General features: G+C 42.4%; 1 protein-coding gene across 1 annotated transcript; it reads left to right on the forward strand.

Moving 5' to 3' along the window:
- Positions 1 to 1,144: 1,144 nt before the first annotated feature.
- COL6A5 (collagen type VI alpha 5 chain) lies at positions 1,145 to 94,816 on the forward strand. Its single transcript, XM_032594669.1, has 40 exons — positions 1,145 to 1,219; positions 2,657 to 3,259; positions 7,319 to 7,939; positions 13,894 to 14,454; positions 17,541 to 18,095; positions 20,498 to 21,073; positions 23,718 to 24,293; positions 26,368 to 26,708; positions 26,822 to 26,903; positions 29,005 to 29,147; positions 29,960 to 30,052; positions 31,400 to 31,453; positions 33,218 to 33,289; positions 33,670 to 33,696; positions 33,807 to 33,851; positions 33,941 to 33,994; positions 35,884 to 35,946; positions 36,823 to 36,888; positions 37,342 to 37,395; positions 41,242 to 41,277; positions 41,789 to 41,851; positions 43,278 to 43,340; positions 44,391 to 44,453; positions 45,963 to 46,025; positions 47,450 to 47,500; positions 47,630 to 47,665; positions 49,074 to 49,136; positions 50,403 to 50,465; positions 52,826 to 52,861; positions 52,978 to 53,014; positions 56,380 to 56,391; positions 58,418 to 58,905; positions 62,009 to 62,096; positions 62,646 to 63,305; positions 66,172 to 66,262; positions 68,459 to 68,667; positions 81,810 to 82,496; positions 83,845 to 83,941; positions 84,694 to 84,938; positions 93,981 to 94,816. The coding sequence occupies exons 1-40, from the start codon at positions 1,159 to 1,161 to the stop codon at positions 93,998 to 94,000; spliced, it is 7,818 nt and encodes a 2,605-aa protein (XP_032450560.1). The 5' UTR covers positions 1,145 to 1,158; the 3' UTR covers positions 94,001 to 94,816.
- The last annotated feature ends 49,363 nt before the right edge of the window (positions 94,817 to 144,179 follow it).

The raw sequence follows: 144,179 nt of genomic DNA on the forward strand, positions 1-144,179 counted from the left end.
CTTTTGGGGGATCATGAAAATGTTATGAAATTAGTGATGATGGATACAAATTCTGTGATACACCAAAACATAATGAATTGAACCCTTTAAAAGGGTAAATCTTACGGAAATTATATCTCCATACTAAAATTAATGAATAAGAAAAGTATATGGTATCTTAGAATATGATGAACATAGATTTAGAAGTCATTGTTGACATGATTCAGCCACTGACTACTAGGGAGCTTTGTTAGTGGCCATCCTTAGCAAAATAAAGGTTTAGTCTAAATGATTTATCAGTTCTCTTTCAAATCTAGCTTCCAATGATTCTCAGTCTTCCTTCATTGTCAGCAATTTCAAAAGAACTGCTGGGAAAGTCAACTCTAGAAAAAAATAACAGAGCCTTTATACCTTTGGTATCTCATTTAAGGCAGCTCTGTTTTTGCCTATTGGTCATTTGATCTCTTCTCATCAGTGTAAAGAACAACTCTGAATTGGCAGAATTTCTAAAAGATTGTGAAATCATGATTTCTGATTGATTGTGAGCTTCCTGGAGAGAAACGCTGAGGTTAAAATCATTTGTAAAGCTGAGTTTCTCTGTAAATGAAAGAACTCTTTTCACAAGGGTTTTGTGAAGAAACAGACATGGGTGGCCGTTGGCTTTTTTCAGCCGAGTTGTGAACATATATAATAGTCATTGTTGACATAAAGATAGAGGGTAAAGAATATGTGATTTGTGAGGACACAGCCTTTGTATAAGGCATATGGTGGTTGAGAGCTTGAACTCTGCCGTCACCTTGTCTGGGTTAGGATCCTGGATCTACCATTTGCCAAGCCCCTCTGTGCCTGTCTCCTCATCTGTCACCTAGTCATAGTATTTGTCCCTCCCCTTAGGACTGTTGTGGAGATTAAATTAGATGATACTCATACAGCACTGAGAAAAGTAGCTAAGCCATGATGAGGACTCAGCAAACGTTAGCATTCTTTATTTTCAATAACGACTCCACATGCTTAATGAGTGTTTTAATCACACCTGACATTACTTGACAAGTACTTGCTCCCAGCGATTTGTGTTCTAATCAAGATTTGCCGGTAGTTATTTCTTGTTCTACGATGAGATTTTTCATATTGTAAATAACATGTCTTACAGAATAAAAGCAAGAAATCTTCACCAGCAAAATGAAGATCCTGCTACTTATGTTAATCCTTTGGACTGAAACACTGGCAGATCAGAGTCCAGGTACCAGTATATTTTACGTTTATTGTCATTTAGGAAAAATAAGCATTTTTATGTCTTCACGAACGTTTATTTTAATACATAGAAACAGACGGTTTATTTGCTTATTCACTAAAAAGTCAAAGTAGACGGCATTGAGTTGTAGTTGGAGGTATGTAATATCAAATGTACTTAATCTCTCAAAGATGACCAAGAGCCATGGGTAAAAGGCATGAATTATGCTACACCTGGCTAGAAGAATTCTAATTATTCAGTGATTTACTTAGGTCCCAGTGTTCCATGTCTCTATGACTCTCATAGAATCAGTGCATTGGGGGGGCGCCTGGGTGGCTCGGTCGGTTGAGCGTCCGACTTCGGCTCGGGCCATGATCTCACGGTCCGTGAGTTCGAGCCCCGCATCGGGCTCTGTGCTGACAGCTCAGAGCCTGGAGCCTGTTTCGGATTCTGTGTCTCCCTCTCTCTCTCTGACCCTCCCCCATTCATGCTCTGTCTCTCTCTGTCTCAAAAATAAATAAACGTTAAAAAAAATTTTTTTTAAAAAGAATCAGTGCATTGGTTTTGTAGGTCAGTCTGCATCCTAGGATTTCCTGACAATTTTCTGAGTTACTTTGAAAGAGCAGTTGTTAGGCGTTTACTAGCACAGCACAAATTTCCAGCGTGGAGGTGGTTGGCCATGACTGCCTAAGCAGACGCTGGGGGCGCCTCCCCTGACCCAAACTCTCTTTATCAGGCTGGCACCCCGTCCCCCACCTTTCCTGGCCCAGCTGCTGTGAATACTGCCTGCAACAGCTCACAGACATGGCCCGCTTTCTGAGGAGAATTGCTCTTAGCTTTCCTAGAGTCAGCTCACGAAGGAGATTGGGTCCGTAGCCCTCTGCTCCTTCCCTGCAATTCCTGGGGATGGTCTGCAGCCAATAACTGACCGAGACAAGAATATAGCAGACTGGCCCTCTCGCCTCAGAGAGCGACATGCTCCGGAGTCCTCTCAGATCAGGCAAACATCTGGCGTTGCTCTTCTCCTGCTTCCCCTCAATCAAGCCCCTCCCCCAATCCCTGTCTCCCACCCCCTCCTAAACTCTCCAACTCAAGACACCTGCTTACTTGATACGGTTTATAAAAGTTACTCTTCGTCCACAGACCACTTTGGGGGTTTTCTTTAGTATAATATCAGAGTTTGGGGTTCCACAACCAAAAAGAAAAAGATGTCTCTGGTACGGAGTTGAGAAACAAAAGACTTACTGCTTAACTACTAAAAGTCTTCTTGTTTGATGTTTTCACAAAAACCAGTATAGTTTCTGCTGCTTGACCTCCAGAAGACACTTCCCTTGGGATGCTGAGTCACTCATAACTTAGGACATAGTCTCAAATGAGTCCTGGGGTCTAAAATGTAAAGGCTGAACAATCACCTTGTTTAGCTTTGTTGCGATTTTATTTTGACAGAGCCAGGCCCTGAGTTTGCAGATGTCGTGTTTCTGGTGGACAGCTCTGACCACCTGGGAACCAAGTCCTTCCCCTTTGTGAGAATGTTCATCACCAAGATGATCACCAGTCTCCCCATCGAGGCCCACAAGTACCGCGTGGCCCTGGCTCAGTACAGCGACCGGCTCCACAGTGAGTTCCAGCTGAGCACCTTCAAGAGCAGGAACCCCATGCTGAACCACCTCAAGAAGAACTTCGCCTTCATCGGCGGCTCCCTGCGGATAGGAAACGCTCTCCGGGAGGCCCACAGGACCTTCTTCTCCGGAGCGGCCGGCGGGAGGGACAAGAAGCAGTTTCCCCCGATTCTGGTGGTCCTGGCTTCGGCGGCGTCCGAGGACGACGACGTGGAAGAGGCCTCGAAGGCCCTGCGGGAAGACGGGGTGAGAATCATCTCCGTGGGGCTGCAGGAAGCTTCTGAGGAGGAGCTGAAGGCCATGGCCACGGCTCAGTTTCACTTCAACCTTCGGTCGGTCAGGGACCTGGGCGCGTTTTCCCAAAACATGACGCAGATTATCAAGGAAGCGACCCAGTACAGGGACGGAGCGGCAGATGCTGATATGAAAGGTGAGGAAGCCCTGGGTTGAGGATGATGACAGAAACACTTCCCATAGTGAATAATTACTCGTTTCTGGGTTGGTCCCCTCCACCCATGAACTGGTGGCACCTTGAGGGCAGAACTGGGAACGTATATTTGTCTCCGTATTCTTTGGGCCTACACTGTGCCCGACAGTGATTTCTATTCTTAGTATTCTACGATTCTATTTCTTAATGATTGAATAGGTGAAATTCTTCCAGAAAAAGAAGTAAGTTCTATGTCTGTTCTCTTGGCCCTCGCAGTCCTGGCACAGTGTGAGGCACATAGTAAGTATCCCGAAAACGCCCGTTAGCTAATAACGCAGCGACACTAAACGGGAGCAGTAACTTTAGAATGAGACGAGGCAGAGAACAGGATACCCTCGGTTGTAGAGTAGTGTCTTGAGCCCTACATTTGCTGTGTTGGCTTATCCCCTCCAGCACGATTTTTTCTCCTTACAAGTAAAATCTCTCCAACGAGTATCAGGGCCTGCTAAAGCCAGGAGCTTGACTCGTTCCTTCTCTCAGTCGTGCAATCATTTTGTGCCTATATTTTCCACATGTAAAACACACATTTTTTTTTTTCACATTTTCACATTTTTGACATTAGGATGTGTCTTGCAGTAATGCTTTTTTTTTTTTTTTTTTTTTTTTTTTTAATTTTGGAGTGCTGCCATAAATAATAGTATACCTTACGGTAGACTGAATCTTTGAATTGAAGGAATATTGGAAATATCTCGGACAAGGTTATGGCTATGAATAAGGCCAACTAATAGCTCAAGTTGAACTGACTCAGTACATTTGCTTATATAATGTAACATCTTCGCTGTCACGTCCCCCAACATAAAATTCTCCGCAACTAATTTTCTGAGAGCCACCAAGAGTTTCTCATGTGGCAGCACAGAGCCTTCCTCTAAGGCTCCATCATCCATGTTGATTGTTGTGTGCACAGCTGCTTGACGGCCACACCTTACTTCAATCATTACAGCTGGTTTCCCTTGGGGGGTGCTGTTTCTAGGGGATTCTCTCTAAGAACCATCCACCAGAACCACCAGGGGTCACATCTGCACTCCTGTCAGCTCCTGGAAATCCCTGCATTTCGCACAGAAATGCAGAAGGCCTCCTTCTCATCTGCTTTCGTTCTTGACCCCCTAGGCCAAAAGGAGGAATACTTATGACCCCGTGACTTATAATGTCTCACGTGAAAAATGCCTTATTTGTGTCTTCAGTGAAGGCCTCAAAGCAGAAGGCTCTTGAATACACATCGTTTACTTGGCAGGTGATCCCAGACAGCATTAGGAAGGAACGAGTAAAACGAGATAGGAAGCTTCCCTTGCAGTGTTGATGAGCAGGCAGAGCCGGCCAGTGCACAGCTCCAGGGAGGCACTCAGTAAGTATGCCGTGCTAATGACAGACTCCTGCCAGAGTCAGGTAGGAAGGAATTCCAGCAAAATGGATTTTCCTGGCTGCCTCTGTGCTCAGTTGGCAATGACGGGCCGTTCTGAGCAGGAATTATCTAGTTCTAAGACTGAAGGAAGCTTCCTGGTGCGGTACAAAGTGCCCTGAACACAAGGTCAGATGTCCCAGATGCTGCCACTAGCTGGCTGTGCGAACTTGGGGAAGTGATGTCATCTCTCTGAGCCTTGCACCAGCATCCTCATTGGTGAGACACGGGGGCTGGGATGACCTCAAAACTTCCTTTCCGCCCCACCGTTATGGATTCCATGGCTCTGCAGATGGCCTGGTTTTGTAGTCAGACCAGTTCAGGCCTTAATAACAGACTCACTGAATAGTAGGAAGTTTATTTCCATTGTAACATTATAGGGCCAGTGCCCAAGGTGACTAGTTGTTTTTCGTCTATTCGGGTGCTTGGGTTAGTGGTGGCTCTTCGGTCTTCGCATATGACCTTCCAAGGCACCCTGGGCCTTGTTATACAGCTGGTGGGCAGGAGAAAACCACTCATGGGAGGGTCTTGTGGGATCAGCTTATTTTTGCTCATGTTTCATTATCCAGATCTTAGTCCCATGGCCACATCTAACTGCAAGTGAGCCTGAGAAGTCAGGTCTAGCTCGCTGCCCAAGAGGAGGAAATGGGTTTTAGTGAGTCCTGCCAAGATTTTAGTGAGTTTTGCAAGGTTCTGCCACAGTTAGTGTTGCTCCTGGGACACCAGGGAATCCCTTTCCTTCCACTCCCCTGATCTCTCACTCCTGTTGTCTTTGGGAAATAGCAAGATCTTATGACTTAGGTTCTTTTTTTCAGAGAAGAAACCCTCCTATGATCCTCCATTCTGGAGGCCTTGGAGATCCTTCAGCCCTGTAGGAGGCTGTATAGTCTGTGCTCTGCAGAACAGGGGGTTTTACCACCTTCTCAGAGGGTTCTGTGTGCTGATTATCCTCCAAATTTACTTCACGGAGTTTTGCAACCGCAAGGTTTTGCTTGACGGGATGCTATCATTGCCATTAGAGGTTAAGGGTAAGAACTTCAGAGTCAGTTAGGTATGACTTCAAACTCTGGCTTGCCTGCTAAGGGCCTTGGGTAAGCTATTTAACCTCTGAGCTTCAGTTTCCTTACCTATAAGATGAGAAAAATAGTACTTGCCTGGATATGGGTGAGATGGCTTGTATGGCTTTTGGAACACAGTTTACTATTATTAGTATCGATAGCTATTTGGAAGTGAATACTAACCTGAGTAGGTCATGCTGGGAGTTTGTTTTAGCCAACTCTGCGGGGTACAGAGTACCTTGGCAGATTTATGAGAATTACTTTTAATTTGAGTTTCACTAGGTACTAGGTACTGGAGGGATAGAGATAAGCAAGACATATCTTCTGGTTTCTAGAGCTCACAATCCTAACGGGTAGCTTTTGGCAAGATTGAGCTTATCCCTTGGCTATACTTTCCACAGATGTAGTTCCTTCCCCTGTACCTGGAGTAGGTGTTTTCTGTGCTTAGGATGTACTCTTCCCTGGATTCCAGATTCATACAACCAACTGCTTACCTGGTGTCTTCAAAACTGTCCCAAACTTAGCATGTCTCAAATGGTACTCTTGAATCCCCCCTTGCAGCTTCTTCCTATGGTCTTCCCTATCTTGGAAAAAGAGACCACCGATATCCACTCAGTTGTTTGTGCCAAAAACCTAGTTTTTACCACTTCTTCTTTATCTCTTAACACTAGCATCCCACTATCATCAAGGCCTCTCTGTTCTACCTCTAATTCATGTATCAAAACTACCCTGTTGTTCCATCTTACCTGCTATTATCCTTGTCCAACAAACATTGTCTCTTTCCCGAACTAGGGTGATTGTTTCTTAATGGCTATCCCTGAATACCCTCAGCAACTGGGGTGATATTTTAAAGATTTAAATAAGATCCTGTGACTCCCCTATGATTCAGGCCCTTAGTCTCTCTGACCTCATCCATCATTGTTCCCCTCACCGTCACCAGCCACTCTGGGCTTCTTGTTCCCACCTCCTACTGTTCCTTCTGCCAGAATCCCCCTTCCTTCAGAACACGTGGCTGAATCCCCTTCATTCATATCTCAGCCCAAATGTGCTCCTCTTAGAGAGGCCTTCCCTGACTTCTTTGTATCTCAGGTAAGTTAGTCCTCATCCCATGTCCCCAGAACAGTAACTCGATTGACTCACTTGTTTTATTTCCTCGTGATGCTTATTACTGTCTGAAATAAGATAACCTAGTTATTTATCCTCCCCATAGAATAGGAGCTTCCTGAAGTCAGAGATATTTCTGTTAACACGTCGCTGCATCCTAGCACTTGAGACGGGTGGTGGTGGAGGGGTTGATAGGACAATTGGTAAGAAGCACTCTTCAGACAGAAGGAACATAATTGCAGAGACTCCGAAGTCCGTCACCTTGTGACTCTTTTCAGCATTTTAACTGGTGTTCGTTCAAAGAAAACGGTGCTAACCACATCTGTCATGACTGCCTCCATTTTCACCAATGCCTTTTGACAATCTGTAAAGTGCCCTTCTCGCTCTGGGCCGGTGGTTTGTACTCATCCTCCTACTTTTTCTCTCTCCCTATTCCCTTCGCAGTGACCTGTCAGAGAGATTCATTAGCTGACCTCATGTTCCTGGTGGATGAGTCAGTGGGCACCAGACAAAACTTAAGGAACCTGCAGAATTTCCTGAGGAATATTACTGCCTCCATGGATGTGAGGTTCAGCTGCACGCGCCTCGGGCTTATGAGTTACAGTGATAGAGCAGAGACTATTTCTTTTCTAAAATCAAACACAACCCAGGATGAATTTCAGCAGCAAATCCAGAAGCTTTCTCTCCGGACGGGGAGAGCCAATGCTGGTGCTGCCATTGAGAAGATGAGACTAGAAGCCTTTTCAGAGTCTGCTGGCAGCAGAAGGGCAGAGGGGGTGCCTCAGATCGCAGTCTTGGTCACTCACAGACCCTCAGAGGACGCGGTACGTGATGCCGCACTGCGGCTTCGGATGCAGGACGTGACTGTGTTTGCCGTGAACATCCAAGGGGCGAACGACACCCAGTTAGAAGAAATAGTGTCTTACCCTCCGAGACAGATGGTTTCCGTGCTCAAGTCCTATGCCGACTTGGAAACTTACAGTAAGAAATTCCAGAAAAAGCTGCAGAATGAAATTTGGTCCCAAATTTCTACTCGTGCTGAGCGAGTGGACCTTGACAAAACTGGTAAGTTTTTAAAAAATACTTTTCTTGTTATTAAAGTACTATGAGTAGTGGCCTAGGGCAAGGGCAGGAGCGAGAACTGACTGTACTTGGCTAAGGGAACATGAGTAGTTAGGAAAATGTTCCAAGACTAGATTTTGGTTGTGGTGGCAAAACTTGATGAATTTACCAAAAATCATTGAAAGGTTACAACGCGTGAATTCTTCAGTGTGTAAGTCGTACCGCAATTAAATGTAAAAAAGTAATAGGTGTTAGTTAAAAAATAGTTTGATAGTATTGATGAACATGAAGAAAATAAAATCATCTGTAATCCTATCATCCAGACAAAACCATTTTAACGTTTATTTCTCATGTCATTTAGTTTCTTCTCTTTCTCTATGCTACGTACACACAAGCACACACACGTATGTTTTTCAAAGGTAGTGTAGCCTTGTATATGTTAGTGCTGTTCGACAGAACTTTCCGTGGCGATGGAAATGTTCTCCATCTGTGATGTCCAGTAAGGCAGTCACTAGCCACGTGTGACTGTTGAGCGCTTGAAATGTGGCTAGTGTAACAGAAGATCTGAAATTCAAATTTAATTTAATTTGAACTCATTTTATTTTTTTATTTTTATTTTTTTCTAATTTTTTTTTTTTAACATTTATTTATTTTTTGAGACAGAGAGAGACAGAGCATGAACAGGGGAGGGGCAGAGAGAGAGGGAGACACAGAATCTGAAGCAGGCTCCGGGCTCCGAGCTGTCAGCACAGAGCCCGACGCGGGGCTCGAACTCATGGATCATTGAGATCATGACCTGAGCCCAAGTTGGACGCTTAACCGACTGAGCCACCCAGGCGCCCCGATTTGAACTCATTTTAGTTTTGATAGCCACATGTGGCTGATGGCTGCTGTATCACTGCAGGAATATACAGTTGGGTAACTTGTATCAATCACAGTTACATTTGGGTGTGACTAACAGAAATAAAAACAGCAGTGGTTTAATCGGGATAAAACTGTTTTTTCTGTTGCACAATAAGTCCTAAGGTAGGTAGACACAGCTGGTACATCACAGAGTCAGAGACCCTGTCTCTTTCAACATTATTGTTTTTATTTATTTATTTATTTATTTATTTATTTATTTATTGCTGTTTGTGGTTTTTAACTCCCAGGAACATAGTCCAAGATCATTGCTCTAGGCATCCCACTCACATCCAGCAAGCAAGAACGAGAAAAGAGAAGGAAGAGGTCAGGCTTCCGTTTCCTTTTCTTCAAAGATATTTCCAAAAATTACACACATCATTTCTGCTTACATCCCAAAGGCCAGAACTTGGTCACGTGTCGCACCTAAATTGTAATTTGGCAGCATTCGCATGGAAAAGAATTGTAATCTTCCAATGACATTGAAGGCTAATTTTAAACTCCTACAAGTCAATTGAAGGTTTATTAAGAATGCATCCTGGGCTGGCCCTGGATTTTCTGTGGCCCGTATACGTAGCAGCAAGAAACAAGTCCTCTGTTACCTCCTAAGTGACATGTGGGGAAGCGGCTCAGAGTGGCAGTCACCTTGGTCTAGTATGAACTATTAGGGCATAGGGGGGATGTGTAGTGTGGCCTCTCTTAGAGAGTTTGAAATGATGTGACCAAAAAAATGGTCACATTTATTTTTGTTACAGAAATTCTAAATGGGGGTGCCTGGGTGACAGTCAGTTAAGTGTCCAACTTTGGCTCAGGTTATGATCTCATGGTTCGTGGGTTCGAGCGCCTGTGTTGGGCTCTGTGCTGACAGCTAAGAGCCTAGAACCTGTTTCGGATTCTCTGTCTCCCTCTCTCTCTGCCCTTCCCCTGCTTGTGCGCGTGCTCTCTCTCTCTCTCTCTCTCTCTCTCTCTCTCTCTCTCTCTCTCCTCTCTCTCTCTCTGTCTCTCAAAAATACAAAATAAACATTAAAAAAATTAAAAAAAGAAATTCTAAATGGGAAGGTATGGGACCAAGGCTAATGGCAAGGGCCATCCAAGGGGGATAGCTATCCTCCATAAGGCCTCCAGTAGATGGCTTCTTGTTAATTCAATGGCTCTCAAATATTGGTACTTGACTTAGGTTGGGTTCCTCAGAAGTAGATGCCAGACAAGGATTCATGTGAAATGGATAGATTTTGATTAGAAAATATATCCAGGGAAAACTGGAGATTGTTAGGAAAGGGAGAGTTGGGACCAGGAGGGGAAGGACGATAAGCCAAGTTCCCTGGAGAATTCAGGGAATTCAGGGAATTCAATTCCACAGGGCCATCCTAGGGACAATGTGGGTTAAACCTTAGAATTGCTCCTGTCAGGGGGCAGAGTAGCTAGAGAATTTATATTCCAGCACATGAGAGAATGTAAATTTCCAGGCACTTCTTCAAGCCCCTGGCAAGAGGGTTCCAGGAACCTGAGAGCAACCCACCCATAAACAGCCCTAGGTACTAGCCGTTAGAGAGAAAGCCCTGGGAGCCAGTGGGCACAAATGTGGTGAAGGGCTTGAGGGGATACAGGCTAAGCACCAACAGCATCTGCTGTAAACTTACCAGAGTGTCCTGGGGGAGTTTATCACTAGTTCATTGGCCCAAGCCCTACCCGAAATCTAATGAATTAGTGTCAGAGTAGGGCCTGGGCACTTGCATTTTAGTAAGCCGCCCTTTGAACTTCTGTTAGCAGTGTTTAAGAACCTCAACCTTAGAGACTTTGCCATGGTCTGGAGTGTGGTGCCGGCTTTGTAGTTTCAGAACGGTAAAACACAGAGAACCAATCTACGTTGACTTCGTTACTGTATCCACCACATCTGTCACGTAGTACGTATCCAGTTTTTTAAAATCAAACTTCATTGAATCAAGGAGACGCTCACATTAATCAAACCAAGAGACTGATGTATAGAAAAAAGAGTGATGGCGGGGCGCCTGGGTGGCTCAGTCAGTTAAGCGTCCTACTTTGGCTTAGGTCATGATCTCACGGTCCGTGAGTTCGAGCCCCGCGTTGGGCTCTGCGCTGACAGCTCAGAGCCTGGAGCCTGTTTCAGATTCTGTGTTTCCCTCTCTCTCTGACCCTCCCCTGCTCATGCTCTGTCTTTCTCTGTCTCAAAAATAAATAAAACGTTAAAAAAAAAATTAAAAAAAAATAAAGTCAAATATTCAGGGGCACCTGGGTGGCTCAGTTGGTTAAGCGTCCAACTTCGGCCCGGGTCATGATCTCAGAGTTCGTAGGTTCCAGCCCCGTGGCAGACTTTGTGCTGACAGCTCAGAGCCTGGAGCCTGCTTCAGATTGTGTATCTCCCTCTCTCTCTGCCCATCCCTGCTCGCTTGCTCGCTCTCTAAAAAATAAGTAAACATTAAAAAAAAGAAGAATAAAATAAAATATTTAAAAAAATAAAGTCAAATATGTAGATTTCTCTCTCTGTCTCTCTGTATAACTGTACAGGTGAGACCTTGGGCCAGGGGACACATTCTTCTTTGACATTGTCTAGCCAACGTTTTGTGATAATGACAGTATTCTGTATTTACACTGTTGGATATGATAGGTATTAGCCACTTGGGGCTGTTAATCACTAAAAATATAGCTAGTGCAACTAAAGAGCTGATTTTTGAATTTTATTTAATTTTAAGTAGCTTCAGTTTACCTTTTAATAGTAATATCTGACTAGTAGCTAGTATATTGGACAATACAGTTCTGGGGGGGGGGGTTGCATGGGCATTGCCTTGGTTGCCCACTGTGACTCATATTGTTTTCCTCCTTCATTGCTGATCACCACTATCTTTCTTCTGGAGAACACCTCATTCTTCTTCATTAGGTTTATATAAATCAATCTATCTTTATTGATATCAGGTTTTGCTGGCCTGGGATCAACCCTGTCTTTTGCAGATAACTGCTTATCTTCCTCCTAATATTTTATATGTCAATTTCATAGTTTAATTCTCGGGTCCAAACTTATTTCCAGTATTTCTGATTTCTTAGGGACCAACTCCCTATGGCCTAAAGTAGTGTCAATAGCTATAAATTACCAAAAAGTTGTGAATAAAGAAACTATTTCTGAAATACCTAAATAGTCTTGTATTTTAAGGATCTGTCAACACACTCAACCAGATAACTGTGTAAATAATCTAAATTTTTAAATTATGCTTTTTCTCCTACCCAATTGCAATGAGTAATTGATAGAGTTATAAATAGACTATTAGTAAAGTTAAAGCATGTTTTACTTTGTTCCAGGGCTTTAAGAAAGGAAGAAACATTGAGGAAGGAACAAGAAAGGAAGGAACATTGAGAGTGTATTTATTTATTTATTTGATGTTTATTTTTGAGAGAGAGAGAAAGAGAGAGAGTACACATCTAAGCAGGGAAGGGAAAGGCAGGGCAGAGAGAGAGACAGAGGGAGACAGAGGATTTGAAGCAGGCTCCATGGTCATAGCAGAGAGCCTGATGCAGGGCTTGAACCCATGAGCCGCGAGATCATGACCTGAGCCGAAGTTGGATGCTCAACTGACTAAGCCACCCAGAGTTCTTTCATTTAAAATTTTTGGTTGAAATCTTGCGATGGACCAGGCATACTGGGTAGAAGCAGAGAAGTTGACAATCTCTGCCCTCATGGGGACACTCTGGCAGGAAGCAGTCTGTGCTCATGAAAAAATGAGTAAGATAACTTCAAAAAGTATGGCTATCATAAAGAAAATAGAGAGGGTAATAGGGTAGACGATGACCAATGTGCTTTAGCTAGAGGGGAAGAGAATGCCTTTTTGAAGAACTGACATTTGAGTTGGTATATCCATGATGAGATAAGAAGGAATCAGCTATGTGAATGTTTAGGGAGAAGAATATTCCAGCAAGAGAGAGGAGGGCAAGTACAAAAGCCCTGGGGCACATTCAGAGTACAGAAAGCAGCCTGGCGTGGTTGGAGCACAGCGAGTAAGATGAAGAATTGCTCGAAATAGGATCTGAGAGAAAAACAGGGAGAAAGTTCAGGCCATTTTTAAATTCTAAATGCAATGATAAACCATATAAGTAGGAGAGTAATATGATCTGGCTCTAGTTTAAAAAAATTTTTTTAATGTTTGTTTATTTTTTTTTTTTAATTTTTTTTTTCAACGTTTATTTATTTTTGGGACAGAGAGAGACAGAGCATGAACAGGGGAGGGGCAGAGAGAGGGAGACACAGAATCGGAAACAGGCTCCAGGCTCTGAGCCATCAGCCCAGAGCCCGACGCGGGGCTTGAACTCACGGACCGTGAGATCGTGACCTGGCTGAAGTCGGACGCTTAACCGACTGCGCCACCCAGGCGCCCCTGTTTGTTTATTTTTGAGACAGAGAGAGATAGATCATGAATGGGGGAGGGTCAGAGAGAGAGGGAGACACAGAATCCGAAGCAGGCTCCAGGCTCTGAGCTGTCAGTACAGAGCCCGACGCGGGGCTCACACTCGCAGGGCTCACACTCACAGACGTGAGATCATGACCTGAGCCGAAGTCAGATGCTCAACTGACTGAGCCACCCAGGTGCCCCTGGCTCTAGTTTTAAATATAGTGTTCTAGTTGCTCTGGGGAAAAGAGGATATTGAGGAAGTAAGAGCAGCAGGTCCTCTCCTCCATTGCATTTCTCGGGAAATGATAAGGCATAAAACTGTCTGAAAAGGCAGGTGTCAATACTATACAAACAATTTAACTTACAGCCTGGAGACTTGGGAATCTGGTCCTGCCTTTTAATTAACTTGCAGTGTGACCTCAGGCAAAGTACTAGGTGTCACTCTGTTGCAATTTCCCACCAGGTTGTTGTGAATTTCAAAGGAGAAAATGGGCATGAACAGGCTCGATGAAGCAGACAGTCTCTGCGTAAATGATGAAGAGTTCTCATTCTCTAGAACCTTCACAGCCTCGTGTTCCTCTACAAACCCTCTTGCAAACTTCTCTCCAGATATTTCTGTAATTAACAAAGAATGCATTTTCCACTTTTTTTTTTTTTCAGGCTGTGTGGATACAAAAGAGGCTGATATCTATTTCCTCATCGATGGCTCAACTAGCATAAACAGAACGGGGTTTGAGCAGATGAAGGAATTTATTTTGGCAGTGACAGAAATGTTCAGCATTGGCCCAGACAAAGTCCAAGTTGGAGCTGTACAGTATTCAGATAAGATAAAAGTGGAGTTTCACATCAATGACAATTCTAATAATGTGGATTTAAGAAAGGCTGTTCTGAACATCAAGCAACTCAACGGAAACACAGATACTGGGAAAGCCCTGGATTTCATGCTGCAAATAATAAAAGAGGGAAAGAAGCGTAGGACAAGCAGTGTTCCCAATTATCTCATTGTGCTGACTGATGGGAAGTCCAGGGATGAAGTCCTGAAGCCTGCCGAGAGATTAAGGGCTGAACAAATCACCATTCATGCGGTTGGCATTGGGGAGGCTAACAAAGAAGAACTCCAACAAATTGCTGGGGAGGAAGAAAGGGTTAACTTTGGGCAGAACTTTGATTCTTTAAAGAGAATAAAAAATGAAGTTGTTCGCAGAATCTGCACTGAAAAAGGTGAGCAAAACAAAGAAGGCTTTATTCTCTGCACCCTCATGGGTTGCTTCCTGCAGGCTGATAGCCAGGCTGAGACCAGGAGTGTTGTGACCAGTTTTCTGGTTAACATTGTTGCTAACTTCCTTTCTCACCACGGAGGATTCAGCCCCTTACTTTAAACCAGTTGCCAAGATTGGAGAAGCCCTCCACAGACAGATGCCCTGAGGCCATCTTGGGGGTCGTAAGCAGGAAGGTTGCTAAGAGTATTGTGGCCTTGACAAAGCCCACCAGTATGGCATGTAAGAGTGTGTGTGTGTGTGTGTGTGTGTGTGTGTGTGCGCACTAATTGAAGCAGATGAGTACATGGAAAGAAAATGGGCTCTGGCTTTGAGTAGGTTAGGATTCAACCACTTTCCTGCTTGACCTTCAGACTTCCTCATCTATAAAGCAAGGGTAACACCTACATCCTAGAATCCTTATAGGTTTAGCATAAGAAACATCAACCATCATTCCTCTATTATGAATGCTTATCTAGTACACATATAACAATTGTTTATTTTTATCTGTACCAGAAACACGTATTTGCATTTTCGTTCAGACTAAAATTACGTAAGTAAAGTTAGGAAGAACAATTTGCAAATACCTGTACCCGATCGTGATTCCTCTTATTAGGAGCAGCGACTTACTAACTGAAGATGGTATGTGTTGGTTTGCTAATATTAGCACATGAAAATTTTGTCTGCTGAGAGGCATGTTACCTTATTGGTTAAGATAAAGGATGCTGGAGTCAATGAGGTAAAGTTCAAACCCCAGCTATATTAGCTGTGGACCTTGAATAGTTCACTTACTGTCCACCTGCCTTAATCACTGAGGGTAGGCCTAGCTTCCAGGTGAAGCTTGAAGGTGATAAGGCATGTGGAACACTTAGAAAAATGCACGTGGGCACTTAGTGCTACATAAAAATTAGCTACTGCACAAGTTGGCTAAAGTCACTGCTGAGAAAAAGAGAAGGATTTCCATTTATTTGAACTTACAAAAGTGAACATTCTGGAATGTTGTGAGTCACTAAAATCCAAAGATAAATCAGCAGAGCTCACAGCAAAATCCTAAATCACATTATTGTTCATTGTTCTCCCTGTTACAGACAGTAGTAGAGTTGGGTCTTCAGGATGCTCTAGAAAGAGTACAAGAGTAAAAAGTTCCCCAGAATTTCCTGGGGATGACGCAAAGAAAAGTAAAAGGGTTCCAGGAAACATAAAGTAGATTGTATCTCGGTCACTCCGAGGGAGACAGCGCTGGGCCAATCTGAGGAGGTACGGCACATCTCCTGTAGGTCAGGGGGTTGCACTTGAGGTGCCTGAACATTGGCACACCTGGAAGAGGAGACAAGCTGTGGACAAGGAGATGATCCATAAGATGGTGAATAGAGAGAGGCAGGAAAGCTAAGGAACCAAAGCCTTCGGGCCTAGAAAAACACTGACTAGTTTCAGGGCAGATGCAGACGGAATGAGACACATTGTACCTATTGCTTAGGGGACAAGATAAGAGGCCATAACAAAAAGATCCCAAACTACACAACACAGAATATTATTTCTGTCTTGCATAACAGTCCAGGGGGAGCAGGGTGCAAATTTAGCAGAGAGGCTCTTGCAGGCTCAGCATACAGCTCCCATCTTTAGGTCAACGGTGAAGCTCCGGTTCTCTTCACCTTGCACTTGTGGAAAGGGAGAAAGAGCCAGGGGAGCCCATCACACTGCCCTGTTTTAATGTTAAGACCCAGAAGTGGCCAAATCACTTCTGCTCCTGTCTATTGGAAAAACGTAGTCACAGGGCCACATCTGCTTCGAGGAAGGCTAGAAAAGTGATACTTACCTGGACAGTCAGTCATCTGTCTAGCTGAAATTATATCGGCATGGAAGAATGGGAGACCAGATATTAGAGGACAGGAAATAATCTTGTCACAAGCAGATCTAAGGGGGTATACCAAACCACATGTAAAAGTCTACTCCTTTTACACGTTTCATGGAGGAGAGGCTTCCACACTTCACAGCAGTGGGGCCTTGCCAAGGCCACAAACATCTTTAATGACCTCTCTATCTATGACTTTCAAGATGGCCTCAGGCAGCTTGGATCTTACATGGTGGCTTTAATGCTCCCTGGTTGTCCTTACACAGGTTATTAAAAAATAATAAGCATTGTCTTATTCTTCTTTGACTAATGCTAATTGTTCATTTTCAAATAGTATGGGATAGACTCTGTGAGAGTGAAGGGAAGGACTGCTAAGAGAATGGCAGTGATAGCAGGTAGAGCAAAGGGTTAAGACTAAGGAGATACATGCTAATGACAGTATATTTGCATTGTATACACACACACACACACACCTGTATCATGAATTAATAACACCATTTTTTTCTATGGCTTATAGAAATTGGTCTTCTTTGTGTACACACACACACACATATGTCCATTTCTAACCAGTAGAAAATCTACAAACTTTAGGTATACAGGAATGATCCTTTATTTATACATCCATGTTGAATGGATATGTGCTTACTAATGTACTTACTATTTCTAGTAAAAGTTTTTCACCCCGGTTTCTAATACTGATTCATAGTGTTTATCAAATCAGTGTAAATTATCCCAGAAAATAAGGCTGTGTAAAGATTGCTTAGAATTTTTTGTTTCGAGATTATACATAAAACCCAGAAATATTAGTCCTATGGACATAGGGAATTGATTACCTTTTCTCTTATTCCTTTTTTTGATCACCATCACATCCTTTAACACATAACCTGATACTTGGCATTTCATACACCTCAAGAATTATGAATGAATGAACTATGCATAAATGAATGATGCATGGGTGAATGAATATACACTTTGGAAGTTGCATTTTCTCTTAAAACTTGTTGGATAATATTCAGTAGATTTCTGATTCTGGGTCCTGGTCAACAGGCCTCTACTATAGAAGCAGATAAAATTTTCAAATACAATAGCAGGTGTTTGAGTTAATTTTTGATGTTTTCTGACTAATGCATTTCTTTCTTGCTTGCTGCTTCTCTGTGTTTTGAAAATTACATCAACCTGGTCTTTTTGACAACGCGCAGGATGTGAAGACATGAAGGCTGACATCATGTTTCTGGTGGACAGTTCTGGCAGTATTGGATATGAAAATTTTGGAAAAATGAAAACCTTCATGAAAAATCTATTAGCGAAGATTAAAATTGGTCCAGACAAAACTCAGATTGGTGTCGTTCAGTTCAGTAATTATAATCAGGAAGAATTCCAGCTTAATAAATACTTTGCACAAAAAGAAATTGCTGATGCAGTAGACAGAATGTCTTACATCAACAGTAACACTTTGACTGGAAGTGCACTAACCTTTGTAGCTCAATACTTCACCCCCACCAAGGGGGCCCGTGTTGGGGTCAAAAAGTTTCTTATCCTCATCACGGATGGAGAGGCACAAGATTCTGTGAGAGAACCTGCTAAAGCACTACGGGACAGCGGTGTCATCATCTTCTCTGTGGGAGTATATGGCGCCAACAGGATGGAGCTGGAGGAGATCAGTGGGGATGGCAAGCTGGTCTTCCAAGTCGAGAAGTTTGATGATCTAAATGCAATAGAAAACGAACTCATTTTTCGTGTATGTGCTCTCCACGGTAAGTGACACTGTTACTCTTCAGGACTCAAGGGCATGAGCTGTTGACTTCATGGGATGAGCAGTGGGCTGTACCACGGGCTTGGACTGTATCTGGACTTTAGTGTTAAGTTTCAGTCTTGTCTTGTCTGTGTTGTGGAAACACCTGTAACCTCCAGGGATATTCCAGTTTAACAATTTTGCCCTCTAGTTTGGTGACAAAATAGTCTGGCTGTGGTGACTTCAAGTATATTCCCACAGGTTCTCAGAATTTCTTATCGAACTTCCACATTTTTAACTACGTCCATACCTAGATTTTTCAGAGCCAATTTTTAATCTCAAATGATTCCCCAGAATTGTTCCTGGCCTACCAATAACCAGTGTCAAATAGTAAATAATTAGAGACACAAATTCATCTTCCTCTTAGTTAAATTAAATCCAGTGTCCTAAGCATAACCCCCTAAATATCCCCTGTATTTTAAAGATATAGTGTGTATTTTCATGCTTTTGCATTTTTCTTCTTCACCACTATCAGAGAGATAGTTTACATTTGCTTTTCATGTATCTATCGTTTTGGAAAATTTCAAGTTGTTACTTTTTAAAAATGATTGCTTGGGATCATTTTATCTCACGAACTGTCGTACTTTAAAACTTGTGTTGAGCAAATCTTCAGTTTGAGTCCATCAACTTTAATGGCTCTTAATAGAGAAGTTGCTATAAATACACATGTAAGACTAAAAACACCTGTGCTTTTAAATCTACCACGTGCTGTTACCTGTTTTTTGGGCACCACTAAGAGAACATGCTGAAATATTAGTAAATTTGTTGTATGTTGTTCCCCTAGCAACATAGAGACCTTTGGACTATATTATTCAGAATTATGTGTGAGAAATCTTTACAAAGGTAACAAACAAAATGTCTTGGTCTGAGTCTGAGTTTTAGACAGTGGCGCTGTGAGTTCTCTCTTAACAGCTTAGTTAAAATGGCAATGATTTGTTAAGTGCCTGGGTGGCTCAGTTGGTTAAGCATCCAACTCTTTTTTTTTTTTTTTAACGTTCATTCATTTTTGAGAGACAGAGGAGAGACAGAGCATGAACGGGGAAGGGGTAGAGAGAGGGAGACACAGAATCTGAAACAGGCTCCAGGCTCTGAGCTGTCAGCACAGAGCCTGACGTGGGGCCCGAACTCACAAACCTGTGAGATCATGACCTGAGCCGAAGTCGGACGCTCAACCGACTGAGCCACCCAGGCGCCCCATGCATCCAACTCTTGACCTCAACTCAGGCCTTGATCTCAGGGTTGTGAGTTCAAGCCCCGCATTGGGCTCCACGCTGAATGTGAGCCTGCTTAAAAAAAAAAAAAAAAAATGGCAATGATTGCCAAATTCTTAGTAATGTTGAGACATTCTAAGAAAGGTTTATCTTAAGGTCACATCCCCACCTTTGAAATCCATGGGGCTTTTCTTGGCATTTCTTCATTTTGATAAATATAATGTTGGTGGAGGCCCTTTCTATAGCATAAGGTGAAATTTCCCTGGCTTACACATTAGATCGACTCATAAACCTCAAGTCATGACTAATCACTAAATTTTGGTGGGTCATTGCCTCAGGTTCCATTGCATCTTAGGCTTGAGAATTTGAGACCTCATTGCCAGAAATAAGGATTGGAGTTACCATATATAGGTAGAAAGTGGAGAAAGTGAAAGTCCAAAAGGCATATGCTTAAGTTACTGAGGGAAGAAAAAAAGGGGAGAGAAATCCCATACTTTGGAGACCTATCCAGAGTGGTCACTTGGCTTCTGATGTGGAGGAGAGCTTAGGGCTGAGATGAGGGGATAGGGGCCTTAGCTCTCCCTACTTGGGACCTTTCTGGGTTCTAACTCAGGAGATCAGGAGAAGGAGCACAAATGAATGCCGAGAGGCATGGTGCGTTTGGGAAAGTTAGCCGACCAGAAGCTGAAAAGACAGCTGGAACTAGAGGGAGTAAGATAAAAAAAAAATCCCAGCTTATACAGGGAGTCTCTGAGCTCTTTAAAACAGCACGCCAGTTTGGCAAACACTAGTCATGTCTCACCATTACATTGACATTGAACTACCTTCTGACATTTCCTTTCAGTTGAAAGCCTGCCGAGCAAAAGACATCCTGTGTCCTAATGAGATGTAGCAGAACAAAGTGGCATGGCTTAAGAAACACTGACCACAGAGCCATTGTCAAGTACAATGTCCTTGGAATCAGGGGTAGCTTGTACATCACTGAGCCTCAGTTTCTTACTCTGTAAAACAGAGTAAGCCCTCTCTAACAAGTAAGGTGCAGTGTCTGGCACATAGTAGGTTCATGGCAAATGTTAGTTTGCTCCCCCTTTTCAACTGTCTGTGTAGGATACACTGCAGAAAGATTGTGATGCCTGGTTCCTTATTCTTCCAGATTGTAAAAATATTAAGGTGTTAGACATCGTGTTTGTGCTGGATCATTCAAGCAGCATAGATACAGAAGAGCAAGAAAGCATGATGAACCTAACTATCCATTTGGTGAAGAAAGCAGATGTTGGCATCGACCGCGTTCGGATTGGAGCTCTCAGATACTCAAATGATCCTGAGGTTCTTTTCCACCTTAGTAGATACTCAAGTAGATCTGCAATCGTTGAGAATCTGAGGACACGCAGGCACACCGGAGGGGATACCTGGACTGCCAAGGCTCTCGAACACACAAACATAATGTTCACAAAAGAACATGGCAGCCGCATCGAGGAAAATGTGAAGCAGATGTTGATTATCATCACCGATGGGGAGTCCCATGACCGAAATCGGCTCAATGACACAGCATTGAAGTTAAGAAACAAAGGCATCAACATCTATGCAGTGGGCGTAGGAGAGGCCAACCCACTTGAACTCGAGGCTATCGCAGGGAATAAAAGCAATACTTTCTATGTAGGAAATTTCACCAAACTGGAAGATCTTTACCTGCCTCTGCAAGAAAGAATGTGTATCAACGCACATGAGCGTAAGTTGTGATTTTTAAAGTTTCTGTGGGGGTAGCAATAAAAGGTTAAGCAAAAAATAAATTAAATCTTGGCTTCCCATTACCTGGGTGTCATGGCTGAACATCTCTCTGCTCAGGCTATATTTTCTCATCTCTCAAATGCATTGATTGAACAAGATCTGAAAGTTCCCCTCCCACCACGGTGTGCATTGAAGAGCTTATGGAAGGAAGTTTCAGAAATACTCTTTGAGGTCTTGCCACCTTGTTGCCTTTTTCTTGGCAGAAAGGAACTCTACTTAGGATTGTATTCACCTTACCCCATTTCAGGGCCACTTGTACTATTCTATTTGCATAATAGTCTCAGCACAACCACTGAGCACCAGTTTCAGGCCAGACTCGGGTGGAGAGTTACATGGTTTGACAGATAGACTTTTGTCTTCAAAGATCCAGGGCCTTCTAACTGGGATTAGAGACATTCCCTAGGGCCACAGGAGGTTCAAGTGGTCTGATGTGCTTTTCTGGATAAGGGCCACTAATGCAGAGGAAAGAATATGGGAGTTCAATAGGGAGTCATGGAGGCTGGTGGGTAGGAGCAGGGAGGGAAGGGACGTAAGCTGATTCCATGAGATACCACTAGGGTGGAGTAGTCTGGAGGCATCATATCTGAGGAAAGTGTAAGATTTGCCACCTGAGCTCAAAGTGAGCAATGAATTAATCTTCTGGGTTTCAGATACAGAATGATGATGGTATTATCTGTAAGAAAAAAAGTTGTGACTTCTCCCAAGGCAGCGGGGCCTTCTCAGTTCTGCCCGTTCTAGCCTGTCCCTGGACTCCCACCGTGAAATTTAGTCTCCTTGCCCTTCATCTTGCCACCTTTGATTCCGTTCTCAACACTGAGTGATCTTCCTAACACACACTGGACCATGTCACTGCTCTGCTCACAGTTTACAACTACTGACCTGCTGAGTTCCATCTAGCCTTGCCCACAGCTCCAGCCTCACCTGCTGCCCCTCCCCCCTTCACAATCTCTCCTGTCAATCTGAAATGGCATCTCTGTGCACAGTATTCTACCCACCACAAACATGCCAGCCCAGCATCTTCCCTGGCTACATCTAGCTTAGCTGCCATGTTGCAGCCTTTGTGCGCCAGTTTCCCGCCCCAATACCTGGCGGTGACCCCACTGTGTCTCCCGGCTCCTGCGCCTTCTGTTGCTCCTGGTGGTAGCACTGAATGCAGATTCGCTGTTTCCTTATCTGTATCTGTCGCAAGACTGTGGCCTCCTTGGGCAGGCTTGGCCCCTTGTTAATCATTGGGTCCCCACCAAATCTAGTACATCACCAGGATACACGGTCTTTTCCTACAAAGATGGAAGCGGTTTTATTCTCCTCTCCCATGCATACCTTTCAGAGGCAGATGCTGAGGCGGAGTTTAAGATGCAAGATGTTTTTTAGGGATCCACACCTAGGAAAAAAAAGTGGAAAAAAGTTAAACAGTGATGCATGCTTGACAGAGCTCCAAACCCGGCAAAGAGCTCTGGAGCGTGCATTGCCCATCAGCGTTGTCCAGCATCAGACTAAGCTGGCTGGGCGGTCATACCCCCTTCTCACTTAGTCCTCAGATGTGAGCTGCCCTGGGCAGGGCACGGTCTTTGGCAAGACATCTCCCTGTAGTAAGGCTGACCCTGAAGGAGTCGACAGCCGGAAGCCCTCTGTTGACCGTGCGCCCACAACCAGGCAGTAAATCCTTCCTTGAAAGTCTATCTGGGCAGCCCAGCTGTGTGTCTGCCAGACTACCCTTACAAATGATTTTGTGGCAGTGGGCATCCCTTTGTTTCAATTGCCTTTAGTAATCACTTCAGTGCTGGCCCTGTCCCAGCCATTGCATTTGATTGGAACAGAGCATAGAAGATTATCCCTTCGTTATGGGACGTTTCTCATTGGATTTCAGGGAGATGACCCCATGCTGTGTTTACTAGCCATTAGCAGTTGTCCCATTCAGTTTTTATATGTGGGGTATGATATTATAAAAAAACTGCAGTAGAAAAAATACTTTTATTTAGAGATAAAACGATGAGGCGGTCCATGTACCAGCTGCACAGTGTAATAATTGTGTATTCTTAGGCAAGTTACTTAACCTCTGAATTCCACTTCTATATCTATAAAATTAGATTAACTTATTAAAACATGGTCATGAATATTAACTTACTGTATGCCAAGAGCAGTGTTTAAAAAATGGTATTTCTCAACACACATGCAAAGTGGTAGCATTACTAGTAACAGGAATACTGAATATAGTATAGGGGTACCATTACCTTGACTTGGGCGAACCATCCAATCTGGGTGTGTTGAGGGGATTTCTAGCCTTTGCAATTACTTTTTAGTGAGTGGCTTCAAGCTATTCAAACTTCTCTTTTTCTCTGAGCAACTTTCAGTGCCCTTTCAAATGAATCATGCAAATATTAAAATTTGAAACAAAGTCTATTACCTTTTTTCCTTCGCACTGTGTTTCCTTCTCTTTGAGCGCCAATAGCTGATCCTCCCTTCTGTTAACTTATTTCAATTTGCTACTAATGTGGGGATTTAGTAAAGCAATTTAAGTATTGAAGGAAAGAGAAATTTTTGAATCATTCATGAGGAAAATAATTGTTTTGTTTTTCCAATTGCAGTCTGCGACATTCAAGAAGCCGATGTGGTTTTCTTTTTTGATGGCTCTGACAGGGTATCCAACTCAGACTTTGTTGCCCTGACAACTTTTCTGTCAGACTTCATTGATAATTTTAACATTGAATCTCAGAGAATAAAAATTGGGTTGGCTCAATTTGGCCGTGACTTCCAAAAAATTATTGAGTTGAAAAACTCTCTGACTACAGCCAAGTTGAAGACTCAAATTCAAAAAATCACCAAGAGCAAGGGGTCTCCCCGAATTGACCTGGCTCTTAGAAAAGTGAAAGTCATGTTTGATCCACCTTCTGGTGGGAGAAGAAACGCTGGTGTCCCTCAAATTTTGGTAGTTATCACATCCGGAGATCCCTACTATGATGTGTCAGAGGAAGTAAAAATCCTGAAAAACCTTGGAATTTGTGTCCTGGTTTATGGCATAGGAAATGTTCATAAGGAACAACTTCTGCCAATAACAGGCAATTCTGAAAAAGTATTCACTTTCCAAGACTTTAGTAACTTAAGGGATATAGAGACGAAAAAAAGAATGGTCCGTGAAATCTGCCAGAGCTGCGGGAAAACCAGTAAGTGTTCCCCTTGTTCTTTATTTCTTTTTAATTTAATTGTACCTTCCCAGTGCTTCATTTCCCAAGGTATCCTAGGGGCCAGCTCTAGATGAACATATTTTTAGAATAGTGCACCGTGAAAATAGACCTTTTCTCTGTTTCTGGGAAGCTTGAGATCAGCCAGCCACCCTCAGAGACAAGGGAAAGGATGCAGAGGCTGGAGGAGGCCCTGGGTTGTGTCCTCTGGTCAGCCCTGTCCCTTCACTCCAACCCGGGGTTTATGCCCCTCTTTGCACCTGGACCTCAGTCTCCTGTTTCTACCCTTTCCACTTCTGGAAGTCCTAGAATAATGCCTTGCTACTGGTAGGAAGTAAGTAAAGCTAACATTTGCAGGTTGACAGCTTTACTATTTTAACTCTATTAAACTGTCTTGTAAGGGACTCAGTGTTCGTGTGTGTGTGTGTGTGTGTGTGTGTGTGTGTGTGTCTACATGAGCCTATCTATGTGCATGTTTATTTATTTATTTATTTATTTATTTATTTATTTATATTTTTACTTTATTTAAATCCAAGTTACTTAACATGTGGTGTAATAATGGTTTCAGGAGTAGAATTTAGTGATTCATCACTTACATATAACACCCAGTGCTCATCCCAACAAGTACCCTCCTTAATGTCCCTTGCCCATTTAGCCCATCTCCCTACCCAACAACCAACCAGTTTGTTCTCTGTATTTAAGAGTTTCCTATGTTTTGCCTCCCTCTCTGTTTTTATCTTAATTTTCCTTCCCTTCCCCATGTTCATCTGTTTTGTTTCTTAAATTGCACATGATGGCATTCGTGTAATCATAACATGGTGAAGATTTGAATTGTCCTGGGGATTATTTAATACCCAGAGGTCACAAACACAAATGGCTGCAAAGGCCAGGAAGGTAATATAAATGAGTCAGGGAGGCCGGGAGGGTAGGAAAAGAATGGAGAGCAATGGCGCGTCTCATGGGGAGGGTGTTGCTCGCTCCAGCTGAGAGTCACCGTGTGGGACTCAGGTTCTGTACGTTTGGGCTGGGAGTTGGGAAGACAGCACACCAGGAAGCAGCAGTGAATGATAACATTTTGTAGAACTGGTACAACGTGCAGAAACTCCTCAGTGTGCTTCTGTTTCTAGAATTATGACTGAAGCTACTTCTTTCACAAAATGGGTTGGTGTTTTCAAGGTCTCCAGATCTTCTACACCCCATTTGGGGTGCTCAGCTGGAAGCAGGTTACGGTGGGGGAAAGGGGCCCTGGGACTGGAATCAGAAATCCGGGGTTCTTATTCTGGTTCAACAGCAGCAACCTCCATGAATCATTCTTTCCTCATGTGTACAATGAGCAACTGGGAAGGGTCAGAGGTGTCCAAATGGCAACTTGTAGCTGAATTGTGTTTGTCCTATACAGTGTTGACAACTTGTTAAGATTAATTGCCAGCTTTTACAAACTGAAGATTTCACATAAAAAAATCTAGATTTCAGGCTTCTCTCTGAAAACTCTATCTGACAACACTGGGTCCCTTTTCCCACATGGCTGACTCTCAGCTGGAGCTGAGCAGTGACCAGATGGGTGGTTAGTCTCCATCCATCCTCTGTTCTCCCTGCCCATTTAGCTCATTTACATTATCCACCTGGCCTTTACAGCCATTTGAATGTGTGATCTCCGGATTAAACCATCTCTAAGGATAATTCAAATATTTAATATGATCATATGAATCATAGTATGTCATCATTAAAAGAAGAAAATATGCATGTGCAAACACACACACACAGACACACACACACACAGCCAGCCAGCCAGGAAGCCAGCCTCTGAGAATGAGGCTGAACCATGATTGGAACTTCAAATAGCTATTGGAACTTGTAATATTTGAAAAAGGAGAGAGGAAACACCTGTGTTATATGTTGATCAAGCAGCCAATATCTTCCTTCTTGACCATTTGTGGGTGCTAGAGTCCCTCCAGCCCTGGGCCATGCCATGACTGCTCTCCTTATTTTCTGCCTCGTCTTCCCTTCCTTGTTCCTGTCTACTCATTAATCTGGCCTCATTTTCCTCGGTCTCCAGATTGCTTTATGGACGTCGTGGTTGGGTTTGACATTTCCACTCATCTGCCGGGGGCGCAGTTGTTCAACGACCACCCCCAGCTGGAATCATCCCTCCCAGGCATCTTACAGGACATGACCTCCATCAGGGGGGTAAGCTGTGGGGCAGGCGCGGAGGTGCAGATGAACGTGGCCTTCAAGGTGAACGATGATGGAGAATTCCCTACTGAGTTCCAAATCTACCAGAAAGCAATATTTGACAGGCTGCTGCAGGTCACCGTTAATGGGCCAACTCATCTGAATGCACAGTTCTTGAGGTCTCTGTGGAATATGTTTAAGAAGGAATCTACATCCCAAGGACAGGTACTCACGTCACAGTCTCTCTCCCATCTCCGTGTTCTTTTGTTTGTTTCTTCCTCCCCAGTTATATGTTTCATTTTCACATCGTCCCATTTTCTGCTTTCCTCTTTCTCTAGGTGCTGCTCATCTTTTCAGATGGTCTTGGGGGTGAAAGCAAGATAATGCTTGAAAATCAATCAGACAGGCTCAGAGAAGCAGGTACTGAGTTGTGAATTTAAGTGGTGAAGCACAGAAGGTACTAGACAAGTCCCTACTTACTCAGGTGCCAAAGATCTTGGGATCTGTCTGGCCACTAGTAACAGATGCTGTTGGTGCCTCCCCAGAACCCATAGACGTGCACACTGATCCCCTAGAGGCTGCAAATGCCATGGCCAAGTGCTTACACCTGTGACCTTCTACAGTCATGAGTCCTTGACTGATCTGAACCCTTACCTGACCCTTGGACCAGGGGTGGGTTTATACCGTGTCCCACCTAGAAACAGAAGGGGGGGGGCATCAATATAGGGATACAAAAACCCAGCACCTTTGCCTCCAGTGGGTCAACTGTGATACAGTTTATACCCCAGAGTCCTTCAGGAATCAGACTAAGGTGAAGCCCTTACTGACACACATCTTTGCTTACAACTTCCCCTTCTTTCTCCTCCTTAATAAACTAGATACGCACAAATTCTTCCGTTAGATCCTGCTTCCAGGGCACCTGACCTAGGACACTCCTTACTGTTTCTGATTATCCACGTGAAGGACAGACACACGGATCTTGAAAAGCACTTCTTACTATCCATGTCATAGTTTCAGACTGAGCTGGAAGCTAAATGCAGAAATTGAGAGTCATATGCAGTGACAGGAGGGTCTACTGATCGTTAGACGGGATGCATTGTTTGAGACTTCTGGGTGTAGACCCACGCTGGCTTCTGGGGTTTAGGTTCTGTGGGCAACCTCCCTGGAGGCCACAAAGTCTCCTGCATGATTGCTGGGTTATGTCACCTCCTTTCCCACTGTTCTGGGCACATCAGTTTCCTTAGTACAGCTTCTGGCACTTTGCAGGGTCCCACCCCCGCTCCCCACTCCCGCCTTCCTTCACTCCCCACATTTAGTACCCCAGGCACTCAGAGCCACCTGCTTCTTCCTCCAGTACACCTCATGGCTCAGTCCTCCCTATCCTGGCATACGCTTTTCTTCTACATAAAACTCTCCCCCATCTCAGCTCCTCCCCAGTCCTTCTCTCCACCTTCAGTCTCTGGTTCTCTTCCTTGACCAGCTTCCATTCGTCCTTCAGGCTCAGCTTAGACATCAGTTCTTGGCCGAAACCTTCCATGACTTTCCAGGGCTGAGTTAGGAGCTTCTCCTTTAGGCTTTCAAAGCATGCTGCCATTCTGTCTCAGGACACTTATCACTTCTCAGGGCAACTATCTGATCCCTGTCTTCCTTTTCTATTGGACTGTATGTACTTCTCTGCAGGGACAGAGTGTGCCTGTTCTATTCATCGTGTATCCCTGATACAATGATTGATACATAATAGGCTCCTAATAAACAAAGATTTGTTTAATGAAAGGATAGACAGAGTAAATAGACTAGTGAATGAATTAACAAGTGAGTGGATGAATGAATGAATGAATGAATGAAGTCTGGTTATGGCCAACACTTCACCCTGAGCTTTCCTCAGGCTCTCAGGGCCTGAGCCCCCAGGGGTGTTTGGCTGTGGAGATGACTTTGAGAACTATTTTTTTTTAATGTTTATTTATTTTTGAGAGAGAGAAAGAGAGAGAGAGGGAGAGAGAGGGACAGAGAATCCCAAGCAGGATCTGTTCTGTCACCACAGAACCCAATGTGGGTCTCGATCTCACACACTGTGAAATCATGACCTGAGCTGAAATCAAGAGTCGGACATTCAACCTAAGGAGCCACCCAGGTGCTCTGAGAACTACTGTTAATTTAAACATTCAGAAAAACTCTGAAGCTGAACAATTCCCTTTCTTATAAATTGCTTTCAAATGCCCAAGAATTGCATCAAAACTTGGTGGTGAGGCATTAAACACAGTTTTCTGCTAGTGTTTTTCTGTCGGGTTTGTACATAGTTGCTCTTGGAATACTTTTTCTCTGGGGATTTCTTACTGAGGCCTGAGCAAGCAAGCAAAGTTGTTGGGTTCCTCATACATCAAGAGTCCTGCTTCTTCTTAATGTTTCCGTTTCCCCTTTTTGATTCTCTGAACACCGTTCACCAAGTAGAAATAGGATGGGCTTTTCCTCTTTTTTCACGTGCAACCCCTTTTGTTTTGAATCTGTCATGTTTACTGACCAGGACTCGATGCACTTCTGGTGGTCTCCCTAAACACGACTGCCCACGATGAGTTTTCCAGCTTTGAATTTGGGAAGGGATTTGATTACAGGACTCATCTGACCATTGGAATAAGAGAACTGGGCAAGATGCTATCACAGTACCTGGTGAGTTGTCGAGCAGACATGCAGTTACTCAAAAGGCCATCGGAATGAAACTGGAAGTTTGACGAGCATTTCCAGAGAGTGCCTTGCTTACCCCATTATGCTCAGCGCATGGTCTTTAGTATGTGAAAAAGTGTGAAAGACCTGAGCCGCATTTTTTTTTTTTTAATTTTTAATGTTTATTTACCCTTGAGAGAGAGGCAGAGCATGAGCAGGGGAGGGGCAGAGAAAGACAGAGACACAGAATCCGAAGCAGGCTCCAGGCCCCAAGCTGTCAGCACAGTAGGGCCCGATGTGGGGCTGGAACTCACCAACCATGAGATCATGACCCGAGCCAAAGTTGGACGCTCAACCGACTGAGCCACCCAGGTGCCCTGTAAGCCACGTATGTTTGGTTTTGTGTGTCCTTCCGCCCTTATCATCTCACCAAATGAATGCACAGGGAACTAAAAAACCAACTAGCCCCTCATTAAATAAAAAATCACCCAGCAGTTTATGCTGCAGAAATCCTCAGAAAAGAGGAGTCTGTCAACTAGGAGCCAGCCAGTCGTGTGCAAACTCAGCCTGTGGTCCTCTGTGGGGCAGTCGCCCTTTCTATAGAGAGGTCATTTCCTGGGAGAGGGTATCACGCATCACAGTTGCTAGCCCGGTGCCCTGTCTTCAGTATTAAGTCAAAAAGCACCTCGGATCCTCCGCAGCCCCTCCCCCAAAGAGAGAAGATGGCCGTGTAGGTGGTGCGTGATGATCTGCGTGAATATAGTTCTTAACGTTGTGACGCTCCTGACAATTGTTGCTCTCTTGTTTGCTTTTTCCAGGGAAACATTGCAGAGAGGACTTGCTGCTGCAAATTTTGCAAGTGTTCAGGGAGTGCAGGTCTTCCTGGGATCCCAGGACTGCAGGCCATGAAGGTGCCATTCAGTTGTGCCTTGAGAGGGTGGGTGGGGCTGAGGCCAAGCGGTTGAATGTGCAGACTTCACTCGGTCCTCATGGAATTGCTTCAGGCATTTAGTTCACTGTGTCTTCTTTGGGTATTTCCTGTGACTCCTGTGGTGTAGGAGCCAGTTCAGAGGGACTCACTTTTGAATACTGCTGTGAAGGGTAACTCCCGTTTTCCTAATACGTCCCTCATGATGTTGCTCCTCGGTTTTGCAATTTTTTTTAATAAAAATTTTTTTAACATTTATTTACTGTTGAGAGACAGAGACAGAGCATGAGCAGGGGAGGAGCAGAGAGAGAAGGAGGCACAGACTCTGAAGCAGGCTCCAGGCTCCGAGCTGTCAGCACAGAGCCTGACGCGGGGCTGAAACTCAGGGCCCACGAATCGCGAGATCATGACCTGAGCTGAAGTCAGGCGCTTAACCGACTGAGCCACCCAGGCGGCCCCTCGGTTTTGCGATTTGTACTTTTGCACCTGCTTTCAACCGTTTGGAGGGTGCAAGAGGTGTTAGAAACAGTGGGGAAAGTTGTCCTTCGTCGGCGGTGAATGAAACTGAGCTGCAAAGAGAGCAAAGCATTGCAGATTAATAGGCTTTTTTAAAATGCAGTATACAAGATCAATTAGACAGCGATAGCTTAAATAAATATGGTGTCTTCATTCATGGAGTGCTCTAAGGTGATGAGAATGAATGAGCTACAGGTATACACGACAACATGAATAGGTGTTACAAACACTGTAATAGCCAAAAAAAGAAAAAAAGTAAAACATAGAAGAATACATATAGTCTGGTTCCATTTATAAAAAGTCTGAAAGCAGGCCACACTAACCTATGGAGTATGTCTGGGGGTAAATCAGGACCTGTGTTACTGGGTGAGGAAAGCAAACCTCAGTTTAAATCTTTGCCACAAATAGGCCACAAGGCAGTGAAAGCACACGTGGCAGAGGGAGAGATGATCGCAAGGGATATGTAGCCTTGTTGTCGGGAGGAGTGCTTCTTCCCTGAGCTCTCAGAAAAGCAGAAGAAAATGCTGTTTTTGGAAAGTGACCAGTTTGCCTACTGGGAGAGTTACGGTGGCCACAGCTGCCGGCCGTGCAGCCTCGGGTGCAGACTGACCCGGACGCCCTGACCTGCAACGTGGAATCCACAGGTCACCTTCCTGTAGAGGTCAGAGGTTGTCAGACTCTCCCCAGTCTCACAGCCACCCCTGCCTGCGCTGTGACCAAGTTGAAGGGAGGGACTTGTCTATAACGCCTAACGACTTCACAAGTTCGAATTGGAGGAAGCCAGCTGAAGTGCATTTTCTCTCTTCCCTCCCAGGGCTCTCCGGGTATTAAAGGCAGCAGAGGACATCGGGGAGAGGACGGGGACCCTGTAAGTTCTTCTGACCCTCTCCCACGACATGAGCAGTGATTTTCTTTTGCATGGAAAGCCTTATGTTCCTACAGAAGGGGTTTTCTGGTGGTTTTGGAGGAAAATAGGTTGTTTCACCCTCCTTTTATTTGTCTGGGTCATGAGTACTTGCCAAACGCACTTTTGGGGGGAAGGAGGAAGCACACTTACCTACACGTTGCCTGGCATGTTTTTATCAGTGGCAGGGAGCCGGGCACGCTCCGGTCCCCCCACGCCCCCCTGCAGGGTGAAGCAAGGCTATCTTGAGGGGCTGCCTTTGGACCCAGAGTTCAGCATTTAGTACATGGAAAGGCTCAGCTTTGTGGTTACATGGTACACAGAAGTTTTCTAATCTCAATCTTTGACCCTCAAACCGGAACTCTCACTAGATTCATCAGTCAAATTGGGAGAATAGATTTGAAGGAACTGAAACACTTGGGTGACTCCGTTTGGGGCAGGGAAAGTTCAGGAAGCATCCAGCCTGCACCTCCATCTCCTTAGCCGGAAGCTAGCTCTTCGTCTGGGCGGCAAGTTATGATGAAAAGCACAGGCCGTGTAGTCAGACAGCCAAGGGATGACCTGGACCAGAGACCTTGGCAGGACACTTAACTTCCTGACCCCCAGTCTGCCGATCTGTAAAACATTTATACATTCCTCTGACTCTAGTGCTATCCTAGTTTACACAATGACCACCGAGGGGAGAGTTCTAACTCACCTACCACGTAGCTGCAGAGGGGTCTCGGAGCCCACCCAGGCAGCACTGAGGGCTTTGACCGGGTGTCTGGCCTTGAGCCCTCGTCTGGCTGACCGTCTAGTCAATGGGAAGCTGCAGTGTTTTGGTAGCTCTCGCGACCTTTGGCCACGAGTGAGGCCTCCTGCTTTCCTGGGAGTAATCTTCAGAATAAAGAAAGCAAAGCAGGAAGAAGGAAAATCCCTTCTCCCATCACCTCTCAGGAAGGGAAGAATCAAGCTCATTGCTAAACAATTAGTTATCCAAACAGCAAACCGTCAGCACCCACCCTGCACCCAGATTTGAGCCAGGCACCAGGGACACAGTTGGGGAAAGAGATAGCTGGGGGCTCCTGCCCTCAAGGAGCACAACATTGCTTTTCCCTCGAGATTCATTTTACGCCGGCATTTACCTGTGTTTAAATATTTCCCGGGAGAAACAGGATTGCTGGGAGATGCCTACATCATTGACCTTGAACACTCTTCCCCCGAGCGGATGATCTGACTCGGGCTCTTTCACCTGGGGGTCATTTCCGTGAACATGAGCATTTCCCATCTCCCAGCACTTGTGGTAGCGGCCCCTCCCTCCCTTCAGCTCCTTGGACTCAGCCCCAATCCCCTGGGACTGGCTTGCTTCAGTACTGACTTTTCCAACAGCACTGGGACCTTGGGCACAATTTCAGGGCCAACGCATATTACTGGAGTATTTGAAAGGTGGCTGGAGAGTAGATCGACTTCCAAACCTTTGGCTGTGCTGTCTGATGAGATGGTAAAACATCCGGGCTCATCCCGCACTTCTGTGTGATCTTGGGTCTGCAAGGAAGCCCTGCAGGTTGGCACGGAAGACGCTGGAATAGAGGGGAAAACCAGAGTTAAATGAACACATTTGTGGAAAGATTTGCTCTGTCTGAAGCTCAGAATGCTGCTGTTGCTCTAGCTTCTCTCTTAAAAAGTAAACTGCTGGCAGCATCTGGCAGACGAGTCACTTTGGATACCTGTTTGGGTACCTTTTCTTAGGGAAGACGAGGAGAAATTGGACCCACAGGAGATAAAGGGATTGCAGGATGTCCAGGGGAGCAGGGCCAAAAGGTAAGCCCTGCTGGAAATGTGATTTTGAATTCCCTACAACAGCCTCTTGCCTCTTTCCTCCCTCCCTCCCTCCCTCCCCCCTTTTCTCTCTTCCATCCCCCCATGCCCCGCCCCTTTCCCTTTCTCCAATTACATGTTAGTGTCCTCCCCTTCAGACTAATTCTACTTCTTAGAAACCTCAATGAGTTTTGAGCCCACCTCAAAACATAGGTGGTGTTCAATCCCACCTATATAACCTCTGTGATTTTAGAGCCAGAAGCCACTAAAGAACAACACAATCACCCTCTTTAGGGAGGCAGCCACATCCCGCCCCAACAGGGTGTGAATCCACCTTCTGACTATCTTTGATGTGTCAGTGAGAGATATTTCATCTTTTACAGGGAGCCAAAGGATATTCTGGATACAAGGTACTGTAGTGTCTTCTCAGTCGAATTTGATTTCCTGGCGGGATTCGTTTCCCAGGAAGCATGTGGCCGAGCTCCCCTCTGACCCGATTGTGCTCCTTGTTGTCCCTCAGGGAGAAAAAGGAGAAGATGGGTTTAACGGACTGGATGGGGAGGAGGTAAGCCATCTTTCAAGTACTGTAACATCATCATGAGGTTGACGTATTGCTCTTTAAATGGGGATTTTGTTTTCCTTGTTTTCTTTTAGGGCTTTCATGGGTTACCTGGGACAAAAGGAGAAAAAGGCGATCCAGGATCCCAGGTAAATCTTCAGTAAATCAAAGAAGGAGAATTTGGTGATGGAGATAGTCTTAACTGCTGTGCGCCAGTGCTTAGAAGGGAGAAAATTGAGAGCTGACTTGACCACAATGAAGGCCTGTTACTACCGAATAAATGCTGCCTTCCCATTTGGGAATTTTCAAGAATTCCATTGAGGGATTCAAAGCGTGCAAGGTTCTTCGTTTGGTGTCTTCCTCAGAAGTCTGAAAATGATTGTTTTTGCCTCCCAGTAGCTTCCTTGTTCTCTTTATTGCATCAGGAAAAAAAAAACCATAAAAATCAAAAGAAAGATACAGAATTATTTTGGCGACCTTGGTGTAGTAAATCACGGTGAAACTTTTTTTATCTTAAATTCATTTCAATACTGATTAATATATGCCTGTTGGTTCCAAACAGCTCTGCTTATATGTTCTGATCCATTTATTTATGCAATATTTTTTAATATCTGGCATGCGCCGAGCACCGAGTTATATGCTGATGATTCGGAGATGAACCACACTGACCTTGTCCTCAAGGATCCCCAGACGTAGAAAGACAGCATATTAATTGCTAATGACAGTGCAGAATGTGATTGAGGCCATGTTGTAGGCAACTACGTGAGAGCCCAGAGAAGGGCACCTAACTCAGCCCTAACTCAGGTGGGGGGGGGGGGAGGAGTTCAGAAAGTCTTTCTGGAGGAAATGATCCCTGAGCTGAAGATGATAGGAATTAGCAAGACATGGAGAAAGGCCATTCTAGACAGAAGGAACAGCATAAGCAAAGACACGGAGGCTCGAGAGCACTGCAGATTGAGCATTAGAGTACAGGTAAAGGGAGGTGAGGTTCCAGCGGTGGCCGGAAGATTGGGAAGACACCAGGGAGCCATGTTGAGGAGTTAGGCTTTTAACATTAGGAGATTGGGAACCTTTAGAAGATTTTAAGTACGGGCGCCACAACTGAATTTGCATGTTGAACGTACTACTTGTCGGTGGTGTGGAGACTGTGTCAGAGATGACATAGGTGCAAGGCAAAGATGAGAGGATCTGGAACAATCGAGGGGAGAAGTGACAAAGCCTTCAAGTAAAGCAACGTCAGTGAGAACAGACACATGACGTACTAATACTAAGGACGCGGCAGGGCCCGGGCCGGAACGAGCAGTGGTGTGCAGGATTTACGGACGTACTCCCTCTCAGAGCTCTGCCAAATGTGTCTCCCTAAATACTGCACCCCAGGTGACTTGTTTCTCTCACCCTAGTTCTGGCTCCGGCACAGATCTCTAGATCTAGGTGACCAGAGAAGCAGGAAGTGAGGAGTCATTCAGAATGCCTGGAACGGTACTGGCTTGGGCAAGCTCAGTTGGGAACACTTGAGTCTGAGTTGTCAACTGGAGCATTTGCTGTAGAGGTTTCCAGTGAGCAACTGCATTTTAAATGTCAGAGGTTCCTAGACGGGCTGGGATGTCCAGTACAATCCCCACTAGCAATATATGACATTTAAATTCAAATTGGTGAAAGTGAAAACTCCCGCCCTTCAGTTGTACTAGCCACATTTCATGTGCTCAAGAGCCACATATGGCTAGTGGTTACCATCTTAGACAACTCAGAGAATATTTCTATTAGGGCAGAAAGTTCTTTGGCGTAGCGCTATGCTAGATCATGAGAGTTTCCCATTGCTCAGCGTCACTCTAGATAATCCTGACTAGCGATCATCTTGACCTTTTAAAACTGAACTGAGTATCGCTTGAGAAGGCTGAGGAAACTGGCTGGGATAAAGGAACATGGATCATTTTGTCTGATTGACTTTCTTGCCGCCAAAACCACACGCTTAACTCTTTAACACCATTCTGAAACCCTCCTACAAGCTAACTCAGAAGCTCATTTTATTTTTTTTTAGGGCAGCCCAGGTTCCAGAGGCCCCCCTGGGAGATATGGGGAGAAGGGCTTCCCAGGAGATCCTGTAAGTTACTAGGGTCTAGTTGGCTCTGAATTATGTAGTTGCTCTAAGCTCCTATCTCCTCTCCCTTGTGTCTCCCACTAACCTCTAGGTGAAGGCTTGTCTCCTTGTCTTGGGAGCAGGGGTAGTAGGTATTGTCCGAGACTTATCTGCTTGGGAAAAATCTGTCCACATCTGATTGTAGCTGATTATATTGAAAATTTCGGGGCACCTGGGTGGCTCAGTCAGTTAAGCGTCCGACTTCGTCTCAGGTCACGATCTCACAGTTTGTGAGTTTGAGCCCCACGTTGGCCTCGCTGCTGTCAGCCTGTCAGCACAAAGCCCCGCATCGGATCCTCTGTCCTCCTCTCTCTCTGCTCCTCCGCCACTTGCGCTCTCTCTTTTCAAAAAGTAATTAAAATTAAAAAAAAAAAAAATTGGAGCTGGGAGCTCAGGTTCCATCTTAATCATCCTTATTGTTATGTAGAGACTTCCAAAGTCCTTTTTGGGAGACGTTTCCACAGTTCTGCTTCTTGGGCTTCTAATCTCACAGATTCCCTATTTGCAGACTCAGTTACAAGGGAATCTTATTACACCCCAAGGGGGTAGCATAAGCATGTTCGGCCATCAGTGAAGCTGCCGATACAGAGAAGAGATCATTGCCATGGCTTCGGCAAACACTCATCACTTCGTTGATCACCAGACCCTCTTCAAACTTGGGGAAATATTATTGTATTTTTTCTCAAAAGTCGATGAATTTCAAATATGGAGAATTTTCTCTCACCCCTCCTCACTTAACCCAAATTAGCTTAATACGTGAACATTGTACCATTGTATTTGGAAAAAAAAAAAAAAGCTGATATTCCTTGGTTCTAAAATACTTTTTAAATCTTCCTCTAGGGTAATCCAGGACGCAACAGTAACATCAAAGGACAGAAGGGCTCCAAAGGAGAACAAGGAAGACAAGTAATTGGTTCTGTTTTACGTACAGAGAACCTATAGACCTATTTACATATATATGAATGATTAATTCTGTTACTGAACGGAGGCTTTCATGAAGTCTTAATTATTTAATAAAATATGTAACCCTTCTATAATTGAATAACAGCCCCGAGTTCACATTTAAAACAGCATTATTTTCTGAAAACAGGACACATATGTAGTAGGTTATACTTTTATGGGTTAAATTATTAAGTTTCTGGCAGGTGACATTATTGTAATGGGAAACTGATAGTTAGCAGTGCACGTTACTATACCATTTTCCTCATTAACAGATATATACCCAATAGTGTTAACATGCAGAAGATTCTAGCATGACACATTTGCTCTGCTGTTTTAATAGTGCGTGAGGTTTTTATGCTGATGTAATTAGTCAGAATATATTGCCTTATGATCTTGGGGGAACAATTGTATTTCTAGGGTAGAACTGGACAGAAAGGGACTCCAGGTGATCCTAATTCCAGAGGAAGAGGGGTAAGTTTTTCCTTGAACATTTATTTCCCCTCCTTATCATCTGACGATGCCATAAAGGTTTTCACAATATTTGCCCCTGCAGAGTTGGCCGGCCCAGGGCTGATCCATTGTCACTATTGTCATTTGGGGCTAGATGGTGTGAGGGGCTGTCATGTACATTTGAGGAGGTCTAAGAGCATCCCTGTTCTCTACCCACTAGATGTCAGTAGCACTCACTCCCCCCAAGTTGTGGCAGACAAAAAACGTCTGCAGATTTTGCCAAATGTCTGGGATGAGGGGGAGTGGGGAGTGAGAGTAGGGGGCAAAATTGCTCCGAGATGAGAACCTATGTGACAGTCTGCCTTCCTCTTTCCGCCTTCCAGAAGCTTTTGAATGTCTTTGGAGAGAGTCAGTGCTTTAACATGAAAGTTCTCCGGTAGCTTAGCATCTCTGAGCTTCTATAAGAATATGAATTGGGTAAACCCACTCTCTTTATCTTCAGATGTCGCCAATGGGAAAGAAGAATCACAGATAAATTCTTGAATGAACCAAAACACCGGTGACTAGGGACAAGCCTCTGGCAACTTCGAGAGCCTAGGGCAACTTTATAGCATCCCATGTGATGCCAGGCCTAAAACAGGAATACTGGATTTCCCCTTCTTTTTATGGAACAACTAAGAAATCGCTTTTCTTTTTGTGCATTACTAAAGTGGGAGATGATATTTATAACGTGTTAGAAATCCTTTTGTCATGCACTCAGAATGGAGATCATAAAAAAGACAATAACGCACAGTCTCCTAGATTGGACCCTGCCCCTAGTTTGATCGAGAAGTGAAAATACTTGGCCTTCTTTTCTGTTGCAGACCTGGAGTCTTCTCATCACTTTGAAGGCCATGGCCGATTGCCTTTTTCTCTGATCTAGATAGTGGAGAAATGTGTTGTAATTCCTCTTGCCTTTGTTTATCTTGAATCGTAGTTATTAAGGGATAGGATCTACAGTCAGTTGGCTTAGGCTTCCTGGTGCTTCTGGTAAAAATTCTCTGGGACTTTGCCCTCTTCTCCACACAAGAGAATCAAAATTAACCAGAGGAATCCAGGGAACAGCAACATATACTACATGCAATAAATTAAAAAAAATTTTTTTAAATGTTTATTTATTTTTGAGAGACAGAGCACAAGTGGGAGAGGGGCAGAGAGAGAGGGAGACCCAGAATCCGAAGCAGACCCCAGGCTCTGAGCTGTCAACACAGAGCCCAACGTGGGGCTCGAACCCACAAGCTGTGAGATCATGACCTGCGCTGAAGTCGGATGCTCAACCGACTGAGCCACCCAGGCGACCCTACGTGCAATAAATTTTAAAGATAAATATATATTTTTCTTGGTTTAAGAGAAAATACACTTAGTTTGAAATAGCTTTATAACTGTCCCCCTCCATCAAATACTTTTGAAAAGAGATGCTAGGGATGGGGCTGGGGATTACTACTTGGACAAACCAGCCAGTGACTCTAAATCACTTCAGAGACAGGAGGCTCTCAGCCGCCCTCTCCTATCTTCACCCGTTTTCCTGCCCAGCTCCTCCTTTGTAACCTCTCTTCTCCTGAACTGAACAAGGCAATGTGAATATAGAACAACATTAAGCTTTTCTACCTCTTCCCCTACTTTTCCAGTGAAGGCGAGAATTCTCTCTGATGGTCAGAGGATCTTAAGTAGATAACAGATTCTTTTTTTTTTTTTTTTTAATTTTTTTTTCAACGTTTTTTTTTTTTTTATTTTTATTTTTGGGACAGAGAGAGACACAGCATGAATGGGGGAGGGGCAGAGAGAGAGGGAGACACAGAATCGGAAACAGGCTCCAGGCTCCGAGCCATCAGCCCAGAGCCTGATGCGATAAGTAGATAACAGATTCTAAGAACACAAGCAAACACAAGCCGCCTGCGGGACAGAATTCCAACTTATGCAAGTTGATTGTACCGGCTGTTGCCAAGACGGGGGCTTGATATTCTGAGAACCAGAGCACTAGAATCGACAGTCCAGGTCCCTTGTTTTCGGCCTGTCACACACAGATGCTTATACGGGCACCTGGGTGGCTCAGCCAGTTGAGAGTTGGACTCTGGCTTGGGTCATGATCTCACAGTTTGTGAGTTGGAGCCCCACGTGGGGCTTGCGGCTGTCAGTGCAGAGCCCATTTTGGATCCTCTGTCTCCCTCTCTCTCTGCCCCTGCCCCACTCGCACTGTCTCTCAAAGATAAGCTAACATTAAAAAAAAAAAACAACTGCTTTTAAATAATAGTATTTCTACTTCTGTAGCATTTATTTTATGTCGCGTCCTGATCAAATCACTTTCAAATATTAATTCATTAAATCCTCATAACAAGCCTACTAGGTAGATATTATTATTTATATCCATTTTGCAGATGAGAATAACAAGGACCCTTGGAACACTTGCCCAGGATCAGGATAGGTAGCAAGTAGCAGAACTGGGGTTTGAACCCAGACTGTCTCACACCAGAGTCTGGAGTCCCGACCTCCTGGCTAAGGCTTACTGAGCAATTGCTCTGTGCCACACAAGCTTCAAAGGGCAGCCTTGAGCTCAGGAGTACCTGACTTCTAAAGGCACACCCTAACCATTGTGCAATACTGTCTGCGTGTAGTTCAGAAGTTCTTTTATCCTTTTAATGGAGACATCCCAGGATAGTAGTGGCCTCAACCTTTGTTTGCTGTTTCTTCCCTACTTTCATTTGTCAGGAGCTCTATTAGTCCCATCAAGGAACAAAGAGCTCACAGGTTACAATGGGTAACTTCTCCCAAAGGGCATTTGCATTTTGAAAGCAGAGTACCTGAATCAAGGGGGCAGAACCCCAGGAGAGGAATTCGAATCATTATCCAAAGTGGTAGAGGTGATACTTGGTCAGGTAGTTCATTCTAAGGAAATTCAGAAGGTAGGCAGTTGAAAGAAAACCGATTCTGAAATAATTTCCATGGCTACCTTTCTGAGTGCATGAATAGAATTTTTTTTTTAAGTATTTGTGTTGTACCTAAAGGAATCATAGTCATTTATCACAATACAAAGTAGACTGGTGATTGGGATGTTCCATAGCTCTCTCAGAAGGGCAGGGGTGAGGGGGGTGTGAGGGTATAGATTTTATTGCTGCTGTTTAGGGAAAAAGAAGTTAAAATCTGGGGTCTGAGTCCTCTCCTGACTAGAACACTCTCTGGAGAGGGTGTGACAAAGGCGACACTTAGGTGGAGAGCCTGAGCTGGTGACATGGAAATCACCGCTGGTTAAGTGCAAACAGATTTCTGGCTTCAGAGATCAGGTGAATGTGGCCGGTGGCCGGGCCGCTGGACCGCCACGTCATTGGGCAGACCCCGTCGGCCATTTCCTTCTTGTAGAATTCCTTGGAAACAAACCTCAGTGGGCCCACGTGTGAAGCACTGAACCTAACAATTTTTACTCTCCCCTAAGATACATTCAGGGCCTGGGACAGAGAGACAGACAGGACACAGCTTGTTCTCATGTAGGAAGCCTCTGATTAGCAGACAGTACTCTATGGAATTTGCTGAAGAGGGAAGGATAGAAGACCGGTTCTTCAGAATGATTTGATCCTCCAAACAACCTCCTGAATAATTGTCAGACTGGAGCTGGATCTGTAATGACTTTCAGATTGGCTTTCAATCAATCCCCCAAATGTTAGTCTATAATGAAGTGCCCAGCGAGAAAACTTGTCTTTCGAAAGCGCCTCAGGGAAGCCATTTCTGTGAGCTGCTCATTACTTATGTCTGTCAGGGAATGAAACAGGCTGGTTTGCCTCTAAGAACCCTCCACTTGGCTACGTACACACTAACACTCTGCCTTTTCTGTTCCAGGGAAGGGAAGGCCAAAGGGGGCCCCCAGGTGTCCCGGTAAGTACCCTTTACTTCCTGCCCTGCGAGGTAGTTGGTTCCAAGGAGAGTCCTCACGGGCAGATGGCACTGGGAATGAACAAGAATGTGACAAAGATGTTCTAGGAAGTGTAGAGCAATAGACATGGCCGCACCCATGGAGGGGAAACAGATGGGCCCATCAGCTCAGCCGCCAGGAACTGGACGGGCCTGACCTAAGGCAGAGCCTCCTTCCCAGGCACCTCATAGACAAGAGGATCTGTGCGATCCCAAATGTTATATATTTGACTGCCTTTCACAAGCACTGGGAATCAACTGCACGGGAGGGAAATTGTTTACTAGAGTAAGAAACAATCTTGTGTTCATTTTTTAGTATGGAAATGAATAGAATCCTAGGCAAAGTAAAGGGTAAGCCAAGGTTCAGTCAAAGTATTGCCCATGTACTATGTATTACGGTACTAGGTAGTATAAAGAGAAAATCTCTATGGAAACTATGTGGAGACAGTATTAACACTGAAAACTCGTTCATCAGGGGGAGCCGGGAAATCCTGGACTTCCAGGTGCCCAGGGAGCTGACGGATTACAAGGCCCACAGGTATGTTGAAGTAGTTCATAAATGCTGATAAATAATGCTGAGTTATTCCAATAGGAAGCCAGTGGGTAGTTCTGTATAAAAATAAATAACTGAGAAATGCTTAATCTGCTCCTGCCCTCCTCCATGGTCCATGTTTCTGGAATTCTACATTTCCCATCATGAGAGAGTGATTGTGCTCCGTCAGACCCGCTCCTGTTTTGCAGCTCATGAATAGAGAAAATGGCTGCTCTTGTGCTCACCTAGTATTGTATCAGCTTGTTAGTAATAATGAGTTATTAGGACCTTACTATTATATTAGTAATCAATGAATTACTATTAATTAGTAACAATTACTAATTAGTAATTAGTAGGTACCTGAGCCCTATCTTTTGCTGTCCAGAGAGTGATCAATGGCTCATGATTCAGACATGAGCCATTTTTTTCTTGATCGTATCATTGCTGATATGGGCATCGGAGTCAGGACATCTCTGTCTCTCCTTCATGTTGGGAAGGTGCTGGGGTCATCCCTAGAGAATGGTTTTGTAACACATGGGTATTTAGTTACCTTATGGAGCCCGCTTGAAGCCAGGATTTGTCTGGAAGGTATGCCTAGACCTAAGACCTTCTCGAGAGTTCATTTTTCTTTTAGGAAGTTTCAGATACTCACGCCAAAGTAGAATTTGGTATTCTCTTGCGGGTTCTGGGGTCCCTGAATCAAACCACCAGCTAGCAAATCCTTTAGGCTGAGTAACCAGCCCAGATCCATCTCCCCTTTGTAGGGAGAAGGGGGACATTAGCTCAGCTGCTCCAGGGTCCCTTTGATACTCAGGCAGCGAACGACGGCTCGTCCAGTGGGTGCAACCATTGTACAGCTGGCGCCTTGGTAGTGGGGAAACATCACCAGCACCTCTAGTTTTTTCTTCCATGCAAGAGATCTATACGAGAACCTTGCATCAGATGCTAATATGGTGGAAAATAGGCTTGAATTCCTCTGGTAGGGCTTCTGCTGCTAAAATGTCCTCTTGGGCCAACTTGAAACAACTTAGCTTTCCATTTTTCACGTTGACGATGAGCACTCTGGCCCAGGTAACCTGCCCCAACAAAGGAATCCATCTGACCGTTGTTTGCATCTTCGCCCCTTCTTCTAAGGGTTTTATTTCTCCCTTTGGTCTCCTTTTCATTTCCCCCTGTCAGAGGGGGATGAAGGTCTTAGACCCAGGCAGAGATGCCTCGATAAGATCTGTACCACGGAGTCTGGGCCTCCACTCAGTCCCTCGCTAGGGGAGATATGCTTAACCTCACAGTTACAAGATATGCTTAACCTCACAGTTACAAGGTGACTTGTGGTGTTGGACCAGCGCTTTTCTGTGGACATGTTTCAAAAGCATTGAAGAAGAAAGTACGTTTTCATTACTTCGTGTAATTATGCTTCTCGTTACCACATTAGGGGGGAAATGGAATTCCTGGCAGCAAAGGAGAGAAGGGAAGCCCAGGGCACAAAGGACCTCAGGTGAGTGACTCAGGAACGTTGGGAGTCAGTGGTCTCCAATCAGACCATTTTCTCTTACTTCAAAAACATCGTCATACATAGTTTATTTTGTATTATCTGCGTTTGGGGTATTTTATTTTTCAATTAACTTGGGACACATTTGGGACAAAAAGAATTGGCAGCAAATTTTAGCACAGCCCCGATTCCTTGCACGTCACACAAGCCCTCCTCTCTCTCCTTCACTGGGGTTTTACTGGGAGAGCACGGACCCATCGCATCAGCCCCAAGAAAGCATTTGGAAGAGTACAGATCTCGCAGACTTCTGAACATTTCAAAACCCGATTCCCTCTGCTGACTTTTCTAACTTTTAAGAGTGTATCTGTGCCACATGTATCTCCACTGACCGTAGATGTTTGAAAATGGACTCTACAAAGATCCCTCGCCACCCAAATTGACTTGATTCCTCAGCTCACCCTCTGAATCTATTTGGTCCCTAGGTTTCTGACAGTGAGTAATAACAGGGGGGATGGCTGGTGAGGGGATTCCTATGAAAAATGTTCTGAATCTGTTCAGTTCTTCAGCTCCAACAGCGAGAATTCAGAAGGAACACCTGTGTTTGCCTCCTTATCATGCCGGCATGTTTGTGGAAGACACTTGTGCCCATTTTCAGATTGGGACTGAAACACACTGTGCATACGGTTCCAGATGCACGCATGGTGTAATGCTCACGAGTGGCAAAGTCTCGTTCGCACAACATCAGTACATTCCAACCAATGTGCCGCATGTAGAAATAGCATATGTCCTGCCAAGAGCACCCTTTCTGTTTCTCACGAAGGCCCCGGGCGGACTAGTGGTGTCCCCGCAGATGAAGATTTGTGGTCCTCTAAGCCAGACTGTAAGCCGAGTCACCTGCTTTCAGCACAGATGTCTCTCTCCCCTGGGTGGCTGGGTCTCTTGTTAAGCAGGCATCAAGGAGCTGTTGGAAATGACACGAAGAAAAGCGAAACTGATCTAATGGGCTTTCTAAGAATTGCTGCAACACCCACATACGTGTCTCCCATTTTCGTTCAGGGCTTTCCTGGGCCGATGGGCGCTAAAGGGAGCCTTGGAAATCCCGGACCCGCAGGGAAAAAAGTAAGTGTCATCTCCTATAGATTTAAATACTGAGAAAAAAAGTACTGCCCTTCTTTTCTTGATTTGCATATTAATTCCTCGCAGGAGCCAGGCACCCTCAATCCCCCCACCTGCTTTCTGAGATACATTCTTTTGCTTCCACTGAGCAAAGAATTTCTAAATGCTTATCTCTTCCTGACACTGCCCTGTTTCACCAGGAGAGACCCTGTGATCTCACCCGTGGTGAAATAACTCCGAAAACTCTTCAACTCCCCGATTTCCTGCGGGCATGAATGTATGCACGGGGCAGAGTCCAGAAGGGGGGTGTCCAGACTCAATCTGCTTGTGCATAAAATTCTCTCATTCACCCTACTGTCTCTGATGTGGCTCTTTTGGAGACTGTCAGACAGCAGACTGTTGGCCTCTTCAGAATCCCACTCCCTGCTGAACACCTTTAAGCGGCTCCCTGTCCCCATGCTTGGTTTCATGTCCTGCTGTCACCATCTTGAAAGTCTTAATATTTGAGGATGGGACCTACGCTTTCATTCTGCACCGAGCCCCACAAATTAGGCAGCCAGTCTTAATTTCCCCGTAGCTCTTAGGAAAAGCTCTAGACTTTAAAGTAGCTTGGAAGGCCCCCTGACCCTGTTTAATTCTGAGGCTTCAGAGCTCTTTTCCCTCCCATGCCCGCGCCAGGCTTCTCAACAATGCCTTCCCTCTACCCCGACCGTGACCACCCTCACCCCTCCTGCAGTTCCTTCTTCCGCTCACACAACTCCGCCCTCAAACCTCACACCCCTGCTCCTGTGCTTCAGGCAGCCCGCCTCCTTAACCCCACCAGATCTATTTATTTATTTAAAGAAATTTTGTTGTAATGTTTCTTTATTTTAGAGAGAGAGAGACAGAGAAAGCCGGGGAGGGGCAGAGAGAGAGGGAGACACAGAATCCAAAGCAGGCTCCAGGCTCCGAGCTGTCAGCACAGAGCCTGACGTGGGGCTCGAACTCACGACCGTGAGATCATGACCTGAGCTGAAGTCTGATGTTTAGCTGAAGTCTGAAGTGTGGCCATCCAGGTGCCCCTTATCAAATCCAATTTAGATTCCCCTCCCCGTCACTGGCATAGCATCCTGAGTTTATAATTTTCTGCCTGTCTAATTGTCTCTCTTTCCAACCAGACTATTTTTGCTAAGGCAGGACCACACCTATCATATTCAGTGGTTCATTTTCCAGGATGATAAATACTTGTTGGATGGGCAGACAAATCAGCTAATAAATCAACTTTCGCTGGAGTAAATTTTCCACTCTTTCCCTTCTCCTTCAGTCCTTCTAGAATACCAGGAAAGCAGTGCTTGGGCTGTGCTGACATTTTCTGCTCACCTTTGGAAAGATCATTATTGGTTTCCTACACCCCGTGCCTTGGCTGAGCACTGAACCCTCACTGAGAGCCTTAAGATTTCCCGTCTCAACCTCCTATAGTGGGAGCCAGTTTGGATTTTACTGACCTGAAGCCCTTCTTGTCTCACTTACTAGGGAGAACATGGAATTCTTGGCGATCCAGGGCCAGTGGGGCCAGCTGGACAGCGAGGAAAACAGGTATGAGCTTTTAGGACCCTTCTCTATTTGCAGCTCCAAGTGCTTAGTTCTGAGGTAAAGAGAAGGGAACTGAGGCCATCAGCCTAAGCACCTGGAGTATTGAAGGTATTTTAGGACCTCCTAGGAAGATGTGGGGGAATTTCTCCCACCCCCTGCAGCTCTCATTCTATAGCTGGTCTGTCTGTTAAAAGAAGGGAGAATGGCAAGAGAGAAAGGGGGCATGCAGAGGGGATAACGGATAACATTTCAGTACTTTCACAACCAGTACGGCCATGTCAATGGATGTCCACTGAAAAACAGCACTATGCATTTCTCTCCCTGTCTTGCAAAACTCTAGGGCAAGAACAAGAGGGGGGTAGATCCAAGAAGTGAGCCGTCTGTTCTAGTGGCTCTTGCCATGCTAAGGTCTCTGTGCATGGAGCAGCCAATATAGGAACATTTTTTCATTTCTTCTCAAAAAATAATGTTTATTATAAATGTTGTGTATACATATTGTAGAAAATTTACCAAGCTTAACAGATGGGAAGAGGGGAAGAAAAATGACCCATAATCTCACTATTTTGAAATATTCATTATTAACATCCTGGAGATACCAAAAAAATCACTCTATTTTTCCCTCTTAACAGTGTATCATGAGCACATTTCCATTGTATTACATTTTCCCCTAAACATTCTTTTTAGTAGCTTCAAAATATTCCACTGAATGTACGTACCTTAGGTCATTTGACCAAGCTCTTGCTATTGAATACTTAATTTCTTTTTAATTTTTTACTGTCATAAGTAGCCCACAATGAGCATTCTTGTATCTGAATTTTTAGACAAAATCATAATCTCTACGTAAAAACTTCAAAAAGTAGCATAACTGGTTCAAAGAATATGCACCTCTTTTGCAAGGTGCCTTTAGGAATATTCAGTGATCTATGCACCCTTGTGTTATGTAGGAAAATGCTTGCTTCAGGACATCCACACCAGCAGTGGGTATTGTCACTTTCTTTTTTCATCTATACCCATTTCATTAACAAAAAATAGTTTCTCATTACTGTTTCAAATTGCATTTCTTTGGTTACTAGTGACATTTTTCCATTTGTCTCTCAGCCATTTGTAAGTCTTTGGGGAATTGAATTCCTCACCCATGTCCTTTGAACCAGCTCCTAATTTTCCAGGCGAGTAATTGCTACTGACTCCATTAGTCTTGATTGACCATCCCTCTGCCTCCTGCAATGTTTGCAGAGTGGAGCTGGCCAAAGTACCAAGGCACATACCAGCAAGTGAGGAAAACCCAACAATATGCATGACCCCAGAGTTCAAGGTCACTGGTAAGGGCCCCTCTACCTGGAAGTGCCCAGTGCTTCTCTCTTGTCACCAGTATAGATTACAATTAAGTTTCACTTTTGAGAAATTAAAATGAACTGGTATGTCCACAGGGAGATTATGGCATCCCAGGCTATGGTCAAATGGGACGAAAAGGAGTAAAGGTAAATATGGAAAACTGTTTCTTTAATTATTTCTTTAATTGATGAGACAAACGTAAATAATACAAGAGAAAACAATCATACGCAGAAGTGGTATATTGATTTATTTATGTTCTCTGCTGCAAATTGTAGGGCCCAAGAGGATTCCCTGGAGATATGGGGCAAAAGGTACTGTGCACATGTCCTTCTTTTGAAATTACCATGATATTAACTTTCTACTTGAGAAATGAAGTTAAAAGGAGAAGGAGAAGGAGAAGGAAAAGAAGAAGGGCAGTTGTTTTTCCAGGACTTCATGAATAAAGGACCTTACTACTATGAATGAATCTTTAAGTTGGAAAAGACAGTCCTGTCCTTTGTTGCCTGACGACCCTGGTCTTGAAACTCCACCCCTGGATCTCCTCTCCAGTTTACTCTTCTTGTCCTCTGGATTTCTCGCCTCAGTAATCTCATTCAAAACTCTTGGCTTCAGCTGTTGCTGTTTGTTCTTTATTATTGTGGCCTTCACTTCCCCTCCCCTGAAAGGTGACAACATTCTCCTCATTGGTCTCCATTACCACCTTCTTACTGCTTCAGTTAATCCCAAACACTGCTGTCGACTTGATGTTTTCCACAGTGTAACCTAGTTATGTTTCTCTCCTGATCACACATTTTCCAGAATTCCTCATTGCCCACCAGATTGAAAAATCCGTCTCCATGATCTCCAACTAGACATAACCTTATATTTCAGCCAGAGTAGCTCCTATCATATCTGTTTTTAATGCACTGGAATTCAGTAATAAGATTTCCTTTTTTTTTTTTTTTTTTTTTTTAAGCGTCCTGTCCAGAAGAGTGGCTTTCCAATACTTGGTGTCCAAATTAAAATGCAAAATATAGATTAAAAAAATTGAATGTGTAAACAGATCAAATCAACTACAGGAAAACAGCCAATTTTTGAACCCTCTTAAAAGTGCTTTTAATTGCTGAATTACCAGAAGAGATTCTTTCCTTAGGTAGAGAAGGGTGCGAGAAGGAACTGTTAGGACAAGAGTTCTCACTGTAAAAGACCAATTTTCTAATTTACTGATAAAGGGAGAAAATGAGCATATTTCAATTTAGGGATAAATGTGAGATTAGTTGTTTTTTGGGTTTTTTTTTTTGTTTTTTTGTTTTTTTGATAAATAGGTGCTAAAATTAATTTCCCACCAAAGTCAGAGTAAATTTTTTATTACCTTCAGCTTTTTCAGAAGTGATTTATAAATTTAGGAAGTAATTAATTGTTTAGTATTTTCTGTGGTTAATACTCCATATGTTTTTCCTGATTTTCAAGCATTCTTGCTTTAGATATTTTTAATACCTGGTTGGGTAGCCATTGCACTGATATTTATGCATAAATATTTGTATTAGAAAATTAAGAATAGTTTGGGGGAATATTTAAGTATGTCAATGACTTTGTTCCAAGCAAGCGACAGAAGATGACATTTAATGTTTAATATATTGTGTAGTTATAAGATCAATTAGGTTTTAGATTATAGAGAATTATTTCTGTTATTTCAAGCAAATATTTTAATATCTTGATTTCTTATATTTGAATCTTTAGGGTGATGTGGGTGATCCTGGATTTCCTGGGGGTCCTGGACGCAAAGGATTTAAGGGATTAACAGTAAGTGGCCTGTAATTCCAGAAATAATAAATGTTTCTTTGGAGGACTCTGGCTTTTATGTTGTAATAATAAATGTGGATTATTGATCTAACCCAAGAGCATCTGAAATGCCACTTCCTGGCTCTGTGACCTTCACCACACCTTTTCAGGGTCTCTGTTTCTCTAACATGAGACTTGAACTTGACACCAAAGGTCACTTTCAGCTCTAAAATTGTATGGTTCCATGAATCTGAACTATTTTAAAGATTTACAGATTGATAGCTGGCTGTTCCAAGAAATGTCAGTGCCTTCCAGTATTTTCTAAGGCACATATTAAAGCCCAGACTATTAACCCTGAGTGGGAATGAAGCCGACATCTTCCCGCTGTGTCTCTAAGGGTTTTCTGACAATTCCACTGCTCAGAACCAAGGTCATCTAGGGTATTCGTTTTAAGGAAGGCTGTTGACATCTTCTAATTAGCACAGTGTGGAGTAGTGTGTTACAATTTTTTTAAAAAACAAAACGCTGAGACAAGCATCTTTTCATTTTGAAGTTTGAGTGTAGTATCAGTGGTCATTATCAGCATGAAAGAGATGCAATTCAACAGATATTTCCATCTGGCTGGATAAATTTCATCAGCATCCACATCCATCACCTTGAAGTATGGGAATGACACAGCCCGCCCCTGTCCTCTTATGTATGTGGAGAATTTTTTGTGTTTGATCCTTTGTAGACGGGAGGGTTTTAATTAGATCTCTGTGCGCTCTAGTATTCTTTTTTAGCACCAATCCTAGTTTATGTCTAATTTAGATTTAAATGCATAGCCAGTGCCAGAGAAAAGTATGTCACTAAATGGGGAGGCTACGAGGGAAATAGATACTTACCAATGGTTAAGAATGGCTATTTATGGGGCGCCTGGGTGGCTCAGTCGGTTAAGCGTCCAACTTCAGCTCGGGTCACGATCCCGTGGTCCGTGAGTTTGAGCCCCACGTTGGGCTCTGGGCTGATGGCTCAGAGCCTGGAGCCTGCTTCAGATTCTGTGTCTCCCTCTCTCTCTGCCCCTCCCCCGTTCATGCTCTGTCTCTCTCTGTCTCAAAAATAAATACACGTTAAAAAAAATTAAAAAAAAAAAGAATGGCTATTTATATTTACACGTAAGGAATTTATTTGACTTGAATTGATGGTTGCTTTCTTTAAAAATCTTTTTTAAATTGTAAAGTCTCATTAAAACTTAGGTATTCTCCATGCATAGACAGTGTGGAAACTAAAGCATATTCCTATCTGCAGCTCACTAGAGGCTCGAAAGGGGAAGAGGGACCTCCGGGACCCCCAGGCCCTCCCGGACGGAGAGTAAGTACACTCATGAGAGCTAAGTAGCCTATACTGGTTCCTAGATATTCAATAGAAGGGGTACAGAATTTAAAGTCAGAGCACTGGATCCGAATCCAAATTCTTGTTGCTAGCTATGTGCCCCTGGGCCAGTCACTTGGTCTCTCAGTTGACCTCTAAAAGGGGGATGACCTATCCTGTCCTACCACCTCAAAAGGTAGCTGGGAGGATTGTATATCCAAATGTGAGCACTCTTTGTGAACGATAAATTTCAGTGCAAATATTAGCTGTTACCGTTATTTTCTTTTTTTACTGAAGTTTATAGAAATCAGAATGGGATAAGCTTCGTACAGGGGTCCTGGCAAAGTTCCGTCACGTGAGACACGTCAGTAGAGTTCCCCAGATCACCGTTGCCTTCCCGTCTTCAAAATGTAGACTCTAGAGAGATTTGGAAATATAACTGCTAGTTCCCACCAGGCTTCCACTGGAAGGGAAATATCACTTCTGGAAGCATTCCGGGCAGAGGCAGGCACATCCCCCACTGACGAAACATCCATATCTCTATTTTAGTGCTTCTCGTGTTATCATAATGATTTATTTACACATCTCTCTCCCCTGATGAGCACAGTCAGGTAAGAACTAGACGTTGCCAGCACCTGGGTGTTGTGTCAGAGGCGCAGGAAGCATTGTGTACAGAGTGGAGAAACTGCTTACCTTGTTTGGTGCGTTCTGAGCGTTTTGAGACTTACCTGGAGGAGTTCTTTAACTTGGGACCTTGTAGAGAAAACAAAAGCATGGATGTTTTGGGGATGATAGCAGAATGAGAGTCAACTAGCTGTGAGGACGCTGTGATACATCTTTCTCTCTTTCACATTAAGGACCTGGTGAACATTCGTAGTCACGTGGGCGAGGATCCCGTCTTTGAGTCGTACCGATCTGGTCTGAATTTATCTCCTTTCCAGATTTTGGACCTCTCGCGTGGGGGTCCTGCATCTTCCCGGCCTTGTTGCTTGGCCCTGCTGGTCCCTAGAGTGTGGTTTTGCTGTCCTGGGGCTGCTGGTCCCAAGAGTGTGGCTTCTCTATCTCGGGTCTGCTGGAATCAGATCAACTTCTTTGTCTTGGGCTCTCAATCCTCAGCCTCTGCTCAAGAACTTGCTCCGAGTTCTTCTCCAACTCAGTCCTTTAGGACAGACGCTCTACAGCTCTGATCCTCTGCAAGGTGTGGTCTGCCTACTCTCTTTATTAGCTAGAAACTGTTCCTCTCTCTGTTTAAGTGCTGTGCGTTCTTTTCTGTCTTCTGCCATAACTTATAAAAGGAAGGATGAGCCTCTGCATCTCCTAGTGAGATAGTTAATTTCCTGATTCTGGTCAGAAGAGCCTGTGTCCCAGTGGGTAGAATTATGGATGCCACAGCATTTCCAGGTAACACTCAGCATTCAGCAGGCAATTAACTGTTTCTTGGATGGATGGATGGATGGAAGGAAGGAAGGAAGGAAGGAAGGAAGGAAGGAAGGAAGGACAGATGAACAGATGACCCAGTTGTCATTTAGAACAGGGGTTCTTACACTGACATCCCTGGTTGAGCTTCTGAGGCCAGTGAAATTGTATGATTGTGAGCCTGTAATAGCATTTTCTGGAACCAGCACATTAGCATTTACCAGTTGCCCAAAGAGACCCAGGTGTGTTAAACATGTTAAGAACCACTGCCAAGGGGAAGCCTGATCCCGAAAAAAGGAATAAGGGGAAAAGGGAAAATCTCAAGCTGTCAAAAAAGCACTGCCTCTTCTTAGGAAGCCTCCTTGATTCATTGCACCCAGTTATGCGTACTCCTTTGTTTATAACCTCTCAGCATTTATGAGCTCACTGTGTATGCTCTTCTTTTGCATAAAGCCCATTTTGCTACATAATTATCTCTGGTTCTTTCACCTACGTGGAAGTTGTATGCTACCGCCTACATTTTCAACTCCTTGAATTGTAATACATCTGTACCTCTGAATTCTCAGTGAATTCCTCTCCTCGTGGCATGCTTCGGGAAGTCTGTTGTTTACATTTCAAGTTTTCTTATGAGAAGTACCTTTTAAGTGTCATAGCCTGAGTACAAACATCTTCAAGAAATACTTTAATTTCTTTACTTATTACCTAGAAAGATAATTCAGTTCACTCTGGGCAGACATTCGCTTAACTGATCTCACACTGAAAGAAAGAAGTTTGCACTGTTGATTTAAGTGGGGAAATAGCATTGTAATCTATCTGTTCAGGAATACTTTAAGCGCTCTCTGCCAGCTGTGCTTTTAAGAACGTGCTTTTTTTCTTTGCTCTTGTTTTGTCACTAAAGACTCCGATTCACATACCAATAACTTGCTCTGGTTTTATTTTCCTAGGGCATGAAAGGCATGGCGGGGAAGCCTGTGTATTCTGTACGTATCTCCTTATTCACAAATGAAAACCCAACCAGTCCACTGGCAAATAAACATGACCTCTCAGGGGTCGCTGTGCTCATGTTTCTGTTCTCTTTCTCTTTTTTTCTTTACAGCAATGTGATCTGATCCAGTTCATGCGGGACCATAGCCGTGAGTATCTGCGTGTCGTGGAACAAGGGCGTCGGTGATTGGCGAGAGCACTTAGGAGGAGTGTAGTGTGGGTATGCAGAGTCAGTAACCGAATCCACTGGTGGCACATATCCCCTGCAGCAGGCTTGTCCTGAGTACTTGCAGTAGAACAGCTCACATCAAAGGTGGGAGGGAGAGGGATGTAAGTAAAGTGTAATTCATACAGGAGAGAAAGCATGCTTATGGCAAATGGTTGGAAACCAACTCCAAAGTTGTGTGAATCAGCTCACACTAATACAATATTGTACAAGGTCTGCGAGGGCATGGTGTTAAAGGGATAAGCATGGAGATTTGGGGTTAGTTGCTTAGTTACTTAGTCAATAGAGTCTCCTTAGATGGGGGTACTTGAATCTAGTTGTGGGGAAGTGATAGGGAGTGGCCAGAGAGTAGTTTCACCAGAGGAATAAAGCAGGAGTCAACAAATAGAGAGATTGTCTTTGGTTAGGAGGAAGGGGAAATGAGGTAGACGAAGCCCAGTGACCTCATTTCTGAACATTTATCCCAAGGAAATAAAGCAAAAGAAAGAAAAAATTATAGGCAAATATGGTCGTTGAAACATTACTCATTAGAGCAAAATGAACATACCTTTAGACTGTTTGCACTTAGAGACTAATTAGTTTATGGTGCATCATCTTCTGATCAGATACTAAACAGATACGGTTTTTTTGAAGACTCAGTCAGAATGTGAATAGTATTGTCATTAAAAAGCAGAAAATTAAGACGTTAGAGTGGGAGAGAGAGCCAAAGCATAAGAGACTCTTAAAAACTGAGAACAAACTGAGGGTTGATGGGGGGTGGGAGGGAGGAGAGAGTGGGTGATGGGTATTGAGGAGGGCACCTGTTGGGATGAGCACTGGGTGTTGTATGGAAACTAATTTGACAATAAATTTCATATAATAAAAAATAAAAATAAATAAATAAATAAAATAAAAAAATAAAAAGAAAATTAAATTGGATCCTCATTATTTCACATATAGCTAAAGATATACATAGAAACCAGTTCTAGAAGCAAAGGGAGAAAAATGTAACAACTTACTGTGTTAGAGTGGTAGAATTTTAGGTGATTTGTCTTTCCTCATGCTTCCATTGTGGCTTATAATGATGCTGATACAATCACAATCAGAAGAATGTCAGATGGGGAAATTGGAGAGACTTACTGAAGAACACTGGATAGAAACATGGTCATTGCAAGTGTGGGGTGAGAAAAGAACGACAAAACTGAGTTTAAAATAAGCATAAGGCCAGAGCAGGAGAAGCTAAGTAGTGCTATAGATGAGAAGGCAGGAGGGACTGTGAAGAGAAATCCATTGGTAGGAAAATATGATGGCCTCAAACATTTCAGAGGCAGGAGAATGTTGTGTGGGCCCTAAATTAAATGATCTACAGGCAGCTAATGAAGTGGGCTGTAATAAAGGTGAGGATCAAGAGCAGAGACTGGGATGTTTGTGGTCCTTAAGGCCACATGGATGGGTTGAGGTTCTAAGGATGGGAAATGGCAGAGAAAGAAACAGAAACCCAAGGGATGAATCCAGGAAGACATCTTAGCTAAGCAAGTGAAGCCAGAGGACAGAAAATGGCATCGCAGAGATGAGGAAGTTCTGCACATGTGGGTCACTTGAAAAGCAAGAACAAACGGAAAGACAGAAGATTCGGGGTAGGGGACCTGGGTGAAAGGCATTGTTTGAGAAGTAGAAAGGCTCTCCATCACCCTGAGGAAGTGAGAACCAGGGCCTGGGGCCCCAGGGGGAGAACAAAAGGAGAGCCACTGTAGGGGAGGGGAGTCCTTCTCAGGAAAATCAAAAGCTATCTTCCCAGGGAAGAACCAAGGAGGAGGAAGCAGTGGGGGAGGTGAGTACTGGCCCAGGGAGGGTTAGGGATCCGAAGATAGTTTTCCAACACAGAGTGAAAGGAGTTAGACAGGAAATTAGGGGGCGGAGGGTGAGGGTGAGCGTGGGTTCTGTAACCAGACAGGGTGCTTGATCGGTGAGCTTGGAACTCCAGAGTACAAAACTGAGATGGGATTTGGGCAACAGATGTTGAGAGCTAATTGGGTTGGTTGGACTCCTGGTCTAACACATTTCCTCTTCAGTCATGCAGCACTGGGATGAGGCCCGGGTCCTGAGCTGATCACTGGGACCCTATCCCCAAAATAGCATAAGAGCTCAAGGGGGCTGATGGGAATGTGGAGTGGGGGTGGTCGCAAATAAACTAAGAGGGCCCAAATGATGAGAATTTTGGAGGGAAGGGCACAAGTAAAGAAGATTTTTAGGAAAGATAGACATATTAAAAGAGATCAAGTAGTTTCCCCCAAATCAAGCAAGGTTTGCCACACTCAAACCAGATAGGTGTGCCCGTTTCCAGAGCCTGTGTTTCTAGTCTCACAGCTGGGTTGGAGGTTAACATATGAAAGTGCTCAGTCAGGAAAAAGGGATCCTCTTCAGGCCTTGAGATGCAGGGGAGACTGTGGGTTTGGAGCCCTGTCTGCTGGCTGTGAGCATCTCGAGAGCCACAGGATTAAGACCATCAAAAGGCGTTAATGGGGTTGATGTGAGAGAGGGCAGTGCTGTGGGACGGCAGGCAGCGTGGAAGGCTAGCTGGTTGCCAATGCTAATAAAATCTTTTATTATATCAGAGTGACTCATTTGCTTTTCTTGAAGCAAATGAGCAAGGACATTGTCAGACCAGTGCTTTCTAAAGATTTCCAACATTTGCCTCTAATTGGTCTCATGCTTACAGAGTAAATCACTTAGAAAAACCAGATGCTGTTTTGCTCGGGAGAAACCCTTGGGGGCTCTCCTTCCTCCCTAGAGATATGGAGATCACTCAAACGTAGGAGCTGTATTTTTTAGCAGAGACCAAGTTTATTTGGAAATCCCCACATTTCTGCAGGAAGAGAGAGGTTCCCAAGGTGTTCATCTGGGAAGAAAATAAGCCCTCATATTTTAGCCGTGCCTTGCTGAATGACTCTCAGGGCTGTAAGAAGAGAGATGAAACAAATTGAATTTGAGCTATCTTGCCATTTAATCAGAGGCTCATCTATTCTGCTTCTAAGACAAGTGATCAGTGTTTCAGATTTCAAGCAAGATTCTGCTGAAGTCTGCTGGCCATGGCTCACAAGGAGAAAAGGGCAGGAAGGTTCACCCATTAATTGAATTCTTTGTATGTGTTCCTCAGTCCTTCGACCTTAGCTGCCTGTTATTTAGGAATTAGCTTCATTTGCGATTAGAGTCAAACAAAATGTTAAGGTTTGCTGAAATTTTGTTTTGGGGGATTTTTAGTCTGTGTGCCAAAAATGTAACAGACTCTTCTCTTTCTCTTTTTTATAGCTTGTTGGAATGGTGAGTATTTTTACCATACTGTGTTTCTTGCTGAAGTAATTAACTGCATTCTGATAAGACCAATTTGAAAGAAACTCTTAGCCCCATGAGAAAAAGGACTTCTTCCTTCTATGCCAATACATCTATCTTTTGATGATGGCTATAATTATCAATGTCACGTTTCTACCAGATTGTGAATTGGTGACACCCAGCTCCCAGCCCTTTTACACTATTATGCTTTCTAGGTCCTGTCTGAGTTCACAATTCAATTTCTTCACAGAGTAGGCTCGTGTTGCTGGGAAATTCAGGGACAGGGCTCTGAATGACCACATTTTAATTGATGTGTTGCTGACCCAGTGATCACTGGCTTCTTGGATGGGCAACGTTTCCTTTCCTTTCTCTCACATCTCACCCAGTGCCCACTGCTTGTACACCTGACCTTGCTGTGGATGGTCTTTCTGGAACCTGGACCGCAGTGGGTGTTGCTTAGCAGCCTTAGATCCCTTAGATTCCATTGCCACTGAAGCTGGTTTTGTCAATGTCAAGAGCTCCTGGTCTTCTAGAAGCCTACTGAAGTAGACTCACAGGGACTTATCCCCAAAGTTTGAGCTTATCCAAAAGTGACATCATTCACCTAAATTCTGGGAAAAACGAAAACAGAAGCCCTTTATATATGTAAGCGCCCAGTAAAATTTCAGGGATTTGAATTCGATTTATCATGTACCCTGCTGGGCACTAGGAAAAGGAGAGAATAAAAATAAATCGAAATCGGTTCTGCTTTCTGGGAAAATCTGTGATGAGAGGTCAGTCTTGAAGATGGTTGCCTACTACTTCTTTAATAATTTTTAGTGTTAGGGCTAAGAAAGGAAGACTAAGGCTACTTAATTTCTCATATTTTATTTTTTAATTATTGGCTTTGATATTTTTTTCTTCACGGTAAAATTCCTCGATTCAAAACACATCTCTGAATCAACCCTAGTCTCCTATTCAATTGCTGAGAACAGTGGATTGGGGTGTGGGATTATTAGAGTCTAATGCCCTTGAAGAGTTAGCCAGATTCAAGATAGTAGAGCAGTCTATGTAGACGAGGGCGTTCATTTCTTAAATAATCCCTGTTTCTCTTCCTGTGGTCTGACTTTAATAGCATTTTGAAAAGTTAGGTTTGATACGTAGGGCTGATACCCTATGAGGTTCCTAAAGTTAAATCATCATAAAATTAGTAGCACTGAATTAGAAATTGCAAAAGAGCCCCATTTTTATAACAGCTCATGGTAAGCCTGCTGCGGTCCTGCTGCTCCCTTCCTCTGGCCACCCTTGCTTTCCTTCAAAAGCTAGCTTCTGGGAGGCCCTGAGATCCCCTCTCTTGGGAAACAGTCGCTTTGTCCTCTGAATGCTCTTGAAGAATAATAGTCTGTCTGTACCTTTCTGTGCAGCAGTCCTCCCCGGGACAGATGCCTTGAGGGCAGTCCTGAATTCGGTTCATCTTTGCTTGTATTGCACAGTGTATATCACCCTGCATGCTACTCAATGAATATTTGTTGCATAAGCAGATGAAAATCTTCCAAGTGACTAGCATTATTGGTAGATCATTTCTGAAGATTTCTGAAGACCGTAAGCTTTCAAAACCTTCAATAAGCCATCGTATCCTTTCATTCATTTTTTTAAAAATTTTACTTACGGTAAAATTAATTGTCGTGTGCGAGTTCAGTTTTAACACATGCCTAGATTCATGTAGCCACCACCGCAATCAGGATACAGAACTGTTCCATTAGCCTAGACACTCGCTTCAGTTTCTTTTTAAATAGCAGACTGAGTGAGGGCTGTGAAGTCTGAGTGTTTTACCACCAAATATGACTGCTAGAGACTTATATAACACCTTCACGCAAACAAAGTGTCACCTGTGTGCACCTGTAGTTCCAGAGCTGTAGACAACACCTGTATCTCCCTAGATCTTGGTGTGAATCAGCCTCAGCCCTGGGGTAAAGAGGATGGGAAGGGCTTTCGAGCAGCAAGGTAACGTCATACTTCTTTCTGCCTTTCACGTTAGCAAAAAAGTGCCCAGTGTACCCAACAGAGCTGGTATTTGCCCTGGACCAGTCCTATGGTATCACAGAGCAGAGGTTTAATGAAACGAGGAACATCATCACATCCATCATCGATGATCTTGACGTCAAGGAAAGTAACTGCCCTGTGGGAGCAAGAGTTGTTGTAGTTTCCTATGACTCGGGCACCAGCTATCTCATCCGTGGGTCCGACTACCGTAACAAGAAACAGCTCCTCCAGCTTCTTTCCCAGATAAAATATCGACGCCCCACGGAAGCGCAAGACATCGGTAATGCAATGAAGTTTGTGGCCCGCAACGTTTTCAAGAGGACGTATGCGGGAGCCAACGTGAGGAAAGTTGCTGTGTTTTTCAGCAGCGTACAGACAGCCAGTCAGTCATCCATCCTCACAGCCACCATGGAGTTCAATGCCCTAGATATCAGTCCGGCTGTCTTTGCTCTCAATGAAAGGGTTTTCGCTGAGGCTTTTGAGGTAAGACCTTCCCCCGGCGACTTCTTTATGTTTAACTTAGTGGAGCTAGTAAGATGGCAATAGTGGGAAGTAGGGAGAGAGACGTGGTTTCTGTGCACCAGGCACTGTCCCTAGAGCTTTACATACATACACATTCTCAAAACCCTCTGAAGGGAACGCAGTTTTTATCTCTATTTAAAAATGAAGAAACAGGGGCACTTGGGTGGCTTAGTCGGGTGAATGTCGGACTTTGGCTCAGGTCCTGATGTCACGTTTCGCCAGTTCAAGCCCCGAACCGGGCTCTCTGCTGTCAGCACGGAACCCACTTTGGATCCTCTGTCCGCCCCCCACCGTCTCTCTCTGCTCCTCCCCCGCTCATTCTCTCTATCTCTCTCAAAATAAACTTAAAAAACTAAATAAATAAAAATGAGGAAACTGAGGCCCCGAGAGTTTGAGTGACTTGTCCAATTGTGTATAGCTCCTAAATGGCTAAATCAAACTCCGAACTATGGTCTGTCTGATAGAAGGGGCCATGAATACGGTGTTCTACCAGCCCTCTGAAGATCAGGTGTTTCTCATACCTGTCATCTCCTTGCTGACTCTCATTGAATAGCTGGTCTTAATTTATGATGGATGAAGTTTAGGGGATCTTTGAACCCCTAATGTTGTGTAATATTTAATGTATGTGAAGCTTTTTCCCACAAGAGGCTCTGTCCTGTGGGAATCTATGTTTCTTTCTCTCCCCTTCCAAATGAAGAATTTCTCCATCTACTGTTCTATTTTTTTTTTTTTTGAGAGAGGTCTTAAGCGGGGGAGAGGGGCAGAGGGAGAGAGAGAGAATCCCAAGAAGGCTCTATGCTCAGCACAGAGCCTGATGCGGGGCTTGACCCAACAACCCTGAGCTCATGACCTGAGCTAAAATCAAGAGTCAGACACTCAACCGACTGAGCCACCCAGGCACCCTCTGTTCTACTATTTTTAAATATATTCACATTATCCATTAACTAAGTGCTCCTGGACCTGGGTGAACCTATCCTGTCATCCAAGAGTTTATAAATATATATATATATATATATATATATATATATATATATATATGTATATATATATGTATATATATATATACACACACACACACGTATATATACACATATATATATATATATATACATACACACACACACAGACACACACAAATACATATATTCCTACTGTAAAAAGAAAAAGAAGCCCTCTGTAACATGAAGAAAATCAATCTTCTCATGAAGCATCCAAGAAGATTTTGGGAATAGAAGACAGGGAGAGTTACAATAGAAACTGACAAAAAGGATTATAGAAAGTCAGAGTTTTTTTCTATGAAAATAATTACCTCCCAACATACTAGATAATTTATTTGTTATATTATGGCATATGTCCCCCCTCCACTAGACTTTAAGGTAGAGATTTTATCTGCTTTGTTCATTTCTATATCCCCAGCACCTAGGACACTACCTATATAACATTATAGGCATCCAATAAATAGCTATTGAATGAATGAATGAATGAGTGTGTGAATGAATGAATGAATGAATGAAGAGCATATGGTTTATTTCTATGAATAAGCTTCCTTGATTTACCAAGATAGCATTTAGTCTTTATATGGGGGACAAAGTCAAATGCAATATAACACCCAAAGTATCCAATTTTACAAAAAAATGGTAGGAATGTGGTAAATATTTTCTGACTGTAAGGCTGGAATAATTATAAATATTTTTAAATGCTCGCTCAACACTTCAGAGAAAACAGGGTGTGGCTTTTCTAAATCCTTTACTTTCCCAAGGGAGAAGGGGAAAAGTATGAGTATAATATTCTTATGGCTTGAGAAATAACTTTCATCACCACCTGGGAATGATAGATTTCTTTCACTGTTATAAAACCGTCTGCCTTCCATGGTGCCTCAGACAGAGAAAATGCCCAATAAATACTTACTGACTCACTGAATGAATGAGTGAGTGAATTAAATAATTAATGCTATATATTGCCCATTTCAGTAATTATTGAAGCAAGAAAAGCTATCAAGAGACAGACAAAATCGGGCCATGTATGACCAAGAATTTTGAGGAAACTTAGTGTGTTCTGTTTACAATCTTTCAAAATAAACTTTTAAATTAGAATTTGTGAGGGGCGCCTGGGTGGCGCAGTCGGTTAAGCGTCCGACTTCATCCAGGTCACGATCTCGCGGTCCGTGAGTTCGAGCCCCGCGTCAGGCTCTGGGCTGATGGCTCAGAGCCTGGAGCCTGTTTCCGATTCTGTGTCTCCCTCTCTCTCTGCCCCTCCCCCGTTCATGCTCTGTCTCTCTCTGTCCCAAAAAAATAAATAAACGTTGAAAAAAAAATTTAAAAAAAATAATAAAAAATAAATTAGAATTTGTGCTTGAGGAAGTCCTCATCTGAAATGACGTACTTGACATCTGAAAGATGTGCCTTCTTCTAAATAATGTGATTGGGATGGAAATAGTTGGGATCATTACCTAAAGAAGCCAGGGGAACTTGTACGTAAATACAATTTCTGCAGGGTCCAACTTCAGAAGCTGACTTGTGGTACATAATCAGCAGGTGCATAATCAGAAGCATATAGGGGTGTCTGGCTGGCTCAGTCGGTAGAGCATATGACTCTTGATCTTGGGGTTATGAGTTCAAGCCCCACGTTGGGTACTTAAAATCTTAAAAAGAAAAAAAAAAGCATGTAAAAATTCAGTGAAGAATTGAAGAATTAGAAATAAGTGTGAGAGTTTAATACCTGCCCCAGTAGGTGAATCTGATGGTTATCTTGGGATAGTTTTCTCATCATATAATAAAGCGCTGATACCTGTCCTATATACTTCTTTGTGTTGTCTGGAATAAAAGCAGGATGGTGTGTGTGTGTGTGTGTGTGTGTGAGAGAGAGAGAGAGAGAGAGAGAGAGAGAGAGAGAGAATGAGAGACAGAGAGAGAGAGGTTGAGAGAACATGTACTGGACTGTAATGCAAGATAATGGTGATTCATTAGGGATTTTTCAAACTAGTCCTTAAAGTGAGTGCACAATGGCTTCCAGATAATGGTTAAAGAAAATGAGCCAATAAGTATATATTTGTTTTTCATTGTAGTTTGACGACACTGGAACCTTTCAGGTGATCCCAATTTCTCCAAATGGGGAGTCTGTCTCAAAACTTCGGCGCTGTACCATTTGCTACGGTAAGACCCATGAGAAGAATTTATCGTGCAGAAAAAAATGCCTTCTGAGCAAATTATTAAATCTGGCCTTATCAGATATTTCTAGTTTTGATCATAGATTCTATTTTAAGTTTCCTAGTCTTTCAATGCCATACATCAGAGTTTTAATCTTTGTAATATTTAGAGCTTCCACAGAAGGTGAAAGTTGTTTAGAATATTCTCCCAAATGATGTGGCTTTTCTTGGGGACAGTTTGGTAGTTTGTATCAAAAATCTCTAAAATACTGAAAATGTTTCCTAAATGAGTTTAGACGTGACTCGTAGACTTCAAGCCTGCGTGCTTCCTACATCTGCTTCCAAAAAGACCTTCCCAAATTGTCCTCTAGTGGCCACAGAAATTTTGGGACATTGAGAATTCCTCATTAACTTAAACAATGTGAGATTAAAGAGGTATTGGTCAGATTCTTAACTCTTGGTAATCAGTTACTGAGTCCCTTGAATAAGATCTCAAACAACAGTGTCTTGTTGTGCAGACATTGAACCGTTGATAAGTCTCTCTATATCTTTCCAGATAAATGTTTTCCAAGTGATTGCATCAAAGAGGTTTTTTTACCTGAAAATTCATACATGGATGTAGCCTTCCTCTTAGACAGTTCTCGGACTATAGCAAGTGATGAGTTTAAGGCTGTGAAAACCTTGGTGAGCTCTATGATTGACAACTTCGAGGTCGCCTCAGAACCTATAACCTCAGACTTCGGTGACAGGATTGCCTTGTTGGGCTATTCTCCTTGGGATAGTTCCAGGAGAAGGAAGGGTGTGGTAAAAACAGAGTTTGAGTTTATAACTTATGACAACCAAGTCCTAATGAAGAGGCACATCCAGACTTCCCTCCAACAGCTAAAAGGAGAAGCCACTATTGGCCACACCCTACTATGGGTCATGGAGAATCTCTTCGCACAGACACCCAACTTGAGAAGACACAAGGTCATCTTTGTGATCTCAGCTGGAGAATATCGTGAGAGCAAGGATTTCGTAAAGAAAGTGGCTCTGAGGGCCAAGTGTCAAGGCTACGTCATGTTTGTGATCTCCCTGGGCTCTGCGCATAAGGACGGCATAGAGGAGTTAGCCAGCCACCCACTTGATCACCATCTGGTACAGCTTGGGAGGATTCATAAACCAGACCTGAATTATATTACGAAGTTTTTAAAGCCATTTGTTCACTCTGTCAGACGTAAGCCATTATTTTGTTTTTCTTCTTTGTTTTAATAAATTAGTGTTTGCTAATAGCATTGATAGCCTAACACATCTTTGAATCTAGAGCTAACCCAAATATACCCATTGGATGGTGCGATGGAGACAGAGATGGGACATATCCTGGTTATATCCTGTTTTTACCTTGGTCATAATGTGGTGAGACTTTTTTTCATGATGGAATGTCTTTTACATTAGATCTCAGGACTAGAAAGCACAGAGTGATTGGAGGTCTCCAGAGCCACATTTGTTCAACCTGAAGAAGTTTTAGCAGCTCTTTGATGAGTATTTACATAAAAGTTTTCCCTACTGCACTTGGTTTACTTTCTTTTTTTTTAAGTTTATTTATGTATTTTGAGAGAGAGAGAGAGAGAGAGAGAGACAGAGAGAGAGAGAGAGAGAGAGAGAATCCCAAGCAGGCTCCACACTGTCAGTGCTGGGCTTGGATTCATGAACTGCGAGTTCGTGAGCTGAAACCAAGAGTCAGAAGCTTAACTGACTGAGCTACCCAGGCACCCCCAATACCTGGTTTGGCACGCCCTGGAGACCTGTATGAAGGTTTAAAGATGGCACAGTCCTGTGCTATTCCCGAAGAGTCTCAGCATACAAATCACATAGGAATCTTGCTAAAATGCAGGTCCCAGTTCAGTATGTATAGGGTGGAGCCTGAGATTCTGCATTTCTAACAGTCTCTCCCGTGACGTCCGTGCTCCTGGGCCAAGAATGACATTGTGAGTAGGAAGGCTCTACAAAATGTCACTAGGATGGGTGCTAGTCCACCAACTGATCTGCAAGAGAGAAGTTCAGAAACTGAGAATGAACATCTAGAAACTTAAAGCAATTTGACATTGCCGCAGCATACAAGTGCGTGAGCAGTGTACTCTGTCTCACGTAACAAGATAGAAACCACAAGTATCAGTCTGCAAAGGATGAGAAGTAAAAATACCTTCCCCACAAATGGTTTGAGAAATATTCTTTCTAGAGCAATAGTTCTCAACTGGGGATGATGTTGTCCCCCAGACATTTGGAAATGTCTGGAGATACTTTTTTTTTTTTTTTTTTTTGGTCACAACTGAGGGAAAGGATACTAGCATCTAGGGCTTAGAGACCAGGGATGCTGCTAAACATCCTCCAGTGACGCAGGATACCATCCCCTCCTCCGTAAAGCAAAAGATGGCCCAGCCCAAATTGTCAATAGCACTAAAATTGAGAAACCCTGCCTCTAGGGCATCCCATAGAATCGGGGCTGAACCTTTTCCTTCTGAGACTCTACCAGGTGTAGACCTTGGTTCTGCTGGAGCCAACCTCACTACCCTTGAACTCCAAAGTTGCCCTGACATTCAAGGAATCTCCAACAGTACCATTGTGGCGGTATCTTGAAAGTTCACTCTCCATTGCAGAGAGAGCTCCACCTTTTTGCTGTAACTCATATTTGATTGAAGAATCCCAACACCTTCCCTCTTGGGAATATCATGTTCTTTCTTTAAATGCCTTCGGTTGTATGATATTCCATTATGTTACGTAAAAAGAAAGAAAAAGTGCTTCCAATTAACTATTGGTACCAACTTGCCTATTAGAGTTTTATATTTTATAGTAATTAAAAGAGTTCAAATTTTAGATAGACTATCGGATATCACTCTTGTGCATGCATCAAAAGGGAATATGTATGAAATAGACTGGTGGAGGCATTCCTAAAATGTCTTTATATTCAAAATTGGATTCCTGTGAGCTATTTCTTGACTCAGATTCACTGATACCTTGTGAATTGATTGTCTTGTTCCATGCAATATTGTTCTTTATGTCATCAAGATTGATGATGACACAGCACTTTTAAAAGACTATAGAATAATTAAAGCTGGACTTGGTGGATGCCTCAGGTTGCAGTTATTAGCGCTAGCTTATTTTTGATTTCCGCCTTCACAGTGTTGCTAAATGTATCCAATTCGTCCTATAACCACTTGGTTTGTAGGAGTTAAAAGACTCCTCTACTCATACTTCTGGGAATTTTTTCTAAACTACTGACCCTTATTCTACAAGCTTTGGTGCTGACACGTTTGCTGTTCCCACACGCACGGGAAATACCACCTGTATCACAGTTCCTGCCTCACTAATAGCAGCTGTCAAATGCAATTGATTAGACGACATAGTGTCATTTCAGAGAAAGGGGAAAAAATTTTCCTCTAAGAACTAAAGAAGTACAATTGTTATGAAACCACAAACATTCTGAAATATTTTCATGGAATTGTGGCTCATTCAGTGGCCAAAAGCCTCCTTTAAAAAATATTTTCCTGAATGAAGGGAAAAATTGATACGCTTCTTAATATTCCATAGCTTATAGAAAAGCAATGGCGAGGTGATAACGGGGCATGCTATTTACATCAGTAAGCTAAAATCTTTTCTTTGGTTATTTTCCTCCTAGGAAATCCACGTTAATGGGCGCAGAAGCACAGAAATAGCATCATGTAATAAAATGCTACCTTTTCTATGTTTGATCTATTAGCATAAATCTGAGTGGAAACGCCCGTCAGAATAAAATTTCCCTTAGATTCTGTTAGCCTGAGCATGTGGAAATCATGTATCTCTGCCTCACAATTAACCCTTAAATGAACAATTCAAGGAGGTTTGTTTCCATGAGCCTAGTGATTCTTTGGCTGCAAAGCCCTCTGAAATCAAATTTTGAATGCTATTTCTAGTTGCTACTATTTTCTGTGTGCACCCCAGCCAAGTTTTGCTGAAATATTTTAGTGACATTTATTGCATCAAGCCAATTCCTGTTGGGATTCTTGTTCCTTAGCAAACCTAATTTCTGATTTCAAAATCTAACTATAACTTTGCTCTCTCAATAGGGGGATTCAACCAGTACCCACCACCAATGCTTGAGAATGCCTGTAGACTCATCGGTTCAGAAGGAGAGGATAATCAATACAGCGATTTCCTGTGAGTTAGAAAGCTCTTATATGTACAAGGGACTGTTAATTGACTCATGGGTATACAACTGGCTGACGGCGGGTTATTAGGTTGAGGAGGCTAATAAGGTCTCTGAAGTAAAGGCTTTTCATGTATTCCATTTTCTGTAGCACTTGTTACGCGGCAACTGTGCTTTCCGGATTGATGTGTCTATAACATCCTCATGGGCTTTGTTACAAATTTGTCTTTCAATTCATGGTTTCCTGAGAAATTCCCACATTGAAATGTTCCCCAGAATAGAACCCACAGTTTCGGCTCAACCACCTTGGCCTCCCTTCTCCTCTCTCCACACCGTCAGCACTAAGTTCTGGCCACATTGGAGTCTTGTTTGCCTTGTGTGAACCGTTGCTTCACCCTCCTGGGTTTCTGGTCACACCGCCTGGAACTCTGTTGCTACCAGTGAGATCTTACCCATCAACCGTGGCCCTGATTGAAGCTGTCTCCTCTTTGAAGCCCATTTTTACTTTCAAAGTCCTTACTTTCTTGTACCTTCTTACACTGCTGTGGAGGCGCTTATTAGAGTATATCCCAATGTCATGTCTCACCCAAGTCTGGGGTTGCATATAATTCATTGTTTCATACCCCAAAAGATAGCATAAAAGACCCCACACCGTAATTGCACGTGTAAGTATTTTTTCTTAAAGTCGTATCCTAAATAACACTGTGAAAAATTAGAATGAATCTTGAAGCTCAAACAGAATGAGTAGCCCTTTTGGTTTCTCTGTACTTCTCTCTTTATTTCCCCAAGCTCGGATCCCTGACTGCAGCCTTGCAAAAGCCTAGATTTAAGCCCATAATTACTCCTTCCTCTCAGATTGCAATTAAGCAAAGAGCTTCTCAGAACAGATAAGGTCTCTTACACACATCCAGAAGCAAAACAGCGAGACGAAGCATTCTCAGAACTCATGCAAGTATGTATTCCTATAATGTCAGATTGCATTTACTTGGTAGTTTAGCAAGAAAATGTCCAGCAGCCAACACATGAAGACTAATATGGCACTGATGTCACGTGAAGCAGTATTTCCCTACATTGGATAAGTCATGAGTTCACTTAAAGGCAAATCCATTCTTACGGAACTGCCGACAAAATATTATAATGTTACTCGAACATGTAAACCTAAATGCTATGTTTACAGTTCTTGTGCCACTATCAGACTAAAAAAAATGTGCATCACATCCAAGCAAACCCAGCAAAACACAAATTTAAAACACTAATTTAAGGTAACGGATGATTCTGCTTTGCCAAAATAAAATTCCTGAAAACTAAAAAAAATACAGCACATATTGATAAACGAATGTAAAATATGATGCATATTGCAGAGGTATGTCTGCTTTCAGCTTGTCTACTCTGTTGCGTGATGTCTTAATTCCTCACCCCTTGTCCTTACCTGGTACTGTTGCAGAATTATGCATATTGTGTGTCATGATATCATTTGGCTTTCACTTGGGCTGAACGTATTATTCATGTGTCGTATCTGACTTTTTTCCCTTTCCTCATTAACTCTCAACAGTTAAGGCAATAATACTCCTGGGTGCTGAATATTTGTAGCAAACACAGATGTGAACATGGACATTGAAATTGCATAAAGGTGCCTAAATAGAATAAAAGTAAAAATCAACTTGTATTGAATGTGTTTTCTGTCATCATCTAAACAAAAACACAGTGTCACCAAGTTATAAAGAATTCTTAAACTCCTAAGACCATAAATGTAATTCCATTTTAAGAGCTATGATGTCAATGAGGTAAGTTTTGTACAGTCTTATTCTTCTCAGAACAGTTTTGGTAAATTACTGTTTTCTGTATTTTCTATGGGGATTGATATCAATATGAGGGATTATATGGTGGTTCCAAATAACCTATGATAGAGGTTCTTGACATTTATCTAATACTCTGTCACCAATCAGACTTGGTTTATTCCCAAGTAATGGTCATTAGGCAATAAGCAGATGGGGGAGAAGGAAGGATAAATGGGAATTTTTATTTATCAGTTTATACTTTTTAAAAATAAGAAAATCTTAATAATTGTATTGAAATGCATTTAGATTTTTATCTAATCTGTATTTCTTTTAAGAAATGATTAAGTAATATATCACATTGTTAGGAAATCTTATTTGCATTCCCAAAGCTGTGGAGATTCACCTAAAGCTTTCCATTTTATCTGCTAGATTTACTCCTGAGCCACATGAGGTTTCTTCGGGAGAGAACAGCTTCCCTGGCCAGGAATTAAGTGCTGGGAAAGACTCATCCTTTGTGTTGGAGGACAGTGGAAGTGACCACTTGGTTTACATCCCAAGCCACATGCTGATGCCACAAGAATTAACGATTAAGTATGAAAAAGGTCAGGATTCTGAAGAAATTGCAAGTTTCACTTCTGGTAAGGAAATGAAAAGTGATGATTGACATTTTTAAATGACGGGGTCCTCATCTTTTAACACTAGCAGAGAATCAAGTAAAATGAATCGTGTTATCTAAAGCAGCTTTTCTCGAGTTCAACGTAGTAGCTGCAACGGCTTTTATTGAAAATAAAGATTTAGACGGCAACAGGCACCACTGAGGAGATCACTGATACAAGCTCTAAGAAATGTCCCTGATATTCTCACCTAACTTGAGATTTCTCTAGCCTCCACAGCTTAACAGGTTAGTGTGATGTAGTAGAAGGAAAAAATACAGAGAACATTGGAGCAAAGGAAGGATTGAAATCACTTTAAAAGTTGGCCGGGCCAGGGCCTCAGACATTGCAATTGCATGAGAAGGTATGTTATGTTGGAGGTACTTGGAAATGACAGAGCACAGACGTCCCCGCGGCCTACTCTGAATGGCAAAGCAAGAAACCGTATCTTCCGGCAGGTTTAATAGTTTCAAACCAATCAGACACAGAGGACTTTTGTCTGTGTTTTCACTGAAAAGGGTGACGTTCTAAACAGACTTCAACCATTTCAGCTGTGCACCTACGGGCTTCCAAAATGCTCCTTTGGCCAGAATGCTCGCATTTCAAGCATTATGTCCTAAGTATCATGTATGTTGTTAGACTGCACAAGTTTAATAGAAAAAGGGGCCAATTTCGTGCCACTTATCATACTCATTCTCAGTGATTTCCTTGGATAAATTGTCCCCCTCCTTATGAAATATAAATATTTGAATTTATCGCAAAAGCAACTGAACTTTCCCTTTTGAAGCTAGAATTAAGAATAAAAAGGTCAGTCATTAGTTGAAACATAAGGCTTAAAAAAAGAGGTAATGCAGTAAAACCAAATGTGTGTAATGCTGTGGCATCATGACATTCAATTGTATCTATTTTTAAACAATTTTTATTATCCTATAGACATAGCTCAAGCAAGAGAATAGAATACTTCTTTTTAATGGATATAGCTAATTTTGGGTGTTCATTTCAATGATATGGTATAGGAATTTATGATGGTTTGGTTTAAAAAGAAGAAGAAGAAAAAAAAATAAGTTGTTTGACAGGGTTAGAATACCAAACTGTCAATTGTGATTGTTTCATTAGAGGTAAGCATTCTAAAGTCTAAGAACTCAGAAATGTGAATCTTTTCAGGAAAAGACAGATATGACTGCATATTTAAGAAAAAAAGAAAAAGAAACTCATCCTTGTTGCCATTTTTTAAAATGTTTATTTATTTATTTTTGAGAAAGAGAGAGACAGAGTATGAGCAGGGGAGGGGCAGAGAGAGAGAGAGAGAGAGAGAGAGAGAGAGAGAGAGAGAGAGAAAGAAAGAGAACAAATCTAAAGCGCTCCAGGCCCTAGCTATCAGCACAGAGTCTGAAGCGGGGCTTGAACCCATGAACTGTGAGATCATGACCTGAGCCAAAGTCGGACACCTAACCGACTAAGTCACCCAGGCGCGCCTGTTGCCATTTTTAACAACCATTGTTCAGTAATATTAGAAAGACTTTTCATTTGGTTTTCCAGATGTTGGAGAACTGAGATACTTGTAGCCAGCGGAAGGTCCATTTTGGCTGAACAAACAATTGTACATGGCTCTACTAGGAAAAAATGTAGACTGTTAGTTGCCCCTCCCCACTTCATTTCTCCTGGAATGGGTTGAAGTGTATTGGGAGTTCTGTGGAGGATATTGTCATGTTGTGGTGCCTGCAAACGGTGTGAGTGTCAGACCTAAAGATAATATATATATTTTAACCTTTAAAATAAGTCTTGAGTTTCAGATCATGATTGTTGTCTAGGGACTTTGTGCTATTTTCTTTTTTTTCCTTCCTCCCTCCCTTCCTTCATTCCTTCCTTCCTTCCCTTTCTTTTTTTCCCTTTCCTTCCTTCTCTTTCCTTCCTTTCTTCCTCCCTCCCTCCTTCCCTCCTTCTCTTTCTTTCATCATCTTTAGCCAGTTGCGAAAACCTGCTGAGAACTTTGTATATAATGTGCTGTCCTCGGAAAGTACATTGTGGTTCAGATATTGTATTCAGTTGCTAAGAGATGAGCTTTGATTAGTTTCAGATGTATGGCACAAAGGAAAGGTTGATAACTTGCATAAGCACCTCCATATGCTGTGCTTATTACTCATTTGTAATGTGATGCTGATGGCTGCTTTTCCTGCTCTTGAACTGAGAGTCTTGGGGGGAAAGTGGGAATCTGAACTGTTTAAGAAATGTATAGTTTCCAGAGTCCCGTGCACTGGCAGTGAGTTGTGTATCTTTCACAGGAAGCATAATCACTATCTCTCTACCTGTGCCCATCCCTTTGCTTCTTACCACCTGCTCTGATTTCCAAGTTTGCCTTCAATTCCATCACCTTTCCTGGCCCTCTCCAGTCCTTATCAGCAGCTAAAGAACAGTCCGTATCAGAATCACCTGTAAGTCCTTCCTAAGCACAGATTGCTAAACCCTCCTCAGAACGACTGCTTTATATTTAGGGGTTTGAGTGGCGAAGAAAGGCTACGGGCTTTAAAACCACTGATGATTTTGGTATGTCCTCAAGTTTGAGATCCACTATCCCAGGGATTCTCAAAGGGTGGTCCCTAAACCAGCAGCATGAGCAGCCCCTGGAAACTCGTTAGAAATGCAGCTTCTCAGCATTCATGCCAGACCCACTAAGTCAGAAACTCTGGGGCTGGGGTTCAGCAATCTGAGTTTTCACCAGCAGCACAGGAGACTCTTACACAGGTTGTCTTCAGAACTACTGCTTACCCTACCACTTTGGGTCCCGGATTTGCTTTACGTTCTCAATGGAGCCGAAAGCAATCGAATGTCTAGTATCACAGAACAGAAGTGGGTGTCCCGTTTCCGAAGGATTCCAGGTGAACTGCGTTATGGTTTTATTTTATTCATCTAAGACCACTGAACAGTCATCCCTCCCTCCATCTAACATCTAACAAAAACACTTTTTAAGATCTGTATATATAGAGATAATGTAGAGATAATATCATGCATTTTGACCACAACATCTGCCATATAAAAATTCTTTGGAAAATTCAGTCCTTCCTAATTATGTGCCAATGAAATACATGAGTTCTTTGGAATTATGTAATGAAAAATGGGTGGTTTAATTCTAAGCATCTTGCAAGTGTTGACCCACTGGTAAGCATAGCACTTTCATCAAGTATGCTATGTTGACCAATGTTTAAGATACAGTCAGTCTACTTTCAAGATTAAAGGACAAATATTAACCCAAATTCAGCCTAGGGTTCGCTCATAGCTTTAAGGGGTCTCAGGCCATAGGATAACTTCAACTGATGTTCTTTTCAATGAATTTCATCTGGTGATGAGAAGCAACACTTCTCCCTTTCAGCTAATCTGGTATCGTGCTTAAGGGAATTTGCAGTCTTTGTTTTACATTTTTTATTTTTCTAACTTTAATCTGTTTCCAATCTACAAATCAGCTTTTTTTTTTTTTTTTTTAAGCCAATATGTCTTTTGACTTCGACTCAGTCACAGGGTATTAGAGCTGAAAAGGTATTTAGTGATGACCTCTTGCAAATTCACCTAAGGGCAATTGCACTCTACCTGCCCCAGGAGACTTACTGCAATGTCTGAAGATGATTTTTGTTGTCACAACTGGAGGGTGCTACTAACATCTAATGGGTAGAGGCCATGGATGTTGCTAAACATCCTACAATGCCCAGAATTCCCCCTCCCAACAAAGAATTATCCAGTCAAACTGTCAATAGTGGGAGAAACCCTGTTTTAGAAGAAACTTCGTGCCCCCAACGTCATTCAGGAAGATTCAAAATAGGGACTCACAATCCCTACACCCTTAGACTCTCAAAATTCTGCTGATTTTTTAAAAATTATAAAAGTACAAAATTTGAATGCTGAGAACCTCAAATAATTTAGTAAGCAGCTATTTGTAGTGTAGAATATATTCTTTGGTTTTTCCATAGCATATAGGTTTACATAGTTTCATTCAATTGGATATTCTGTTTTCCATGTAATATGTCATATGTTTTACATATTGTTGCAGGCTTCATACTGATTTTTCTGTCTCCTCATAATGTTGCTTTCAATGAGTGAATTTATTTATCTCTTGTTGAACACTTACCTTCTAATTTTTGCTGTCATGTACTGAACTTGAATATGCTATCTTGACTTCTGCTAAATTTAAATCTGTGCTGGAATTAAATGCAGCAGAATTGGCTTCTGAGTCCCCCATGGAACACCAGTGGAGTGTCCTACTTTCATATCAGTATACATTCTAAAAAGGAGGTCAGTAATAAAATTGTGGTCATACCTGAATTTTATTTTATTTTTTTAAATGTTTGTTTGAGAGAGAGTGGGAGAGAGCATGTGCGAATGAGGAGAGGGGCAGAGAGAGAGAGAGGGAGAGAGAGAGCATCCCAAGCAGGCTCTGCACTGTCAGCGTGGAGCCCGATAAAGGCTCAATCCCATGAACCGTGAGATCATGACCTGGGCTGAAATCGAGAATACGACACTTAACCAACTGAGCCACCCAGGAGCCCCTGAATTTTAATGTTCCATGAACTCCTTAGGAAATCTCACCCATCTTGACGTTCTTTGGGGGAATCAACTGAGTTTCCTGATCCGCTTAAGACATTAAGACGACCAGTTTTGGTTGTCTTCCTTGAAGGTTTTGCATGTGGGCAAACCTAATGTGAACTGATGGTTCAAGGTGTGTGAACTTTTTGAATTCGGATGCACATGATGGTTGCTTCTGTATGTCTCAAGCAATTATTTACCGCAAGTGATAAAGTAATGCTCTAGAGCACGACTGACATTTTTTTTATGTGGCCTCTTTCTTAAGGAATAAAACGTGGGGGCTTGAAGTAGTAATTGGGTCACAGTGACAGTGGTGGTGGTAGAGATGGTGTTGGCATCTCCACCATAGAGGTGGTGGCGGTGGAGGTGAAGGCAGTGGCGGTGAAGGTGTTAGCTGTTGCTGCTGGTGGGGGTGGAGGTGTGTAGTAGAGATGTTGGCGACAGTGGCATTGTTGATGGCAGAGAGGGAGGTGAGGGTATGAGACTTGGGTGGTGATGATCAGGACGGTGATACTGGTGTTGGTGGGGAGGTGATGGGGGTGGAGGTGATAGTGACAGCCCCCGCTGAGGGCTTAACTATATGAAAGCACTAAGCGTTTGTGCTTATATGATTACCCAGATGGCCTTTCATGTAGCAAACATGTATTTGGCTCCTGTTCTGAGTTAAGCCCTGGGCTAGTCTCTTTGGGGGGGTTAGAGAGCTTTTGTTTTGTTTTGTTTTAAGGACTCAGAGGCCCCGTCTTCAAGGATACTTGTGGTCAGAAAGTATTCAGTTTGATTAAAAGTGCAAATGGAATGCTTTGGTTATTCCATGCAGTACGATTCTCAAAGCACTGTGGGCACTATCTCACTTGACGATTGAATAATGCGTGAGGAATAACCATAACCACAGAAGCTACTGCTTACTTAGCGCAATTGTGTGCCAGGCACAGTGCTAAGCACATTACATACATGATTTCACTTAATCTGTACCAAAAAGCCTATCGTTTTTATTATTATTACATTGTGTGCTTTACAGATGAGGATATTTAACACGCAAAAGTTAAGAACTTCAAGCCAAGCCACAGAGCTTTAAGTGGTAGGGCCAGGATTCAAACCCATGCCCACTTACTTTTATCGGTGTGTTCCCTGTTGCTTGCTGATGGCATTGTCTGCATTTACAGATGAAGAAATATACCCAGGGGCACCTGGGTGGCTCAGTCGGTTAAGTGCCCGACTTCGGCTCAGGTCATGATCTCACGGTCCGTGAGTTCAAGCCCCGCGTCGGTCTCTGTGCTGACAGCTCAGAGCCTGGAGCCTGCTTCAGATTCTGTGTCTCCCTCTCTCTCTGAACCTCCCCCGTTCATGCTCTATCTCTCTGTGTCTCAAAAATAAATAAAACATTAAAAAAAATTTTTTTTAAATAAAAAAAAAAAGAAATATATCCAGTTGCCAAATTTGAGAAGAAGTTCAATCACGTCATCATTTGGGAGACTTATTTCTAAATCATTTTGGTAGTGCCATTTTATTTTAAAAATTTAATTTTATTTAAAAAAATTCCTACTTATAAACTCATCCAGAGGCACTCAGGCCAGAATAACTTGATTTCATAAACTATTTATAAACTCATTCAGAGGCCAGAGCGCAGAATAACACCATGAAGACTAAAATGCCAGATCTGGGTGGTTTGGGTCTAAATAATTCCTAAGGCATGCATCACTTTTTCTCAGTATGCTGGTACCTTCTGCAGACTATTGTTTCAGAGCATGAAGCAGACAGCAAGAGTGAGTCTTTCAGACTAAGTGCCACCTAGAAGAGTCTACACCAAGAAAGGTATTTATTCTAAGTCTTTGGGGGGCAAAGGATGAAATCTATTTTAAGACCATCCCTTCTACTTATCAGGCAGACGGGGAAGAGAGGACCTCATACAACAAAACAAGAGAATTTTTAATGTGTCTGGTTTTTTCTTTGGTGTAAAATCATGACACATAGTCACACATACTCTTGAGCCTCCCTCCCTTGCTTCCCCAGCTTAGAGCTTGGCCAGTGACCTCAGCAGACAGGAGGGAGGACAGGCCAGGGGTGGCACCTGTTTTTTTAAATTTTTTTTAATGCTTATTTATTTTTGAGAGGGAGAGACAGAGTGTGAGCAGGGGAGGGTTGGAGAGAGAGGAAGACACAGAATTCGAAGCAGGCTCCAGGCTCCGAGCTGTCAGCACAGAGCCCGACATGGGACTCGAACACACGAACCATGAGATCATGACCCGAGCCGAAGTTGGATGCTTAACTGACTGAGCCACCCAGGCACCCCAAGGGGTGGCATTTTTAAATGGAAAGGTACATAAATTATTGCCAACTCCTCCATAGTTAAGCATTCATAAACACAACAGAATGTGTTGTGTTCTCATTTCTGAGAGCACACACATGTATGCATGTGCAAGCTGTGTTCCACTAACACCAGTTGACTATGCATGTTTTCTTATGGAAATTCTGATTTGTGAAATATAGTAACATGGGAAGGATTTTCAGATGTCTGGGACTTTTCCATTTGTTTATTTCTCTCTAAAAATTGTATTTGTGGAGTATTCGGGTTATGTTAGGCACAGTACAAGCTTTATCTAATTCTCTAAAAAACCTTATAAGGTTATGGTTTATTATTACTGTTTTTAAGTAATGAAACTGAGATACGGAGGGTCACAGAGGTAACAAATGGCAGAGACAGGACTCAAACAAACCGCAAAGGTTCTGCTCATAACCACTGTCGTACGATGCCTAGAGAAGACAAAATTGCAAATTTTATTTAATTCATCTGGTTGCCTACTTTTGGAAGAAAACTTTCTCTAGTGGCTTCAGTCAGAAGGAATAGCAGTTGACCGAGAACCTTTCTTCAGATCAGGTCCCAGGGCCTTTGGCGAGGTGGTTCATGTGTCCCTTAATGTGTCTGCAGTGTTCTTATGTATGATGACCAGTTCTGAAGGAGTTACATGTGTGGGGCTCAAATCCTGCCTCTTCCCCTTAGAGGCTGTCATTTCTTGGCCAAGTCATTTACTCATTCCAAGCCTCCACTTGCTCATCTGCAGAAAGGGAATAATGATAATTCCACCCTCATCGTGCCTTGTGGAAGGTTAAATGAGAGAAGGCATGCGTAGAGCTGAGCACAAGACCTAAAGTGAACTGAACGCTCAATTAAATACTCAGAGGGTGGGAAAGCAGCAAAGAACACATTGCTAAGTCTGACAAAACAAGGTTAACTTGAACCTCTCAGCCACAGCTCATGTGGACAGAAATATGCACATAAGGTAGTCTCAGTTGTACATGTGGCTTGCCTGTGGAGAACATATGGCTCATTTTGTCCCCTGGACAGAGGGACAGATCACTGGATAACTCATGCATATCCTGAGGTTTCTCACGAAGGCCACGAAAAGCAGTATAGCTACTTCACAGCATACTTAATCCCATTCCAAATGGCGCAGGTCCTGAAGATTCTCCCTTCTCTCTGAGTTCCCTTTCCACCCCCACTTCTCCCTAAAGTTACTGGAGCACATATGGTGTTATGGCTTACATGTTGGCCAGAGTTAGGCTAATCTCTGGGGGCACTTCCCTGGAAACCTAACTGGATCCTTCATTCCTTCCAAGCCTCCTCCACAATAAAGTGAGCCAGCCCTTCCTCTTCTGCCATTCTGAGGAAATTCTTCCATAGACTTGAAGATGGGAATTTGGCTTCTTGACATTTCCAGAAAATACACAGCATTGCCATGAGCTCTGGGTATATTGTATCCACACTCCTGCCAGGTTTTCTTGAGGGAAAATATTTTTGAAGGCTCACTCTCCCTAAGTAAAATAAATTTAGACTCAAAGTAGAAAAATCATTCTTTATGTTCGACAAATTTAGAGTTTTTTAACCGTAAGCATCCACTTTTAGCTTGTTGAGTTTCATGCTATTCCTGTAAATAGAAAGAGAGCCTAGGGGCGCCTGGGTGGCTCAGTCAGTTGAGCGTCAGACTTCGGCTCAGGTCATGATCTCACGGTTCGTGAGCTCGAATTCTGCGTCAGGCTCTGTGCTGACAGCTCAGAGCCTGGAGCCTGCTTCTGATTCTGTGTCCCCTTCTCTCTCCACCCCATCTCTGCTTGTGTTCTGTCTCCCTCTGTCTTTCAAAAATGAATAAACATAAAAAAAATTTTTAGAAAGACAGCCTATTTTTATCGATTTTGTAGGCAAAAATACACCCCACTAGAAATTAATGCTGCTGGGTACTTTGGAAAAGGATTGAGATTTTGTTCAGCTATAAAGAGAAAATTGGAAAAAACGGTAATCTTTTTGATATGAGCACGTGTGAAAAAATATTTCACTAACATAAATCAGCCCTCTTCCTCTGTCAAAACATTTGTGAAATACTTTTCCTCGTGCTTTGATAAAGTGTGTTGATTGACCTTTATAAGGAAGCCAGAATGCTTTAGTTGGAAAACAGAGATACTGATGACAGAGCAGGTGGTGGTTAGTTAACTCCAGGATGGTAAACTTCAACATGACAGAAATGACTATTTAACTGACCTTCACAGTTGCTAATACACTATAGCCAAGAACTCTAGAAGTGTTTTTGGTGGTGATGTTTTAGGGCTAAAGTGTGTTGCACAGCAATCACAGCGAGGAAGAATATAAAATAAATGCTTTTGTCTGCACTTTAATAGTTTCATTAGAGACATTTATCTTGATAAAAAAATTCTAAGAAGAATTTAAAACTAGGTTCCTGGTGGGGAATGGGAGGCCCACAAGTTTTATGCATACTTGTGAAATACAAAATCCTATTCAGTTACTACAAGTGTATTGATAAAGGAAGAATCTGGTGTATAAATGATGAATCCTTAGTCCTTTTGTGAAAAGGAAGAGAACATAGGAACATCTCAAACAAAATGGCCAGTTCTTATCTATTTTATATATATATATATATATATATATATATATATATTTATATTTATATTTATATCTCTACACACACACACACACACACACACACACCAATAGTTTTCAGGACACTAGACATCAGGAACTGAAAGATTGATCCCTGAGAGGCAGAAACAAATGAGGTAAACCCTATGCTCCAGCTTACTGCCATGGTGCAGAAAGGAGGAATTCAAGTGGAGCCCAATGCACTCCTAGAGATGAGGAGGCAGAGCTGAGAACCCAGGGAGACCAAGATGGTAAGAGTTCCCAGGACAGAATACCAGAGAGGAGAGAGCTTCAAAGAGAGAGAACTCCAGAGATCTGCAGAGGGTCCCCTTAATTATTCAGCAGAATGGTGACGATACATGCATATGAAGAAATGCCCTAAGCCTGGGGGAAGAACCACCAGAAAAGATTACAGAATAGTGCCAGTTGTTCACAGAGGGCCAGGAACAATGCTTTTTCCTGCCAGCAAGCCTAGAAAAACTCATAATTCATAGAGTATTAGGGGAGAAAACTCAGGAAGGTCTTGTCTCAGTAGTGGGGAATAATTAGCTTTAAATTAAGCACTGCTCTAGATTTGCCACCTAAATCATAATAGCACAACCCAAAAGGATCAAACCGTTTTCATGTAACATGAATATTTATAGGAAAACAAAAGTATTCCATATCAAAAAAAGGAGCATTTCACAATATCTGGCACAAAAAGAAGCATGAAAGGCATGACCATAATCAAGAACATAATCACTCTTAAAACGAAGTGGAACTGACACAGATATTAGAATTAGCAAAGATATCAAAATAGTTATTATAACTGTATTCCATATGTGAAAAAGTTAAGCAGAGATGTGCAAGATATAAGAAAAAGATTCAAATAGAATATGTAGAGATAAAAAGTTGCAATGTCTAGGATAAGCAATACACTGGACGGGATTAATAGCAAATCAGATTTGGTAAAAGAAAATATCAGTAAACTTAAAGACATGGCAATAGAAATTATCCAAAATAAAACTAAGGGAGAGAAAAGATTTTTTGAAAGTGAAAAGAACATCAGAGTTTCAATACCCTCTCTCAATAATTGGTAGAAAATCATCAGGGATACAGTGGTCTTGAGCAACCTTAGTAACTAACCTCACCTAATGGATATTAATAGAATACTCCACACAACAACAAAATTCACATTCTTTTCAATACACATGAAACACTCACCAAGATAGTCCGTATTGTGGGCCATAAAGCAATTCTCAAAAGTTTAAGAGATTGAAGTCATGCCAAATATATTCTCTGGCCAAAACAGAATTAAATTAAAAATCAGTGGCAGAAAGATCTTCAAAAAATCCTCAAGTGTTTGGAAACTAAATGAACCACTTCTAAATAATCCATGATCAAAGAAGAAATCAGAAAGGAAATTAGAAAGTATTTCGAAATGAGTGAAAATAAAATCACAATATACCAGAATTTGTGAGATTCCACTAACACAATACTTACAAGATCATCTATAGCATTAAATACTTACATTGGTAAAGAAGAAAGTTTTCAGAACAATGACTTCAAATTTCACCTCAAGAAATCAGCAAAGAAAGAACCCAGGGTAAGCAGAAGAAGAAAGGAAGTAATAAAATTAAAGTGGAACTCAATGAAATAGAAAAGAGAAAATCAGTAAAACCAAAAAGGTGTTTCTTTGAGAACGTCAATAAAATTGGGTGACTGTCAGCTTTGCTGACGGCTCAGAGCCTGGAGCCTGCTTCAGATTCTGTGTCTCCCTCTCTCTTTGCCCTTCCCCACTCGTGCTCTGTTTCTCTCTCAAAAATAAACAAACATTAAAAATTTTTTAAGAAAATGATAAACTCACCAGGAAAAAAGAAAAGACACTATTAAATCAGGAATGAGAGAGTAAACATAGTCCACACATATTAAAAGGATAGTCAGAGAATATGATAAAGAATATTTTGCCTCTAAAGTAGCTTAGGTGAAATAGATTGATTTCTTGCAATTTTCACAAATTACCAGAGCTCATTCAAGAAGTAATCTAAGTAGCCCTAAACCTATTAAAGCAATTGATTTGTAGTTCAAAATTTCCCATATGGAAGCCAAAATAACTTCACTGGTAAATTCAACAAAACGTTTAAGGAAGAAATAATACTAATTCTACACAAACTCTTACAGAAAATTAAAGAGGGAGAAATTCTTTTCCAGCTCATTCTTTGAGGCCAGATTACCATGATAGCAAAACCAGACAAAGGCATTATGTGAAAATGAAAGTAAATGCCAATATTCCTCATAAACATAGATGTAAAATTCAAAACAAAATTTTAAGTAAATCAAATCCAATAATATTAACTTGATTGTTGTAATCATTACACAAGGTATAGTGTTATTAAAATACCACATTGTAAACCTTACAATTTATGTATAATTTTTATTTGTCAAAAAAATCCAACAATAGATTAAAAGGTAATGTGTAGCTTACCCCAGCAATTCAGTTATTTGAGCATATAAACATCTAATGGAGCCTTTGCCCTGTTAATAACATTATCTATCATGGTGGTTTTTGCATTCTATTTCTATTATCAAGTTTTTATGACATTAATACAGGTTAATTGATTCATTTGCGAGGATTGTTGTGAGGAGTAAATAAAGTAATAAATATAAAGCTTTAATAATGCAGTTGAGCACAAATGGGGATCAATAAATTTTTGCCTGTTAGAAATCTACTTCTTGCTTGATTAGGTTCATAGACACACTTCTTTCATGGTAAAAAGAATATTGGCTACCTACTTTCTGTCTTTCTAAGCTGGGATTTCCTGTTGTGGCTTCACCAACCAGCCACTATCCCCATGGTTGTAGACGTGGTTTTATGATCCCTTAGGCTTAGGTCAGTGCTTCTTGAAGTGCTGATCTGCAGCAAGATAAGACATTAGCATCAGAATATAAATCAAGGCACTGTTTCTTCATTGAGAAAATCTTGCTACAAAAAAAAAAAAAAAAAAAAAAGAAGGAGTCGGCTGAACCAAACAGTATACTTAGTAATTAGATGACTTACAACATGGCGCGAGCTCCTTATTTTGTCATGGGCCAATAAACTGTAGACTGGCACTTAACCAACATGTTAGAGTATTTAATGTCTTACAAAGAGTTTGGATTCTAAAATCAGCATTTATACTTGCTCTCATGACATCACACTATGGCGCATATTTTGAACATGTATATAATGGTCCAAGTGTTTGTGACATCAGTAAATGTGATTTTGACATATATAGTTTAAGGGTCACTGCGTAATAATTAGATCTCGTGCAAATTTTGTGATCATGTAGAGTGCACTAAAAATAGTTATATGCTTCTCATCTTGCATATGAAAATAGCTAGAGGATCAAAGATCTTTTTGACAGAGATCTGAGATGGGCTAGCAAACATTTCTTTTCATATGACGGCCCCTATTGAATGCCCAGTGGTTTCCCATGCAATGTGTGGAAAATGCATCTGAGAACAAGTACTGTAATTGATTAATGATGTCTGCCATGGGTGTGGGAATGAAGCATGGCAAAAATCCCATGATGTGTATTGGCCATCCTTGGCTAGGAGCTCCAAGGTTAGCCTTTTACTAAAAAGAATGACTTGAGCTATTCTATTGCAGGACATGAAAACCATGGCAGAAAAGAAGAACCAGGTCTTACTTATGAACCTGGAGATACCTCTCTTCAAGAATATTACATGGATGTGGCTTTCCTCATAGATTCTTCCCAAAGAATAGGAAATGAGTTTCAGGAAGTGAAAACTTTTCTAATCTCAGTGCTTGATTACTTTCACATTGCCCCAGACCCACTGACCTCCATGTTAGGAGACAGAGTGGCAGTCCTGAGCTACTCTCCTCCAGGCTATATGCCCAACAGTGAAGAATGCCCTGTCTACCTGGAATTTGATTTGGTTACTTATAACAGTATATACCAAATGAAACATCATCTCCGAGACTCTTTTCAACAGCTCAATGGAGATGTTTTTATCGGCCATGCCCTGCAGTGGACAATTGACAATGTCTTTGTAGGAACCCCCAACCTGAGGAAAAACAAAGTTATCTTTGTTATATCTGCTGGAGAAACCAACCCCTTAGACAAGGAAGTCTTAAGAAATGTATCTCTGAGAGCCAAGTGTCAGGGCTACTCCATATTTGTGTTTTCCTTTGGCTCTGTATACAACGACAAGGAATTAGAAGAATTAGCCAGCCACCCACTGGATCATCACTTAGTCCAGCTTGGCCGAACCCACAAGCCAGATTTGAACTATATCACCAAGTTTGTCAAGCCATTTGTTCATTTAATCAGACGTAAGTCATTAAACCTTTTCTCTTCTATTGCTTTTGCAATGGATTTGATGTCTCTGTGTACAATCCACCAGCTGACATAGTAATATACTCCGTACTTCAGTGGAGAGTGGTAGAGTCTAAGGTGTGAGTAGGGGTGAGAAAACCAGAGAAAAATATCAGGTCTTACTGACCTTGAACTCTACTGCTGCACTATCAAAGTCTTAGCCAGAAAAATCCCCGTATAGGTAAAAAAGTGTCTCTTAACCCTAATCTGTTTAATATGTACTTGGTACTATGTGCCAAATTCTTTAAATGGATTATATCATTTAATTCTCAGTTCAGCCCTCAAAGGAAAGTATTAGTATCCCCATTTTACATGTGAGCATACTAAGTAAGGTTCAGAGACATTAAATAAATTGCTCAAAAGCTCACAGTTTAATAGTTGGTGAATTCTAGACTCAGCCCCAGGCATTCTGACCCCAGAGCCATCCGTGTTCCTGTTCATTAAACTACATTTCAGCTCCTATACCCTTAAGGAAGGACACTGGTGTAATCAATAATATCCCACTACCACCACCCTCCATCTAATCCAAGGACTTCTGTTCTATCTTTCACTATAAATTACCTTTGGCTATGACTTTAATTCTTTTCAGCCATGGGAAGGAATCTCTTCTAGAGCCTCTGTCCCAGACAGTTGGCTCAGGCATAGCCAGGCAGGGGCTTAAGGATGTCTTTTTATAGTGACAGTGACTGCCCCAGCCTCTGTCCATGTGTTGCAATTTTAGACATGGGCATAGCAGTATACCCAAGAGCTTATAGCATCAAGCCAATCCTGGCCTGGGTTGGGATTAGGGGTGAGGCAGAGGCCACCTTGAGTAGTTATCTGCAGCTCCTGCAAATTTACCAGGAAATGACAGAGATGCAGATTTTCCACCACTCGCGAAGCCACAGGGCTCATGTAACCCTTAGGAATCTTGGAATTCAGGATTTATATATAGTAGCATAAAAAAAAATGATGCCTTCTTCCAACCCCAAGGTAAATAGGGCAGACCATTTCAACAGCTCAAGGTGTCTTCTGGAGAGATCTTCCTGTTAAAGGGAAAGAAACAGATGTTAGAAGGGGTTGAGAAATATCCTTGAATCACATCACAAGCCTGTGGCATACAGAGCTTAAGAATTTTTTACTGAATCACTTCTGTATCTCATTGACTTTACCAGTGAGGCATTGCAATGTCAAAGGGTGTCTACTTTGCTGAGTCCCTTATAAAATTAATTTGATCTTGAAAACATCACAAGAAAAGATGAACTGACTTTGGGCGATAGAATACAGAAGGGTAAAATTTAGATTAACCAGCCACTCTTTCTCCAGGTGCCATCAACAAATATCCCCCTGCAGATCTGATAGCCAAGTGTGTTAACATCACCTCTCCCAACCCAGAGACCGTTGGCTCAGGAAACACTGTATTGTGAGTTGACAAAATCACAGTTTGAGTAATAAAACAGCTGGAAACAGTCCTAATGAAAATAACTTGACATGAATGGTGTTTGAGTTTTCAGGATGCAAGTTTGGCTGTCGGACGTAGCAGGGTGTGTGTGTGTTTGTGCGTGTGTGTGTGCGCGCGCACGCGTTTGAAATACTCCTGGGTTGTGATGGCTGCACAGATCTAGGGTTCATAGCACATAGAATGTGAACCATATTAGAAAGAACCATGTTTCCATTTCTGTTGCTTTTATGAAAAAAGCAGAGGCTCTTATCAATACCTTATATAACACCACACTAATATTGAGTACTGTCAAAACAGACAACTTATAATATCAAAGGTTAGCTGTAGCAATTTTAGAGCAGAAGAAAAACACAAAAGAAAAAATTTCAAAGCAACAAAAACATTCGCCATTCAAAAAACAGAACCCATACGAAAACTGGTAGGAAGGGTTCTTTTAAGTTTGATTTTGCAAAGTACAACCCTAAGTACTCAATAAAAATTCAGTCATGAAAATAATATTGCTTTGGAGTCCTAAACCCCTGACACAACATTCTGATTTCTCTTTGGAATATTAAAAAATTGTCCCTGAGTCAGATTTCATCCATAAACTGCATTTGGACTGTTCTAATCACATGCATAAAATTGATTGCTGTTATATGTCTGCCTGTATTTACATTTAATTCTGCAAGGGGCTTTGCTAATGTGTTTTTCATCTCTTTTCTCTGTCACCTCAGCCTTATTCCTGGGGTGTATGAAATAGAGACAGGAAACAGTGAGCTGGTTGATGAATTTGGTTCCCAGGAGCAGCATTCCTTTGTATTAGGGAACAATCCTAGTAATGGTTCTGGGACCACTACTGATTTGATCCAGAAGTTATACATGCTTTTTTCAACTGGAGAACTGATGATGAATGATAAGGAAGAGGCACATGCAGAAGAAATGCCAGCTCTAGCAGATGGTAAACGACAGGATAAAAAAGGTAACCTTGGGTACAATAGAATCGAAGACCCTGAAGAACCTTTGTTTGGATTTTCCCCTAGTGGACAATGAGCAAGGAGAACTCACTGGGACAGGTGGAGATGACAAGATAGAGGACCCTATCATCTGGGGCTGCAGGGGGTTCCCCAAACGAGGAGGCCAACCAGATAAAACTCCAGAAAGGCAAAAAGGAAAAAAAAGGAGTCAATGGTGTTGACAAAACCAGAACTAGAAGTCGATGTAAATACTTGGTGTCGGGTCAGGGAATGGAGACAGGAGGGGTGAGAACAAAGACCACACAGGTCCTTGGTAGGCAAGCAGATCCCCACATCCTTGTGCACAGTAGGGGTGGGGAGGACCTATACAATGAGCCTCTAATGTTTGAGGGTCTGCCATCTCCCATAGCACCCTGGGCTTGCCTGCTCTGAGATGTGGGCTTCTAGCTCAGCCCCAGCCCCCGTGGTGCCTAGAATGCACAAGGCTGTTGTGGTTCTGAGATCTCTTTGGAGGCTGAGGGCAGATTCTTAGGCTATGTGAGGAGATGGTTCTGGACCTACAGCTAAAGAAAACACGGGAGATGACGAACAGGAAGCTATAGTAGGCTCTAGAGCAGCTTTTCAGCTGCTATTTTGCCGTGTACCAAAACTGTATAGGAAATTACTTTAAAATAAATCTTCTTTGGTATCTGTGAAAACTGAAACTTTATATATCCTATGACCAGCAATTTTGCTCTCACGTATATGCACAACAGAAAAATATATATTCACCAGAAGTCATGTACTAGAATGTTCATAACAGCACTCTTTGTAGTAGCCCAACAGCAGATATGATAAATAAATTTTGGTATGATTATGCAACGAAATACCATATAGGTATGCAGTATATATGCACAATGCTATATATGTATGCGGTACAAATGGATACTTCATGTATACATCTACATTATATGTATTAGATACGGGTATAATTATAAACATAGCTAATGTATAGATATTGAACAAAATCAGCAAAATGATGGAAAATAAGAGCGATGAGAGTAGAAGAAATACAGAAAAATATAGAAAGGGGAGAGAAAGGTAAGAAAAGAAAAATCAAATATAAATACAATGAAATATCTAGTTCCAGTCAAGATGGACTAAGCCCATACTGCCCCTCTCTCCCACTGACTACAACTGAAAACTATGGAAAAAATACAAAAACTAACCACCTGAGATCTCTGAAAGGTAACAAAAAGAAGATATATTGTGAAGGGGCATGAGTTTACCATTTTCTTTTCTGTTTTCTTTTGTGGTTTTGTGCTCAGGGCAGACCCAGTCCTGGAACTGTGTGATGGCAGTGGGGCAGGAGGCTAAAACTCAGTAGAACCCCCATATTTCTGGGCAGAAGAACTAGGAAAAAGGGCCCTCGTTTGTCAGAGTTGATGGAAGAAATCCCCATTTCCCCCCTTTCTTCTCATGGTTTTGCTCTGAAGTGGGCACAAGTCAGAGCTGAGTGAAAGGCTAGCTAGCTAAAATTAAAGAGAAACCCTGTTTTTCTGGGCAGAGGAACTAGGAAGATAGGCCCTGTTGGCCAGCATGTGGGGGTAGCCCCAGAGGCAAGATAATTGGAGAAGGGGATCCTCTAATTCTAATTATGGGAGCTGCATAAGCCCTGGGCTCTCACCTAAGCTGTGTGTGAATGGAAAGACCCAGAATAGGATGGTGAAGGCTTTGGGCACTAAACTGAGGTTGGAACCACTGCCCACAGAAGGTGAGATAGCACTTGCATTGTGAACCTACCAAGTTGATTGCCCACTGACAAAAAAACAATTAATTCTGCACAGAATTATAACAATACTTCAAGTCTATACAACATAATATTTAAAGTGTTCGGGACAAAATCCAAAATTAGGCAACATACAGTGACCAGGAGATGCAAACGATTCTGAGAGGAAAAGACAACCAATAGACAAAGCCATTAAATTAGCAGCTATGATAACTATGCTCCATGAAGTAAAGGCAAACAACTTGAACAGAAATAACATTCTCAGCAGAAACATAGAAATAATCTAAAAAAGGAACCAAAAGGACATTTTAGAAGTAAAAAATATATACAGTGTCTGAAATTTAAAAACAAGCTCACTGAATGGGCTCCAAAGCAGAAGGAAGATGACAAAGAAAGGAATCAGTAAACTTGAAGATAGACTAATTATGTAATCTGAAAGAGAGTTTTTAAAATTAACAGAGCCTTGAAGACTTATAGAACAATATCAAAAGGCCTAATATTTGTTTCACAGGCATTCTAGAAGTAGAAAGAGATGAAAGTTAGATTTATTCAGAAAAAAATATATTTGAGGAGATAATGGACAAAAAATTCCCAAATTAGTAAAAGATATAAAACTTTACAGACTTAAAAACCCACTCAAGACACATAATTAACTGTTGAAAACAAAACATAAGGAAAATCTTGAAGCAGCTAGAGAAAATCTACATGTTACCAAAAAAGAGAACAACTCTTCAAATGATAGAGATTTCTCATCAGAAACCATGAAGGCAGAAGACAGTGAAACATCCTTTTCTTTAATGTACTGAAGTAAAAGAACTCTGAACACAGAATTTTTTATCCAGTGAACATAGACTTCCAGAATGAAGGCAAAATAAAGATCTTCTCAAATAAAGGAAAAGTAGGAGGATTTGTTGCTAGCAGACATGGGCTGAAGGAGAGCAGTGATGGGAGAACCAGGGAATTGGAGGTGAGGTCAAATGAGTGGGACCAGATGGCTGAGAGAACATGCTGAGGAGGAAACCCAGAGGGAGATCAATGAGGGGATTTGAAAGGGAGGCTGGTTGAGAGAAAGTGGCAGGTACCAGCTACAGCTCACCCATGTACAGAGCCATACTGTCTACAAGGTAATTTCATATACATGTCCCATTGAGTTCCCTCCAAAACCCTGTATAAGAGACAGGAGTTAATACCCCCCATACTTGGATGGAGAAACTGAAGCTCAAAGAGGTTTAGTGACTTCCTGGGACTTGACCCTGGTCTGGCAGCTCCTGATTCAGTACGCTTTCCCAACGCTGGAGGAAGGAATGAGATCCGAAATAGAGTGAGTGTAAGAGGGGATGTCTTAGGCAGCTCAGGCTGCCATGACAAATGCTATAGACTAGGGGGCTTAAACAACAATAATTTATTTTCTCACGGTTCTCGAGGCTGGGAAGTCCAAGATCAGGGCACCAGCCAATTTGATTCCTGATGAGAGCTCTCTTTCTGGCTGGCCCCTTCTTGCTTTGTTTTCGCATGGTGGAGAGACAGACCTGGTGTCACTTCCTCTTCAAAGGGCGATATTTTTATCAGATCACATCTCTATCCTTATGACTGCACTCACCCTTAGTCACCACCTTAAAGGCCCTGTCCCCAATACAGTCATGTAAGGTGTAGGCCTTCATCAAATGAATTTGGAGGGACACAGTTCAGTCCACAGTAGGGGATATAATTAACAATGTAATCATAGGAAAGAACCCTATGAATCAGCATTGCCCAAGTTTGTGCATTATAATGACCAAGGTATTTGTTGACAATTCCATAGTCCAGCCCACATTCCACATCACTTAAATCATCTTCTCTGGGAGTGAGACAAGGCATCCATTTTTTTGAAGCTCCAAAGGCAACTGCAATGTGCATACAAGTTTGAAAAACACTGCAATAAATCTCCTTTGATTCAGTCCTGTTGGATATCTTGAGGTGAGATTCCTATTGAAAATCATAAGGTTGGTAGACTCAAAAGGATTATCAAGTGAACGTTACCAATACTTTCTTGTTTAGTATTCTTCATAATTTCTTTCCTCCAGAAGTTCTCTCCATTTTTCTACTTAATTATATATCCTACATCCAGAAGTTGATGATGTCTTTATTCATTTCGCTCAGCGAGTTCTAGCCAACAGCTTGATGTGGTAACATTTGGCCAGCTCTGCTCCAAGAAATCAGTCTGAGTCTCTTCAGGCAGTGTCAGTTTGGCTTCTTTCTTGGGTCGTGGAAGATTAGAATCTGAAACTGGAATGACTTTAGAAATCACTGGGTCGTCCTGTATCTTTTCTACAGAGAAGAAAACGGAAGCTATAGATATCTAAAAGTGTCTTTACCAAAGAATATTCACAGTACCTAGTCCATACCATTTTGTCACAAAGATTTATACTCTACAATTATGTTTATAGAACACAAGTTCACCTTAAAGTTAATCCACGAAAGAAAGATAATAAAATATTTATTTGGGTTGTTGAAAGGTTGAAGATGATACATATGAAGGTCAGAATACACACTGTGCTTGGCACATAATCAGCTAGTATTATCCCTGCATGAATGATCTAAGTCTGACAATATGTTGGACAATTAAAAATAAAAATCCACTGTGAAGAGGAATCACCCTTTATATGCTTATCTTTGCTATGCTTATCTTTGTTTTCCCAAAGAGAGTGGGCTTTTCTTTTCATGCCCATTTTGTTTCTGATGTTTTATTTTGCCCATGTACTTAATGCACAGATTTTTTTTTGCTCATTATAGTGTACATTTGCAAGATTTTATTTTACTTTATTTTTAATTTATGTTTTAATTTATATATTGTTTAATTTACATCCAAGTTCATTAGCATATGGTGCAACAATGATTTCAGGAGTAGATTCCTTAATGCCCCTATCCCTTACCCATTTAGCCCATCCCTCCCACAACCCCTCCAACAACTGTGTGTTCTCTATATTTAAGAGTTTCTTCTGTTTTGTCCCCCTCCCTGTTTTTATATCATTTTTGCTTCCCTTCCCTTATGTTCATCTGTTTTGTCTCTTAAGTTCCTCATACACACACACACACACACACACACCACATCTTCTTTATCCATTCATCCGTCGATGGACATTTGGGCTCTTTCCATACTTTGGCTATTGTCAATAGCACTGCTATAAACATTGGGGTGCATGTGCCCCTTCGAAACAGCACACCTGTATTCCTTCGATGAATACCTGCTAGTGCAATTGCTGGGTCGTAGGGTAGTCATTCACAAGATTTTAATGTGGATTTTAAAAAGTGTAACTGTATTCCTTTTCCCATTATGCCAATTTAGGGCTTGTTTCTTAGTCTTTATTTTTCTAATATCAATGTCCAGCAATGACCAGCAACGTCAGCATCATCTAGGAAGTCATTGGGAATGCAGATCCTTGAATCCCACCATGGGCCTGTTGAATCAGAAACTCTGGAGTTGGGGCCCTCCAGATGATTCTAATGCAGGCTAGAATTTGAGAACCATTGACCTACTGTTACAGATATTGAGCCTAAATTAGTCTTCTTTAATGGGAGTCTTCTCACTAGACATTAATAGGTAATTAGGAAAAAATAATTTTCCTATAAAACGTTGATAAGTAGGTATCATTTTTGCAGGACTTCTCAGTGCCTTTAATGGTTTCATCTTCATTGTGATTCTGAGAGAGGGGCTACAGTCAAACCACTATGACCACAAAATCTTGTAACAGCATCTTTTTGGGCTAATATTTTATAGAAACCACTTTGGGAAATAGTAGTTGAAAGAGTGAATCCAGGGATCATTGAATTGGGACATGGATTTTACTCCTATTTCTACAATTACTAGTCATGTAATCTTAGGCACATTATTCTGTCTCTCTGAGCTTCCATTTCCCTTTCTGTAAAATGGACATAATAATAGAGCATACATCATAGGCTAATGTGATCGCTATATGAATGTAAAGTGCTTCGAACAGCACTTTGTATGGAGTGAAAGCTTAACACATATTAGCTATTATTTAAGATATTGATGATGATGATAATGACAGTGATGATGACAAATCGCATTAGAGTTGATGGTCATGGTGGAACAAATGTCAGACTGGGAATGAGGTGACCCAGATGCTAATTTTGGTTCTGTCACCAGCTAGCTTTGCGATCTCAAATGGTCACCAGATTGCCTTGGTCTTCAGCTTTCTTATTTGTGTATAAGGAGCTTGGTCAAGGCCAGTGTTTTTCATACTGGGGGCTCCTGGGGTCACACAAAGACTTCCCAGTGCATGGGTTTCTGAGAACTACTCTTAAAGGACTCTGTCTACTGAGAATGTCTCTATCTGAGGAATCATGGAGGGTCTCCTTTCCTGCCTCCCTTTACAAATACCACCCCCCCACACACACACACACCTCACACAAGAAATGGCATATTTCTCAACCATTCTTTTTAAAGATTTTATTTTTAAGTAATCTCTACACCCAGTGTCGGACTCAAACTCACAACCCCAAGATCAAGAGTCACATGTTCTTCTGACTGAGCCAGCCAGGGGCCCCTTTCTCAGCCATTCTGAATCTGATTATGTGCTTTGCCCAGATGTAAACCCTGCTAGGGAGGCATGGGATAGGGGGTGGGTGTCAAACGAGGAGTCAAAATACTGGATCTATAGGCTTCCTTGAAGCCACATAAGGCTTGATGTCTTTCCCATCTTGTATGTGTTTCTGTTAAGGAAAATGCGTGTTGCTAGAAAAGAGGTATGTGAAGTCATGTTCAGACGTTCTGAATTCAGGTATACTCTAAATGGAGGATGGTAAGAGTGATGATAAGTTTCATTTAGTAATCTGGCCTCTTCCATTTCCCAAATCTTGGCAGAAGATGCATCTCTTCTTTCATTTATTTATTTATTTATTTATTATTTTTTTAATGTTTATTTATTTTTGAGAGAGACGCGTAGAGCGTGAGCAAGGGAGGGGCAGAGAGAGAGAGGGAGACACAGAATCAGAAGCAGGCTCCAGGCTCCAAGCTGTCAGCACAGAGCCCGACCCGGGGCTCAAACTCACAAACTGCGATATCATGACCTGAACTCCAAGTCGGAAGCTTAACTCACTGAGCCACCCAGGGGCCCCAAAAGATGCATCGCTTCTAAGTGAGAAATCTGTGAGAACAAAGCAAAGCGTCTATACATGAAATATTGATGGAGAGCAAGCATTGTTTCATTAGGCCAAAAAAATCATAGCCTTAATCATTTACCTATGAATGGAATCATAAATAAGACATCATCACACAATGAGGTGTTGATTGGTTTTACTGTAAGGACCACTTCTGCCAATTAGGCTATCTGGGGATATGTCCCATAAAGTGAATGAGCTAAGTTGGAGCTTCAAAATTCTGAAGAAAAAATATATAAAACAGATTATAATAAATATTATTATTTTATCAAAAAATACAGTAATAGGATACATGGCAAGTGTGCTGAATTTAACAATATTCGAATTTTCCAGCCATATTTTAGTTTCTCAAGTTAAACACCATACCCATAAATGAAGGAGTAACTGGTATTATTAATAGCCATTTGATGAGTTTAGTGAAGCGTTTTGGGGTACATTTTCCAGAAGTGAGAAAACGCCATTCAGTGACTGGGTAACATTCCTTTGTAAAACCTCTTGAAAGACGATGGGGTCATTTTGGACACATAACTCAGAAACAATTCAAAGAACTATTTGCTATTGCTCTAATAAAACTCCTTCAAAACCCATCTGTGTAAACTATTTATCAGTGCTTAAGTCTACAATAGTAAATATTAATAGAATTAATATTAGACGTTGCCTCACTCTGACAATAAATTGTAGTAGCAGTGAGTAAAAATGATAGGGAAAAACTATGCCTCTCAATAAGAAACGCATGTCCAATAAAATTTTTACTTTTTTTATGATAAAATTACCAAAATCTGAATATATATGCTGTTTTGATAAGTTGTGATGGTAATCCATGAGAAAAAAAATGTTAACACATAGAAGCTTATAGCCATATAAAATGAAAAATGTGCATTTAAATATATTTTTTTGCTGCAGAGGATTATTGTTAGGCAGACAATAAAAGGTTTTAAAGCATATAAATATGTTACAGTTAAATGAAATTCTATGGGGGAAGTGCAATGGAAATACACGTTTAAGGAGAAAAGTAAACACTACATAATATCTGACTTTTAACTGTGAACATGTTTACCTGTATTTTAAATAGATAATGGTGCTATCGAATCACTGTGATATTTAGAGTCTATATGGTAAGTTAAAAGAAAAATGTGGCAGTTTTATTTTTAAATATCAGTTTTTATGATATGTCACAAATTACACATCCTTTTCTAATACCTCAAATCCTAATGAAAAAATAATTAGATGTTAACTTTAAAATATGCAAGGCAAGAGTACATGATTGTTTTCCTTTGAGGCGGGTGTGTAAGCAAGTGTGTGAAGACAAGTAGGTGGGATCATCTCTCATATCCTGCCTTGGGCCAGGTTCCCCGGAGCTGACCCCGGGGTGAGGATTGGCATGCATGTGATTTATTGAGATAGCACTCACTGACAGGAGAAGCGGAAAGGGAATGGAGGAAGCAGGCAGGGAAAGAGTGGGAGACAAACAAGGGTGTCATCTCGGGCCAAGTACCGTAGAGCACTTGGTCTTTGCAGGCGCCCCGGCATGTTGAGGTAATGCTGCAGAGCATCCTGACCTGAAACAAAGAAGTTGGGCTTTCTTACTCCCTCCTGGATCATTGACTGGCCAAGGGTTGTCTTGGGAAGGGCTTTAAGCTCCAAGGCACTCATGCTGCATGTGCTTAAAGCCATTCCAGTGGCTGGACAGCAGCCCTCCTAAGATGCTGGAAGCAAAAGCTCACATGGGGGTGGTCGGGAAGGAGGGGGAAAGAGGGATGGGAGGGGAAGGAATGTTGTCCTCCAAGTCAATGCTAAAAAAGATCAGAAGGATTCTGGGCAGAGTCCTAGCTCTGCACATTCCTTCTAGCCCTGAATCCATGATACCAGCCACTGAATGTGCTGAGTGTGGCGTTTCAGATGATGAACGCACCAGCATTTTCCTAGGAGGAAGCCTATGTATAGTTCTACTTATATGTTGCTCATTTGTATCCATTATCACATTGCCCTTTTATTTTGACTACCGAGAATGGCAAAACAACGTGTGCTCATTTCATATGTGGCAAAAGAAGAGTCGAGAGGAACATTTTAAACAAATCCACTGACATTAAGAGCGAATTCATATTTTTATGTTTTGCAGATGGTGAGGCCCCAAGATGATCAGAGCAGGAAAGGAAGACGGCTCCACTGGCAATGTGTGATTCCACGTGGTGCTAACTAGAAACTGTAAATCATCTGCTGGAAGGAGAATGGTGAGCGGCAGGAATTTCTCATGAAACCAATCAGCTAATGACGTGCTAAACTTGTTCTGTTTCGAATCTGAGAGGGAGACTTTTCGGAGTGAAGACATCAACGAGCAGAACTGAGAGAAACTAGGAATGACTTCATTTCCTCCACGAATGGGGACAACCGACCAGGAAGAGTTAACTGAAGTTTTTCTTTGACAGCTCTTGTACGGTTTGGGCAGCACTTCTGACGCTCTATCTGCCTAAAGACTTTCATTTTCATCACGTCTGCATCTCAAGTTGGACTGCTGAGTAAAAAGCAGAGTTAGAATTTACTAGGAGTGTCTTCTCTCTCTTCATAGAACTAGAAACCCACGTCCATGCTTCCGATTTCGTGCCACCCTCATGACCTGAGCGCCCTGTAAAACCTACCTGGCAGGCTGCTACCACCGTAGTCAAAGCCTGCTCCTTACCAGAACATTTAGAAAAGAATGGAATTCGTGAGAAAGAAAAAGAAAAGAATGGAACTCGTGAGAAAGAAAAAAAGTGAGATGAGGCTAATTTTGTGAGTGGTTGTTTCGTGCTGTGATCATTTGTTTTACATTTTAGCATGCTTTGCTTTGTATGTACTGATTTTTGCTGGGAAAAACAATTGGGAAATGCATGAATATTCTATATGATCGGAGCTGTTCTTGGGAATTACAATGGAGCAAGAGACAAGTTCTAAAATAAAAGCAAGTCTGATCCGGAAGCTTGTTCTGTTCTTTTTTATTTACCTGTAGGCTAACTCAGACCCATTGGAAGAGCAGTACAGGATTAGACATATTTGGAAAATGTATATATAATGTAAAATAAGCCAGTAGTGAATTCATTTTTTAAATCTTTCAGTTTGATCAAGGCAACTAGTAATTGCCAAGTGAGTATATTTTGTATATTTTAAAAGTAACTATGCTAATAGGGTGATCCCATTGGCAATTTTGTACTTTTCCCACATAATTTTCCTTAACAGTACTCTTGTCGTTGAATAATTTTCAAACAATCCAACCAATTCTAGGCTGCCGAAAATTTTAAAGTAGCCACACATTGGTCTCTGGGAAGTTCTAAAGCAAACTCGACTCTTCGGTAAACTAAAGTTCTGCTTTTCCCTAAGAATCCTGATCTGTGCGTGTGTCTATAGACGCATGCGGGAGGAATGCATCAGATCCCTCAAGCTGAAAGTAACGTGGGTTCTCAAGAATGTGAAGCCAGAAGAGCTCCCACTCTGCTGATGGAAGAGTAGATGGTCCCACCTTTGAACAGCAGGTTGGCAGTATCTAGTTAGGTTGCTGATGCACATATCCTCTGACTCAGCTGTCCATTTCTAGGTCTCTATGCCTGTAGAACCTGTCACACATGTACACTCCAAAGCGAAAGAAAGCACTGGTTCACCAGAGCATTGTGTGTTTCAGTGAAGAGGTGAGGCCAACTGAATCGTCCTACGTGTGGCATATTGCTACATTACAGCTGCATTGATAAACAGTGGACAAATAACAAAGGTAATACTGAAACAAAATAAGTTGCCGAAGGACACATTATGACATCATTTATACGACCTCTTAAAACCCGAGAGGCAACAAGGCCTACTGTTTATGAATGCCCACAACTGGAGTAAGAGCATATATGACACCACCTATGGAACACCAAATTTAAGACAGTAGTGATCTTTCAGTGAGGAGGGGTAAAGCAGAGGTCCAATTGCCATTAAAATGTGTTATTTCTTACACTAGGTATTGAAAAACTGGTGTTCTTTGTATTATTTTTACAGATTTTTGAAAGCCTGACACATTTCCATAATTTAAAAAGAATTAAACCCAGTCGCAAAAAGAAATGCAAAACTCAAATAAATCCTTATGCTACATCCAGCATCGTGCTAAGAATTCTGAGGAATTTGGGAGTGCCTGGGTGTCTCAGTCAGTTAAACGGCCGACTGTTGATTGCGGCCCAGGTCATGATCTCACGGTTCGTGGATTTGAACCCTGCGTTGGGCTCTGCACTAACAGCATGGAGCCTCCTTGAGATCCTCTCTCCCCCTCTCCCTGCCCCTCCCCTGCTTGTGCTCTCTCTCTCTCTCTCTCTCTAAAATAAATAAACTTAAAAAAAAGGAAAAAAGGAAAAAGAATTGTGAGGAATTTAAACGTATGTATAACTGTCCTTTCCCTTGATGAGTTTGCATTAAGTCAAGGTCACTAGAGCTGGGTAACCTACAACAATTGGAACACAAAGCACCAGAACCAGGGAAACTTGTCTGCATCCCAATGTATAAAATTAGTTTATGTTACCACTGACTGTGCATTCACTTTTCACGTGAATTTTGTGTCTGAGTGGTCCCTTGAGGCTGAATAGCACAATTTGACGCAGGTAAGATGTAAGAGGGGTGACATAAAGTGACACTGTTTCACTGGAGGAACAATTACGCTGTAAATATAAGGAGCTTTTAAATAAGTGTATTATGTATTTTGGACAGTCCAGCCCCAAATATAATACTTGAACGTGTGCTATGGGGACAAAGAAGTAGAGAACCGACAGCAGAGAATGACCACAGGATGATGAAAAATACTGTGCATAAATTCCGAGTAAGGCTGCTAAGTCAAGCCAGTAATTGCTTTGGAAATCAAAGAAGGGAAAAAAAGTCACTTGGGATTCCAATCATGGGAGAACACTTGAAGGAATAAAGGAGATTCACACCACATCTGTACTTACAGATCATGAATCCTCTCCTTCCACTTCCTTGAAGATAACAGTACCAAGTCCTTCCATGCCTTAAAAAACCCGGCAAAATCTGACCTTTACTCACCTTCCCAGCCCAATCTCTTCCCACTGCAAGGAACCTCTTTCCCTCAGCACCTCCTATTCATCTTTCTGCGCTGGCTGTCATCTGCTTGGGAGCGCCTTCCATAAACTTTCCAAAACTGGGCAAGGGGACACCCACCACACTGCATATTCTCCCAGGACTGGATCTCTTGCTCTAGGTCCTTGCCAGGAGGGTTACAGTGGTTATAAGTGTCTAATTCACTTATCCAAGTCCCCAAGAGGCACCCAAGTGAGCACCCCTAACTTGTCCATCACTGTACCCCCAACACCCAGGATGGTGCCTGGCCCTTAAGGGGCCAGGATTTGATGAATGAATAAACATTTTCACCTTGGAAGATAAATATGGTTTGGTTGGATAGGTAGGAAGGGACTTGGCATGAACAATGAGAAGGGGAGAATAGCCAGCAAGGCCGGGGTGTGTGTGTATGAGCATTGACGTGAGTGGGGAAATGGGCAGTGTGTGAGCAGGGCTGAAAGGGGGTCAGTGTGACTGGACTGGAAATCTTGGAGTTGGTGGAAGCTGAGGCCACAGCAGGTGTGGTGGGTTGCTGAAAAGCCTTTTCTTAAAATCTTTAACAAAAACCCAGCAAACTTAAAAAAAAAAAAAAATCTTGAACCATTCCACAATAGCCAGTCTATCTGAATATGGAGTGACCTGTCAACAAAATTGCATGCCCCCCAAAAGGAACCATGGAACAGGCAGAAAGTACATACTTTCCTAGGGGTTCTGTGCAGAAATGACCCACAGCTGCGCACAGCAGCCTTGCATGACACGGACAACGCGTTGCAGAACAGCTGGTCGGAATTACAGATGACTAAGAATCCTGTGATATCTCTGGAAAACTTCATTTGACATCTTAAATCTGACTCCTAGGTCTTTTATCCGAGTGTGAGCAGCGGGGCTGAGAATTTGAATAACCACAGTTGAACATTTGTGCAGCTCTTACTGGACTGTATAATTGAAACATCTTTCCATCTCTGACCCAGAGTCTGGAATTCTCTTTGGACTAAACATTTTCTCTAGCCCTCCATTGTCCACCTTGACAACCCTAGAGGATCTCATTTTGTAGCACATTTGGAACTTAGAGTAGGAGGTGCTCAGTAACTGGTTTTCTTTGTGGAGGGAAGGGATGAATGAATAAGCCTTACTTATCTTGCTAATCCTGGCTAATATCCTGTTGGCCTCCCTCACTTCTTCTTTCCAGCTTCTACTTTCCAAATTGAATTTGGACTGTGCGCTGAGAAAAATTCCTGTGACAGCTAGAAGCTCTCCTGCCCACAAATGCCGCCGATAAGGAAGTTCTCGCCTCCTGTGATGAGAACAACATCTGTGTGGGGGCCTGGCTCACAAGACGCCCATTTGCAGTCTCTTAAAAGAGTATACACAACTCCAGGTTGCTGGGATATTATAGGAATAGACAGTAAATAGAGTAGTAAACAGCATAAATTTTTTATCCTCTCCATTACCAGCACTTCTACAAAGTAAAAATGTTCTTTCTTCTGTTGCGTAAATTGAGTTACAGGTGTCCTGTGTTTCGTGGTTTTGGAGGGGAGGCCACAATCCTAACTACTCAAGGTGTAGCTGATGGGCAGTGAGCCAGCAGCATCGATATCACCTGGGGGCCTGTAAGAAATGCAGACTTCGTGGGCTCCCACCTGAAGTCATTTGGATGAGAACCTACATGTTAACATCTGCAGGTAATTCATATGCACATCTAAGTTCCCGAAGTGCTGACTTAGAATTCGCCTCCTTGAAGCTCTGCAAGTGAGTAGATGCATTTTGCAGACTTTCAGCTCAGCTTGGCATCACACATGCCACCTACCAGATAGCATGCCTTATGCCAGAGATGGAGAATATGGAGATAAATAAAAGGTGACACATGCCTTGAGCGCAGGGTCCGCTGGGAAGACTGACCCAGAAAGAGATCATTTCAATCCCACGTAGTCGTGCTGCGGTGAAGGTGTGCAGAGAGCACTGTGAGAAGACGGAGGAATCCTTATCCCAGACTGGGAACCCAGAGGTTTCTTCAAGAAGAGGTCCTTTGATTTGAATGAAAATCATTGGATACAATTTAGCCGAGCAACGATCAGTAAGTACCCTCAAAAAGCAATCGTCTCGCCCAGGTCTTTGTTCTCAAAATAGGTTTTTGTTTAAACCATAAATCCTATTGTGTTCATGGCAAAGGAGATTGACTGCATGGACCCTCGCTAACTTGAGGCTAGGAGATGGACGTAAAGAGGTTGGTACAGGCCAGCCATAGAGGACCTTGTGTGCCATGTTGGAGAGTTTAGATTCTACTCCGGAGGCACCAGAGGAGTTTAGTTAGAATTTATTATGGCTGGTACTGGCTGCTGAGGGAAGAGGAGATTGAAGGAAAGTCGAACTAATCACAGGGTAATCAGTTTTCCCGGCAAGAATGGACCGTGGTGGGGCACCTGGGTGGCTCAGTTGGTTAAGCTTCTGACTTCAGCTCAGGTCGTGATCTCACGGTACATGGTTCCAGCCCTGCGTCAGGCTCTTGTGCTGACAGCTCAGAGCCTGGAGCCTGCTTCAGATTCTGTGTCTCCCTCTCACTCTCTGCTCCTCCCCCACTCATGCTCTGTCTCTCAAGAATGAATACATGTTAAAAAAAATTTTTTTAATAAAAAAAAAAAAGAATGGACCATGATGTTCAGGCTGGAGATGCGTGGACATAAAAGGGAAATATCTAAAAGGTACAATGAGTGGGACATGAAAATCCATTAGTTGAAGCAGAGGACAAGGGAGAGAACTAGGTATCTAGCCCAATGGTTCTCAAACTTGAGTATGCATGAGAATCCCCTGGAGGACACCACTCCCAAAGTTTCTCTTTCAGCAACTCTGGGGTGAGGCCTGAGAATGTGCATTTCTAGCAAGTTCTTAGCTGGTGTTGACACTGCTCAATCTGGGGCCATTCTGCCAGAACCACTGCTCTAGCGTAGCTCAGCGAGCCTCACTTTTGACAGCTCATTGGGAGGACCTGAGGAATTTTTTAAACTATTGAAGCCTGAGGCTCCCAACAGGGATCCTGATTAAATTGGTATGAGGTCTCAGCCTAAACACTGGGCATTTTTAAAGCTCCAGGTGATTCTATTGTGCAGCTGAACACCAGCTAAGTACCACTTAATTATATTAGCAACCCAGGTAAAGGAGCCATTTTGGTGTTTGTTAAATTTACGAAAACTTGGCATAATATTCCTATTTTCTTGTTCCCTCCAAATGCTTCATTTAGTGTGTCTTATAAGTAGGCAAGTAAATAGTTGATCCATCTGGAATATCAATATGATATATGATGATTACCACCTAAGAGGGCAGATAACTGAAAAGACCTAGTAGACCTTATTTCCACACCCAAGGCAAGAGGAAGAGGGAAAAAACAAAACAAAACAAAGCAAAACAAAGCCCACACGTGTTGAGTCCTTACTGTGTACCAGATGCTCTAATAAGTACATGATATACATTATTTCATTTAATGCTGATAACAAAAGAGAGAGTAAGATATTATCTCCATTTTACAAATGGGGAAACTGAGACTCAGAAAGAGAGGGTTACACAAGGAAATGCAGGCTTTAGATCTGGGTCTGCTTAGTTCTTCCAAAGACCATATTCTTTTCACACATCGTGATGGGAAGAGAAATTGGCTGTAAGGTACAGAGAAAAAAAATAGCCAGAGGTGCCGAACTCTAGTCCTAACTCTGTCCCTAACTAGTGGTGCCACTGTGAGTGAATCCCCATATCTCTGGGCCTTGATTTTCTCATCAATAAATGGGCATACAAACTAGTTCATTGGATTAAATGAGATAATGCTCTGCACAATGCCTGGCATGTGGAAAATACTCAAATCATGTGAGCTGTTGTATCTTCCACTTCATTATCATCATTATCCATACCATCTTCCCTAACATTTCTGTAGTTTACAAATTCTGAGATGAATTTGCTACTTTCTCAGGGCAGTTGGATGGCTCAGTTGGTTAAGCGTCAGACTTTGCCGCAGGTCATGACCTTGCGGGTTCAGTTCACGGGGTCACTCTCTGTGATGACAGCTCAGAGCCCGGAGCCTGCTTCAGATTCTGGGTCTCCCTTTCTCTCTCTCTCTCTCTCTCTCTCTCTCTCTCTCTGCCCCTCCCCAACTCGTGCTCACACTCTCTCTCTCTCAAAAACAAACATTTAAAAAATTAAAAAAAAAAAGTTGCTACTTTCTTTGGTATCAGCAGCAACTTTCTGAAACTAACCAGTGACCTCATCTTGAGAACTGGTCTTTGCTTACAATCAGCCACTCCCTTCCTGTAACCCCCAGCCCCACTCCTCCTCATCCCCAGGATGTCCAGCCAGCTGTGGATGTTTGCTGCTCACCCACAGCTGGGACAGAGAGCTGTGGCAGTGTTTTGGTGACCTTTCCAGGAGCTCCGCTGGGTCTTGGGCGGCTGCTCTGTTCGGCCCCCTCTGCAGTGCCTGTGTGAGAGTCTCGTGCCAGACCGGCAGGATTTCTGTCCAGTGAACACATTTGCAGTGACAAATGGGTCCTATTCCTCAGCTTCGATACTGATGATCTAGTTCTGTTATTTGACATCCCGTAAGCTTAAAGATGGTCCAGGACGCAACTTGGAATCACGGAAAAAGTAAGATTTGTTCTGTCACGTACACTTATGTAATGCCGGGCTTGTGGCTTAACTTACCGGAATCTGTATTTTTCTCATCTGTGAAATTGGTTTTGTGGGATTTGGCAGGTATAAAGTGCATGGTACAGCGCACTCACAGCAGCTCCTCAACAGAGGGGAAGCCAAGGAGCAGGGTCGTGTAGAACTTTGGAGAAGGCTGATCATGGCTTTATTAGGACTTTTACAAGAGATTTGCTGCCACTGTGACCTTCTGTCACTGTTTAAGTAGCAAATTTCTGCAACAGCTTTCACTTCAGCATTTCCACTGGGTACATGTCTAAGGTTCTCTGGGACACAGGCTGGGATGTGACCTCAGGCACCTTCAGACTCACAACTCTTCGACAGCAATGGCAGGGCAGAATCGATGGTGTTTCATTTTGTGTAAGCCTTCCAGAACTCACACGGCTGACTCGGCCTCACGAAAACATGGAGCGACTGTCCTCAGAGCTTCTGCCAATGTTTGCAACCTGCGTGGTTGGAAGACTCTCCGACCGTTGGAACACATTTCCTGACCTCGGCATCTAAGTCTCTCACTTTGGCACTTATTCTTGGAGAATAAAATAACCGATAGCAAAAAACTACTAACTGACTTCTAATAGAGGCTAGAACAACTGTCAATTAAGCAGGGCTTTGGCATGAGTGCCAATAAGGGGATGGCCATGCCCACATAGGATCAAGCTTGCCTGGTCTCTACCAGAAAGCAACTGCAGCTGATGTCCCAGAAATGGGTGGACGTTTCCAGACACATGTTTCTCAAAGCAGGGTCTGGAAACCTCTTCCATCAGCCCTTGTTAAAATGAAGAGTTCCAGGCCCCCCTTCCTACCAAATTAGAATACCTGGGTGTTAACACAGAATTTGCATTTGAATACATTCTTCGGGTAATTGTTAAACATATTATATTCTACTTTTCTCTTTTAATTTGAGTTGCTATAAAAGTATTACTTGCTCAAATTTTTAAGAAATCAAGTAATATTAAAAGACATACTAGGGGCGCCTGGGTGGCGCAGTCGGTTAAGCGTCCGACTTCAGCCAGGTCACGATCTCGCGGTCCGTGAGTTTGAGCCCCGCGTTGGGCTCTGGGCTGATGGCTCAGAGCCTGGAGCCTGTTTCCGATTCTGTGTCTCCCTCTCTCTCTGCCCCTCCCCCGTTCATGCTCTGTCTCTCTCTGTCCCAAAAATAAATAAACGTTGAAAAAAAAAAATTAAAAAAAAAAAAAAGACATACTAAAAGACAACAATCACCTCCTCTCCCCTGCCCAGATCCATTTCCTAGAGGTTACCATATAAACTTTTATTGCTTTCTTCCTCTGATTTTTATCTTTTTGTTTCTAAATAGGAAGCTAATACTGCAATTTTATGTCCTTTTAATTTTAGACATCACCTGCTGACTTCTTATGACTGATGAATATTTAGGAATTTACTTAACATAATTATCCAGTGTCATCTTCTTGATATAGTCCCTTAAGTTTTCACTAAATCAAGAGTTAGGGTTACTATTAATGACTATGTAAAGATTACTTAATATTGAGCCAAGAAGAGACTATGAATATGTTCTCTTTTTTGTTCAACTTGTTTTATCTTGGAATTTCAGCTCTGTCAAACAACTGTCAATTTTATTTTCCAAATACTCAAAGTTGTCCCATATTTAGCATTTTCTTTCCTTCACCCTGGAAGATGTCACTCCTAGAGTACCCCACTCTGGGGCTCTTAATTCTGTTTTTCTTGTTAGATTCCTGTTACCTCGTTCCGTGTCTTCCTCTTTCTTAGTTTACTTGTTTATTTTGACAAAATATATCCTCCAGTAACTTCCCTAAGAAACGGCACTTGGAGATCTAATTTTTCAGTCCTTACATGCCCCCAGAGGTCTCTATTCTGCCTTCATGTTTGGTTGATGGTTTGCACTGGGTTGAGCACTGTCTCCTGAAAATTCATGTCTACCTGATACCTCAGAATGCGACCTTATTTGGACACAGTGTTCTCACAGATATAATTAGTTAAGATGTGGCTATATTGGATTAGAGCGGGCCCTAAATCCAATGATGGGTGTCCTTATAAGAAGGTCATGTGAAAACACAGAGACACCAGAGGACAGAAGGCCACATGATAAGAAAGGCAGAGAGTAGAGTGATGCATCTACAAGCCAAGGAATGTTCGGGATTACTGACCATCACAGAAGCCAGGAGGGAAACAGGAAACATTCTCTCCCAGAGCTCTAAAAGGAATCAGCCCTGCCGACACCTTGATTTTGGACTTCTGGTCTCCAAAACTGAGAGAATTTCTACTGTTTTAAGCCACCCAGTTGGCGGTGCTTTGTCATGACAGCTCTTGGAAAAGAATCCATGGTTTATCCATGTGTACAATTCTATGTTGAGCATAGAATTGAGTATAATTTGCCTCCAAATTATGACAGCTCTGCTCCATGGCATTGTAGCTTCCAGCGTTGGTTGGAGAAGTCAAAGAACACTTGAATGCCCATCTCTTTGTATGTGAAGTGCCCCCTCCCACCATAAACTTTTAGAAGATTTCTGTATTCCTGGTGTCCTAAAATTCACAAATATCTACCTGACTGTGTTTCTCTTTTTATTGGTTGAGCGGGGCACATTGCAGAACCTTTCCAATCTGGAAAGACAAGTTCTCAGTTCTGGGGAATTATCTTGTGGTTTTTGTCTTTGGAAATTCCTTCTCCTCTATTTGTTACTAGTTAAAATCTCCCGGATCGACCTTCCCAAATGTCTTATGCTGCTTCCCTATTTGCTTTTGTTCTACTTTCTTAGCCATTTCCTTGGCTCTGGGTCCTCCGTGTTCTCTGTGTTACTCTTTCTGTTTGTTTGAATATTTCTCATATTAGAAACTTAACCTCAACCGCCCGGTGATGCTTGGTGGCCTGTATTAAAGAGTGAGCAGTGACCAGCTGATTGGAAACTCTCTGTGAAGGAGAAACTTGCTAACCAGCTCTGGGAAAGGAAAGAACTAAGGCTCCAACCATTTTGCCTGAAAGATCTCGGTCCCTCCCACAGTGGCTTTGTGCTCCTCCACATCTTTTGCTGTATCTGCTGCTTTAAATTTTAAGCTTTTCCAAGGTTCTGAGAGAAGAATCAGATTATGTCTTGTATGTCCCTCTCGGACACCCATAGCTTATAGCTTTCTGCACTCTGCTAAGGAAGTCACCACTCTCTTGCAGAGATTGCTCTCTTCAAAAAAAAAAAAAAAAGTGTGAGTTCTCAGTTGTGGCTGAATATCCTTTAATTCTCTTTGTCCTTGTGCATTAATATTCTTTTGGTTGTTGTCATTGAAAGGGCTTCCAAGAAGAGGTAGAGATGTGTCATCATCCACCATGTTGCCCACCATGTTGCCCACCATGTTGCCCACCATGTTGCCCATGTTACCCACCATGAATATCCTTTAATTCTCTTTGTCCTTGTGCATTAATATTCTTTTGGTTGTTGTCATCGAAAGGGCTTTCAAGAAGAGGTAGAGATGTGTCATCATCCACCATGTTGCCCACCATGTTGCCCATGTTGCCCACCATGAATATCCTTTAATTCTCTTTGTCCCTGTGCATTAATATTCTTTTGGTTGTTGTCATCGAAAGGGCTTTCAAGAAGAGGTAGAGATGTGTCATCATCCACCATGTTGCCCACCATGTTGCCCATGTTACCCACCATGAATATCCTTTAATTCTCTTTGTCCTTGTGCATTAATATTCTTTTGGTTGTTGTCATCGAAAGGGCTTTCAAGAAGAGGTAGAGATGTGTCATCATCCACCATGTTGCCCACCATGTTGCCCATGTTGCCCACCATGAATATCCTTTAATTCTCTTTGTCCCTGTGCATTAATATTCTTTTGGTTGTTGTCATCGAAAGGGCTTTCAAGAAGAGGTAGAGATGTGTCATCATCCACCATGTTGCCCACCATGTTGCCCACCATGTTGCCCATGTTGCCCACCATGAATATCCTTTAATTCTCTTTGTCCTTGTGCATTAATATTCTTTTGGTTGTTGTCATCGAAAGGGCTTTCAAGAAGAGGTAGAGATGTGTCATCATCCACCATGTTGCCCAAGAAGTTTCCTTTATTCTCCAATGCACAACACGCTGCAACTATTTCTATTACAACCCTCTGTTTAGTGAGAAACCTCCAGTTAAATGAGAACGCTGGCACTGGAATTTCAAAGAGGGCTAGACCCTAGTTCTGACATGTATGACACACTTAATGTTTCTGATATTCCTTGTCTTTAAAGGGAGGTGAAAATATCCACCTATGAATAATCAATGCTAGTGCACACTGTTCGTGATTTCTGCTTCAGGGAGTATTTAGGGTTGATTTGATCACAAGGAGGAAGAAAGTCACAAACAGTTGAGGCAAATTTCTGTAATCCCTGTGTGCTGTCAGCATTTTGCCCAATGGTGTGGAATAACCGTGATGTTGGGAATGATCATTTCACTAACTTAACAGAATCATCCTGTTTGAGAAGTGTCCTGATGGACAACCATCCTCAAAGATAACTCACAAACTGTTACACTGGAGAAGAAAGGAAGAAAAATGCCAGTAAAAATTGCAAGCTCTCTCTTCCTTTGGTCAGACTGTGACTTCTCCACAAGAATAGAGCTGTTCAGAAATCAGTCTTTCCTAGAGTTTCCAGATACAGTTTATCTTTTTCAAAACTGAATTGTAAAATCCCTCAGGAAGTAGAAAGCATTAACTCAGAGCCAGGGTTCAGAAAGATAGTAACAAATTATTCATGGCTCAAGAAAAGAGTTTTCACAAAATGTGTTGAATAGTTGTATTTGAAATATTAACAAATGTTCTGAAATTCCCAAATGTAGCTTCAGACTGACTGATTTGCTCAAATTTTGGGTACTGCTCAATTAAATATTATCTCTCCAACCGCCTACAAACTCTTACTTCTGAAAAGTAGAATAGTTATACTATGAATGTCTGAAAGGCATATTTGGAAATATTTTCATTATTTCTTGCTGCAAAAGATAACCTTATATTTTCTTTTTGAACTGTTTTCTGATTATAAAAATAATGTGTCCATGGTGGAAAACTTCAAAAATATAATTTGCAATACAACCTGGCCTTATAAAGCTTATTTCAATTTTCATCAAAAGTATTAAATGTGTGGGGCGCCTGGGTGGCTCAGCTGGTTAAGTGTCTGGCTTTGGCTCAGGTCATGATCTCGTGGTTCGTGAGTTCGAGCCCCGCGTCAGGCTCTGTGCTGACAGCTCAGAGCCTGGAGCCTGCTTTGGATTCTGTGTCTCCCTCTCTGTGTCTGCCTTTCCCCTCTTTGCATTCTCTTTCTCAAAAATAAATATTAAAAACAATTTTTAAGTATTAAATTTGTATTTAGACTTCATAAAATTCAAGGTTTAAAAAATAGGGGGGAAAGTATATTGAGTGGAAGGGATGGATAGGTAGAGCACAGCAGATTTTTAGGGCAATGAAAATATTCTGTATGAGACAAAGACAGATACCATATGTTTTTACTCTTATGTGGATCCTGAGAAACTTAACAGAAGACCATGGGGGAGGGGAAGGAAAAAAAAAAAAGAGAGGGAGAAAGCCAAACCATAAGAGACTCTAAAAACTGAGAATAAACTGAGGGTTTATGGGGGGGTGGAAGGGAGGGGAGGGTGGGTGATGGGCATTGAGGAGGGCACCTGTTGGGATGAGCACTGGGTGTTGTACGGAAACCAATTTGACAATAAATTTCATATTAAAAAAAATTCTGTATGATACCTTAATGGTGGATCCATATGTATATACTTATCCAAAGCTATGGAATGTAGAATACCAACAGTGAACCGTGATGTAAACTATAGAGGTGGGTGATTATAATGTGTCAATGTAGGTTCACCAATTGTAACAAATGTGCCACTCTATTAGGGGATGTTTATAATGAGGGAGGCTATCCCTCTGTAGAGGCAGGAGGTATATGGGAAATCTCTATACCTTCCCCTTAATTTTATTGTGAGCCTAAATCTATTTTTTAATGAAGTTTTAATAGGAAAAAAAAGTAGATCACAATATCCAAGTTGTTCCACACTTAAAAGGTTTCTAACATATGTGTTCTTTTAAAATTAAAGTAATTAAAATTAAATGAAAATGTTATTTTCTCATTCTGACTAGCTATGTTTCAAGTGCTTGACAGCCACATGTGGCTACTGGCTAGCTACTTTAGGAGACAGAACTAGATGGGTAGGTACATAGATACGTAGATATAGGGATAGGGATATGAATATGCCACACATGAGCATTTTCCCATATCAATAAGTATTATTCCAGTACACGACTTTCAGTGATTACAAACTGTATCATTCTTTCTATGGGTATATGGAAAAATATACCTATTTAATTATAGGATACTGGACATGTGGTTTTTTGGTTTTGTTTTTTTTTTTACTATTTTTTTCTATTTTTGCTTTATAAATTTGTACTATATTTATGATTATTTCCTTGTGATAGATTCCTAGAAATGGTATTACTAAGTTCAAGTGGAGTATTACTAAGTGTATTCATCAGGGTTCTCCAGAGCAACAGAACTAATAGGATATATATGGAAGGAGAGACTTATTTGAAGGAACTGGCTCATGCAAGTGAGGAGGCTGGCAAGACAAATACCTGCAGAGTTGGCCAGTAGACTAGAGACTCAAGGAAGTGCTACAGTTTGAGCCTCAAGGCAGTCTTCTGGTGGAAATCCCTCTTCTTCAAGAGAGGTCTTTTAAATTGAGGACTTGGACTAATTGGATGAGGCCCACCCATGTCATGGAGTAAATCTAGTTGACTCAAAGTCTGACTTAAATGTTAATCTCACCTACAATATAAATGCTCCTCACAGAAGCATACAATAATGTTTGAACAAATATCTCGGTACTGTGGCCTGGCCAAGATGACACATAAAATTAACCATCACAGGGACACTTGGGTAGCTCAGCTGGTTAAGTGTCAGACTCTTGATTTTGGCTCAGGTCGTGATCTCACAGTTTGTGAGTTTGAGCCCCGCATGGGGCTCTGTACTGGCGGTGTGGAACCTGCTTGGGAATCTCTCTCTTTCCCTCTCTTTCTGCTCCACCCCTGCTCGTGCTCTTTCTATCTCAAAATAAATAAACTTAAAAAAAAATTAACCATCACATTAAATTTAGGTTCTTGAAACATATTATCAAATCATTTGGAATAGTTTATATTCTCATCTGCAATATACAAGCTCATCATATCACATCCAAACAATTAATATTATATTTTTTCTATTTTTACTAATTCTATATGCAAAAAGTTCTATGATTTTAGTTTATATAGTTTTGATTACTGTGAAACTAAATATTCTCTCATATATATATTGACCATTTATGCTTCTGATTCTGTTGTCTATTAATTCTTTTTCCTATCCTTTCTATGCAAAAAAGCAATGAAAAAAATCACAAAGGAAAAAAAGTTTTATTCAATGCTACAAAATTTAAGAAAATCTGTATGGTGATCAAAGAAATGATAGACTGAGGAAGTTATTTGCGCAGATATGACATACTTAATGTTAAATCTCTACTCCCCAACAAGATTTTGAGAGATACTGAGCTTCTTTGCAGAGAAGGCATTTAAACCAAGACAAAGTGACTAATGTCAGAGATGCTCCCAAATGGATTCCTAAACTAAAAACCCCCTAAAATACACCAAAACGTGAGACTATTCTTATAATACCCCTTTCTCTAGCACTTGCCTTCTGTGCAAAGATTCATGTATATAACGGTGGTTATTTCCTGAAACATTATTTTCACATGATTCTTTAGCACAAAATATTTCCAATATTAATAGCCAGCCACTCTTCTTTTTTTAATTTAATTTATTTTTTTCTTAATTTACATCCAAATTAGTTAGCATATTACCAGCCACTCTTCTAAACTCTTTGCAGACTCACTTAACTCTGGCAACTACCTTATGAAGTAGGTACTATGAAAATCTCCATTTCAGAGATGAGAAAACTGGCACCCAGCAACCCTAAATGATTTACTAGTCAATTACAGAGGCGACAATATTGGTGTTCGCTCATCTATTGTTTCCATCCAGTTGGCTAGCTATGTGTTGATTTATTCTCAAACTAATTCTCAGAAGGCTTTGGGATGACTCTCCCAAACATCCAAGAAAGACAGGTAAGAGCAAAGCTGAACATCGCTTCAATGACCTGAGATGAGCCCCAAGAGGTAAAAGGGGGGAGGGGAAGGATCCTCTCAAATTAGAGAGTGGTGTCAACGGGCCTGAACTTCAAGGACTTCTTTCAAGTTACAGTGCAATTTTGATCAAGTCCCAAGAACCAACACCGAATTTCCTTTGTCAAGGAAATTGTGCAGAAAGAAAAGGAGGAAATTCTGGCAAAAACGATCTCAGATGGACAAAGACTGAAACAAAGAAGGAAGGTGGTGAAGGAGAGATGAAACCTTCAAATGTGAGCCCTTACCACTCTGTAGTTCAGTGCATGCAAAGTTGTCCTAGATGGCAGGTTTCGAAAGGAAAGCTTCCATGCCTCCAATCTGACTCTTGAATGACAGCTCTGACTTGCCATGAGGTGAGCATTGGAGGGAATCACTCCATTTCTGGATAGTCAGTAAGCAAAAAACAAAACATTTTACTAAAACTCAATGATAAAGCACCAAGAGAAAATAGACAAAATGCAAAGAATGTGCAATAGAAAAATGAACCGCATCATACTTAATGATAAGATGCTAGAACTAATTAATTTAACAGGCATTTGTCAAGTATCAACCAGGTCACCCCTTTACTAAGTGCTGGACATACTATTGTGAGCAAAATCAGGTAAGTTCTCAGATTTCATGAGGTTTACAGATAGGCAGGCAGTGATTCATCACACAACCACACGACTAAATCTGAATTTACAACTGCGATGAGTGCAATGAAGTAAAGGAACATGATACAGGGGGAGAAAGTAATAGGGAGACTTGTCTGATCAAGATCTGGAGGGTTCGTCATTCGGGCAGAAGTGATGAACTGAGATCTGAAGCATGAGCAGGTGAGCTGGAGAAACGACAATGTGTGAGAAGACAGGGAATAGGGTACCTTCCCATTAAGGTCAGAAATGAACAGTAATGCTGTTAACACTACTATTATTTTTTTTTAAGTTTATTTACTTATTCTGAGAAAGAAAGAGAGAGAGAGAGAAAAAACCAGCAGGGAAAGGACAGAGACAGAGAGAAAAGGAGACAGAGAATCTGAAGCAGGCTCTGTGCTGACAGCAGAGAGCCTGATGCAGGGCCCGAACTCATGAACTGTGAGATCATGCTGTGAGGCAAAGTTGGACGCTCAACCGACTGAGCCACCCAAGTGCCCCAACACTACTATCATTAACTCCATTCAGGAAATACTAACAAATGCAATGGGACAATAAAACAAAATGGGAAAGGAAGAGGCAAAATTGTTATTTTCAGATAATGTGGCTGTTTAGAAAATCCCCCATAAAATGTAATTAAATGCCATTATATTGGAAAGGATGTTTGATAGGATAGTTGGTTATATACATATACAAGAATCTATATATTTTTAATATAGCAATAATGAGGGGGTAGTATTTACAACAAGAACAACAATGCAAAATACCTAGGCATAAGCATAACAAGAAATGTAGAAAAACTATAAAATTCCACTCAGCAATATCAAAGAAAGCAAAAGCAGATACGTGCCACATTCTTAAACACATAGAATATTTTTAAATATCATTTGTGCCCAAAGTATTATATAATTTAACATGTTGGAGAGGGTGGGCTTGGAACTTGAAAAATGGTTACAAATTTCATCTGGAAGAATGGGTGATTGGCTCTACTGTATACTGATCATACCATGAATCCATAATTTCTTTTTAATTTTTTTTTTACGTTTATTTAGTTTTGAGACAGAGAGAGACAGAGCATGAACGGGGGAGGGTCAGAGAGAGGGAGACACAGAATCCGAAACAGGCCCCAGGCTCTGAGCTGTCAGCCCAGAGCCCGACGCGGGGCTTGAACTCACGGACCGCGAGATCATGACCTGAGCTGAAGTCGGATGCTTAACCGACCAAGCCACCCAGGCGCCCCCATAATATTTTTTAAATGGGTTCAAAAAGGTATAGGCAAATCAATGGAATGAAAGTTCCAGAAACAGACCTAAATAAATATAGAATTTTAGTGTACTATAATTTTTAATAACTTGACTGAATTCTATTGTTTGGATGTACAGTACAGGATAAGAAAGCTACCACTCCCTAATCATTGGCTGTGTATGAAGGGACTATGATCATCTCAATTTGCCTGAAGCAGGTTTATGCCTGTTATCTTGGCATGATTATTAATAGTCTCTTCTTTCAATCTCAACACTGTCTCCTTGTGGATGATACATCATATGGTCACCCAAGTTATATATATTCTTTCTAATATTTCCTAATTATAAAGAACACTTTAGTAAATATCCTAGCAGCTAACTCTTTATACTGAATTTGTATATGGCTCGATCAAAACATGTGCACATTTAAGCTTTTTTAAATATATACTGCCCTCCCTCCCAGAAGGGTTGTACCAATTTACACTCCCACGAGCAATTATGAGCACAGTCCTTTTTTCGTAAACCTTCACAACTCTGGTACTACTATTTATTTTTGAAGATTTTTGACAGTTCAATTAGCAAACTATTAAAGCAAATTCATTGCTTTAATATGGATTTATTTCATTACTATTGTGAGCGAATATTTGTATAGATTAGTGTTCTTTCATTGCAAGCAACCAAAAGTAATTCTGGATGGATATTGGGGAGAATGCAGAGGAAAGACAGCAGGGACCCACAGAATTAATGGGAGCCTAGAAGACCAGGCTTAGGAATGGTGGGGACACAGGCATCTCATGAGGTGAGGAAGCAGTCCAGCAATGGACTCAATGTGAAAGGCATTACTGGGTCAGGGCTGCTCAGGAAACCAGTGTAAGAACAAAATGAAACCCCAACAACTTTGGTCTCTTTCTTCCTCCCTTAACATTCAAGTTCCAGTTGACCTGGGCCACATGCCTGCCCTCAGGCTGGGAATGGGCAGTGCCCTGATTACAATCCCACCGAATCATAGCTAGAGGGAAAGCGAGAACTTCTCAAGGGATATCAGAGTGTTGTTAGGATGGGGAAGTGGGCCCTGGGCACACAACCCCATAAATGACCGTGACCACTTTCTTCAATATTGGCTGTTCATTTCCCTTTCTGCGAACCATCTATGCATATTCTTTGCCCATTTTTCTCCTGCAGTGTTTTTGTTGTTGTTGTTTTGGGTTTTGTTGCCATACAAGAGATTTGCAAGGATTTTTAAAGCTGAACTCAGCCACACTTTACAGACACCCCTTAAAGAGCTCTTCATTTTGTAATTCACAAAAGTTAACCGCCCCTCCTCCACAGGTTTTGTTGTTGGTTGGCTGTAGTACTTAACCCGCAAAATCACAGTGGTTTAAGTGATGATTTGAAGACCGGGCCCCCAAATTCTTTGACATCCTTCGCATTGGAAAGTGGGATCTATGTCCCGTGACCTTGAATCTCGGCTCTATGACCACTTGAGCAATAAATTATGGCATAAGTGATATTGTGTCAGTTTCTGGACCCAAGCTTCAGAAAAGTCGGCTTTGACTCTCTGTCTCTTGAGACATTTGCTCTCAGAATCTAGATACTATTCCATGAGGATGGCAAATAGTGGAAAGGCTAGAATGCAGAGGAACTGGGGGGCCAGCAGCCAGCAGCCTCAGCTGAGCTTCAGCTGACACCCAGCCCTCACTTACCACCCATGTGAGTGACACATCTTGAAAACAGGTCCTCCAGCTCCCATTGGCCCTGCCCTAGCTGATGCCATGTGGAGTAGGAGACTACTGTCCCTCACAGCCCTATCCAGATTAGTCTAGTGAGTAAAATAAATAATGTTATTTTAAGCCTCCGAGTTCTGGAGTAGCTTGTTGCACAGCAAAAGGGAACTTGATGGAACATAGTACTTTAGACATTTATTTCTCGTTTGGGGTTTAGTACTGGTGTTACGGTTAGCAAGGAGCCTTCAGCATGGGAACTTTGAGATTTCAAGGATGCTTACTTCTTTCACCTTCTGATTCCACCCTCCTCTTATGGATTCAGTAGCTTTATGAGGAAAGACTAAGTGAAAAAGTGAGCGGGGAAGGGATATGTGTTTGTTATGCTCTTTGGTCCGGGAAAACAAATAAACATCGCTTTCACTTGCTTTTCTATTGGCCAAAAGTGGCCATATGCCCACCTACAGATGCAAAGGAGTTTGTAAATTGTGGTTCTTGGCTTCCCAGTAAACACTTTACACTGTGAAAGGTGGAGCACAGATCTTTGGTGGAAAAACCAGTGGTCTGACACACTCACCTAGCAAGCAGATCAAACCATTTTCTTCTTTGGACACCAACAAAATAAGAGAACCAAGATTGCCAGAAGGATCTCATTGTTCACTTTGTATAGCATATTTCTGGACAAAACGTGTGGGAACCGAAGCCTGGTGTCACACATTGTGTATAAACTAAATAGTAAAACCTATACTTTTCTGAGCTACATAAGTTGGCTTATGGAAAGGTGATTTCCAAATAAGGAATCAATCAAGGAAATGTAGAGGGAGACTACCCAGGAAAGAAAAACTGGTTTGGGTTGTATATTTTGGAGCACAGCTGGTCACAAAGTAAGAAGCAGCAGGTCAGGGGTGCCTGGGTGGCTCGATTGGTTAAGCATCGACTTCGACTCAGGTCATCATCTCATGGTTTGTGAGTTCGAGCCCTGCATCGGGCTCTGTGCTGATGGCTCGGAGCCTGGAGCCTGCTTCAGATTCTGTGTCTCCCTCTCTCTCTACCCCTTCCCCACTCACTTGCTCTCTCTGTCTCTGTCTCTGTCTCTCTCTCAACAATAAATAAACTTAAAACCAAAGCAGCAGGTCATAGAGAAGAGATGAAGGGAACAGTAGTTTGGGGCTTGGCTCTGCCACCAACTTCTGTGTCACCTTGCTTGCCCTCCCTGCTTCTCCACTTCCTCAGGTGAAAAAAGAGGTTGGACTAGACTATCTTGAAGTTTATTATTGTTTTCTTTATTCCTCACCTGTCAGGCTGAGCACAAATACAAAGAAAGCTGCTCTCCTGGAAATAATGGCATGATGTACACCTCTAATTGTTCATTAATATTCTCCCCTATTAAATGACCCACTCCTCAAAAAAGCTAGATTGGAAACTGTGGACTTTTCCACTTTTGCCTAGTGTTCGCTTAGCAACAACAGCAACAGAAACTACTCTGAATCTTGGTAAGGATAAATAAAAAGAAATCTCTGAGGATTCTTTTCCAGGAACAGGAAATGACTCCCAGCTTGGAATTCATGGGAGCCCTCAGTGTCAGCAGGAGAATGTACCTGTGTCATTTCCTTCTCACCTCCCGAATTTTAACTTGAAGGAATCAGCTACGAAGGTGAGAAGGGCAGGAGGGGAGTTATGCAAGCAAGTTCTCATCTGTTCTCAAAGTTATAAGTAAGAAGAGATAATGCTCCGAGGCCCCGTTCTCAGCAAAACACTGACCAGATAAGCCCCAAGCTTATGTCATAGGAAATAAATCTTTGCCCCTTGGATGCATTTACTGAGTGCTCCATTTCTTTAGGAGAATTTTTATTTCATACATGGCCAATACTATTTTTCCCATCACTCCTGCAACTACTGTACAGAGGAATTTGGGGTTTGTCCCCAGAAACTGCATCCTCTGCAAATTGAAGGAATGCGTGTATAAATTTCTACAGCATGTGTGTGTGCATGTGTGTGCACGTCTGTGTGTGTGCGTGTGTGTGCATGTCTGTGTGTGTGTTTGAGCATGTGTGTGTGGCAAATATGTATAATTCAGCACCAGGGATCCCAGAGGATGGGTGACTAATCACAATAAATCTGAACTTCTTCAGAGCTTTTGGGGAAAAGGGTGGGAGAAGAGAGTATCATGTCCAATGTTTAATAACAACAAACTCCAACACGAGAGACCTTGGAATGGAAACAATATACAAGAAGGGGTTAGCTTTGTGAGACTGTGGAGGAAAAATGCAAATTCTTTCTTACAAGGGCTTTCCTGAAATAAATCAAAAACTGAGATGTTTACATATTTATTCCATAACCTTTCTTACAGAAAAATTATCAGTTGCAGTGATGTTAATTGCTCTTGTTCCAAAACAAAGGTCACTGAAGTTTTTAATTTGTTTATATTTCTTGGTCTTAATCCAGTCTACTATTAGACTATTAAAAGTTACAGGATTACAACAGGATTACTATACAGGATTACTATAAAGGATTACTTTATATTCAAAATTTACACTACAATGCTATAGGTCATTGTTCTTAAGTGGATAAATCATGCTCTTCCAAAAAATCTGATTTACTTATTGTTTTTTACCACAGAGATTGACTGCTTCTTCAGATGCCTAAAACTGGGCTTTCGTTCAGGCACCTTAAATAACCCTGTCTTTTCTGGCTGAGCCAAAGTTCAGAGCAGGGTTTCTATAGAGTAGGGTGTCTACCCCCCCACATCCACAAGAAACATAACATACAAGTTTAGCAAGGCTTATCCAAACTCTTTACTGTATACCTACCACAACAAGTTTCCTTCAAGTTCAGCCTGCCTCTTTACATGTCCCTGAAATGACTCAGAGCTTCATGTGAATGGAGAGCAGGGGACACGGCTTTTCAGTAGAGCTGTCATGCTGCCCACAGGACATGTTACAACCGCTGTCCTCAGCTTCCTTAAATAATGGTGAAAAGACGTTTGCAGGTTGAGAGATGACGCTCCACACCTATTCAATTATTTGTAATCTCCTTATTTAATAATCTGAAACTGTAGCCTTGGAAAATTCATTATTTGTGGTCGGTGTATAAAAAGACAACCTGCCTTAGCTTAAACTCCTAAGTAATTGGAAAGTGATAAGGAACCTCAAGTGAAGCAAACTTGCCTCCAAAGAGTATCCTGTATCTTACTCAGGGATTTCCTCACAGACTCGGAGGGCCTCACAATCGTGTCATAAAATTTAAATAGACAAAAATTATTGGCATTTTCGTCTCAAAAATGAAAAATATTTGGAAAATGCATTATGATAGGTAAACCCACCTCTTGGTGAAAAGCAAAAAACATCTATATTAAGGCACTCGGATCAGGTTAAACCCTTCTCAATGCTTTTATGTAATTTCTAATTTGGAAAGATTTAGTCGTTGGAGCTGGGGACTCAGTCAACATTGAATTATTTTAGATATAACCATGAAGAGCAATTCTTTTTTAAGTTTTTTTTCCCTCAAATCTTTACTTATTTTTGAGAGAGACAGAGAGCACAAGTCGGGGAGGGGCAGAGAAAGAGGAAGACAGGAGCCCAAGTAGGCTCCGTGCTGTCAGTTCAGAGCCTGATGCAGGGCTTGAACTCTTGAACTGTGAGATCATGACCTGAGCTGAAGTCAGACACTTAACCAACTGAGCCACCCAAGCACCCCAAGAAGAGTAATTCTTCTTAGATAAAGGCTAATCACATTTGTTACTAGCTTTTAATGTGTGCTTTTTAAATAATTTTCAATTACACTTAGCTAAAGTTAATAATCCCCATGCGCATGACCCAGCCTCTTGTTTTTTAAATGTTTGTTTGTTTGTTTATTTATTTATTTATTTATTTTGAGAGAGAGAGAAGGAGAGAGACTATGCATACACATGCACACATATACACGCACAGACACGTGTGCACAAGTAGGAGAGGGGCGGAGAGGGAGAGAGAGAATCCAAAGCAGGCTTCATGCTGTCACTGCAGAGCCTGATGTAGGGCTCGATCTCATGGAAACTTGAGACTTTGACCTGAGCCGGAATCGAGAGTCAGACACTCAACTAACTGATCCACCCAGGTGCCCCATGACACAATGCAAGGCACTTCTTCCATGTTGATGCTTCAGACATAAATGTTTCTGAACTGATGTTCCTGCAGGCAGAAAGGTGTTTGCCCACTTCCACCATGAGCACCAAGGACTGACAGGGGCAGATGGAAACCAAGTGGGAGACAATTCGGAAAGACTCAAAGAGAAAAGTGTCAGGAGCCAGTGTGGGAGCATGCCTGCACACAATCTCCAGAGGGTTTTTTATTCTGTTTGAGTTGGGTAAACAGCTGTTGAGCCTTGATGATGCTTTAATTTTTTTTTGCTGTTTCTGGGAGCTTACACAGTGACCCAAGCACACAGACTCAGAAGGTCTCTACAGCAGATGTCATTGCCCCCTCTCCAACCCTCCACACTCAATGCTATATGCTAAAGGCAGCTTTGCCTGTGTCAGAGAATTAATCCCTCTGGGAGCATCTCTTAACCAGTAACACATAGAGATTTGGTGGATAAATAACTGAGCATGTTCTGTACTGTTTCCCAGCATTCCCCTGTAGGACTGAGCCTCAGTTGTCCATGGCGGTCAGTTGCTTGGTAACATTCCTTTCATTGGTAATCTTCCCTTTTCTGTATCACACCCTGAGCAGTGTTTTCTAGAATCACCTCCCAAATAAACTACTTGCACATGAATCCTTGTTTCAGAGGCTGGCATTTGAGTGGGAGTGAGGGAAAACTAAGACAGTCTTCACGGCTAGCACAGAGGAGACTGTGAAATGGTGTTTACTCAAATTGCAGAGACAAAAACATAAGAGATATTGCTATAACCATCGTTAGAAAGACAATCTACCAGCCATACCTTATGTCAGGTCGTTTGGTTGTTTGTTATACATGTTTTCATTTCCTGGTTCACTTCCTGAGTTTCAATTTTGGCTTCAACAGTTAGTAGTTGAGCAAGGAAGCTTGGACAGCTTCCTTGGATTTCTGTGTCTGCTTCCTCTTCTGTAAAAGACACCTACCTACCTCATGGGGTTGGATAATTGTTTTTGTCATTGTTATTATTTCTCTGTTGTTCTCCGGAGTCTTTAGACAGTCCTATAGGCTGTCTTATCCTTTCTTGATTGTGCTCCAGCAATTAAGAGAAAGTTTGTGAACCTCTTCCTGGGCCAAACAGTTAAAGTGTGGTACTCGGCAGGGGCAGCAACATCTATGAGGGAGAAAGTTCCCATCAACAAGATAAATCCTGGGGTCATGGCCAGATTCACAGAGTCCAGCTGGCCTCCCTTGCCATCCTTGGAGGTTTATGGTTTGATTACAGGAGCTAGTAGATATTCCTATGGAAGGTAAGAGAGATTTCACTCCATTATGGGTATAACTTTTTTTCCCCTTTAAAAATGGAGTACATACCATTTAGTCTTAAGAAGATGATTCAGAAAATGTCTTCTTCATCCTAATTATACTCTAATGGCCTATAAAAGTGAATTGACCACTCATAGAATTGTACCAGAGAAATAAATCAAACAGTGAGAGAATCTGACTCAATGCCTCCAGCTTCTCCATATTTATTAGACTGAATCGGGGTGGGGAGGAGGTCTTCTACTCTGACTTCATAGCTGACTCAAAATCTCAGGGCTTGAAAAGAAAAAAATCTCTCTGGCTGGTTCAACACATTTCCTCAGTAAGTAATTGTACCATGAAACACTTGCCATGATATGGCAGGTGGCATCTGAAAATCAAGTGCATGTCATTTAAGGTTGCACTAATACCAGATTAATGATAACCAAAGTTTCTGGACATTCTATATGCCCTCGGGGCACAAAAGGAAAGATAATGAAATTTACACTGTTCGTGACTCGCCCCGTGACTGGAAAGTTCCCCAGTGACCACAAGATAGTCATGTCCTAACTGGTCTCTCCCTCCCTACCATCCGTGATAAGAACCTAAGGCCACCTAAGTGGCCTAAGAATGAGGACGGACCGGGGGTAAGAACCAATAGCCAATGGTGATACACCCAAAGTCACCTACCTTACCCGGGTTTACTCTACTTTAAAATCCCCAAGATACAGGGGGGGTCTGGGTGGCTCAGTTGGTTGAGCATCTGATTCTTGATTTCGGCTCAGGTCATGATCTCATGGTTGTGGGATCGAGACCCACATCAGGCTCCATGCTTGAGATTCTCTCTCTTCCCCTCCCTCTGTGTCCCTCCCCCGCTCACACTGGCTCTCCCTCTCCTCTCTCTCTAGTAAGTAAACTTAGATTAGATAGATAGATAGATAGATAGATTCCCCAAGATGCAATTAGAGATAGTCCTAGAATTCCTTCTATTTCCTGACTGTTTGCTCTAAGCCTATTTATTGCGTCCTTATTCTTAGAGCTCCTTTTTAAAAGATAAAAACATGGCAAACCTTGAAAAGTGCAGACTCCAAACTCCTATAATATGGACATCTTCTGCATGCTCCTCTTCCTATTCTGGGTCTACTGATGAGCACAGAAGTTCTTCACTTGTCTGCAAGAGAGAAAAGCTATGCTACCTTCAATAAGATGAGCATCGGGGTACCTGGGTGGCTCAGTCGGTTAAGCGTCCAACTTCAGCTCAGGTCATGATCTCACGGTTCATGAGTTCGAGCCCCGCGTCGGGAGCTGTCTGTGCTGACAGCTCAGAGCCTGGAGCCTGCTTCGGATTCTGTGTCTCCCTCTCGCTCTGGCCCTTCCCCTCTCGAGCTCTGTCTCTCTCTCTCTCTCTCTCTCTCTCTCTCAAAAACAAATAAACATTAATTTTTTTTTTTTTAAATAAGATGAGCATCCCCTCAGTATCAGTCCCTGGTGAAGTCACAACCCTAACTCTTCTTTCTCCGCCATATTTCTTAGAAGAATCTGCTTTCCTGCAACACATTCGTTTCTCATTCACTCTATGGGCTCCAAGTTCTGACTCCAACCCCTCCCCCCACTGCAATAACAGTAGCCATAGGGCTGCGTGCACGGCCAAATCCAAAAGATTCACCCCAAGCTTCTCCTTCCTGACCTCTCTGTGACACTTGGCACCATCTAGGAATCTCTTTCTATATAACTACCCTCCCCTGGCTTTGAAAGAGGGCTCATCTCTGGTTCCCTCTTGCCTCACTGGCCATTCTTGCACAACCTGTCATCATGTCCTGGAGTGTCCTAAGGTCTTAACATCTTTAGGATCACCTGGATCTGACCCTTTAGTAACATTTCCACTGCCCTGAACAATCTTTTCTCCTGCCCATCCCTTCAATGTCAGCTATTTCCTAGGACTCTGCTTCAATCCCTTAGGGTCTGTTATCCTTTTAAGCAGGAATCATACCATATCACTCTTCTGCTCAAAACACTCCATTGCTCCCCATGGACTGACCCCTTCCCATGACCTCTCTAACCTCATGTTGTTTTACTCCTCCCTTTTCTCATCAAGTTTTAACAACACTGGTCTCTTCCCTTTGCTCAAATGCACCAGCCATGCTCCTGCCTCAGGGTCTTTGTACTGACTGTTCCTAGCACATGGAGGACTCTTCCTTCCTATCTCTCAGGACATACTTCTCATCTTCACTCAAGATTTTGCTCAAATCCAGAGGGACCAAGATGGTGGAACAGCATGGAAGTTTTTTGCTTTTCTTTTAATTTTTTTTTTAACATTTATTCATTTTTGAGAGACAGAGACAGAGCATGAGCAGGGGAGGGGCAGAGAGGGAGGAAGACAGAGAATCCAAAGCAGGCTCCAGGCTCTGAGCTGTCAGCACACAGCCCAACATGAGGCTTGAACTCAGGAACTGTGAGATCATGACCTGAGCTGAAGTCGAAAGCTTAACTGACTGAGCCACCCAGGTGCCCCTGAAAGGTTTTTTTTTGCATCCCTCTCCCTGAAATGAAGCCAGATCAATACTAAACCATCTTGCACACCTAGAAAACTGATTTGAGTATTAACACAACAATCTGCACAACCTGAACGGCAGAACGTGGCAGGTACATGGCATAAAGAGATGAACTGGGAGAGAGAAGCTGCAGAGGGCAAGGAGCCTGGTGGTGCTCTTGTGGGAAGGGCGAATCCCCAGGAGCAGAGAGGGAGGTCCAAGAGGCCCTCGGGCCACACGGGGAGAGATGGTTCCCTTGCTGGGAGGACATTTGGTAGAGGCAATGCAGACTCCCCACAGGCAAGGTCCCAGCAGACCCTGGAGAATGGCCACATTCACTGGTGTTGGAGCAAGGATGTTAAGGGTGAAGCCTGGTGTCAGATGTGTGTTGTGATTTGCCATAATCCCTGAAATGCTGCTGCTACATGATCTTGTGGACTTTTTCTGGGGTGGACTGGAGCCCAGCCACAGTCTCAGCATTAGCAGCAGCACAGTCTCGCAAGTATTCCTGGGCATGGGCCGGCACCTGGCCATTTCTCAGCGAGACCCTCCCCCAGAGGGTCAGAGTGGGTCAAAGCCACAGTCCCTCAGAAGTGAGGGGCTGGGAAACACAACCCCATCTGCGATAAAACTCAGGAGGGAGGCAGCACCTGGCAGCCTGACAGTTTGGTCACCGACAGTGTAGAAGCAGGGAGTGGACAGAAGCAGGAGACAAAGGAGGGGAGCTTGATCACTGGTCAGGGAGAGCACAGAGTTCTGATGCTAGAGATTGGGTATCTGGATAACGCCATTTTCACCCCTCCCGGGCATGCGCATACATACCTACACGCACCACAACAATCCACCCCAGTAAGCTAAGCAGCACCATCTAGTGGAGAACAGAGCCATTACACTAAGCCCTGCCCACTGGGCCAACCTCGCTCTTCAGGAACACCACAAGTCTCTCCCTCTGCTTAGTTTATGGGCTATAAAGTGCTTCATAGTTTGACTTCTGGAGGAAACTGGATGTAATTTCAATCGCATTTCATTCTGGTTGCTGGTCCAAATACTCATTTTTTTTTCTTTTCCTTATTCTTGAATACAGAAAGAGGAAAAATTTTATTTTCTATTTTTATTAAAAATATTTTTCTTTAATTTTTTCTACTCTATTTTTTACTTTTTTGCAAACTTTTAGTTTCTATTATACCTCTATCACTTCACAAAAGTCCTAAGTATGAATGGACAAGGCTCCCAAAGTCCCAACACTGTCATGGCAAACCAGCTCATATGTATGGCTTAGGTTAATTGTTGCCTTTGTCTTCTGATGTAATTAACGTCCAGTTTTGATGAGGGTGTCATGGGCTCCAAAAGCCCATTCAAGTACATATGGCACCCACACTTCCACTGAAGTGGAATCTGAAGTTACAGATGCTCCTTAAGAAGCTCCAGAAATCTAGCAAAGAACACTGGCTACTTCTTTATCATTGATCATATGATGACTATCATTTCTCTGGAAATCAAGGATTGCATAATGGGTAAAACTAAGTCCAGTCTAGGCAACCACCTGCATTTATAAGATTCAAAGACCTTTCTTCTTTCTTTGCCTTGTTGCTGTAGTCAAGGTGAAAGAAAACTTAATTCTTTGGGTGATGGTCAAAGTTTGATCCAGTCATGAAAATTAGTTTGGACATCAAAAGATCCAGGACAGAAGACAGAGTGATTTCAGATGTCCCCAAACAAGATGTCGGGGGGACTTGGCTTGTTGTTAAGGCAGTGCTATCAAGCCTTTCCTTTGAACTGATGTGATCATTGATCCTGGTTGGGCCATGAATCACAGGCATGTGACTCCCAGCTGCCTTTTCTTTCAGACTGGTATTCTCTATAGGGCTAAAATAGAATGGGCATTTTTTTGTACATGGGGTACACTTTCAAAACTAGCTTGGGATGGGCTGGCAATTGGCTAAAAACCCTGCCACCAAGAATTACATCTGCCATTTTCAATAATGACCCAGAATAAGAAAAATATACTTGTGTTTTGAAGCATATTGTTAAAATAATAACACTATATGAGAATATGAAAATTTGAATTGCTTACTTTTACTCATTTTAGGTAAAATAAGTAATAATTTGAGATGTTCCAATGTTTGCTCTTTCTGCTGTTGTTCGAATGCTCTCCCAGCTTCCCTTGCACTGAAGCCAAAGGACTCTTGGAAGAGTCCTGGTTTTGAAGTCACCTGTCCTGGTGCTGCTCTGCCATGTCTGTGAACCAGAATATGAAGTCTCCTGACCCAGGGCACTGAATAAGGCACATGAGAAAGTGCTTGGCTGTTTACATTCCACTGGGGAAGAAATTGAGGTTAATGGCCTGGCCAAAGTTGCAATTGGTGGTGGTCTGAGACTTGAAGTTTTGCCTCAGATTCCAGAAGAATTCTCATCCCGTGGGAACAATCTCTCTTTTGAACTTGTCACATCTGCCAGGCTGACAGTCCATGCTATAAAAGACAACTCCAGAACCCGGCTGCTTGCATTCGGGTGCCAGTTCTACGACTTACAAGATTACCATTCTTTAAATTTAAAAATTTTCTTTACTTAGGATGACCATAAACAGAAGATTTTAAACAATAATACTCTTGGTTCCACAGAAGGAGGGTAGTGCTCCCTCTCTCTTCTCAGCCTTTGCAGGCGCTGACCCACTAGTCTGGGACCCTCTTTGCCCTGCTTTTATGCTTAGCTCCCTCTTCAGTTTTCAGTTTGGACTTAATTTCCTCAGAGAAGCTTCTTTTGGCCTTCCAAGGTTGAGTGTAGATCCCCTTTTCTGTATTCCCAATTCCTGTTTCCACGTCTGCCCCCCACTGAGACCACCAGCTAAACACCAGACTTGGTTTTGTATCCCAAGCACCTACTAGCACAAACGAGGTGCTCAAATATTTGATGAACGAATAAATGGATAAAGGAATGCACAGTGAGCAACAAAAAGTCAGCAGACGAAAAGAGTCAAGGATATTCTCGAGACCCCAAATTCTGAGCACCCCGACGGCGCTCGACCCCCAACCTTGGGGCCGCGCAGCGGATGGACTCCACTCCCAGGCAAGAGGAAGTTCCCATCGTCCAAAGACTCTGGGGCTTCCTCGCTAGCCCCTGCCTTCTTCAGGAAGACCCTAGAACACAGACAAAGCCGCCAAGCGACAGTTCCCACAGTAGGAGCAGAAATGCAGTCTCCCTGCCCTCCGATCTCGCGCACTATCCTTCCGCGGGGCGCAGAGAAGGCGCGCACGGTGAACGCCCCAATCTCCCCGCCCTCAGTACCCTCCCCGGGTCTAGAGTTGAGGGTCGAGGTTCCCTGCAGGGGAGAAGTTGGTGGGGCAATTACAGTCTCCCTAACCCCCAACTCCCGCTTCCGTCACCCGCCCCCCTCCCAGGGGACGTGCGCTGGGCCCGGGGCCGCCGGGGCGGGGAAGGGTCGGGCCGGGGCGGGGAGAAACGTTTATATAGCGGCAAGGAGGGATGTGGGAGCTGCCGCCCGCCTGCGGGACACCGGGAGGCGAGAGGCTGCCCGCGTCGTCGCCGGTTCCTTCTCGAGTTCCCGAGGCCCCCGCCGTCCCCCCGCGGTCGGCGGCACTCGGCGCGGCGCTCCCGGCGGTGCGCTCGGTGCGCTCAGTGCGCGCGCGCGCGCGCGCGCGGAGGAAACCCACGCAGCGCTTGGCAAGTGCAGGGCTGAGTGCCCCGAGGTAAGTCCTGAAGCCGTTTGCAAGTGGTTAGTAGTGGCAGGGGAGGGACCGGCCAGATGGAGAGGGAGCTGCGTGAAGATTGTGGTGAAAAGGAAAGAAGTGAATTTCAGAAACTCAGAATCGCCTCCTTGCGTTTTTCACATCCTCAGAGCAGTTAGCCCTTCTCACCCCATCTTCTAGTTTCCTGCATCCCTCTGTAGGCAAACATACAGCCTACTCTGCTGTCACTCTCTGCTCAGGGCCCCTTGTCCCCCACTGCACACGCATGCGCCTTGAAGCCCGAAAGGTGCCTTGGGGACCCTACACTGTCCCCAAACCCAGCACAGGGGCCGGTGTGTGGCAGGCACCCAGGACTATGGGGAGAGATGAATGAGGTTAACCAGCCTGGGTCGGGCAAAAGTCCCTCCCAAGTCTGTGCAGACCCAGTCTGTACTTTTGCTTCTGTATACCTCATCCAAATTTATTAAAGATGGTTGTGTTTTTTATTGTTGTCTCAGGGGAGGGGAGAAAGAAAAAAAAAATGCACCCATTTGTGAATGCTTAGTAACATCTGCAGTGAGTGGAACCCCAACTACCTGGCTCAATATCAAATGTTCAAATAATTTTGTTGAGGGGAGGAGGCAAGCTGCAAGAGGGAAAAACATTGGAACCAGAAAGTGATTTCTTCTTGATTTCTTCTGTTTCCTTTAGTGGCAAAAATCTCTCATTTCTCCTTTTAGGCATCTACTCTATGGAGATATTTAAAGATGATCTTTGCCAGTGGGGGAAAAAGTTTTGGTAGGGGCGAGGGGTGGTGATGTTGATAAGGAATATCGGAGATGTTGGCAGAAATCATTAAGATTTGAGATACAAGAATATTAGAAGTCGTTTTAAGAATTTCTATAGTTACAGAATCAGCAGTCATGTTGCTTTTTAAAGGAAGGATCTATTAATGAGCAGTATTTTTAATACGAAAATTTCAAGGATGCCATTTTGAAGTTACAATGTAAACTTACTGTTCAACGTCCCCATAGGTGAGATCACTTAACATAAAAATCCTAAAGAGTCTGCATAAAGTGATTTAAAACACTTTGTAAAAACTTGTAAAGTTTAAAGCCTTAAATTTTTTTCCTCATAAAAGTTGTCAGTTTCCTTCCTCCTCCCTCATTTTATTCCAAAATATTAGAAGTGCCCAAGAAAACCTGAAAAGAAGGCTTTTCTGGCACTCGGAAGTCCATGTGATTTCAGATCTTGTGCGGTGTGAAATCAAACTTTATGATTTACATAAAAGACTTTATGTGAAACACCCACTGAAGGATCTTCAGCTTTTTTTTTAAGTAGCAAAAGCCTTTTAATTTTACTAAATGTTCTTGTGATTCTTTTAAAAGGCCATCGTTAAATATAATATACTTGCAATTTCCATTTTTCCTCTTCCCTTCAGATAGTTGGAATTTCAGAAGAGTTTGAATCATTGGATGTTTGTAAAGAAAAGATTTATTTATTTATTTATTTGCATAGACAGTGTTAAGAACAGCTAATCAAGTCACCAAATGAAGGTTACATTATAAGAATCATGAATAAAAGTTGGTGTGTTATTTATTCATCTATGTACGTACTATTGTATGCAGTCTGATGTCTGAAACAGTCTTAAAAATGGCTGAAAAAAAATTCCCTGTCAGTAAATATCCCCATTGCTAGAATTTCAGAAAAATATGTGATTGCTACCTGTACCCTCTGTAAATAAATAAAAGTGGTCCAGACCAATGGGGATGTTTTTGTGACCAAAGAATGGTCACCTCTACAGTCCCAAGAAGTAAGTATGAAGATTCGGTTTTCTATACTACTTTTATGGCTATCATGAATATAAGACTTTTCCCGGGTGATCAGATGTTGGCCAATATCTTTTTTTCCTCTCTTCCTGACCTTTTTGCTGTTGTCCTTGTTATTTAAAGTAGGAAGTGGTTTAGCTTTGCTCTGAAACAGGTCTAGATTCAAGTTTCAGATCAGTCGGGACATTCATTTAACCTCTCTGAGGCTTCTCACACCTGTCACATGGAACAGTGATACCTCCCTACCTCACAGGGATGTGTGGGAAAAAGAAGATCCTTAGACAATGCCAGATGTAAGTGCTCAGTAAATGAAAGTGGCAGTGATGATGATGGTAACGCTTACAGATCAAAGCAAATAGAAGTGTTCCAAATAATTCAGTTAATGTTGAGCCCAATTTTACTCCATGTTTTGACCTCACTGAAATACCTTGTTTCCATGGAGTATAACACATGATTAATGGAAACGTGTTACTCGCCAAACATTGCAATCTCGCTTTCCCCCTGGAAGTGTTCCAATCTGTAGAGATCACTTAAGGAAAGACCTGTCACTTAGGTCCTGGTGCTGCTGTCCTGGAAGAGATGTTTGAGAGTTGTTCCTACCCTGATTTCACTGTGTATGTCTTCGTATCTTATGCTTTACAATTTCAGGAAACTTTTTCTAGAGAAGTCAAATTGTTCCTGCAAGTGGAAGGCTGTGAGAAGTGCACTCAGTGTTTCAGTTTCTTTGGATCGTGATTTTGTGATAACAAAAATACCTTTCTGCTTTCGGCAATTTCTGCTTTTCAGAATTTTAAGATAAAGACCCCACTTCAACCTGAAGTTCTTTAAGGGAGTGGAGAGTTAAAAGGCACAGAGGATAGGGGCTCCTGGGTGGCTCAGACGGTTAAGCATCGACTTTGGCCTAAGTCATGATCTTGCTGTTCCCGAGTTTGAACCCCACATCGGGCTCTGTGCTGACAGCTCAGAGCCTGGAGCCTCTTTCAGATTCTGTGTCTCCCTCTCTCTATCTGCCCCTCCCACACTCACACTCTGTCTCTCTCTCTCTCTCTCTCTCTCTCAAAAATAAACATTTTTTAAAATTTATATATATTAAAAAGGCACATTTTTTCTTTTTTTTTCTTTTTTCTTTCTTTTTTTTTTTCTTCTTCACAAAACAGCAATTAACTGAAGGCCAGACTCTTTAATGAAGGAATAGAGAGACTTGGTCTCACATCCTGTCTTGATTCTTCTCCCTCCTTCCAAACTTGCCTTTTCTTGGGGTGACCTCAAGGCCCTGGCAGAGGAATTTGGAAGGGAACCAGTAAAAATGGACATTGTTTGGCTAACATAAACCATGTGCACAAGAAAAGATCTCTTATGTTTCTCAGCATCCCTAACGCTTGCTTCCACAGTACCTGGCATTAGTACATCCTCAATAAATAAGTGATAAATGAATGACCTAAAATTTCAAAAGTCTGGCTGAAGTATGCATCTTGTATAAATCTGGAGCCATTGCCCTTTGAGATCCACTAACATGCAAAACCTCAGGCGAGATTAAGGAGGCAGCATGACCTCTGCTTGTGTCTCGGCTTCTGAGACACAGTTTTGCTAAAGCAAAAAACAACTGACTATAAATCTGACCTTTATGAATTGTCTTCACTGACTGAGATAAACCTAAAAACGAATACTTTTTATGTTTCCAAATAACAAGTTCAAGGAGATTTACTGGTTTAATTTTGCCACGAGTAGAAAGTTTTCTCCCAAATGCTCAAGCAGTGGAGGGGAAGGAAGAAAGATACAGCATGCAGACTAACTGTGTATTATGAATGGAAGCCTCAACATTCTCCTCGAGTCACAAAGACATAATAAATATACATTTAACCATTCTCTAACCATTTACAACTAAGGATTGGGTATTGATTTGACTCTAAAATGTTTTTGCAATGCTCTAAGTACTGTATCCTAGACTTTAGAGAGGAAAGATTTTGCCAGACTTAGTTGGCAAAGATTTTTGTGTTGGCTTGAAAAACCATAAGCTAATCACTTATTGAGTTCTTTAAAAACAAGTTGATTAATGTTTGGCAAGAAATCCTGACTAAAAGTCTCCATTACATGAGTCCAAATACAATAGAACTTTGAAGATCATGAGCGAGTCATAGTCACATTTGACTATTACCATTTGGTGGAAAATAATCCCACAGTGTGTCAAGTGGCCCATGTGCCATCTTTTGGTCCCCCCACCCCACCAGAGCCAGAATGTGTCGTTTTAACTCTATAAGCACATTTACTTTCACACTTCTCTAGGACAGTTAGACTCTATAATACTAAGAAGATGATGTTACACATTGGAACAGATTTCTCTCAGGTCCAGGCTTTTCTCCACTGGCTAGCAGATGACGTCAGAACAGCCCCCCCCCCCATTCCCTCTACTTTCATTGTTTTGGTAAACACTGCAGGATTCTTACATCAAGCACCTGTGAAGACCTGAGGGCTTTCTCTGGCCTTGGGAGGATGCCTGAGTCACATGGAATAGGCCAGAAGGGCCTGGGAGTTAACACCCCTGGGAGCAACCCCTCACCCAATAACACATGTATATTGGTGACTATCCCAGCTTTCTCCTCTCTTGGGGAAGGCAGCCCTTGAGGTATGACCTGTATATTCTTCCAGAGGTTCTGCCCAAGGGATTGAGCTGCAGCTGCCAAGAGTGACAACCTATCTGTCCACTACTAATTCTACATTGGCTTCCTTCCTTTCTCTGTCTCACTCCCCTGCTCCTCTACCAGTGCTTCCAGAGATCACTTGTTAAATAAAGTAATTGCACAAATTCTAATCCAGAATCTGCTTTTGGCGAAAGCAGATTACTACCCTAATCTTGTTAGCTAACTACCCTAAGTTTGTTAGCTATTTCAGTAAATGCAGTGTCTTAGGTATGAAGTATACTATAGATTCCACTAGCCAAAAATTGAATCAAGAATGGAATTCTTGATTTCCACACTAAAGAACAGAATTTTGTCCCTAGCCACGGGTAGTTCACTTGTATCTGGGACAGTTAGTTTGTTGTTCCTGACCCAGTCCTGGATTCCTGTCAACCCTTTGAGAGCTATGTTGTGGGGACATGGAGGGAGATATTAGTAAGGACTCAGGTGACCCCATTATTAGAGAAAAAGTGTATTCTGCTGGTTATGAGAAGCAACTCAAATACATGCTCTGTAAAGATGGAAGTGCCCTCTCTATATTTCCGTTGGGCGTTTCAATCTCTCCCTCAGGTTTGGTCACCATTTGCTTACTGTGTTATAGTTCTCCAGAGAAACCAGATCATTAGTTAGGTACATAGAAATATGTAAGAGGAGATTTATTATAGGAACTGGTTCACACAATTATGGAAGCTGAGAAGTCCTATAATCTGCCATTTGTAAACCAGAGAACCAGGAATGCCTGTAGTGTAACTCAGTCCAAGACTGAAGGCCTGAGAGCCGGGAGTGCCAATGTCTGAGGGCAGGGGTAAATGAATGTTTCAACTTAAGCAAAAAGAGCACATTTGCCCTCCCTCTTTCTTTTTGTTCTATTCAGGTCATCAATGGATTGCATGATGCTCACTTGCTTTGGGGAAGGTGATCTTCTTTACTCATTCTATCGATTCAAATACTAATCTCTTCTGGAAACACCTCACTGGTACACCCAGAAATAATGTTTTCCCATCCCTTAGTTCAGCCAAGTTGACATATAAAATTATCCATACAGTTGCCAGGTACTTCCTAATCCATCCCCCCAAGCCAGATCTCTCTTCAGAACTCCAGACCCAGATATCTCACTGCTCACAGTGCACATGAACGTCTTCCACTCCAAACCCAACAAGTGCCAAATGGTATTTACTATCTTACCCACACACTTTCCCCTCTTCCTACATATGGCACAACCCAATGGCTCCACCAGAACACTCTGGAGTAGCCCTGAAGCCCTTCTCTCAGCCCTCCTCAATAGTCCCATTTCATCAATCTCCAAGTCCTAACAATTTCATTTCCAAAAAATCTCCCGTCAGCTGTGCTCCTAGTTCCCAAACACCATCCTTTCTTTCCCCCAGACAACAACTACCTTCTAGCACACCTACTGCCCCCATATTTCAGCCTTAGTGAGCTTCCTGAAACCTGTACTTTCCTCTGTTTATTCCAGTGCCTTCGGATAAAATCCAAAATCCTTACCATGGTTGAGAATCATCCCACAGTCTAACTTGATCTACTTCTCCTTTCTCATGCCTTTCAATTTCTCTCCTTATCCACAAGTTCTTTAGAAAGACCTTGCTGTCTCCCACCTCCTGCCATTTGCTTTTGGATTCCCCCTACCTAGCACAGTGTTCTCTAGATTCTGAATCTGGCCCACTCCTTTTCTTCCTTGAAGTCTCAGCTAATACGTCTCTCCGTTGAGAAAGCATTACTGGACCATCTCTGGTATGGAGGTACCCTGCCCTGGGTTCCCACAGTACCCTAGGCTTCCAGTCATATTGCTCTTCAACCAAACTGTGATTATTTAATCTTTCATGTTCACTAAGCTATCTTCAGAGCTAGCCACTTAGTAGCTATATCTGTTGTATGAATAGATGAGCTGAGATTAGGTTTCTTACTAGCTGATGATCATGGGCAGGTCACTTAAGCTCTCTGAACTTTACTTTCCTCATCTAAAGTAAAAACCGTATCCAAGCACGGGATGATTAGGGAGACCTGACGAGATTATGGATATTTGGTTTTTGGCACATAGTTGACCCTCAGTAAATAATAGTTCCTTTGAATACCTAGAATTTTATAAGTACTATGCTTCTTGACCCTGTGGTGTTCTGAGACAGTAAAGGCCACATTTCAGGAGGTATGAGTTAAAAGGCCACTTTGCTATACTAAGGGCTTTGAGTGAAACCCAGTGGAAAGAAAGTGTCATTTAGCCAAAAGCATCCTGCTTGTCAGATGTCCTTTCAAACTGTGCATGGAGTGTGTTTTTGGAAATGAAATTGACATAATAATATATAATGGTATCTAATTCCTTCACATAGTTTCTTCCAAACAATCCTTATCCTCAAGCTTCAACATCTGTATTCCCTGGATTAATGCCATTAATCCAGTTTCTAACCAGAGGAGCTTTATCCAAGAGCTTTGCCTTAGAAAACGATTCCCAACTGCAATTCCTTCTTTATCCCCCCCCCTTTTCCATGATTATTTTCATGATCCTATAACACCAGTAAGCGCCTAATTGTTGGGCCCCCCGGGACCTGTCATGAAAATGTTCACAAACCCTGATGCATGCTTGTAGGCAACTTAACTGGGCAGAGGCAAGTACTAAATAAATTAATGGATTTGTACTGGTCAATGATTAAGGCAAAGAACTTTCTAGATTTTACTAGTGGGGAGTGAGTTAAAGACATAATTGTGTTGGAAATTAGAGTAATAGCACCTCAGGGAGCTATCAGCACAATTTAAAGATTTTTACATATTATTTGGTAAGTTACCACTTTGGCACACTTACTTAAGTCTATAGCAAATGCTTTCAAGCTCACCAGCCAGGAGTGCTCTGCCTGTCTTCAACACACAGTTTGTAAACCTGCTTTGTTTCCACATATCCCAACAATTTGGGCACATGTAGTCATTTGTAACTAACAGCCATTATACCAAGAATAATAGGTAAATTGATGTTGATGGTATTGTCCGTTAGAGACCCGCCTCATAAATCCATAAATATGTATCCCTAGATGCAAAATACTTTAGGTAGGTGTCTGTTTTCCCCCTAAAACTTGAGGGTTTTCATTTATCTCTTCCTTTATTTTATATCTCAGTGCCCCATCTATTCTTTCAGTTTCTTCAGGGAGAGAGTTGCAATTAGGCATAGGTGTTCCATTGTCATCTCAATCAGCAGCTGTAGAAGTTACTGACTTGGGTAGTGCATTGGACACTGAAAGAGAGGTTGTGATTTCATACATTGCATACCTGCTAACCTCTTCACTGAGAAAGGAGGCATGTGCCCTGCATTCAGAGCTGTAGCCACGTCACCAGCTTCAGCCAGTAAGCAAGAGGTGACCTGGCCAGAACCAGCCCAAGTAGAAGGAGATGGATGGCTCTGGGTTCACTCGCCGGATCTTTGAATACTCCAAACCGAGGGCGTTATGTCAATTGCCTCAGCACTTATTAAGCACTTTATATATATTATCTCATTTAATCCTTACAACAACTCAGTGAGGAACATACCAGACCCACAGATGAGGGTCTGAGGTTTCAAGGTGCATCAGTTACTAGCTAGTGGAGGATTTGAATTCAGGATGTGGTAACCCAGTCCTTGACACTGCTACCTATTTGGCTGGGTAAGCTAAAAAATGTGTGCTTCAAAAATGTCAAAAAATAAAAAAATAAAAAAAAAATGTGTGCTTCAAAAGCCTAGAAGCTTCCATTGTTGATGCTCAACTTAGATCCCTGCATGGTTAGAATAATAGTTCAGAAGTCATATTTTCACTGGTAAGTAGAAATTTTGACTCTTTTTTTAGGGGAGGGAAGAAAGGGAGAGTGCTGAACTCAGCATGAACATAAAGTCCCAAAGAGATGATGTTTGAGTAGCTACAAAACTCAGTAGCTTTATTCTCTGTCACTGAAATTGACTTTGGTTAATATTTTCAAAAGTCCATTCTCATTTTGCTGTTTGACTTTCATAGAATCCTAGAATTTCAGAGCAAAAATGGGTCTTTAAATCATTTCAACTATTTTTTTTTTTTTGTAAACAAAGTGATTGCTTCCTCCCCCACCCTTCCCCACAATTAAAACTCTTTGATGATTTCCCACTGATCTTGGGATAAAGACAGAAATCATAGACAGATCCTGCAAAGCCATGCATTGGCCAGTTCTTTTCCAGCCTTACCAGGTACCATGCTTTGCTCTGTGTTCTATTCATACTGGACTTCCTTTGATCCTTGACCGCTCCGTTCTCCTTCCTACCACAGGACTTTTACACAAATTTTCCTCCCTTCTGGAGCACCACACCCTGAGTTAATTCTCACTATTCCTCTAGATACTAGCTTAAACAGCAGTCCTTTAAGGAAGCCTTTCCTGAGTTATCAATTTCCCCTATTATATCTCATCACAGTATATAATAATCCAAAAATACATTAAGTACCTTTTCATGTATAAGCTTTATTTTAGGTGATGGAAAACAAGATGGACAAAGTCCCTCCTCTAGGGAGGATATAAACAATAAAGAAGTCCACAAAGAACGTCCAGGTGGTGTTAAATGCCAGGGAAACAACAACAACAACAAAACAAAAAGCAACAGTTATTTAGGGGGTCAGTTACTGGCTCTGACGAAATGGGAGGTTGTCCTGGATGGGGTGGTCAGGAGGCCTCTCTGAGGAGGTGACATTTGGGCAGAGACCTGAGTGAACACAGGAATGAAACGAGGCTGCCTTAGGGGAAAGGAAAGGATGTTTCCAAGCAGACACAACTTGGGAATATTCAAGAAGAGCAAGGAGGCCAGTGTGGCTGGAGTGAAGGGCACGAGAGGCAGAGTGAAGAGGATGATATTGGAGCTTGTGGGGCATGGCCAGTGTCATGGAGAGCCTGTGAGCCATATGTGTGGCATGGGAGTCTAGTCTAAGCCTGATGGAAAGTCGTGGGAGATTTTGAGCAGGCAGATACTGACCTCATGTGTGGCCTTCAAAGATCACTCTGACTCCTGTGTGAAGAATGTATGAAGAAGGGCAAGGGTCAAAGCATGGAGATCTGTTAGTATAGTAATCCAGGCAACAGGAAGCAATGGAGGCATGGGTGTGGTGGGAGGTGGTGAGAAGTGGTTAGATCTGGAATCTATTTCGAAGGTACTGTTGACCAGACTAACTGAGGGTCCAGCTATGGAGTCTCAGAGAAATCTCTTCTTTACAACGTGTAACATAGTTGTAATTTTACACTTGACGTAACTCTTTCGAAAACAACTCTCTCCATGGACTGGAAGATCCGTGAAGACGAAGACCATGTCTGGTTTTACTTTTTTTTTTTGCCTACATACTACCTAACACTGTGCCTATAAATAAGTGAATGGATAAATATACTAAAATCACCTTACTTTACAGGTGAGCAAAATGAGTCTCTGAGAGGTTAAGTTTAAAGGACTGGCCTAAGGGGGTACCTGGGTGGCCCAGTCAGTTGAGCATCTGACTTTGGCTCAGGTCATGATCTCACAGGTCTGTGAGTTCGAGCCCTGCGTTGGGCTCTGTGCTGACAGCTCGGAGCCTGGAGCCGGCTTCGGATTCTGTGTCTCCTTCTCTCTCTGCCCCTCCCCCACTCATGCTCTGTCTCTCTCTCTCTCTCTCTCTCTCTGTCAAAAATAAACAATAAAAATATTTTTTTTAAATACTAAAGGACTGGCCTAAGGTTTCTCAGCTCAGACTAGAATCTCTGTCTCCACACTCCTCATTCAGGCTGTTTTCCCTCTTTCACTAGAGCCCCTCCCAAACACCGTGCTCTTTCATTTGGGGAGGGAGGGATTCCCAAAATGTACTACAAATCTCCGCAACGGCTGACTTGTCTGTTGAGGCAGGCATTGTTCTAATCACTTTTGAGACTCTTTGGAGGCAACGTGAGTTTGTGACATTTCTTCTTTCCTCCTCTGAGCTTGTTTTCTTCTCCAGGAAAACCATTGATCTTATCCCACTCTTAGTGTTATACGTAGCACCCAAAGTTGGTCATCCTAAGCCATCTGACCTGTGTCCTGTTTTGAAAGACACTAAAGCTTAGACAAGAGCAGCTGGTGTGCATAATCTCCACATAAAAAGTTAGCCATTCAAAAATGTTCACTCCCCAAGGGCATTTTGAAAAAATAAATCAGTTAAGGCAAGCTGTGATTAAGAGGGAAGAAAGAATAGGATGCAATTAAGAGTTTCCTCGGTTCTCTTGGAAGGGAAAAGCTGCCTGAAATGTAACTTTCTCAAGCAATGATCACATCCTTGGACTGGTGCCTTTCTAATTAAAGTCCCAAGATATATATATAAATATATATATATATATATATATATATATATATATTTCATTTAACGAACAGCTGGTAAAATTGGATCCTTGGTCTGCAGAGGTTTACCAAAGAATTTCAGTGTTTCTTTGTAACTGAATACTAATATTTAACCCTGGAATACAAAAAGAGGAAATTAATTCTACTAGCTACTCATCATCCAGGACCTTCTAGGTTGCACCCTCCCTGGTCTGCATAGTAATCGGTTCTCTTCGTTCCCATCAAGCTACTTGCAACATTACCTTTTCTCTTTTCATTATTCTCTCTTGGAAGCAGCACTCAATGTACTTTGTACCTTTCAGAGCACTTTCTCCTGTCCCGAGACCCAGACTTCACCCTCCCGAGGCTTCCAATCTAGTGAGAGGCCAAACATGAATGAGATGAACACTCAAATGAACATTTAGTCACAGATTTGAGATGATGTGCTATGAAGAAAATGAAAAAGATGCCATGAGAGAAAAAAATCGCCAAGGAGAGCTAATCTATAAGGAGAGGAGAGGACCTCCCTGCGTAAGTAGTATTGCAAGGAAGGCCTAGAGGATGAGGCCTAAGTAGGAGTCAAATGGGCAGGGGCTTGGCTTCTCAAACTTTGATGTGTACACAAACTGCCTGGGGATCTTGTTCCGCTACAGGCTGATTCTCTAAGGCTGGGATTCAGCATTTCCAACCAGCCCCCAGTCATGCTGAGGAAGCTCAGCCAAGAACCACACCTTGAGTAGCAAACAGTGTAGGGCAAGGGTTGGCAAAGCTTTTTCTGTGGAGAGCTAGAGAGTAACGTTTTAGGCTTTGTGGGTCACACTGTTTCTGCTGTAACCATTCCACTGTGCCCTTGTGGTGTAAAAGCAGCCAGAGATAACATGTCAGTGTATGGGTATGACTGTGTGCCAGTAAAACTTTATTTGGCAAAAGAGAGTCAGATTTGGCTTCAAGGTGGTAGTTCGCCGGCCCCTCATGTAGGATAAGGGCGTATCAGCTCTCAAATTTGGCTGCATATGAGAGTCACTGGGGGTTTCGAAAAATACCCACCAGGTCCCTATTCTGCATCAGTTAAATCAGGATTCCTGGGGATGGAGCCGAGGCATCGGTAGAGTAGAAGATCTCCCCAGGTGATCCTAAATTGCAACCTGGGCTGAGAGCCACTTAATCTCGTTTGATAGTCTGTAATTTCTTAGCCCTAGGAGGTGTGTAAGGTACAAGTAACTCACATTTCTTTATTTCTGAGACACCATCAGTTGCCCAAAAGCTTTCAAGGAAGGGGAAATGTACCAGAAAATGTACAAATCTATAGTAATACGCATTCTGATTTCATGGATTTTTGAACGGGGGATAAATGTGCACTTTGAATCCAAGAAATACGGTGCTTTCATCCCTATTGTTCAGATGAAGAAAATGAAGCACAGAAGATGTACAGATTGTATGATGATATGCCAAGGAGATATAGGCAAAATCTTGTGACTTAACTTGCTGAACTACCTTTGTTTCAACAAATGTGCGAGCCCTTCCTTCCCATCTGGACCTCTGCCGGTGTGTGCTAGTCGCTGCCCCCTGCTTTGGACACACTTCCTTTCCCCCTTAGAATCTCCTAATTCCTGCTTCTACATCAAGTCTCACTTTAGCCATCTGCTTCTTGTGAGATGTCCTCCCTGACCCCACACCCAGGGGAGGGGCCCCTGCTGGGAGCACCTTCTGCCCCTAGGAGGGTGCCCCATCAAAGCCTGGTCTCCTTCTGTTTACACAGACTTATCTTCCAGGCCTGGGAGCAGTCTTGATGGCAGGGACCATGACTGGCTTGTCATCGTTTTATCTCTGTTACCTAGTGTGATACTGTGACTTATAATAAATACGTATTTTGGTCTTCATCTATAGTTCCTGGCTCACAGCCCCCAAATCCTTGGATTTTCTCGAGCAATAAGAGCAATGGGAGCTTCTTTGGTTATAATATTTGGTCCCTTGTCCTCAGTTCCTGAGCAGTAAAGGTGAAATGGTGCCTGGTTTTTCATGAATCCCTTTCCACCACCACTGGATTTTGGTGGAAAGGGACTCGCCCCAATTATGTTAATGAGGTGACTCTTAGAAAGCACCTGAGGATGGGGGCTGGTTGCCAAGGAAACCAACCCTGAAGGGAGGATTGGAACTTTTAGCCCCACCCCCTGATTTCTGGAAGGAGAGAGGACTGGAGGTTTTACCAATCAGCAATGGCCAATGACCTAATCAACCACGCCTATATAATGAAGCCTTCACAGAAACCCCGAGAGGACTGGGTTTGGAGAGCTTCCGGTTGCTGAACGTGTGGAGATGCTGGGGGAATGGCATACTCACAGCAGGCATTAAAGTTCACCTTTCCCCCCGTGCCTTGCCCTATGGTGATTTTCCATCTGGCCGTTCCTGAGTTATATCCTTTCTAAACAAGCTGACAATCCAGTAAGTAAAATGTGTCTCTGAGTTCTGTGAACCATGACAGCAAATTAATTGATCCCACGAGAGGGTCATGGGAACCTCTGATGTGTAGCCAGTTGGTCAGAAGCACAGCTAACAAGTTGGACTTGCCATGGGCATCTGAAGTAGGGGTGGCATGGGGGAGTTTTGTGGGACTGAGTCCTTAACCTGTGGGATCCGAGATGATTTCCAGGTGGATAGTATCAGAATTGCATTGGATCGTAGGATACCCAATTGTTATTAGAGAATGTTTGGAGGTGTGAAACACACCCCCCAATATACACACACGTATGAATTGGTGACCAGAACCACTGCACTTGTCTATAGCAGGGCCTCAGGAATGTTTGAGGCATGCATGCATTTTGGCCCAGTCCTGATTGTCCTTACTTTAAAGCATAGTACTTGAGGGGCACCTGGGTGGCTCCCTCGGTTAAGTGTCCGGCTTTGGCTCAGGTCATTATCTCACAGTTCATGGGCTTGAGCCCCGTATTGGGCTCTGTGCTGACAGCTCAGAGCCTGGAGCCTGCTTTGGATTCTGTATCTCCCTCTCTCTCTCTCTGCCCCTCCTCTACTTGTGCACACACGTGCAGTCTCTCTCTCTCATTCTCTTTCTCTGTCAAAAGTAAATAAACATTAAAAAAAATTTTTTTAAAGCATAGTACTTGAGCATGATTATTTTCAAAGCAGGTCTCCAGGCATGCCACAGTAGTATTCACCTGGGAGTTGATTGGAAATGCACATCTTTGGCTCCATCCCAGACTTACTGATTCAGTCTCCAGGATGGGGCCCCACAGTTTGTTTCAGTTGGCCTCCCTGGCAATTCTGTGTGAGGAACACAGGTTAGGGTATGGGACCTAAAGGCAGACTGCCTGGCTTCAAATCCTCGCTCTGTTGCTTGAAAATTATTTGGTTCTGGGAAATTTACATCGCTGTTCTGTCTCCATGTTCTTGTCAATTAAATGGAAATGATTGAAAATAGCAGCTATCTTAATTGGGTTAACAACAGCTGTTAGCACAACACTTGCTGACAGTGCTCAAAATATGTTAACTGTTAGTAGTATTAGCTGTGTAACTATGGGAAAATTCATTAACTTCTCTGAATTTTACTTCCTTCATCCTTATTTTTTTTTCCTTTACGTGTGTGTGTATGTTACATTATTTTCAGATATACAATATGGTGACCCCACAACCCTATACATTATGTTATGCTCCCCACAAGTGTAGCCACCATCTGTCACCACATATCACAGTACAATGGACTGTGTTCCCTATGTTGTGCCTTCTATTCCTGTGACTCATTCATTCCATAACTGGAAGACTGTGTCTCCCTTTGCCCTTTACCCATTTTGCCCAACCTCCCCTCCCCTCTGATAACCATCGGTTTGTTCTCTGCATTTATGGGTCTGTTTCTGCTTTTTGTTTTTGGTTTTTTGGATTCCACATATAGGTGAAACCATATGATACTTGTCTTTGACTAATTTCACTTAGCATAATACCCTCTTGGTCCATCCATGTTGTCACAAATGGCAAGATTTCATTCTTTTTATGACTCGGTAGTATTCGGCTACATGTATATACCACATCTTCCTTATCCATTTATCTGTGGATAGATGCTTAGGTTGCTTCCATATCTTGTCTATTGTAAATAATGCTGCAATAAATATAGGTACATCTTTTCAAATTAGTGTTTTTGTGTTCTTTGGGTAAATACCCAGTAGTGGAATTACTGGATCATATGGCACTTCTGTTTTTAATTTTTTCAGGAAACTCTATACTGTTGTCCACAGTGGCTACACCAGTTTGTATTCCCACCAACAGTGCAAGAGAGTTCCTTTTTGTCCACATCCTTGCCAACACTTTTTGTTTCTTGTCTGTTTGAGTCTAGCCATTTGGACAGGTGTGAGATGATATGTTATTATGACTTTGATTTGAATTTCTCTGATGATGAGTGATGTTGAGCATCTTTTCATGTGTTTGTTGGCCATCTGTAGGTCTTATTTGTACTTCCTTCATCTGTAAAACAAGGATAAAATCTTTGCCTCATAGGATTTTGAAAGTTAAATTTGTGTGATGGATTAATTATATATGTCAGTTTTGCAAGACTCTGGTGCCCAGATATTTGCTCAAACACCAATCAAGACGTTACTGTGAAGAGATTTTGAAGACGTGACTAACCTCTAAATCAATGGACTTTGGGCAAAGCAACTTGCCCTCCATAATTTAAATGGCCTCATCTGAATCAGTTGGACTTTCCAAGGGAAGACTGAGGTCTCCCCTCCAGGGAAGAGTGTCTTCCCACTCAAAACTGTGACCTCTACTCCTTTCAGAATTTCCAGCCTGCCCTCAAGATTTCAGATTTGCCAGTCCCCACTGTCACATGAGTCAAGTCCTTCTCTCTCAATAGACACACGCATATATACTCTCTATATATTATACCTGACTGAGACCCTGTGTGAGAACTGCCCAGGAGTGACCATCAACCTGCACACACACTCTGTTGGTTCTATTTCTCTTGAAAGCCCTAACACAATGGGGTAAATATGTGTAGGTCAGGATTTCTCAATCTGTATAGTTTCCCAGCTATTGACATTTTGGTCAAGAGAATTCTTTGTGGTGGAGAACTGTCCTGTGTGTTGTAGGACATTTAGCAGCATCCCTGGTCTCTACCCACTGGATGCTAGTAGCACTGCCCCCTCCTCCGGCAGTAAAAATGACACATCTCTTCACACATTGCCAAATGTCCCCTGAGGACAAAATCGCCGGTGGAGAACCATGGGTATAAGTAACTATTACATCACAGGAGCTGTTTCTCCTTGGTTCATCCCCGCTAAACTGGCACCACACTGCTGCCTCTGTGGTCCACACATTTTCCGCTTCCCCACTGAAACAAGTTTATCCCTTTACATGAAATCTAGCTCAAAACTCAGTGCCGCTAAAGGTGGCATTCATAGTCCTTCCTCCATCAGATCCCATGTCTATGCCTGTTTTTTCCTTGTGCCATTTCACTTGATCACACAGTTTTCCAATGGTCTTTTCACACTTTTACTGTGTTTGTCTGCTTCCGTGGAACCTCCTCAAAACAAGGGACAACTGTGGTAAGAGGAATAGATTATTGTATTTGAGTCTAAATCCTGCTGTTTGTGGTAGTGACTTTGGGATAGTCACTCAGTCTTCCTGAGTTTCAGTACTAATATCTACATAATGGGAATAGTTGGGTCTACTTCAGACGTGATTATAAAGTCCAAGCACTTTTTGAACTATAAAAATACTTTTTTTCCCAAAAAGCAAAACCGTGGCTTTCATATCTTTTTTTGTCAGAGAATAACTAGAACAGGGGGAGTTGGGATGAAACATGACCTTGGAAAATGCTAAATGAACAAATGAGTACATGAATTTGCATATCATATCTTACAGTTTGTTTTAATTTATTTTCTTCTTCTGATAGCTTTTAAAGTAGTGTAGGCAGGGTCCTTTCTGTGTCCTTCGGAGATTAATATATGAATTACCTAATGGAGCAGTTGCCAAGGCAGCGCAGTTTGCCTACTTACTGGCCTCCAGTTCCTGGAAATGATGGCATTCATCAATAGCCCTACTACCCCCGTTGTCAACATCTTTATTTCCTTAAGGAGCATCATGCTTGAGATCAAGTGCCTGTCCTTTAGAACTGGTGGAAGCAGTCCTCTTCTAGAAGAATCCTTTCTGCACCCCTCACCCCCCACCCCCTTCCCTGCCAAGGCATCAAGATGCTTCTTGTCTGATTCCCTGTAGTTCTCTGGGCTTGCTCACTGACATCATAGCGCAGATCTGCCCCACTCCCTCCTCTCTCAGACTGAGTTCATGAGGTCCAGGTCTGTTTTTACTGCATTTGGCATTCCCAGGGGCCAATGCACTGTTTGACCAAAGCACTGCATTCATGAGTATGAAGATGACTCACTAGGGCTCCAATACTATGTGTCCATCTGTCTGCAGGATGTCTCTACTTCCATGACCTGTAGACATCTCAAATTCAGCATTTCAAAAAAAGCTAAGCCTGGACCTTCCTTTCTGTTCCAGTTATCTAATTTTGCAAAACCATTCCACAATATAGTGGCCTAAAGATAATTTGTGTCTCGGGGCGCCTGGGTGGCGCAGTCGGTTAAGCGTCCGACTTCAGCCAGGTCACGATCTCGCGGTCCGTGAGTTCGAGCCCCGCGTCGGGCTCTGGGCTGATGGCTCAGGGCCTGGAGCCTGCTTCCGATTCTGTGTCTCCCTCTCTCTCTGCCCCTCGCCCGTTCATGCTCTGTCTCTCTCTGTCCCAAAAATAAATAAACGTTGAAAAAAAAAATAATAATTTGTGTCTCATGGTTGTGTGGGTTGACTGGTCTTTCCCAGGCAGTTCTTTCACAAGGTCTCAGTCAACTGGTGGCTGGGGCTGATGTCCTCAAAAAGATTTTCCTTTTTTTTTTTCTTCTAACTTTTTTTAATGTTTGTTTTTGAGAGAGAGCAAGAGACAGAATGTGAGTGGGGGAGGGGCAGAGAGAGAGAGAGGGAGGCGTAGAATCTGAAGCAGGCTCCAGGTTCTGAGCTATGAGCCCAACGTGGGGCTCAAACCCACAAACAGTGAGATCATGACCTGAGCCAAAGACGGACGCCCAACCAACTGAGCCACCCAGGCACCCCTTGTTCAATCACATCTGTGGTACCTGGACTGGATGGCTGGATCATATGAGGGCTGGTGAGGCATGTCTCTTTTTTTCCCTCCCCTACATAGCTCCTCCATGGGGCTAGCTTGGGCTTCCTAATATGGTGGTCCCAGAATAGTGAAACTTGTTATATGATGATTGGCTGCTGCTTCTCATGTTCCTAGAGCTCTATGATCCTGGGTAGGCTTCTTGTGACATAGTATTAAAAGTCTTAAGGCCTTGCTTCTGCCACATTGTATTGATCAAGTAAATCAAAAGGCAACATAGCTTCTAAGTGAGGGAAATCAGACCCCCTTTTCAATGGGAGCAGTAGAGCAGTAGCAAAGAATTCATCACTGTATTTAATTGATCGCACTTTCTAACAAGTACGGTTTCTTGCCTGTCAGTGATTCTTTTGCATCCGCACATATTAGGATTTTTTTTTTTTTTAGAGAACATATATTGGAATGAAAATAGAAATTTCTTTAATTTCTTTGTTCATTATTTTGGGGTACTTAATCTTCTTACCAGATTGGCTTTCATAAGACTGGGAAACTCTGTTTTTTTAAGAGCCTCAGTTAGTTCCTCCTTACTTGCTGCATTATATTGTTTAGCATTCTTTTTTCCTTCCTCATTCATGAAATCTACAACTGGAAAGAGTGATAAATATCTGCTACCCAGATTTATCACTTAACATCACCCAATGTTTGTTTCAAACTTTGTTAAATAAAATATTACACAAAGGGTTGAAGTTCCCTTGATCCCTCTCCTAGGGATCCTATTTTCCATTAGGGACCCTATTTTCCATTTTGCCTTCCTAGAGGGTACCATTGGTCTTTAGTTTTGTGTTATCCCCAGCTTCGCTTTAATATATACGGGCTTTTAAAAAATAGTGTTTTGGGGGCGCCTGGGTGGCTCAGTCGGTTAAGCGTCCGACTTCAGCCAGGTCACGATCTCGCGGTCCGTGAGTTCGAGCCCCGCATCAGGCTCTGGGCTGATGGCTCAGAGCCTGGAGCCTGTTTCCGATTCTGTGTCTCCCTCTCTCTCTGCCCCTCCCCCGTTCATGCTCTGTCTCTCTCTGTCCCACAAATAAATAAACGTTGAAAAAAAATAGTATTTTGATGTGTTTTAATAATTTTACGTGGATGGCTTTATACTACTGCTGGGACTTATTGCCTGAGCCTCTCATCCAGAAATGGAAGTTCTGCTGTGGGTAAGTCATGCTAACCTACAACTATTTTTCTCAC

This window comes from Lynx canadensis, chromosome C2 (genome assembly GCF_007474595.2).
Source record: "Lynx canadensis isolate LIC74 chromosome C2, mLynCan4.pri.v2, whole genome shotgun sequence".
Classification (NCBI taxonomy): domain Eukaryota; kingdom Metazoa; phylum Chordata; class Mammalia; order Carnivora; family Felidae; genus Lynx; species Lynx canadensis.

What these genes read in the sequence shown, in the direction of transcription:
- COL6A5 (XM_032594669.1), top strand. Translation starts at nt 1,159, where the DNA reads ATGAAGATCCTGCTACTTATGTTAATCCTTTGGACTGAAACACTGGCA. An exon ending in GTGTATCAACGCACATGAGC is followed by an intron (nt 21,074 to 23,717) that starts GTAAGTTGTGAT and finishes TTCCAATTGCAG; the next exon opens with TCTGCGACATTCAAGAAGCC. An exon ending in TTTTCGCTGAGGCTTTTGAG is followed by an intron (nt 58,906 to 62,008) that starts GTAAGACCTTCC and finishes TTTTCATTGTAG; the next exon opens with TTTGACGACACTGGAACCTT.